This window comes from Panthera uncia, assembly GCF_023721935.1.
Source record: "Panthera uncia isolate 11264 chromosome A1 unlocalized genomic scaffold, Puncia_PCG_1.0 HiC_scaffold_17, whole genome shotgun sequence".
NCBI classification, from domain to species: Eukaryota; Metazoa; Chordata; class Mammalia; order Carnivora; family Felidae; genus Panthera; species Panthera uncia.
In genome coordinates this window covers 77863249-78007427 of record NW_026057577.1, presented here as the reverse complement: position 1 = coordinate 78007427, position 144179 = coordinate 77863249, and the positions used below count along the sequence as shown (strand labels likewise).

At 34.8% G+C, this 144179-nt stretch overlaps 1 protein-coding gene across 3 annotated transcripts; it reads left to right on the top strand.

Annotated features, from left to right (window-relative positions):
* Positions 1 to 29966: 29966 nt before the first annotated feature.
* On the top strand, positions 29967 to 137213 carry SLCO4C1 (solute carrier organic anion transporter family member 4C1). 3 transcript variants are annotated; one of them, XR_007461330.1, is made up of 15 exons: positions 29967 to 30940; positions 34167 to 34430; positions 66928 to 67110; positions 71656 to 71752; positions 73806 to 73927; positions 76631 to 76749; positions 78789 to 78933; positions 79293 to 79488; positions 86313 to 86466; positions 90027 to 90217; positions 91573 to 91637; positions 93127 to 93264; positions 114595 to 129941; positions 131290 to 131411; positions 136245 to 137213. XR_007461330.1 is itself a non-coding variant. In XM_049647683.1 (13 exons), exons 1-13 carry the CDS (start codon positions 30595 to 30597, stop codon positions 102565 to 102567), a joined length of 2178 nt encoding a protein of 725 aa, XP_049503640.1. In that variant the 5' UTR covers positions 29967 to 30594; the 3' UTR covers positions 102568 to 102714. The 3 variants fall into 3 exon arrangements, 1 of the variants encoding a protein (XP_049503640.1); XR_007461329.1 differs by having other exon boundaries at positions 114595 to 131411; XM_049647683.1 differs by lacking the exons at positions 114595 to 129941; positions 131290 to 131411; positions 136245 to 137213 and adding an exon at positions 102410 to 102714.
* The last annotated feature ends 6966 nt before the right edge of the window (positions 137214 to 144179 follow it).

Here is a 144179-nt window from a genome sequence, read left to right as displayed (position 1 = left end):
TTGCTGATGGTTAATGATGTTAGCATGCTTTCATGTACCTGTTTGCTATCTGTATATCTTCTTGAAAAAGTGTCTATTCAGATACTCTGCCCATTTTTTAATTGAATTGTTTGGTTATTGAACAAGGGTATGGAGAGTATATTTATATTTTGAATATAAACCCCTTATCAGTTATATAATTTGCAAATATTGTTCCATATACTATATGGTAAGTTATCCTTTTCTTCTGTTGATCATTTCTTTTGCTGTGAAGAAGGTTTTTAGTCTGATGTAGTCCCACTTATTTATTTCTGATCTTCTTCCTTATGCTGTAGGTTACATATCCAATAAAATCATTGCCAAGATCCATCTCAAAGAGCTTTTTTCCTATGTTTTCTTCTCAGAGTTTTATGGTTTCTGGATTTACATTTAAGTCTTTAGCCCATTCTATGTTAATTTTTGCAAGTGGAATGAAAGAAGTAAGTGCCTAGTTTCACTGTTTTACATGGTGTGAATATTCTCAGCACCATTTATTGAAGATTCTTTTCTCCATTGAGTATTCTTGAAACCTTTGGAAAAATATTGACCATATATACATAGGTTTATTTCTGAGAGCTTGATTATATTCCATTTGTCTATGTATTTGTATTTATAGCAGGACCATACTGTATGGATTGTTTTCCTGACTTTGGTGTTCATCTTCATGACCATTATTTTGACTTTTTATGAAGTAAATCACCCATCTCCATTTCAGATTCATTTCTAGTATTTTTTTTACTTTTACTTTCAGTAAATTTTTAATTTCAGTAACATTTAATTTCAGTTAATATACAGTGTTATATTAGTTTTAAGTATACAGTAGTAATTCAACAGTTCCATATATTACTCAGTACTCATCAAGGTAAGTGTACTCTTAACCCCATTCACCTATCTCACCCATCCCCCAACCCTCTGGTAATGGTTACCTCTCCTCTGGTAAACACCTGTTTCTTTTTTATAGTTAAAAGTCTGGGTTTTTTTGTTTTGTTTTGTTTTTTTTCCCCTTTATTCATCTATTTTGTTTCTTAAATTTCACATATGAGTGAAATCATATGGTATTGTCTTTCTTTGACTGACTTCTTTTGCTTAGCATTATACCCTCTAGGTCCATCCATGCTGTCATGAATGACAAGATTTCATTCCTTTTTATAAATAAGCAATATTCCATTGTATAGATATATATACCTCATTTTATTTATCCATTCAGCAGTTGAAGGATATTAGGGCTCTTTCCATAATTTGGCTATTGTTGATAATGTTCGTATAAACATTGGGGTGCATGTGTCCCTTTGAATCAGTATTTTTGTACTCTTTGGGTAAATACCCATAGTACAATTACTGGATCATAGGGTAGTTCTTTTTCTAATTTTTTGAGAAAGTCTTTAGTGTTTTCTACAGTGGTTGCACCAGTTTGCATTCTCACCAACAGTGCAAGAAGGTTTCTTTTCCTCCATATCTTTGCCAATACCTGTTGTTTCTTGAGCTTTTGTTTTAGCAAATCTGACAGGTGTGGGGTGATATCTGATTGTTGTTTTGATTTGTATTTTCCTAATGATGAGTAATGTTGAGCATCTTTTCATGTGTCTGTTAGCCATTTGGATGTCTTCTTTGGAGAAATGTCTGTTCATGTCTTCCATTCATTTTAAAATAATATTATCTGTGTGATTTTTTGTTTATTTTGTTTTGTTTTGTTTTTGGTGTTGAGTTCTTTATATATTTTGGATACTAACCCATTATTGGGTATGCCATTTGAAAATTTCTTCTCCCATTCAGTAGGTTGTCTTTTAGTTTTGTTGATTGTTTCCTTTGCTATGTAGAAGCTTTTTATTTTCATGTAGTCCCAGTAGTTTATTTTGGTTTTGCTTCCCTTCCTCAGGAGACATATCTAGAAAAATGTTACTACAGTTGATATCAGAGACATTACTGCCTGTACTCTCTTCTTGGATTTTTATGGCTTCAGGTCTCATATTTAGTTTCTTAATCCATTTTCAGGTGTGTGTGTGTGTGTGTGTGTGTGTGTATGATGTAAGAAGGTGGTCCCATTTCCTTCTTTTGCATGTAGCTGTCCTGTTTCCCAATATGATTTGTTGGAGACACTACATTTTTCCCATTGCATATTCTTGCCTCCTTGATTGAAGATTAATTAACCATGTAATTGTGAATTTATTTCTGCACTTTTTTTTTGTTTTATTGAGCAATGTGTCTATTTTTGTGATAGTACCACACATTTTGATCACTACAGTTTTGTAATATAACTTGAAGTCTGGAATTTTGACACTTCCAGTCTTGTTTTTCTTTTTCAAGATTCCTTTGGCTATTTGGGGTCTTTTGTGGTTTCATACAAATTTTAGGATTGTTTGTTCTATCTCTCTGAAAAATGTCATTGGAATTTTGATAGGGATTGCATTGAATATGTATGTATATTGCTTCAGATAGTGGGGGAATTTTAACTATATTAATTCTTCCAATAATAAGCATGGTATATATTTCCATCTAGTTATATTGTCTTGCCTAGGTCTAGGGCAATATTGAATATATTAATACAAATAAATACTAAAACTTCTAAAATTCAATAAGCAAAACACAAACCTCTAAAAAAAAGGACGGGCATTTATAGAGGAGGAGAAACAACTGCCCAATTATTATATGAAAAAAATGTGACTAAGGACTTAATTAGTAATCATGAGAACACAAATTGAAATACATCATAAAGATACCATTTCATACTCATTAGAATTGGAAAAATTTAAAAATTACAAAATCTCTTGTTGCAGATTTGGCAGAACAGAGCTCTTTTAGACTGCCGGTGGAAGTGTAAAATGTTACAGGCATGTGGATAGCCATTTAGTTTATTTTGAAAATATGTACCCAGTAACCAGAAATTCCATTTCTGGGAATATATATTTTAAAAATTCTTACATATCTTCAAAAAGATACATGTTCAAACATGTTTACAGATGCATTGGTTTGTATTAAGAAATAAGGAAAATAATACAAATATTAATAAGGTAATGCATAAATACATTGTGCTATATTTTTGTAATGGAAATCATACTACTATGAAAATGAATGAAACTTAGTTGTTGCTATCAAAATGAATAAATCCGAACAAAAAAATTTGACAAAAATGCCAAATTGGAGAATGTATATATAATATATATTACATATATGTTTATAATATACAATATCATTTATGGGCATATACATCTGTAGCAGAATTATAGAGAAATTTAAGAATGACAAAACATCAATTGTAGTAGCAGAGTTAACATGCTGTATTTCTTACATCTACTGGGGGAGAAATAAACTTTCTCCCCAAATTTGAAAAGAAAAAAACAAAACAAAACACTCCCTTGCTTGAGTCTGGTTGGACAAATTTCAGGTCCATGCCACGCCTGGAACAATAACAGTTGCAAAGGCAATAATAACCAAAATTGACTTAAATATGAGCTCCTAAATTAATTGTTTCCAAGGGAATATAATTGCTATAATTATGTGATTTAATCAGGTCCTAGTCATAGAGTTGAAGGTTAGATCAGCTTCCCCTAGGTCTCATGAGCAGTTTGGGAGGGATATATATCATGAAGAGAATATAATTTTTTTAAGAAGAAATTTATAGGAGTTAAAATGTTATAGTGACCAAGAGTATAGTAGTAACAGTGGAATTATGAATAAAATGTGAATGTTGAAGGATGAGAGGTGAGGGAGTGGGAAAGGGAGCAGAAAGAGAGAGAGAGAGAGAAAGAGAGAGAGAGTTGGGGTGGATGGAGGTTCAGAAAGGGAGATTAAGCTTGGTGCCCTAGTAGTTGGCTTGTATGTTTTTATATAGAGTGTTACCATTTATTAATAAGTGAAGCATAGGAGGAATAGAAGATTTAGAAGAGGAGATGAGTTGTTTTAGACATACTGAGTTTGAAGTACCAATGAGGGAGCCTAGTGCTATTTGACAGTTGAAAATAAAGATCTAATGCTGAGGAGTGAGATCTCAATTGTAGTCATAATTGGGGGTTGTCAGTATAGCAATAATTATTTAATCCATGGAAAAAAATAAATTTTCCCAATATAGGAGAAGAGTCTACTGTGAACTGAGGAATTCTGAAGAATATAACACATAAGAAATGGCTAGAGGAAGAGACTAAGAAGGAAAAACAAGAAGAAAACCAGGGCTGAAATCAGTACAATAAAGGCAAGGTAGGAGTATATGAAGACAATGGGGGTGGTCAAAATTGCCAAATGTTGCTGAGAGGTCAAGGGAAGTAAGCAATGAAAATGTTTACTGGATTTAACAACAGAGTTTGTTGGAAACTAGAATGAGAGAAATTTCAGAAGAATTGTAGGAAGAGAAGCCAAATGGCAATAAATTAAGAAATGTGTTGGAAAAGAGCAATTGGACACATTATATGTAAGCAAGATCTTCTATAAGTATAGCTGTGAACAGAACATAGGATCTGGTAGTTGGCTGTGGTGCTAAGGTTTGTTAAGGGTGGTAGATGAAGTCATTGTTGCTCTAAGTGTTGTGATGGATGGCTTATCGAAGATTGATAAGAAGCAGCAAACAGGAAGAGATTATGGTCTAAGAACAAGAATATAATTAATAGAAAGATATTACTAAGAAAGGGATAGGATGGGTTCCAAAACACAGGAAGAAGGATTAGCTGTAGTAAAGAGAAAGGACTTCTTCCCTTGCAACAGAGGGCACCAAGGAAAGGATTGGTGAAACTGCAGGTAATTTTGTAGGTTTTGTGGCTAGAACTTGAACCCTTGCAATCTTCTGAATGTGTCTCCTTTCCTTTAAATCATTTCTTCATGACCTAACCTTTGCAACCTATGTTCTGTTGTATAAACAGCGTGATACCTCTCTAACTAGTCTCTTGGTTGTTTCTTCTTCCAATCTGCTCTCCTTCCTGTTGTGAAAGGAATCTTTTTATAATGCCAATATGATCATCTTATGCAATGAGTTGTAATTTTTTTTATCTCCCTTACTCTTTTCTAGATAACCAGCCTTTGAAAGGAGGTATTGCATTGTTCATTACCCTGTTCTCACTCATTCTTATGTGATGAATGTTAAAAATATATATATTAGATGAATAAATGGCTGGTGACTTTATCTTTAATGCCTTTGGCACCGAAGCGTTTGTTTTTTGTTGAGATTATCAGATGACAGATTGCTAAATAAAAGTATAAAATCTTCTATGGGACTTTGAGATTTCACAATTAAGATCTTAAGGACTTCTTTTCAAAGCCACTTTCTAACTTGCTCAAGCTTCCCTCACTTGCTGTTTAAAAGCCTACTTCAGCAAAGTTTGCTCAATTGTAGGTTGAATGGTGTCCCTACAAAAGATATGTTCAAGTCCTAATCTCCAGTGCCTGTGAATGTGACCTTCTTGGGAAATAAGAACTTTTTAATTTTTTTTTAAATTTTATTTGTTTTAAGTAATCTCTACACCCAACGTGGGGCTCCAAGTTACAACCTTCAGATCGAGAGTCATGTGTTCTTCTGACTGAGCTGCCAGGCACCCTGGGAAATAGGATCTTTTAAGATGGAATCAAGTTTAAGATGAAGTTGTACTGGATTAGGGTAGGTCCTAATTCAATGACTAGCATCTTTCTAAGTAGAGGGAGATTTGGACTCAGAACACATACATCAGGCAGAGATTGGAGTGATGTATCCAAAAACCAAGAATACCAAGAGGATAGGAAGACGTCTTTGCTACCGCCTTCAGAGGGAGCATAGCCCTGCTGACACCTTGATTTTGGACTTCTAGCCTCTAGAACTCTAAGAAAATCAAATTATGTTGTTTTAAGCTGCCTGTTTTGTGGTACTTTATTATGCTAGCTCTAGGAATCTAATACACCTTATATGTGTATATACTTTTTTTCTCAATTAGATTTATTTGTAGAATCTTATGAAACTTCCAACTAAGGAAGTCTTCTCACTTCTTGAACAAAAGTTTTTCACTCTTACCTATCCAGGAAGCTATTATTTTTCCGTTACAACATAAAATTCAAACAACACTGCTATAACTTTATTATCTTTAGGACAAAAATGCAGTAATCCCATGGCTTTGTTTTTTGTTTTTTAATTTCCTCTATGATATTTTTTTTTCTTTTTTACTTCAGTGTTGTTATTTGGCTAGGAAGAGAGTTTCTCAAAGACAATAATCTGTTTAAATTGCTGTGAATAACACTTAGGAAACCATGACTAAGTAAGTGGTGGAAAAGATTTGCCACCAATCATGGACTTCACAAACGAAATTTTACAGGAGAAAAGTTTCCATGTTAGATGAGTTCAGAGGGATCATAAAAATAATAAAAACTGTGAAAACTTCTGACCCTAAAAGTACTTCACTATTAACAAAAAAAAAAAAAAAAAAAGAAAAGAAAAGAAAAGAAAAAGCTTACGTGAGAGTTTGTTTTAAGCAAGTTAGCATTTCTTTTGACATATTTTATTATCTTTAAGTAGGTAAAAATTTAATCCTTTTTTCAGTAGTAAACATTTAGTACTGTATTAGAACAAAGGCATAATCTTTTAAGTAGGTTATAATGGGTATACTTCTCTCAAATTATGCAAAAGTGTTTCAAAAGGACTTTTGTGTCATGAGCTGACAAATGAAACTACTGTTTAATTTGGTAATTAATATGAACCAAGGCATATAGGATAATAAAAGTCAATAAGAGGTATAGTTTCTGGTTTTCACTTACTATAAAATATTGTAAGTTAATTCATATTACTTTTTATCAGAGACAGATATATGGTGATGAGTTACCTAAAGTGGTAATTGTCATATACTATTTTTAATATGTAATTTTGCTTTCTGTTGGAAAGTCTAGACCCAGACTAGTACCACTCTAGACCCAGACTGGTAACAGGTGTTACCAGTATTATTTAGGAAAAATAGCTTTTTGTTTAGTTCGTGGAGAAGGAAGTAGATAAAGATAGTTAGGTTTGAAAAAAAGGATCAGCATTCTTTAAACATATTTTATCATACAGCATCCTTTAAATATATTTTATCATCTTAAAGTAGGTAAAAATGTGATTTTCTCTTTGCTTCTATGAGTTTGACTATTTTAGATTCCACGTGTAAGTGATATCATACAGTATTGGTTTTTCTCTGACTTTTTTCACTTAGCATACTCCCTTAAGTTTCATCCATGTTGTCACAAATGACAGAATTTCCTTCTTTTTTGTGGGCAAATTAAAATTCCATTATATATAAATTAATACGTCTGAGTTAATACGTATGTATACATGTATATAAAATATATATGTATTTTTTATATTTTTTTATTTTTTCACCCATTGGTGAATAGTTGTTTCCATGTCTTGGCTATTGTAAGTAATGATGCCGTAGACATGGTATACCTCTTGGAGATGTAGTCTCTGGCTTACAATGGTTTGACATCTGATTTTTCTACCTTATGATGGTGCAAAGTAATAACAAATTCAATGAAAACCACACTTCAAAGATTTTGGATACTAACCCTTTATCACATATGCCATTTGCAAATATCTTCTCCCATTCCAAAGGTTGCCTTTTAGTTTTGTTGTTTGCTTTGCTGTGCAGAATCACTAAATTCTACTCCTGAAACTAATATTACACTATATACTAATTAACTGGAATTTAAATAAAAACTTGAAGCTGAAAGAAAGAAAGAAAGAAAGAAAGAAAAAGAAAGAAAGAAAGAAAGACCATACTTCAAATTTTGAATTTTGATCTTTTCTTGGGCTAATGATATACGGTATGATACCTCTCATTCTGCTGGCTGTGGCAGTGACCCACAGCTCCCAGTAAACCATGTGATCATGAGGTTAAACAAGCCAGACACTTAGAACCAATCTGTACCCATACAGTCATTCTGTTTTTCACCTTCAGTATAGTATTTAATAAGTTACATGATATTCAACCCATTATTATAAAATTGGCTTTGTGGTAGATAATTTTGCCCTACTGTAGTTCTAATATAACCAATATTAAGAGCTCTAAGCATGTTTAAGGTAGGATAGGCTAAGCTATGATGTTTGCTAAGCTAGAAGTAGTAAATGCACTTTTGATTTAGGATATTTTCAACTTGCAATGGATTTATTGGGAGGTAACCCATTCATAAATTGAGGAAGTCTGTAGTGATTTCATTTCCTTTTGGATATATACCCAGAAGTGGAATTGCTAGATCCTAAAGTAGTTCTATTTTTAATTTTTTAAGGAACCTCTATACTATTTTCTATAGCTGCACCAATTTATATTCCCACCAATAGCACATGAGGGTTCTCCACATCCTCTTATCTCTTGTCTTTTTGTTGTTGTTGTTGTTGTTGCTTAATTTTATTTATTTTGAGAGAAGGGGAGGGGTAGAGGGTGGGGGGGAGCAGAAGATCTAAAGCAAGCTCTGTGCTGACAGCAGAGAGCCTGATGCAGGGCTCAAACTCATGAATCATGAGATCATGACTTGAGTCCAAGTCAGACGCTTATCCAACTGAGCCACCCAATTGCCCCTCATGTCTTTTTTATAAAAGCTATTTTAACAGATTTGAGATAATGACTCATTGTGTTTTTAATTTGCATTTCCTATTGTTTAGTAATGTTGAACACCTTCTCATGTATCTTTGGACATTTAAATATCTGCTTTGGAAAAATGCCTATTCAGGTCTCTTCCCCATTTTAAAATCAGATTATTTGATTTTTTTGCTATTACGTTGTGTGAGTTTCTTACATATTTTGTATATTGATCTCTTATCAGATATATGGTTTGCAAATATATTTGATCATTCTGTAGGTGGCCTTTTCATTTTGTTGATTGCTTCTTTTGCTGTGCAGAAGCTTCTTTAAAAATAAGTTTATTTTTGTTCTTATTGCCTTTTCTTTTGCTGTCATATCCATAAAATCATTGCCAAGATCAATTTTGAGCTTTGTCCCCTGTGTTTTCTTGTAGGAGTTTTATGGTTTCAGGTTTTGTATTTAAGATAATTAATGACTAATTTTACCCCAGGAATTTGAATATAGAAAGTTAAATGAATTTGAACTGGAAAAGAGTAGGTGAGAGAAACAAGAGAGAGAGAGAGAGAGAGAGAGAGAGAGATCCTAAAACCTTTTGTAATCTCTTAAGGAGTATGGATGTCCTTGGGAGTATCAGTCTCAAACAAGAATTTGGGGATAGTGAATTTGGGAACTCGATTTAGAACAACTACTAAATATATATACATATACAGGCTATTCTATGAACTAACTGAAAACATCTGGTTCAGCTGGAAGTAGAGCCAGGAGCCCATTTTCTATCAGTGGAATTTCACTACAGAGAACATAGGCTGTGTATGATCATGAAATGAAAGAGAGAATGGTGACGATAACAATAATGACAATTAGGGATATATTTTTCTAACAAAGTGGAAAGATCACCACTGCTTTTCAATGTTCTACTGGAAGTTCTAGCTAATACAGTAAGACAAGAAAAGGAAATAAAAAGTATACAGATTGGGAAGGAAGAAATAAAGTTCAAAGATGATATACTCATTTATGTGAGCAGTCAGAAAGAATTGACAAACTCCTGGAACTAATAACCAGTTATAGCAAGGTTACAGAGTGCATGGTTAATATGCAACAGTCTATCACTTTTCTATATACCAACAATGAACAAGGGGAATTTGGAATAAAAAAACCACAATATCATTTACATTACCAAGATAAAAAAGAAATTCTATTGTATAAAGTTAACAAGATATGCACAATATCCACATGAGAAAAACTACAAAACTGTGTTGAAAGAAATGAAAGAAGAACTAAATAAGTAGAGATATTCCATGTTCATCAATAGGGAGACTCAATATTATCAAGATCTCAGTTCTTCTCAAATTAACCTTAGCTTCAATATGATTCTAACAAATTATTTTACAGATAGGACAAACTGAATCTAAAGTTTATATGGAGAGAAAAAAGCTTCAGAATAGCCAACAAAATATTGCAAGAGAAGAATAAAGTTGGTGGAGTAAGTCTATCTGATTTTAAGGCAGTATAAAGCTACAGTAATCAAGATACTGTGGTATTGGTGAAAGAACAGACAAATAGATCAATGGAACGTAATAGTCCAGAAATAGATCTACATAAATATATTCAATTTATCTTTGACAAAGGGGCAAATGTAATATGATGGAGCAAAGATAATCTCTTCACTTAATGGTCTGGAACAATTGGATATCCTCATACCTCATACAAAGAAATGAATCTAGACACGGACTTTATACCCTTCACAAAAATTAAATTTAAATGAATCACAGACCTAAATGTAAAATGCAAATATTTTACATTTACATCTACAAAACTCATAGAGGACAACATGGGAGAAAACCTACAAAATCTTGAGTAAAATGATGACTTTTTAGATTAAATATCAAAGGCACCATCCATGAAAGAAATAATTGGTAAGCTGGATTTAATTAAAATTTATTGTCTCTGCAAAAGACAATGAGAAGATGAACCACAAACTGGAAGAAAATATTTGCAAAAGAACTGATAAAGGATTGATATACAAAATATAAAAGAACTCTTAAAACTCAACAATAAGGAAAACAAACAACCTGATTGAAAAAAATGAGCCAAAGACCTTAGCAAATATCTCACTAAAACAAACAAACAAATAAATAAAAATACAGATGTCAAATAAGCATATGAATAGATGTTCCACATCATATGTCATCAGGAAAATGCAAATTAAAATGAGATACCACTATACACCTATTAGAATGGCTAAAATTTGAAGTAATGACATCCCCAAATCCTCATGAGAACGTGGAGCAACAAGAATTCTCATTCCTGACTGGTGGGAATGCTAAACAGTACAGCCACATTGGAAGACAGTTTGGCGGTTTCTTAGAAGAGTAATCACACTCTTACCATGAGATTCAGCAATCACATTCATTGATATTTACTCAAAGGAGTGAAAATTTATATCCACACAAAAATTTACACGTGGATGTTTACAGCACATTTATTCATAATTACTAAAACTTGAAAGCAAACAATCTGGTCTTCAGTAGGTAATGGATAAACTGGTACATCTAGACAATGGGATATTATTCAGTGCTAAAAAAAAAAAATGAGCTATCATGCCATGACAAGATATGGAGGAAATTAAATGCATATTACTAAGTGAAAAAAACTAATCTGGAAAGGCTACATATTGTACAATTCCAACTACATGACATTTCAGCAAAGGTAAAACTATGGAAACAGTAAAAAGGTGAATAGTTGCCAGACGTTAAGGGGGACGGAGGTATAAATAGAGCATAGATAATTCTTAGGGCAGTGAAACTATCTGTATATTCTAATGGTGGATAGATATCATTAAAATTTTGTCCAAACCCATGAAGTGTACATCAAGAGTAAACCTAAAGTAAGTTATAAATTTGATAATAATTTGTCAATGTAATTTCATCAGTTATAACAAATGTACTACTCTGGTGATGCATGTTAATGATGGAGGAGGCTATGCATGTGTTGGACAGGGGATAGGGTTTATATAAAAAATCAGTGTACCTCCTCTCATTTTTGCTATAAACCTAAAACACAGCTCTAAAAAATAAAATATATTATAAAAAATGTACTCTTGACCTATTAGAATATTTTTTTCCATAAAGTTACTTTTGCCTTCTTTTTCTGCCTCTTTTTTTTTGCCTTCTTTTCTTCCTTCTTTAACTCCTATATCTTTAAGACAATGTTCTGTTTATTTCATGGTAGCTGTAGCTAGTTATGCCTTTATGTGTATGGTTTTGCCACACTAAATAAATGTTATGCTTCTTGAGGGAAGGGATTGTATTTTATTTCTCTAAATTTTCTCTCTTCCAAGTATATATAGGCCTTGCTCTCTATATTTTTATAAATAAAATATAAGAAAACGTTTTTCTGCAGAATGATGTTCCATATTTATTTTCCTTTCAATTTGCATTCCATATTCTATAATTTTTCTTCAATGTACCATGCTGACATTATTATTATTATTTTGATTAATGTAATTCTTAATACATTTTGCTTCTAAAAACATTGGAGGCAGCAGGGAGCATTTTTTTAAAGGAGAAATAAATTATAGGACTATCTAGGAAAACAGGATTTACTTGTTCTGGAAACTGATACTGAAATGTGTATGGCAATGTATTACTGAATTTACTTTTCTTCTTCCTTGTCTCTAAGACTAAAAGAAAAACATATTGTGTTACTTCATTCCCATGAACTAATACAAGGAAGCTTATTAGTTCTTAAAGTTTTTAAATGTGAATTTTATATAAAAGTCATTGCATAACATAATAAGCATCATCTTTAATAGCAGGTACGTCAAAACTGCCCAAGTATTTTTCATATCCTATGTAGTAGGCAAAATTATGCTCCTCAGATATATCTATCTCCTAATCTCTGGAGCCTGTGCATATGTTATGTTCTGTGGCAAAGGAAAATTAAGGTTGAGATTGGAATTAAGGTTCTAATTAGGTGATTTAAAATAGGGAGATTATCCTGGATTTTCCAGGTATCTTGTAATCACAGAGATCCTGAAATGTGGAAGACAGAAGCAGAAGAGTCAGTATCAGAATGATGTGAATTGAGAAAGACTCAACTGCCCATTTCTTGCTTTGAAGATAGAAGGAAGCAGGCTATGAGACAAGAAATGCCAATACCTTGATTATAATCCTACCCCTTTTGGATTTCTGGCCTTCATGATTGTAAAATAATACATTTTTGTTGTTTTAAGTTACTAGTTTGTGGTAATTTGTTAAAGCAGCAAAAGGAAACTAATCCACCTATCTCATTAGACCTCAAAGACAGGAATGGCACTGTCATCGAGATAATATTCATCAAATATTCTATTACCTCGCCTCACTTAAATTTTCCAGTCTCTGTGAAGTTAGATGTTACTCATTCTGACCAGTGAAAGGTGAGCAGAAGTGAAATGGGCTCTTTCAGATCAGATTCTTTTTTCCTGCTTGTTTGGTTCAGATGGTACAGCTACAAGCTGGTAGATCCTCAGTCAACCTGGGCCACAGAGTATATACGTATGGCATAGCAAACACTCTCAAGTCATTATCGAACATGTAGTGAAGCTAGACAAATTTTTTTATGATGTTAAGCCATCACAATTTGAGTGGTAATTTGTTACTGCAAAATGACATAATTTATCCTAAAAACAAATACGGGTAACAAATTATAGCTTAGTAAATATCAGGAAATAAGTTTCTTTGATTTCTAGACTCCTGGTTTAAAGAGTTTACAAAATTTACAAGACTTCATGGCTAACATTGCCTTTGGAGTGTTACATCCCACCTGTACTTTTAGCACACAAGATTTACAATTCCAAATTGTGCTCTCTGGCTAGTGACTAAAGGGAAGACTGTGTATACTGGGTATCTTATTAAAAAGTCGTACATTCTTTATGAACAATGGTCAGTAGCCAAATAAAATGCAGTTATCGAAATTAAAGACGTTTTATTTTTGCTAAGAGGTAATCCCACCTTTTCATAAATGTGCCTGAGGCGGAGTCTGTAGCAGTAATGCCTGGCCCAAGGAGCCAATATTTTTCTCAAAGAACTTTGAGCCTCTCATACGTCTGAACAATTATTTCTTTGACAGTTCAGAGTTATCTGTCAGAGAACTAAAAGTTATGATTTTATCATAGTCTAGAAATTTTAAAGGCAAGCTGTTGCCATTTGATTCAGTCAATTATAGATGAACTCTAGTGTGAATCTGTAATATAAATTAACCAAAGGTGGCCCTTAGGTTATTTCTTCACAGAGGTCTGGGGCCTATTAGCCCAAAGGCCACCAGTGCCAAACTAAAATTTTTACACATCCAAAGTTTTTAGCATAGCCCAAATAAACAGATTTGTATCCATTTTGAGCCTGATTGCTTTGCATATTATGGAAAACAATGCCCAGCATCTGCTAGCCATAGATAAAATAAACCCTGTAGTGTAAAACATCCAAGCTGCTGCTGCCCTTTGGAGCTCTGTGACCCAGACTCCCTACTCAGCTGTTGAGTGACATCACCCCCCCTCCCCCATCATATGATTGTTGGTAGGATTCAGTGTTTTAAGGGATGTTGGACCAACAGCCTCAGCGACTCACTAGCTTTTGACCAGAGGCAGCCCTCAGTTCCTTGTCACGTGGACCTATGTGGGCTCACATCAAGGACGTTGCTTCACCAGAATAGCAAGCTAGAAGAGCCACAGAGTAAGTGCAAGCAAAATAAAAGTCACAGTCTTCTGTAGCCTAGTCTCAGAATTGACATCTCATCACTTTTTTATACTTACCATGCCATGAATTCATAGGGAATGGGTTCCAGCAGCTCAATCCTTTCCATTGGTTCTCACAAAGTTTTCTGCTTTGGGTGGAGCAGGCTGGAGCTTCAGTCTAACCCAAATCCCTATGGGTTTGGCTTCCTTCTTTTTCTGATCATTTTCCTTCACAGGCTTCAGGAAGCTAGCTTGGCTTTTTGAATACTTCATGGGCTCAATACGTGCATTAATTCTCTTGGCATGAATCTTGCCCTTAAACTGGTTTACAACAATGTCAACTCAATGCTGGGTAACATTGTAGACTCTTTCAGGTTTGCCATAGTAACATTTGTGGGATGTTCCTTTTTGAACAGTGCCCATTCCCTTGATGTCTACACCACCTTTCTTGTAGGTTTGTGCATACACAGCCAAAGGAACAACTTCTTCCCATTTGTGTTGGGCATTTTGGTGAGTTATTGGAAGATGGTGGTTCTGGCAGAAAGGTGACATCATTTTTTAAAAAGTTGTTTTTATTATTTTTAATTTTTATTTGAGAGAGAGAGAGCATGAGCAAGGGAGAGGGGCAGAGGGAGAGAGAAAGACAGAATCTTAAGCAGTCTCCACATCAGCATAGAGCCCTATGTGGGCAACTTGATCCCATGATCCTGGGATCCTGACCTAAGCCTAAATCAATGGATGCTCACCCAACTGAGCCACCCAGGCACCCCTCATCACTTAAAAAAAAAGCTAAACTATAACTTTATTCAAAGGTGACCAGTTTTTCCACCTATGTTCTTCTGTTCCACAGCCCAATCCAGAATGTCACATAGCATTTAGTTATCATATCTCCTTAGTCTCCTTGCTCTGTGATCATTCTTTCCTTGTGTTTCATGATCTTGACATTTTTTAGAAGAAATGGTAATTTTGTAGAATGTCCCCCAATTTGGGTTTGTTTGATATTTTCTCATGATTATACTGAAGTTTTGCATTAAGGGAAAGATAACACAAAAGTGATTTCCCCTTTCTATTGCATCATATCATGGATATGATATCATGGATACATGATGCCATTATGTATTGCTACTATTGTTGACCTTGATAATTTGGTCAATTTTGTATGCACCAGGTTTCACTCTGGCAGAGTTCCCTTTTTATCATCTCATTCCTTCCAGTTTTAGTATATCTTGTTTTTTGGAGACAAGTCACTAAGTCTTGCCAGTACACACAAGGGAAGGGGATGACATAACGGGTTAAATGCCAGGAGATAGGGTTTATTGGGAGCCATTTCATAAGCTGCATATCATACTATGAAGGGTAACATGGGGCTACAGTGGTAGGTAAGGTAAAGATGTAGTAGGTAAAGTAAGGATACATAAGTCACATAAATGACTTAACACATTGCTGTCAAAGTGAATGATAGCTATTATGATGATTATTATGCAGTTGTAACTATTTTGTGGTTCTCTTTCAAATTGATTCATTCAATAAATGTTTGTTGAACCCTTATTCTGATAGAACTGAAAATACAAAACTCCTCTGGTTTATGAGGGAGATAATAATAAACAGGTTAAGGAAAATATTTGTGAATTGTGATAAATGATATAAGGAAAGTAATCAGGACAAGGTGATAGAAAATGTATGTGTGTGTGTGTGTGTGTTTGTGTGTGTGTGCGTGTGTGTATGATGATTATCTCAATCCAACAGAAAAAGCCTTCCTGAGATGACATTTATCCTGAGACTGAATGTTGAGAATCAGCTTTACAAGATCCTGACAATAACATTTTAGGCAGAGAGAATAGCAAGTTCAAGGGCCACAAAGCAGAGAAGAGTTTGTTATGTGAAGGAAATAGGAGAAACTTATGACTAAAGTATATTTAGCAAGGGGTAAAGTGTTATGAAATAATGTTGGAGGTAGGTAGGGGCTAAAATAGATAGGGCTTTGAAGGGTGTGAGAAAAACATTATTTTACTCTAAGTATGATGGAATGCATTGGAGAGTTTTATGAAAGGTAACAACAAGATCTTATTTTTACAAATTTGGTCTAATTGCAAAATTACAGAAAACTTGTAATAGTGCAAGGAATTTCCATACACCGTTCATGTGAGGTGAAAATTATATGATAATGCCAGCTTTGTATTACTCTGATCAAATCCATTCTCTTCAAAACATCTAAAATGGTATACTGGCCTTTATTTTTCTAGGATTAAAAAAAAGATGTATCTATACCTACTATATAAGAACGAGGAATTATAATAATTTGGTCCCATTCTCTTTAAATGTTTAGATAATAACTGCAAATATATTTTGGAACTATTAAAATTATCCATAGTGTTTATGCTTGAGACAGCCAAGCATAGGGACTCCTATTGGCTGATGGAAAACTCTCTTGTGTCATTCCAAGTATCCCATCAACAATTTTATCTTACTGCTTGAATTTTACCTTGAATTTTACCTTTAAGATATTTGCCTTTACTCTTGATTTTCTTCCTTTTTTGCAAGGAAATATAGGTATAAGTTTCTGAACTATGGACATTATAAAAGAATGCATAAATGATTACAAAGCTTTGATACCAACAATGATGCTTGAATATTATTACACACACATTATAGTAACCAATTAGTATTTATGTTTACAGTATCTTCATGCTTATAGCATACCATAATTAATTGATTTATTACACTTTGGTAAGTCTTGTGTGGCATTTATTCAATATACCTCTTATATTCAGGTACATTATTTGGGTAAATATTTGTTGGTGTACAATTGTGTATGTCTTACTGTTTTATGACTTATTCCACTTCATGAATAACCTTAAAAGTATGTAGTATTCTCATCTGGCTTTATTCTTGTTTTCTTACTTTCCACTCACATCCCAGCTTTCTTTCTTTGCTAACATGTACTTTGAATACCTGAGACATATGTAGGGAACAAAAGCCCACGTACACAGTATATAGAAGCCTGAGAAATATTTCATCCCTTCAGTCAAGGAGTACTATGAAGGTAGTTACAACCAACAAACATCTTAGCCAGTGAACTCTTGAATGGTTCCAGTTAAAATAGAACAAGGTCCATTTATTTGCCTTGCCAAAGCCTGGAGGTAAACATAATTGCTAAACTATGGGAATAAAATCAGGGGAAGGAATAAAAATTGTCTAGTGGGAAGATAACAGAATTCTAATTATGGTTCTGACACTAAGTAGATGTTTGATAAACACATTTTAACTAAGTTTATGTTCCTGTCAGTATTTTCTTAATGGATAATTACAGATTTTTAGCATCAGTGTGTTTCAGATTTGGAATGGGCTTCAATGGCTTCAAGCTACTTTATTTAGTCTATCCCATTTTCCCATTTTATATAGCTTTAATTCAATGGTTCTTAAACTATTTTGTCTCAGAACCTATTTATACTCTCAGCACTTACTAAGATTGCAAAGAGCTTTTGTTTATGTGGGATATATCTATTTATGTTTATCATATTAGAAATTAAAATGAAACATTTTAATAATTAATTTTGAATAGCTATAAGCTCATTACATATTAACATAAATATTTGTAAGCCTCAATAATTATAAGCCAGACACAATAAGACAACTACCTCATGACCTCACTTATATGTAGAATCCAAAACAAAACAGAACAGTTCAATTCATGTAATAGAAAGTAGAATGTTTATTACCAGGACCTGGGAGGTGGGGCAGTGGGGGAAGGGTGATGTTGTTTAAAGAGTACAAACTTTCAGTTGTAACATAAGTACATTTGGAGATCTAATATACACCACAGGGACTATAGTTAATAATAATGTATTGGATACTAAAAATCTGCTGAGAGTAGATCTCAAGTGTTTTCCTCATACACGTAAACACACACATAAAGATAACATGTGAAAGACAGTGGATATGTGAATTAGTTGACTGTGATAATTATATCACAATGTATACATATATCAAAACGTCATATTGTATACCTTAAATATATATAATTTTTATTTGTAAATCATACCTCAATAAAGCTAGAAAAATATATTTTCAAAAATTATAGTGAGAATGGAATGGTTTTACCTTTTTTCAAATCTTTTATGCTGGCTTAATAGGATTTTCTTATGTCTTCCTTTTGTGGTATGACGTGTCAAGTAGCCTCTGGAAAAACATCACTGTAGGCTCATGAGAAAATGAGAATCTAAAAGGCAAATAGCACCCTCATATCATTTTGAATATGGTTGTGAATTTGAAGACCCTTCGAAAAGGTTTCAGGTTTCCCCTGGGTATCCTGGGTGACCTATTGAGAACCACTTCTCTATAAAGATTTTCCTTTATTTTTATTTTTACTTTCTTTAATGCTCACTTTTGAGAGAGAGGGAGAGAGAATGAGCAGGGGAGGGACAGAGAGAGCAGGCAACAGAGGATCCTAAGTGGGGTCTGTGCTGACAGCAGAGATCCCAATGTGGGGCTTGAATCCATAAGCTGTGAGATCATGACCTGAACTGATGTCGGATGCTCAATCGACTGGTTTTCCTTTATTCTGAGTCCACATTTTTCTTCTACTTTCAAGGTCCTTGTGCTAATCTCAAGAACCATAAAGAATAAGTCTGATCTCTGTTTCAAATGATAGCCCCACTCAAATATTTTATGTCAGCTATGTTGTTAACCCTATATCTTTCCTTCAGGATCAACTTTCATAGTTATTTCAACTAATATTTATGTGAGAAATTTCAATTTTTCTTTCCACATCAGTTACGTTATTCACGGGCCTGCTCTCATTAGCCGTTTGTTCTTTTGGTATAACAATTAGAGATGAATAAAATATTTCAGAATAGTCTGAATGATAGAAAGTAGAGAAAAAATCTTAAACTGGATTCCATGTCTCTTAAATTCATATAAATTTGATTCATATTTTAACTTGTTAATGTTCAGTTAAATCTTTCCTATTTTAAAGTTTGATTTCAGTTGATTCACAGAATTTTTAATAATCTATGTCGTCTTATTAGATAAAGGATCAACAATTTAGCTCATGGATCCTAATGACATTATATAAAGTATTCATAATATTTACACAGACACAATGCTATATATTCACCAAACTGTTTCATTTTCCTCCTGGGAATACAGCACAACCACATACTGAGCCCTTTAGCATATAGGTAGAGCATAGACTGAGTTCTGGTCAGTGGGGTGCAGGCAGAAGTGCCATATAATCCATTTCAGTGTTGGCCAGAAACCTGCAGTACAAACATCTGCAGTCTCTCCCCATTTGACTTGCTGCAAGCAAAGAACTCTGAGACAACTAGGAAGTGGGAGGAACCTGGATCCCTGAGTTCACTATTTGAAGGAAAACTTCCCAGGAAATCCTCCAGAAGAGGAAAATCCACATGGAACCTTCCATGAGCCAGAGAGAAACTGTTACACATTGTGTTAGGCTCAGGGGATTTTTGATAGCCTATCCTACCAAATGTTCTTAGCTTTACTGAAACACTCTATGATGACATTAATTTGTTATTTAGTTGCTGTTTTGCCATAGTCATTTAATCAAAAAGGATCAGTCAACTTCAACTGTACTAATTGTACTAACAGTACTGTCATTTGCCCAACACTTATTTATCTTATCCACAAGAATACAAGATAATTTTTGATAGATGCTATGGTGAAATTCAGATAAATGATGAGTAATGCTGTCATCACAGAATGAGTTGGATTGTGTTCCCTTATCCTTAATTTTCTGAAAGAATTTGTGTAGAATTAGTATTAGTTCTCCCTTAAATGCTCAGTAGAATTCAGTACTGAAGTCATTGGGCCTGAGGTTGTGGAAACATTTTTAACTGCAAATTCAATTTCTTTAATAGACATAGGTTGTTTAGGTTTCCTATTACCTCTTGAAAGATCTTTTGTAATTTGTTTTATAGGGATTTTGTCCAATTTATCCATATTGCCAAATTTATCAGCATAAAGTTATTAAAAATTTTTTTTTAATGTTTATTCATTTTTGAGAGACAGAGAGATAGAGTGTGAGTGCAGGAGGGGCAGAGAGAGAGGCAGACACAGAATCTGAGGCAGATTCTAGGCTCTGAGCTGTCAGCACAGAGCCCCAACGCGGGCTCGAACCCACCAACTGTGAGATCATGACTTGAGCCGAAGTCAGATGCTTAATAGACTGAGCCACCCAGGTGCTTCAAGTTATTTTAAAATATATTTTATTTATATATATTTTATTTATCACTGTATCTTTTTAATGTCTGCAGAATCTGTGGTGATACCACCTTTCACGTTTCAGATGTTAGCAATTTGTGTTTCATCTCTTTTTCTTCTGGTCTCACTAGAGGTCTATGAAATTTACTTATCAAAGAACTCTGTTTTAGTTTCATTTTTTCTCTATTGTTTTCTGGTTCTATTTTATTAACTTACTCTCTGATCTTTATTATTTCCTTTATTCTATTTGCTTTGGATTTAATTTGTTCTTCACTTTTTGATTTCTATTGATTGATAGATTGATTGATAGCACGAGCAGGGGAGGGGCAGAGAGAGAGGATAAGAGATTCCCAAGCAGGGTCCACACTGCCAGCACAGTGCTCCATGCAGGGCTTGAACCAACAAACCAGGAGATCATGAGCTCAGCCAAAATCAAGAGTTGTATGCTTAATTGACTGAACCACCCAAGCTCCCCTTTCATTCTTTAATTTCTTAAGATAGAAATTAAAGTCACTGGTTTGAGAACTTTCTTCATTTCTAGGCATATTGTAAGTTTTCCCTTAAGTACTGCTTTTTAGTAGTATCCTACAAATTCTGATGTTTTGTTTTTATTTTCATGCAGTTTATAATAATTTCTATTTTTCCTTTTGATTTTGTTTTTGATCCGTGGGTTAAGAGGTGTTTTTTTTTTTGTTTTGTTTTGTTTTTTTTTTACATATTTGGAGATTGTCCAGATATCTTTGTTACAGATTTCTAATTTATTCCCTTGTGATCAAAGAACATATTTTGTATGGCTTGAATTCTTTTAAAATTACTGAGACTTTTTCCATTGCTTGGGATCTGGTCTATCTTGGTAATTGTCCCAAGTGTCCCATGTGTACCTTGAAAGATGTGTAGTCTTTTGTTGCTGGTGGAAAGTTTTGATAAGTGTCAGGTCCAATTTGTTGATAATGTTTTTTGAGTCCACCATACGCTTTTGATTTTCTATCCTATCAATTATTACTATCCTATCAATTATATGTATCTCTGGTATAATTGTTGTTTTGCAAAAATATTTTTCTTTGCAGTTCTATTAGTTTTGTCAATTTTGACATTGTTTTTAAGTGCATGATTTTTAGGATTCTTAAGTCCTCTCTGTGAATTTACCCCTTTATCATTAGGAAATAACCTTCTTTATCTCAGATAATATTCTTTGCTCTGAAGTCTACTTGGACTGTTATTAATGTAGTCATTCCAGATTTCTTTTGATTAGTGTCATTTTCAATGTAAAGCCTATTAGCATTGATATTTGAAGTGTATTTTTTGTAGGCAGTATTTAATTGGTTCTTGCTTTTTATATCAGATCTAACCATCTTTTCCTTTTAATTAGAATGTTTACCCTATTTCCATTTAATGTAATTATTAATATAGTTTAGTCTAAATTATCACCTCATTACATGTTTTCTTTTTGTCTCATCCATTTTTTTTTTCCTTTTGTCCCTCTTGTCTGCCTTCTTTGGATTAACGGAATGTTTTTTAGGGTTCCACTTTTTCCTTTCTTGGCTCTTGGTTGCTTTAGTACTTATAAGTCATTAGAGTATTATACCTTTGACATGATATCACTTCACATATAAGATGTGTATTTTTTCACATATAAAATATTTACAATAATACACTTCCATTTCTCTTTACATGACCTTTGCATTATTTTCATACATTTTACCTTAAGTGTAAACTTAAGTGTAACTTAAGAGTACCACAATACTTTTAAATTTTTGTTTAAGCAGTGAATTATCTTTTAAAGATATAGAAATAACTTAAAAATCATATATATTTCTCCATCAGCCTTAACCTACATCTCCTCATTTTTGATGCTCTTTATTCCTTTGTATAAATCATTTTTTCCACATGGTATCATTTTCCTTCTGCTTAAGGAACTTCTTTTAATTTTTTTAATGTTTATTTTTGTTTTTTTGTTTTTTTGTTTTTTTTCAATATATGAAGTTTATTGTCAAATTGGTTTCCATACAACACCCAGTGCTCATCCCAAAATGTGCCCTCCTCAATACCCATCACCCACCCTCCCATCCCTCCCACCCCCCATCAACCCTCAGTTTGTTCTCAGTTTTTAAGAGTCTCTTATGCTTTGGTTCTCTCCCACTCTAACCTCTTTTTTTTTTTTTTTTCCTTCCCCTCCCCCATGGGTTTCTGTTAAGTTTCTCAGGATCCACATAAGAGTGAAACCATATGGTATCTGTCTTTCTCTGTATGGCTTATTTCACTTAGCATCACACTCTCCAGTTCCATCCTTGTTGCTACAAAGGGCCATATTTCATTCTTTCTCATTGCAACGTAGTACTCCATTGTGTATATAAACCACAATTTCTTTATCCATTCATCAACTGATGGACATTTAGGCTCTTTCCATAATTTGGCTATTGTTGAGAGTGCTGCTATAAACACTGGGGTACAAGTGCCCCTATGCATCAGTACTCCTGTATCCCTTGGGTAAATTCCTAGCAGTGCTATTGCTGGGTCATAGGGTAGGTCTATTTTTAATTTTCTGAGGAACCTCCACACTGTTTTCCAGAGTGGCTGTACCAGTTTGCATTCCCACCAACAGTGCAAGAGGGTTCCCGTTTCTCCACATCCTCTCCAGTATCTACAGTCTCCTGATTCGTTCATTTTGGCGACTCTGACTGGCGTGAGGTGATATCTGAGTGTGGTTTTGATTTGTATTTCCCTGATAAGGAGCGACGTTGAGCATCTTTTCATGTGCCTGTTGGCCATCCGGATGATTAATGTTTATTTTTGAAAGAGAGAGAGATAGAGTGTGAGCAGGGGAGAGGCAGAGAGAGAGGAAGACACAAAATCTGAAGCAGGCTCCAGGCTCTGAGCTGTCAGCACAGAGCCTGACATGGGGCTCAAACCCACGAACTATGAGATCATGACCTGAGCCGAACTCAGATGCTTAACCGACTAAGCCACCCAGGCACCCCTGAAGGATTTCTTTTAACATTTGAGTAGGTGTTCTGGGTATTAAATTATTTCAGTTTTCTTTTCCTTTTTTATTTTTAATGTCTAAAATCTTCTTTATTTTACCTTCTTTTCTAAATATTGGCACTGTCTCTCTAATACCTTCATATGATTCTTTCCCTGGACTAGGATGGTTTCTTCATATGAATGTGGTATCTGTACTCTGCTGAATACTTGGGGGAACCCTCTGCACATTAAATCTGTGCAGCTTTCTCCTCTCCCAGTATTCTTCCCTATACATTCTAGCCACTTGGTGTCCTTGGACCTTTATTTTGTCTCCAACTCAGAGTCAGCTGGATTTTCTGTGGATTTCACATCCTGCTCCACCCTTCCCACACTTAAAAACTCTCAAGGCAGTAAACTGCTCACTTGGTTTGCTTCCCATCTCTTAGAGACCACTTTTTTAATTACCTGAAATCTGGTATCTTGAAAACCTTTTTTTTTCTTTCATATGTTTTTTCTTTTTTTTTTCTTTTTTTCTTTTGAGTGTTTCAAGTAGAAGTTAAATCTGACCTCTATTATTTCATCTCATCTGAAAGTGGGAGTCCCTTCAACTGGCTGTACTTTTAATGCCCATTTTTAAAAAGTTTGCCTTTGTTTCACCACAGCCTCAGAAGTTTTACTTGCTATAGCTTTTTGGTATTCTTTTATTTTCCTAGCCATCAAATTTTCATCTCCTCTGATAAGCTGAAGTGTGGAGATCTTTTTTTTTTTTTTTCCTTTAATGTTTATTTTTGAGAGAGAGACAGAGACAGAATGCAAGTGGGGGAGGGGCACAGAGAGAGGGAGACACAGAATCTGAAGCAGGTTCCAGGCCCTGAGCTGTCAGCACAGAGCTCGATGCGGGGCTCAAACTCAGTGAGATCATGACCTGAGCTGAAGTAGGAGGCTCAACCAACTGAGCCACCCAGGCACCCCATGAAGTGTGGAGATCTTTCTATCTTCTTTTCAAACAAAGAAGATACTTTGATTCTGTGAATTTTCTCTTATGCACACTTAAGTAATCCTCGGTTTTCAAAGCTCCTTTGTAGGGTATAAAATCTTCATTCTTGTCTTTTAGGAACATGCTCTGAGATTTTCACAAGTTGTAAAGTAGAAATGTAAGATTTTATAAAGGTTTTTATTTATTTTATTTATGTCCAATGATTTGAACTCTGTTCATGAACTCTCTTATTTGTATTTAAATTAAATTATTTTACTAATTAATTACAGCCTGCTAGCTCCCTCAACCTCACACTAGACTTCTACCAACTCTTAATACATTGTAAAAAGATTACTATTAAAGAATATGTAATAATTCCTCATATTGTGCTGGCTATCAATCTACCTTGTACTGGCCTATTTCCTGTTTCTGATTGCGTTGAACTGTTGGGTGTATTTGACATTAATCTTCCTAGAAGCAGGCTTCTGTAACAAATGACATCTTGATGTCCCTTATAGTTCTATAAACCTAAATTTTAATAACCTTCATCATCTAGTTTCCTTTGTTAAGAAACAGTAGCGGTTAAATTGTGGAAATGACACGACCATCAAGAGTGGCAGCATGGCTGTTTTTCCACTCAGTAAAGCTGGCATTTTGTCATGATTATGACATTGTGATTATATATATTCTATAAAATCATAACATTGAAGACTGTTTCTTGGCATCAAAATCAGATCTTGAGTAGAAAATAAATATGTTTTAGAATATTATCCTAATCATTCATTTACTGTAGGATAATTTCTTCTAGCTTAAAGCATTTCTTGATATATACAAATCCAACTATATTATCTCTGTGATATTTGTATCATAAATATTGTAGTAGGAGTTAACAGTATTTTGAGTAAATTATAATAATAATTGTTTATTAGTGAAAAGCTTAACTTGACATTGTAAATTTTACACTAGTAGTACATTTTCACTGCCTACTGGGTTAGCTTTCTCATGGGATTATAGTATTAACTGTTCACATTTTTAAAAACATTATAATCATCTATGTTCATGGATATATGTCTTTCTTAATTATTTATTAGCATTACTAAAGAAAATATAACTGCAATTTCTTCTAAACATAAATATATTTTTCTGTGCAACTGTAATAAAATAGTATTAAAAATAATCTAGTTCAGCATTAAATTTTTCTTAGATATAATTTGTTATTTTTAATTATACATCTTGTAGAGCATTTAAAAAAGAAAAGATGAATTAAGAATACTAAGAAAATCACTTAGATTGTGCTATTGCTTTTATTTAATAAATATAAGATCCAGTGTTATTAATAAGTCTTTAATACTTGGATTTTTAATTACTTCAACAGTATCTACACTTGACCATTTTTGTATTCAGGCTTTCTCAAGACCCTGGAATTTTAATATTCTGTGAGCCACATAGTGTCATACTATTAAAGGATTTACATCTAGTCTGCAAGTGGAAGGGAACTAATAAATTATTAAAAGCACACATAAAAAATGATAAAATACTTAAAATAGGTATTTAAGTATATTTCCATCCTATAGGTATATCTCCATGGAAGGCCAAAATATAATGATTAGATTTCTTTTAAGTATGGAATCAGAGCAAGGGGAGTTAGTGAGATAATCATGATAGCTTCTGTCATTAAGCCACTTCATCTTGGTTCATCTAATTCCTGAAGGAAAAACCTACTGCACATTCCAGAGAATGATCCATAGGCAGGGACACCTGCTCCTGTGTCCATTGTTGGAGTTTTACTATAAAATTTGGATACTGTTCTTTATCCTACTCTCTACCCTTTAAAAATACAGCAAATGAGATCCATTAAAAGAATAGCAATTTATTCATTACCTTCTGAAATTTAACATGGTGTATTTTGACTATGCTCACTAGATTTACCCTAGATTGACAAAAGAATTAAAAAGTGGTAACTTTCCACAGAATTACAAGAGACAAAATTTATCAAAATTTTTTTTGCTTTGCTTTGTTTTGTTGTCTTTGTTGCAAACCTGAACCCCCTTCCTTCCATCATTGCAGCACAAAGGATGTAAGGGAACAGGAAAGTGGTGTTGATAACACTTTCAGTAAGAGCAAGATGTATTTAAGATGAAGCAATAGCACTTTCGCTAATCTTTAAAAAAAGTTCTACTCTCCAGCACTGCAAGAGTGGAGATCTCTCCTTACACAATATGGATTTAAGTGCACAATGAGTATGCTACTTTGATTTTGATGGTGTAATTTGAATTTGTTAATTCAAAGTTGCAAGAGTTAAGCCATGACCGTTTAATCATCTCATCAAAGCAAAATTTGCTGGTTGTTTAAATTAGTTCATATTTCATAGATGAAATGGTGATCATATGTACATTTACACCTTTAGACATCATTTTAAGTCCATTTCTGTGGAAACTTTTTACATTAGAAGGGCTAGGGGGATTCCATATCAAGCCTGACTTGGATATCTACAAAATCTGAATATCTGCAGTTCAGAGCAGAATTAGTCTTCTAAACCTTATCAACATCAGATTACATGACTGTTGATCTCTTAGAATTGCTAGCAAAAATTCTAACTGACAGTGATAGGCTGTTGAAATTCAAAGGGAGAAAATGCAAAGACCAGGGAGGATATCTGGCTGAGAACTTTGAGTTCAAGTCCTAAATAAGTGGCAGGCCATTTATTAGCTATATGACTTTAGGAGAATTACTAATTCTTCCTGGAATATAGATACTTTAATATGTAAAATGTAGATAATAATAGCTACTGTTCTAGTAAACATTAATAATGGAATAATATTTACCAGATATTTAAAAAATGATACTTCTGGGAGGCCTGGGTGGCTCAATTGGTTGAACATCTGACTCTTGGTTTTAGCTCAGGTCATCATCCCAGGATCTTTGGATTGAGCCCTGAGTCAGACTCCTCACTGAACTTGGAGCCAGTGTAAGATTCTCTCTCTCTCTCTTTCTCTCTCTCTCTCCCTATGCCCCTCACCCTACTCACATGTGCATGCTGGTGTGCTCACTCTCTTTCTCTCTCTCAAATAAAATAACAACAAAAAAATAGTTCCTACTTCTACTTATTTCCTATGTTCTCAGTCAGTCTAGACTGTCGGGGAACAAGCAACAGGATGTATGTCTGTTTCCAGTAAGATACATCTACTTTCAATCTCAATCCCTCATCTCAGAAAATAAAGCATATATAATTGAAACAAATTTTCACAAATTAGTACCTATCATGTGTCTAGTTTATCTCATTAAGAAATAGTGTTGTGGGGGGGGGGGTGCCTGGGTGGCTCAGTCGGTTAAGCGTCTGACTTCGGCTCAGGTCATGGTATCATGGTCTGTGAGTTCGAGCCCCGCGTCCGGCTCTGTGCTGACAGCTCAGAGCCTGAAGCCTGCTTTGTATTCTGTGTCTCCCTCTCTCTCTGACCCTCCCCCATTCATGCTCTGTCTCTCTCTGTCTCAAAAATAAATAAACATTAAAAAAAAAAAAAAAGCAAAAAAAGGGAAATAGTGTTTAGGGGCGCCTGGGTGGCTCAGTCGGTTAAGCGGCTGACTTGGGCCAAACTTAGGGTTGCTGGAAGGGTATTGTGTGGGGGGATGGGCATTAAATAGGTATTTGTTGGGATGAGCACTGGGTGTCACATGTAAATGATGAATCACTAAATTCTACTCCTGAAACCATGATCACACTATATGTTAACTAACTTGAATTTAAATAATATTAAAATAAATAAATAAATAAAATTCTGTTTCTCTGTCTCTCAAAAACAAAAAAAAGTTAAATAAGCTTAGTGACTATAGTTAGAAGAAATAAACACTTTTTTCTTTTTTTTTTTTTTTGAGAGAGAGAGAGAGCCTATAAGCAAAGGAGGTACAGAATCTTTTATTTTTTTTTTTAATTTTTTTTAAACTTTTTTTTGAGAGAAAGAGACAGAGCGTGAGTGGGGGAGGGGCAGAGAGAGGGAGACACCGAACTGGAAACAGGCTCCAGGCTCTGAGCTGTGAGCACAGAGCCAGACGTGGGGCTGGAACTCAAGAATGGTGAGATTATGACCTGAGGTGAGGTCGGACGCTTAACCGACTGAGCCACCCAGGCACCCTGAGAGAGAGAGAATCTTAAGCAGGCTCCAAGCCCAGTGTGGACCCTTTTGCCAGGCTCATTGACCTGAGCTGAAATCAAGAGTTTGATACTTAACCAACTGAGTCACCCAGGCACCCCTAAACACATCTTGTTTTAGGATGAGAGGTAACCTTTCCATCACTGTATTCTCTTCTCTGGAACTAAGGCTATGCTTGGATATGACCATCACATCCTACCAAATCATTGCTATTCAGGAGGTATCAGTACTGAATCTAGAAGTATTTTCTTGGACAGGCAATTAGCTTAGTGTTAAATTAAGAAAGCAAAACTTGAAAATCTCTCTAAAAGTTGACAGAGCTTGATTAATTTTAGTGAAGTAATCTTTTTTAAAAGATTTTCATAATTAAGGAATTTTTTAAAAGTTAATTAATTAATTTTTAAAGTAGGCTCAGTGCCCAACGTGCAGCCTGAACTTACCACCCTGAGATTAAGTGTAGCATACTCTACCGACTAAGCCAGCCAGGCACCCCCTGAAGTAATCTTTGAATGAAAGGGCCTTTAGTGTGTTGCAAACAATATAATATAGCAAGTATAGTATCTAGTAACATCTGAGAACTCTGGTAACTTTGCTAAAGGTAGTCTAGACACATTGTTTTGAAGTTTTGTTTTTTTTTTTTTTATCATCAATAGATTTGAGGAAGTGGGTTCCTTAATACTTTGTATTCTTATGAAACTTAACAGTTCTGTGTATGTAGCCCTGATATAAAGCAAAAAAAACAAATATGTGTGTGTGATTTATATTATGTTCCTTATTGCCATAAACATTTAATTTAGGGAAAGATAAACATGTTGAGATCTTGATATAGTTTTTAAAATGTCTTTGTTTAAAATATTTTTAGGATGCATTAGTGTATCTTTAGAAGGGGAGAGAGAATGGATCCTTTGAAAACCCAATCATGACATGATCATGTCACTCCTTGGTTCCAACCTTTCCTATTTTACTCACAGTGAAAGCCAAAGTCCTTATAATGGCCTCCAAAATTTGGCCCCATTCACTTATCCCCCACCTCATCTGCACCCCTTTACCTGCCCCCAACTCCTAGGGTTCTCCAACCATGTCACTCACCCCAGCCCCTCTATTCTACCAACATAAGGGACTCCCTCCCTTATCTCCTTCAGGTCTTTGCTCAAACTCACTGAGGCCTTCCCTAACCACCGTTTCTTGATGAATGACTACAAGAATGAACTTTAACTACTATTGCGTAATGGTGTTCGATTCTTCAAAGTGTGTGTGTTTTTAATTTATTCCCCAGGTAGAAATTATTACATGAATATCATCATTGTTGATCTTAGATGTGAAATATACAGCAGAAAGAATATCATATATAGGCTTTTAAAGTTTCCTAATTTCTGTTATCTTCAGTTTTGGGGAAGTCAAACCAAAAAGGTGGTTATGTTGTGACGTTTATGGCGGTCAGGTCTTAATGGGGAGGTGGCTGGTGGGGATTTCTGTTTCCAGGGCGGATGAGAGGTAAAGTGTCACCAAGATGCTCAAAATCCAAAGTCTTGTACTTACGGCTGCTTGATTCTTGGAAGTCGAACCTAGTAAAGGAAGTAAAACGCAGGATATTTTCTGGAACGATCTCCTGACGCAAGTGTTTACAGCTTTCCTGTCAGCACCCAGGGGGAGCTTTACGGCCACCAGACTCTCACAAGCTCTGGTTAGTTCCCTGTCCCCGGGCTCTAGGAAGCAGCCAGGCCGGCTGAAGGGCCTCGCCGGGTCACCTGGCGGCGTCCTGGCCGCCCGCACACGCCTCTCATCCCGGTTGGCCCGGGCGGCAACAGGTGAGGCGCGGCCTGGCGCGAATCACACAGGGGCCGGCCAAGCGCCCGCGCCCTTTGCTCTAGGCGACTGCGAGCTCGTGGAGGTAGGTCCCGGCGGCGGCGGCGGCTGCGCGGCGGCAGCGCCGAGACAGCTCCTGCACGGAGGCGGGAAGTCTTCCGCACGGGGGCGCTGCCACCTGCGCAGGGGAGGTTCCAAAGGGGAACCGGGTTTTTGTGCCGCTCCGACGCGCTGGAGTTGGGAGAACCCATCCTGACCATGAAGGGCAGCAAAGGCATCGAGAACCCGGCTTTCGTCGCCTCCAGCCCGGACACCCCGCACCGTTTGTTTGCATCGCCCTCTCACGTCGAAGTCTCTGACTTGGCCATCAAATCCCAGGGACCGAATTCGAAGCCACAGGAGCCCCCGGAGTCCCAGACGTCACCGGAGGCACCCCAGCCTTCAGCGGCTCCCTCTGCTTCCCAGGAGCTGTCCAGGCCAGAGTCGCCGCCCGAGTTTGAGGAGGGACCCTGCGGGTGTGGGAACTTGCAACCGCAGTGCCTCCAGCCCTGCAACACACCCCAGGGCTTTCTGCTTTTCTATTGCCTCTTGGCCCTCACGCAAGGTAAAGTCCAGCGCCGGCTGGAGAGGGCATTGGCCCCGCGCGGGACGCTGAGGGACCCGGCAGGTGCGCGCGTTCCGCTTAGACGACGCGCAGTGCCTGCCCCGGCCCGGGGGTCCTGAAGCGCCCCCACAGGCGTCAGCAGGGCCGGGCCTCCGCAATTTAGCTTTTCCTTTGTAGCAACTTTTGAAACTGCCCTAAGGGCTCTTTATCTTTCGTGTTTTACCTCAGTTGAGTCCATTCGATTCGTTCAGGGAGGGTGGAAATGACTGGAACCTTACTTTGGGAACGGTTTGCCCTTCGGGGAATCCATTCTATACCACAAAAGCATCTATTTTCCTAAAGCCCTTGTTAAAAGGAGGTTTTTGTTTTGTTTTGCTTTGTTTTGTTTTACATTGTTTCTGCAAGGGAAGGATTAACTTTTAGATGAGGGTAGGGTAGTTCTCAAAGGAGAAGCTTGCATGAATAGGTTAGACAGCAGCATTCATGTTTTGTTGAGGATACTGAGTTTGAGCCGTACGTAGGCACAGGTGAATGCTAGCAAACGCTCGAGGCGGTGTTGAAGGGCGAGGCTTTCGAAATAAAAGAGTTGTGCAGTATCTGTTTTGTTTAAGGATCTCTTTCAGTTTCTCTTGGGAGTAACCTGATAAAGTCCAGGTTTATACCCTTAGGAGTTTGCAGGGCAAGCCTGGTTTGGAGGAGTGAGTGGGAGAGTAGAGGAAGAATGGCTCCCAGGAAAGAAAGATTGCAGAAGGTAAAAGCAGCCGCAACATGAAATGCGGGGAACAGGGGGGGGGGGGGGGGGGTGGTGTAAGAAACGGGAAGTTACGCCAAGGTGACCCACACGTTGAAGAGAGGTGGGCCTCAAGGTAGAGGAAGGAAATGCTGAAGGCTAGTTAGACTTTGGTGGTACTGTATGTAGGTATATTTGGGTCACCTGAGTCCTAGTTTCACAGTATTTGTAAAGAGGCCATCCAAGGGTGATTGGAAGAAATGCAATCCAAGAATTTTTTTTTTTTTTTGGGGGGGGTGGGTTGGAAATTGCTCTTTTTTAAAGATTAACCGAAGAGTAAATCTAATCTTCCTATTCTTGTTCCCGCTCCCCTGTCTGAAAGGAGCTCCTTGCCCCTTGCTTTGCACATGTTAGGTGTTAAGTGAGTATACCTTGATTGCAAGTCAACTGCAGCTCTTCTGTCAAAGGTTGTTTTGCGCTACAAAGTTATTTTGGTTTCTGCTTTTCTCATTAGTTCACCTTCTCTCAGTGTCTTGATCTTTGTTGTCCAAAATCTCTGTTGACGCACTTCAGTGCCAAAGGAATGCAAAGTTCAAAGAAGTTGGACACAAGTAAAATTTCTTGCTTTATCTTAAAACATATGCTGAAATTTCTATATTCCAGAATACGTCATTTATTCCAGAATACATACATCTATTATAAAATATTGTTTAAAATCATTATCAGATATTATTGGCACTCTTAGAAAAATGTGTCAGTTTTCGCTTAGAGCTACATCTACCCAGAGGTCCCCAATTTAAGAAGCATAATCCTAGATGAAGGTGATCCAATAAATTCTTTTTTCAGTTTAAATTTGAATTATTGCCATTGAGTTTGAATTATTACCATGTTTCTCAGACATGATCCTTGGGAGGACCATTTACATGGTATATTAAGAAGTGCTTGGGAAAAAAAAACAACAAAAAACCAAAACCATAAAAGTCCAAACTTGTCAGGTTAGTTGACTTAACCCAGAATTTCTCAATCATAAACAGGACTTCTCATAGCACTTAATCACCTAACGTGCTTCCTATCTTCACGTATATACAATAGAGAGATACAGTATGCAATATTTCTGGGAATTTCTTTTTTTAAAGCAGTGTTCTTAGAACTTGTGTAGCATAGAATTCAGAGTGGGATTCATAGGCTTAAAGTGCTATGCCTCTACAAGAGTTTACAAATGTACTTTTTCAGAGAAGTTTTACCATAAAGGCAATGAGTTTTAATGAGTGACTTTTAATCAGTATTGTAAGTGCGCTGGGAAGTTGATTTTTTTTTGGAAGGGGGGGTGTTGGGGAGGAGTTGATTTTTGGTTAGGGAATTTTTCATATTCTCAGATTCCTTATAAGCATGTCATTCCTAGGTTCATTAGACACTTTACCTTGAAATTTTAAGAATTGTAAATTGGTTTTTGACTTACTAAGCTGGCATAAAAGTAAAATGAGTTTAATGGTGGGACTTTTAAAGCTTGTTATATCAACTGTATTGCAACACATTTCCAGTTACAGTCTTAAGCAAAATTTAAAGAAACTGTAGAAATCATGGCTTGTGTATACTCTCTTAATTAACAAATGACAACAGTTCATGGTATCCTCTTAAGTAAAAGGGGTTATCTAGTTTCAAACTTTGTAATTTGATCACATGTTTTTTTATTTTCAATTTATATTAATGTTTAAATTGTAAAGTTAATCTGTATCTGGACAAGACTTTTTTGTTAAGTCAGTCAAAATTGGATTTCCAGTTTTCCTTGTTTACCTTATATTTTTCCATCAGACTTGTAATAAGCAGAGTGAGTGTGCTTTTTTTGTTTGCTTACTTTGCATATGACTTAGAATGCCATTGTTGAAAACACTCTTGCTGTGTGTTTAGTTTTGCTCTAGGACCTTTTAAATGGTAACGTTAAGGTCTATAAAAGTGTTAGAAGAAAGGAGGTTTGAGAGCTCAATTTCACCTTTCTTAAGACTAAGGCAAGGAACTCGAGTTATATATAAATATGTCTAATAATTGAACAACCTTGGAAGCAATGGGGCATTACTTTAATGACCTCTGGAGTCACCTGCAATTTTTTTATACTTTCCTGAATGAAGTCCATGAGAGTATGGTACTCTTGGAATCTCTGTAGCAAACTGGCTTCATGAGAATTTACCAGTCTGACTTTTAATTTGTCATATAAAGAAAAATGAAGTCAGCTACATTTTGTATGTGGTAAGCATCAATTTTATTTGACACCTGAAAATTCACGAGTATACTATTTAAAAGCAAACTCATTTGTAAGGAAGTATGTTTGAGTTGCTAACTTTGAGACTTTTGAAATTGGTACATTAAAAAAAAAATCAAAATAAATGAACAGCCACACTTTAGGCACAATCAAACTTTAGTATATTTTGTTGAAAATCATAATCTGTGTGGTAAAGTTAATAAAAATCATGCATATAAATCTTCTTTTCTTTCTTTTAGGTATTGTAGTAAATGGCCTCGTAAATATTAGCATTTCCACTATTGAGAAGCGCTATGAAATGAAGAGTTCCCTGACGGGCCTGATATCATCAAGCTATGATATCTCATTCTGTGTGTTGTCTTTATTTGTGTCATTCTTTGGTGAAAGAGGACACAAACCAAGGTGGCTTGCATTTGCATCCTTTATGATAGGACTGGGAGCACTTGTATTTTCACTGCCAAAATTTTTTAGTGGAAAATACCAATTGGGGTCCCTATTTGAAGGTAAGTTTCTGTTGTGTTATTTATGTATGTATGTATGTATGTATGTATGTATGTATGTATGTTTTAACTTAAGAAGTACTATAAAACAAAGCCTTTACTTCTATCTTGCAACTTACTTGTACAGGTAAGTATGATAAGGGATTAGTCTCCTCTACTGCTTACTGCTTTGTTTTGATGTGAATTGTGTGAAGTAGGAGATTGCAGAAATAGATTGCATCATTCATCCCTTCAGTAGTTATTAAAGTTGTTAATCATCTGATATGCATTCCCCATATTACACACAGTCCTCCTCAAAAAGCAGTGATCAATTTTCCTGTGCACTTGTAATCTCATTGGGGTTCTAAGATGTATAGTTTTCCTGTTTTTGGTTTCATTTCTGTGCTTATAGCTCTGCACCCTGGACATGTTGATTCCTGACTCTTGAGGTAAAGAGAGGTGAAATTTATAGGAGAACTGAAGCTTTTCCTAAGAACTGAAGCTAGCTGTATATCTATGACTATAGTTTAGAGACACAGAACTTCATGACTTATCTAATGTGTTGCTCCAGTTAGATGAAAGAGTACATTATTGAAAGGCTCAAAAGGAAATTTTATTGTATTTCTACCTCTTTTTTCCTCCAAAGAATCAGTTTTCTTTTAAATGTTTATTTATATTTATTTTTGAGAGAGAAAGAGCACATGTGTGGGAGGGGTAGAGAGAGAGGGAGGCAGAGAATCCAAAGGAGGCTCCAAGCTGTCAGTCCAGAGCCTGACAAGGCACTTGAACTTAACCATGAGACCATGACCTGAGTTGAAATTGGCTGGTTAACTGACTGAGCCACCTAGGTGCTCCCCAAAGATTCAGTTTTAGTGGAAAAACAATTATGATAGAGCCAGAGGGATGTGCTGAAGACCTTAACATTTTTTTGTCCTTACAGGGACTTTTAATAGTAAATATTGAGAAGAAGAGGGCTATAAAATTAGCTTTCAGGAGTTAGTAAGTGAAGAAAAGCCTTAGTTAGAGTAAGAAGAAAGGAGAATTGGGGACTGCTGCGATACAGGCATTATTTTTAAAAAGTTCAAGTTGTTACATTTGTGAAATGTTAATATTGAAAATTAATATTAAAGTGTTGACATTTCCTAAGACCAAATTCCTAATTATAGAATGACAGCAAGTAGGAAAATATTTTTAACAATTAAGTACATATTATGTAGCATGGTTTTAGGAGTGTACTAATTAGGTTAGCAGACTTCATTTGGAAATAAAAATAGAATATGCAAGCATATAAGACCAAAGACCATGTTTTTAAAGCATGGTAGAGTTTGGAATAAATGAGATAAGGAGAATATGTTATCAGTGGAAAGATCACTTATGTAGATTCTAGTACATTATCTAAGAATGGAAAAGATTGTGTAAGGCCAATTTCACATAATTTCACTGGGGGTAGTTTTAGGAACAGTGTATACACTAGGCTTTAATAAAAATAATTGAAATCTTAACAGTAAGGTAAAATCTTAATTGTAGTCACAAAAGAAACATGGTACTGACTTTATGATAGTAAAAATATTATTGTGTGTATAGAATTTACTTGCCAAACTTTGTACTGAATCAAATCCCTCATTCTTCCAGTTGATCAGATGCCCTACTTGTTCTTAAACTATATGAACTTTGATAAAATATCTGACTCTCTAAACTAAAACATAACACCTGTTCCAGTACAGAAACCTGATCTGTCCTCAGCAGTCTTCTTAGCTTCATCCCTTGCCATACACACTTTGAATTGCAAAGGGATACAAAACTCAGGTTAATCTGACCAATTTATATTTCTCAATGGGAAACGGCCACAAGTTAAGGTGTGTGTGTGGGTGGGCAGCAGAGATGAAGCCAAGAAGATTGCTATTGCCAGATCACAAACTTTTAGTTTGTTATAGTGTACTATGCAAGTGTTCACCAAGTTATTTCTGATATGTCTTATTGATGTTTTTTTATTATTGTAATTGAAGTAGATTAGATAGAGGAATTGGCTGTTGTGTGAAGTTTTTAGTGTAAACTAAGATTCATAATTTAAATAATAGCTTATCATTGGCAAATGAAAACAAAAACTCAGGCTGCTCTTATTTTCTGTCATTCATGCAATAAATATTTATTGATATGGACTGTACATAGTGCTGAGATAATAGTATTGAAACAGTTTCATGCCATCAGGGTTTTATGTAGTGGAAGAAATACAAAGCTGATAAATAAACAAGATAATTGAAGATTAAGGTGAGTGTATGAAGGAACAAATAATATGAAGTAATAGTGTATAAAAGGGCAAAGGAAAGCTGTTATAATAATAGCTGGATAACAAGGAACCAGCCTTGAAAGATGCTTTCCAGACTGGAGAAGAACATGGTTAAGGGCCTTGGAGCAGGAAAGAGCTTGGTAGGTTTTAGGAAATGTCACTTTGGCCAGCGTGATCAAAGCAATGGAAAACGTCGCATGTGATGAACTTGGAGAGGCAGTTAGACACCAACATGAAGCATTTCAATTTTCCTTTAAGTGCAGTGGGTAGTCATGAGAAAGTTTTTCATAGGGATGTGCATCGTCTTACATTTTGAAATGATGATTTTTGGCTTCTCTTGTTCTGAAGGATGGGGAGTAAATGGTAGAAAATCACCCGAGAGTTAGTTTTTTTTACCAACTAGTCCAGGTGAGAGACAAAGGTGGTTGGACTGGGTTGGTAGCAGTGGAGATCTAGAGGAGTGACTGGTTTTCCAGTAGATTAATTATGAAAGAGGAATGAATAATGGCTCATAATATTAGGCTTGAACAACTGGGGCTATTGACTAGAATATAGAAGAACAGAATTAGGCGTGGAAATCAAGAAATCAGGTTTAGTCTTAAGTGTTTACTGCATATTATATATCCAGTGTTGCCGTATATATGTTTGAGCATACATGTGTATATAAGTGTGTGAGTTACTCTTAGTCTCCATTCCTAGAAGTATAAATATTGAGTTTAAAGAGCTTCCTTATTCTAATTTCTGATAGATAATGCCACATTGACTTTTAGGAAGGGGTATATCAGTTACTCCCCCACAATCAGTATACAAAAATGCCTAGTGAATTTTTGCATTGTTTTTCCCTTGAAGGTTTTCTTTAATAGGGATTTCTTTGTAGTATATTTGTGTGTATGTGTAGGTGTTTGCAATAAAACAGATACAAAACTCAGGACTGAAATCGCATGACATATCTAAAGGAACCCAGGCATTTAGAAACAAAAGGAATGTTAGAAATCATAAATTCCTTCTTTCACAGTGTAGAACCTTAGGACATGAGGTGAAGTGACTTCATGGTGATTTCGTAGATAGATCAATAACAACTAAAACTAATATTTTTCATGCATTGTTTAATGTTTTTCAATTTTTTATTTCTCATAGTGGGTTTATTAACTATATTGGATAATTTAAATATTTTGTTGAGTGTATTTTTTAAGTGTTTACATATTACAGAATTATCTTTATGAATTTAAACCATTTCTTCCCCAGTTTCAAATAGCCCGTTATAATGATCTTTACTTTCTTAAAAACATAATAACTTGTCTGTTCAAGTGAATTATACCAGTTTTGCAAATTTTGGATTCCATAACCAAAAATCAGAATTATTTGTCCAAGTCTAAGGAGAGTGTAGAAGAAAAGGAGATTTAAGTGGGAAAAGGATACAAAAGAGTCGAAAACTTTCTGTAAATAAATTAGAAATCAAGAAATGTACAATTTTCTTAGGTAATATAACATTGAGAGAATTAGCATATTCCTTTGTGTGCTTCTTTGTTGTTGCTGTTTTTTGAACTTGAGAGCAAGTCGGGGCTCCTTTTGAATGAGATCATCCCTATAAGAGGAGATTAAAGTAACATAATATAGTTTGTAAGTAGAAGAAGACAAAATGTGAAATATGATAAACATGTACAATTTCCACAGGTGTGAGGAAAACACAAAAGAAGGTGAGGGTTAGCAAACGGTAGAAGAGTGTGTTTGAAAACAGCTTGTAAAAAATAAATTTAAGTAGGTTTGGGAAAGTATTTTTTTAAGGGAAGCTTTTATAAAAACCTAAGCGATTATCTGACTTCAGAGATAATAACATTTTTGAAAGGGAAGTTTTGGTTGTTATTGGATACAAAAAAAGGGAAGAATTAAAATTAAGAGAAATGCTTCTCGGGCCTAATTTTTATATATGTTAACCTGAGAATAGTGTCATAAAATATTCTTAAGTACATAATATTTGACACTCACTTTTTATATATTTTAACTTGTTATGACATATTTCAATATAACTTTCAAATATTTAAAAATGTAATAAATAAACATAACATTTTGTTTTCATCCAGGCATTTTTTAATTCCTTATTGATGAGTGTTAATTCAGTGGTGTTAAGCAAAATAATCTCTTTGTCTCTTTGAGCCTTTGGGAAGGAGTCATTAGTAAATGCTTAGAGACTGTAGAGAAGTAATTACTAAATCCAGTAAAGCTCTTTTTCTTTACTGACCCATAGTTGGATAATTTTTCCTAAGTTATATTATTTTCATGTTTCTCTTTTCCATTCCTTTCTCTCAGAAAAAGGTAGCTCTCAACACTTTCCATTTATTATAGCATTAAATTTCTAATGTTTTAGATTGGTATTTTAGGAAGAATTCTGTACAAAAGAACATTAGGTATGCAAGGTGACTTTAAAATGTTGAACTAGGAAAATGACTAGCGTGGGACTCAGTGTGATTTAATTTTAGTTACTGTTTGTCTTATCTTGTGTTCATAAGGATTTGTTTTAAACATGAAATACTTGACTAGATTGGAGAAGACATAGGGCCAAGAATCTTACAGTTTTACCATCACTAATTTAATACAGTATGCTTTAATTTTGCTTGGCCTCTGAGTGTTCTTCTTTCTTGATATTCCTTCTTCCTTATACAAATCAGTTTTATTTTTCTTATATTTCAATTTTGTTATAACAAATTAAAAAAGGAAAGATGATATCTTAGAAAATGTAATGATATAATAAAGCAGATGATTCAAAGATTTTAAAATTTAATACACATAATAGAAGAGCTAGAACTAACTTTTAGGATAGTCAGTGCTCCAGATGAAACCACCACAATTTTTCACATACAAGGCACTTCGGGCTTCCCCAAACTTCCTAGATTATATGAGTTACCTTGGATACTTGCTACTGTTATTTAATGCCTCTTGAAGATCCTGATTTAGCAAGTGTGGGTAGTTCTCAGGAATTTATATATTTTAAAATTACTCATGTTATTTTATCAGTCCATTTGGGGAAACGTATGTCCATCTTGATGCTTAATTATTCTGTAAAGCTGTGTGGGCACAGAGGTTTCTTTTCGTTTCAGTATTATTGCTTTATAAATTACTTTGAAATAGAAGTTTCACATCCATCATGAAATACTAGATCCTTTAAGGTATCCAGTTTGGTTGAAATTCAAATGACCAAGTTTCTGAAATAGAGGAAACCAACGGAGAAAATTAAGTAGGAAAGCATGTGTCAATGAGGTGTTAGCAACAAACTCAGTTCTGCCTGCTCACAGCTATAATTTGTAGATAGATAGATATTTTAAAATCCATGTCTTTGAGCAAAAGAATATAATGTCCCAGCATTTCCTAAAGTATGATCTGCAAAGCAGTTTCTGAAGATGTTAAGAATATATTAAAAATACTTTCCATGGTTCAGTGAGTTGGGAAAATGAAATTTAAGGAGTATCTCTGTTGCATCATTAAAGAGTTAATGCATTTTGTGAATCTCTAGTTAGGGCACGTGATATATGCAGTTCTGAACTTATTGACCATTGTTATGCTTGCCCTGTTTACTCTGCTTCTGTTCATTTTATGTTTTCTCCTCCAGGTAAGTGTTTCAGTGAACAGGCTTTAGGAAAATCTGTTCTGTGCTGTCTTAACTCATTTTGAAAGCCATGGTTGAATTTATAAAATTCATTATTGCCAGCACTAGAACAGCATGTGATATACATTGTAGGTGTTCAAGAAGGGTTTGTTGAGTTGTCACGTGCGTTAATGAATAAACGATCCTTTCAATGGAGGCATATTAGGAGTCTAATGACATGCCCTTCCACAGAAGGCAGTAAGAATAATGTCAGATATGGCTCACATTTGCCATAAACTTGGCCTAAAAGTAATGGGTTATTTTCTCTTTCTTCGGCCACTGAAATGGGAAGAATTGTGTTATCAGAAGCAAAGCATAGATGATCTTTATGGGTAAGATTTGGGATCTGAAAAATTTGCAGTGTGAAAAAGGAAGCTAAAATGAGAAGCATATTCAGAAATAGTAACAAAATGCTTTGATATTCTACTTTTGGTTTTGCCTTAATTAGTTGCTGAACTGCTGATGTCCCTATGTAGCTACCATGCTTCCAAGGTGATTCTAAAATGTAGGGATTGCTTTTTGATAGACTGAGTAGTGATTACCCTTATTTGTTTTCATGTATAAAATAAAAGAAAATGCTCTGATAAGGTATTCAAGTTGACCATAGGCATAGTTGTAACTAACCAGTATAATGTATGGGAGGCAAAAGTTAAGCAACGCTTTTTGTAGCTTCCTCAGATTGGTAAAAATGTGGTTTGTGGCAACAAAGAAATGAGGAAATTCTATTTTCTAAGTCACTGTTATTAAAAATGCACAAATTAGCCAATGTGTGTTTTAAAGTATCTTTTCTCTTTTATCTTAATATTATTAACACATGAGTGAAAGTATGCAGTACAGCAAGAATATTAGGGTCAGACAAAACAGAGTTTAAATTTTTCTTTGAACACTATGTGGCCCTATACTATAAGCTTTATTATAAATCCTGGTGATGACAGTAACCCCTACCTCATAGGAGACTATAAACATACAGTGATAGGCAGTGCCTGGTGCATGGTAAGTGCTCGTTAATTAGTAGCAATGAATAATAATGATGTTCATCTTAATTAAGTAACAGCTATATTAATACAAAAAACTACCTATCTTGGTTTGTTTAGTTATTGGCAATGGTAGATACAAAATCCTATGAACAAGTAAAAATCTTTCAATACGGTAGCTATTTTTTTTTTGTTGTTGTTGTTGTTGTTGGTGTCACTTGATATTGATGTATATCCAAAGTCTGGCTTAATACTTCCAAAATCATGTATTAGAGAGGGTTTTAATTAGACAAGTATCCAGGATTATATTCTTAGGAGATAAGAAAATAGATTTATTTGGTGTAGCTCATCTTAATTGGATTCACTCAAAATAGTATACCAAAATATTAGCTTTTAAATAGTCGAAATACCCCTTTTAAATATCTTTAATTTTTATCTAATTTTAAACATCATGCATCCTTGGCAAGCCATTCAGAAGATCAAAACAAAAACAAAAACAAAAACAAATGGAATAAAAGGAAAAAAATGGAATAAATGGAACAAAAAAGCAAGGAAATAAAAAAATTTTCATACCAGAACCTAGATTATCCACTGTTAATATTGTTTCGCCTTTTTAATATATATACATTTATACATGTATTCACATTCACACATAATACACACATTTACATTACACAGTCATTAACACACACTCATGCATAAACCACATCCACACACTTAATATTCGTACATCTTACATCACATTTACCCATATGCATTCAAATGTACATTTTAAGGAAACATTTTGAATTTATAGATATCTACTTTTTCTTTAAGAATATATATTAGTTATTATATATTAAAAATAGTTGCAGAGTATTTATCTTTTTATATTCATTTCATAGATAACTTATCAGTCAGTCCTTTTTTTTTTTTTATTAGCATATTTTTCTGGTTAGAGAAGTTCTATTGGTCACTGCAGATAATTTGGATAATACTAAGAAATAGGGAAAAAAACCCAATTCTTTATTTTTTTTTTCTCAAGGGAAACAACTTTGGGACTATGTTAGTTAATGTTTTAGTGTGCCTATTTCTTGAAGAGTTAATATAATACTGTGTATAGTTTGCAGCCTTTGAGCATTCTTATTCTTGTATAACATTCCATTTTAAATTTTAACCATTCTCATAGAGTTGAATATTTATATTTGAAAATTTTTCATATGATAAACTGCATCATGTAACTGTCTTTTTAATGGTTGTTTTTTTGTTTATTTATTTTGAAAGAGAGTGCATGTGTATATACGAGTAGGGGAGGGGCAGAGAGAGAAAGAATCTTAAGCAGGCTCAGCACTGCAGACCTTTCTGTGGGGCTTGATCTAATGAACCATGAGATCATGACCTGAGCCCAAACTAAGAGTCAGACACTTAACCTACTGAGCCACCCATGTGCCCCCATGATTACATATTTTTGTTTAAAGGTTTTACTACAGTTTGATCATTTTACAGAATTTAGCATTTTGGAATTAGCTTTTTGCACTCAGAATAATTCTCTAAAAACTCATCTGGGTTGTGTTTGTCAATTGTTCATTCCTTTTATTGCTGATTACTAAGTATTTTGGGGTATGAATGTACCATGCATGGTTTGTTTAACCATTCACCTACTAAAGATCATCTGAGTTCATCTGTTTTTTGGCTCTGACAAATAAAGTTGTGAACATTTGTACGTATTTTTGTGTGAACATAGTTCTCATTTCTCTGGGATAGATGCCCAGGAGTGAAACAGTTGGGTCATGTGGTAGTTCTATGTCATTTTATTTTATTTTATTTTTTTGGGAACTATTAAACTGTTTTCCAGAGTGACTGTACCATTTTATAGCCCATCAGCAACGTATGAGTGATCTCATCCTTGCCATCATTTGGTGCTGTATTATTTTTTTATTTTAGCCATTCTGATAGGTTGCAATAAAATCTCACTGTGGCCTTAGCTTGCATTTTCCTAATGGCTAATGATATTGGGCATCTTTGCTTGTGCTCCTTTGCCATCTACTTATCTTTAGTGTAATGTCTGTTTATGTTTTTGCCTATTTTCTAACTGGATTGTTTATATTTTACTGTTAAATTTTAAAAGTTACTTATGTATCCTAAGTCGTAGGTCTTTGTCAGATAGGTGATTTGCAAATATTTTCATCCAAAGTATAGTTTGTCTTTTCATACTGTTAACAGGGTTCTTCACAAGAACAAAATTTTTAATTTTGATGTTTAGTTTGTCAGTTTTTCTTTTTATGTTTCTGTTGTCAAGTTTAAGAATTCTTTGCCTAGTCCTAGATCCTAAAGAATTTCTACTTTTTTTATTTCAAAAAGTGTTATAGTTTTCCATTTTCCATTTAAGTCTGTGACACATTTTGAATTTTGACTCTTTATATTCCCATTAGTATTAGCAGTGTCTGGTTTTTTTCCCCCCCTTTAATACCCCAAACATCTAAGAAATGTATTTGTCACAGTAATCATTACTGGTTGGAAAGGGGAAAATACATAGATGTCATTAGTTCAGAGAAATCCTAAAATCCCACTGGGAAGATGTTATGCTTGTTCCTTGAGTAAACCTGCTTCTTGGGAGGGGCTCAGTGTTCTATCTTGGTCCTTTTTCTCATCTTTGGCTATATTTGAAGGTGGCAAATGGAGAGTATACTCCTTGGGTGGTTAGAATCTGTGTCATCCGGTTTCTTACCTATAAAAGTTGGGACTAAGGGTCATTTTAATACTCATTCAGTCATAATCTCCCTGAGAAGAGGCTGGTGGTTCATTTGGTACGATGTAATGGTTTCAAACTAGTTTCTTGTCTAATTGATTCAGGTATATGTGCCAATAACCACACTTATAGTTTTGTTATAGAGCGTATCTTTCTTAAACTCATGCCTCTCTCTGGACTTAAGTAAGCCTGTCAGACTAATGGGAGAGTCATACCCTTAGGTACTTTTATGTAGGCTGTATTTTCCAATTAAAAGTATTTCCTTGTGCCACATTAATCCATTTAATGATATCAACAATGGGGCCAGAGCCTTGTTTTTATCCATGTCACAGTCTGTTTTAATTGATCTTTGTTGCTCACAAAGGCCTTCTGAATTTTACCTTTTATACGATTTGAATGCGAAGCAGTTGTCTCTTCCAACTCTAAAGTTCTAATCTTACTGTTCCCTTTCAGTCCATCCAAAATACTTGGCAGATATCCACTGGCCACCCACAATGTCATTACTGTCAGTTATGTGGGTTATTGGAAGAGGCAGAAAGGCAATGTCCCGTAAAGCGCTGTAGGATATTAAATTATGTTACTTAAAACGAGTTTCAGCACAAGCTCGCACCATTGTTCAGCATATCATTAGGCATAGGGACAGCAGATATTTGTTGAATAAGGAAAGGGACATCCTATAATGCACAAGAGAGCCTGCCACATGAAAGGGAAGAAGGGAGGAAGGAACTGTTTCAGAAAGTTAATGAATAAACAAACTTACTGTATTTCTTTCTTGCAATAATTCTAAGGATCTTGAATAGAACTAAATTGTTCATGGTCCTTGGGCATAATGTGAAAAACATTTCTTTATTGAAAAATTATCTATAGCCATGCCATTTTCTTTTCAGAGATTGTATTTCCTATTATCTCCATTTTCTCATCAATCTGGTCATGTTTACAATTTCAATTTTATAAAAGCAGTTAATAAGTTGCTATAATAAAAACTGTTTTACCTTTTGTCTGAATTTTTAAAATTGACTCAGTGGTATTAATAAGAGGACATATTGGTCTTTTGTTTTTGCTAAATATGGCATTTTTCAGGATACAATCTTTGTGACAGAATTCTGGTTACTTCAAACTGAAGTATATTCTCCAGTCCTAATGTTATTTACTTTCACTTAAATTTCACTTATTGCTATCCTTAATCTATGATTTCTATCCATTCTTCATATTAATTTGTTAAATTCTGATATTTCCTGTTCATTTTTTGGCATTTATGCTTAATTTTCTTTTGTCTATTTTTATTGCTATATTTCGAGCATATAAATTTTGTATTTGTCAGGTTTTAATTTTTATAGTATTAATTACCACTGTTACTACATTAGACTGAATTTTGGGGAGAATGCAGGGATCATAATTCATCTTTTTCAGTAGCTAAAATATTAGCTACTCTGTCAATGTTTAATAAATTGAATTAACACCCAGGGTTTTTGCCATGAAATTTAATTGAATCTTATATTCTTATTGTAACCCTTGCTTTTTACAAATATAGAAAGACCTGTAGTTTATAAGTTGTACTGGATATTCTTCATTTGCCCATCCAGATCCTAGAGAGATAGAAGCTAAGGGGATATGCTGACTTTCAGAGGCAAGGTTGGCTCCAATCCCCATTACAAGTTTCAGAGACTGAGTTGACATATATAAGTGGGAAAATTCTAAGTCTCATGGGAAGAAACCCAATCTGAGTCAATACTGTAGGGCTTCACAACCCTTTTACCAATTCCCAGACCTAATCTAGTTTACAGACACAGAGTTCATTTTTGAGAGGGAGGCTAGATCTCTTTGAAGAGTTTTACAACAAAGCCAGAAGTATATGATGCTTTCTCTTTTCCTAAACCCATCCCAAAGCCTCTTATCCAGTGTTGAAGGGGAAGGGCAGTGTTCATACTCACTGGAGGTGATTAGGTAATGGCTCTGAACTGATCTGATCTCTGGAGTTCTAGAATAGTGCCATGGTCCACTGTTAAGAATGGGACTTAATAGAGGTCCAATGAGACACTTGGTCCAAAACTGCTATCATAGTGAGATCCTCATCCTGTAATTGTCTCTAGTCTTAGGATGTAGAAAGGTAATAGATACACTAACTGGTAGAATCCCCACATTGATTATCTGACCTGTGGATTGAGTGATCTTATTGTAGGAAGAAATAATTAGAAACCCCTAAATGAGATAGTAAACCAGAAGTAATACTATTCCTTAAGGGAATTAAGAAGTTTAGTGATACCATCAAAGATCTGAAAGTTGTAGGTGTGGTGATTCCTACCACATTCTCACTTTTTTTATGAATTTGGTGTAAATGTAGGGTAAAGTCATGGAAAATGACTTTAGATCTCTGTAAACATAATACTAATTATAACTTTATTTTGATTTTATTTTTTATTACTTTAAATCATAAAGTAAACATAATACTACTAGCCACGTTTCCAGATTTGATACCTTTTCTGGAGCAAATCAACATAGACCCTGACATCTTATTTGTATTTCTTGATGTGGCAAATGTTTTCTTTCACTTTTCCACTGCACAGATAATCAAGATAGCTTTTCTGTGGAGGAACAAGAATACACCACCACTCCCTTATATGATTACTACATATGTTGTCTTGCTCTTTGGTATAATGTGATCTGGAGCAGTGGTTGTGAATTGAGGCCAATTTTCTATTTCTAGAAACATTTTTGATTGTTATGACTGAATTGGTGGGTGCTACTGGCCTCACTGGGTAGAGGTCAGGGACACCGATAGACATCCCACAAAGCCTAGAGGAGATCCCCTGCCACATTAAGGAATTATCTAGTACCAAATGTCACTAATGCCAAGGTTGAGAAACTCTGGTCTGGAGGTACTGTGATCATAATACTATCCCATAGAACGTCATGCTGAACTTTATACTGATGGTATTAAGCTAATTGGGCTTGGTTAGTTGAAATATTTTAGAAGCCTTAGTAAAGTATATGTATGCTAGAGAAAAGCCACAAAGACATCAGCAGCTTACCATGACAGTAGGGCCTGGGCCATGTTGTGGTATCCACTTTGCACCTTGTACATTCTGCACTTGAATAGCCCTTGGTATACTTTTTGGGATTTAGGAGAGCTCACCTACCTCATTTGTATACATTAATGTAATGTATTTATTAGGTAATGTCTAAGGTTGCCAGAATTGACTAGGAACTTAAACAAGGTAAAGTTCTTGCAGCACGTATAGGTATCATTTTTAGCAGGCAGGGAGGATGTAGGGAGCCTCTGACAGGCCTCCACAGTGAGGCCTCTAGGTTTTTGTAGTAAGACCACACTTTTGTCTGCTTACAGTGTTCTCCATTTGAAAAGCAACTCTTGGGGTGCCTGGGCGGTGGCTCAGTTGATGGTTTCGGCACAGGTCATGATTTCATGGTTCATGAAACTGAGCTCTGCATCGGGCTCTGCACTGACAGCATGGAGCCTGCTTGGGCTTCTCTCTCTCCGTCTCTTTGCCCCTCCCCCATGCACGTGTGTGTGTGTGGGGGAGAGGGGTACGCATGTGCACGGGTGTGCACGCTCTCTCTCTCAAAATAAATAAACATTGAAAATAAAAAAAAGAAACTCTTGGGTTGCTACTAGATGCTGGCGTGTTAGACATAAGCATGATTATGACCTGAACTCCCCATGATGAGGTATGTGTTATCTACTGTAACAAATCATAAAATTAGACATGTGAAGAAGTATTTGTTATTAAATGAAATGGTAGATACAAGTAGGTTTGGAAAGCATAAGTAACCATATAGGTAGGCATCTCAAATTTGTATGCTATTTGTTTTTATTACTTTATATGTGAATGTAAAGATATTTTTGTTACTTGTTAATGCTCACTTAAGGGTATCCTTTGTGGAAGAGGTTCTCAATCAGGAACAAAGATGGTCTGTAGAGTGAATGTCACTCAGTGTCTTGTGGAATTGTCCCATGTAGAAAGTACCCCTCATGGTATAAGCATGGATTCAAAAACATGACTTTCCGTCATCAAGACTGGTCTATCTACCCCCACTGCATATGGATTGCCTGATTTACCAACCGTGGGGCTCAGTCCTGAGAGCTACCGATATGCCAATATTCCCCAGAGCAACCAGTATACCCAGAGGTGGTTAAAATATATCTCTCCTTGTTGCAAATTATCTGCTTGATGTAACTATATATTCTATATATGAACTTCTTTTCACTGCCCTTCAGTGCTTCTATCGACACTCAACATTGTTTGACTTATGAAATGCCTTATTCATTATTATTATCTTCTACACAACATCATTTCTGACAAAGAAACTTATTTGCAACAAAAGAAGTATGGTAGCAAACTCCTGCTCATGAAACTCACCAGTGTGTCTTCCTGTGTACCCTAAACCCAGAAATCACCGATTTACTGGAATGATGTCTATTATGTTATAATTTGCAGAATAAAATTTTCTACCATAGTGAACATGGTGTATGTGTTGAATAAGGCAGAAACCACTCTGTTTTGCTGTATCCTTTATAGCCAGAATGCATAGGGTAAGGACCTAAGGAGTGGCAAAGCATTAGTGCCTCTTCTACTGTAAAAATCCATTTATGCAATTTTTGCTTTCTGCCTTGGACCGTGGAGTCCTAGTCCCCCAAGGATTCATGCTTCTATCAGACAACACAGTCATTATTTCCTTAACGTTAAAGCTGAGAATGTACCCTAATTATATTTTTATCTATTTATATTAAATAATCAACAGGAAGAGAAAATGGTCACTGAACTGGCAGAAATGATAGGTTCTAGTTACTAAGGGGAAGGGAAATTGGGTTGTTTCTATACAGTGTCCAAGAAAATGTATTTCGGACTGAGAGAATTCAGTTGGGTGACTCTTAACACTCCCATACCTAATAGTACTTGTTAAAAGGGTAACTATGGCAAGCAAACAGAGATAAAACAGCTGAAGACTTGTAGATGCTATGTAATATCTCAGGCCTGTTGAGTTACAGGAAGGAAGTAAAGGGAACACAGCCTGGATGACAGGAAAGGAAGGGATGTTTGTCATCTCAGGCTTTCTGACCAGCTATAAAGCGAAGTACTATAGATCTTGTTAATTATCCTACTGCCCGTGTTTTTCTCTGACACCTTATGTGAAGACTACTGGTGATAACCAACATTTCAGTGTTGATTTCAGGTGGGAGAATAACTGGATTGGTATTACCCCAGGATGATGTATTGCTGATAGGTTTTTGTGGATTTCTTGTGTTACGGGAGATGTGTTTTTCATCTGGACAAAGATAAAAATGGATACTAAGAAACCAAAAAAAAAAAAAAAAAAAGAATGGACAGTGGTGTATATCCTTTGTCCTTTGAGATCTGTCATTCATTTTATCACCCTGTTTAAGAGAAGAAGCCCCATGGACTATAGCACTTTTGCCCTCTGGCTTCTAGTTGGGTTTAGCCAGTGGGAGTTTACATATTGGAAAGAAAGAGATTGTAGTGTTTATTTTCCTGGCGTGTTTCCCACCAGAGTTGGTGCAGAAGTTGGTATGTGCCTTAACCTAAGATGCACTTTCTGCAGTGTTTTGGTAACTGCCTAGTGGTGTTAATACCTGTTTGTTCCCTTAAGTCTTCCTTTGTAAAGAATCAACCCCATAAAACAATCCATATCTATAAAAAAAAAGTTAAATTTCCTTCAGTTATTCCTTTTGTCTGTATTCTACTGCAGTGTTACCTGATACATAAAAAATATCCATACATATTTTCTAATTTTAGTCTTTTAAAAATATTTTGATTTAAAGTTCCTCCTTACAAATGACTGTTGTTTGAAATGAGGTTGTGCTAATACTCTATAGCAAATTGGGAAGTTTTATATTTTCTTCTCTATATTGGAATAGTTTAAACAACACAAAAGTGTTGATTGTTTTTGATTGAGTTTTGACATAAATTCTCCAGAAAAAGCCTTTCAGATAGGTTGATTTTAGAGGTAAACTTTTGATTCCCATTTCAATTTATTCAGAATCATAGATCCATACAAATTCTGTATAATTTTTTAAAGATTTTTAAAATATGTATTTATTTTGAGAGAGACAGAGTGTGAGTGGGGGAGGGGCAGAGAGAGCATGGAAGACAGAATCTGAAGCAGGCTCCAGGCTCTGAGCTGTCAGCCCAGAGCCGTAGGCGGGCTCGAACTCACGAACCATGAGATCATGGCCTGAGCCAAAGTTGGAAGCTTACCTGACTGAGCCACACAGGCACCCCAGAATTTTGTACAATTTAAAGTCAATATATTTATTTTAAGACATTTCAGATTTCTTGGTAAATATTATACATAGGATTTTCTAATGTTTTACAAAGGTTTTATGCATGTGTGGTCATTCTTATTAGATTCATAGTGTGTTGGATTCTATTTTTCAGGGGTTTGTATTTTAGAGAAGATAAGTAGATTGACTGTAAGAAATTATATTAAAAGTTTTTGCTTTTGTTTTATTTTGATAGAAACCGTTACAGAAATGTTTTGAATTTACATCCCAAATTATTTATGTAACCAATTAATTGTACTTTATGTCATTATTAACCATGAGATGAATCTGTTAAAAGGTTAGGCTCTTAAGTCTTAGAGATTTTGCAAGTAGTTAATCTAGTCCTGATTTTTCTCTTCTGTAAAATGTGGAAAGTAATGGTACTTCCTCCATATGATGTTTCTGGGGATTAGATAATACATGATAGGGAAGGATCTTGCATAAGATGACCATTCAGTAAATATAACTGTTATTGCTGTTAACATAAATAAAGATCAAATATAAGTAAGGCATGATAAGCAAGAACCTGGTGCAACTTAAAACTTCAGGGTTCATTGTCACTGAATGAAGAAAGATAGTAAATGAATAAAAAGAGTTTCCTTTGGCCAACTCGGGAAAACTTTTAATAATAAGTGGAATTTGAACTGGACTTGAACAATGGGTATAGTTTCAGGCTGAAAAGCATATGGTGTGGTCGTTTTAGGCAACAAATATGATGTTGAATGATTTTTATGTTTTAAACTTGACTAGAAAATAGATGTTGTAAACAGTTTTTGGAGTCAGGGAGAGAATGTGGTTTTTGAGAATGGTGATGAATTTTGTTTTCGGCACATGAGGTAGAAATCTGGCATTAGAAATACAGTTCTAGAGCATAAGAGATACTGGAAGGTTAAAATTGAGATTTGGAGTCATCTTCTCAGTTTCTACATTTGTGACTCTGGATGTTCATTTCAAAGGAGAGGGGTAGTAAGAAAGAAGGTGAAAGGCAAAATCCTAAATTTTGGCAACAGGAGTCATTAAGTGATCACTGATAAAACTAACTCTGTGAGTTATCTATACAAGTGTTAAATTAAAAAATTTAATTACGTAAGGTTCTTTTGTTTTACTTGACCCTTTTGTGATACTTGAAACCAGCATTCTTCAAAAGTGTGTTTTCTGAGCATATTCTGTGAGATATTATACATTAATGGAGAAAAAAGTAACTTGAATATATGACATGTGAAAAACTTTATCATATCATGTATAAATGCATGCTTAGTACTCTCTAAGAGGAGGGTGTATTAATAGAATATTTCCTTCACTGATTTGACCATAGAAGCCTTTGGGTCATGGAAATTCTCAGAAGCTTAGGGTTCCATAAAATATACTTGGGAAATCTTGCTTTATAATTTTCTAGGTGATGGTTCAGCTTATTAAATTGTAATTTAGAGATCACGGAGAATACATCGGGGGATTAGAAGATTATAATCAGAGTACTGGGTTATATTAGAAAAATCTGATTATGCATAGCATGTGACTTAGGGCTTCAGTTTCCTCATTTATAAAATGATTAAAGAAAGTTATAAAGGTTAGGTTAGGAAATGTATGTGAAAGCTTTGAGTATTGAGAAGCACCATAAGTATAACTATATTTATTTATTTCGTTTTTTTTCCCTCTTGAGCAATATAATCTGAGCAAATTAGGATATATTTCATTTTATTTTTTAAAGGTTTATTTATTTTGAGAGAGAGAATGCATGCACAAGTGGGGGAGGGTCAGAGAGAGAGGGAGAGAGAGAATCCCAAGCAGGCTCTGAGCTGTCAGTATGGAGTCTGACGTGGGGCTAGATCTCATGAACTGTTAACTGTGAGATCATGATCTGAACCAAAATCCAAAGTTGAACCTTAACCAACTGAGCCACCTAGGTGCCCCTAGGATATATTTCATTTTAGTGAAAGGTCTATATGTTATTTATCAGAAGGTGCTATTCATATTCATAACTAAAGTGTTTCTCATTTGTACATTCATAATTTGATCACTGACATTTTTAAATTTCTTATCCATTCTTATATTGTTCTCAGTAGCCTCTGGCCACCTGTATTCTGAAGTCATTTAGAAGTGTTTGTGACACTTGATCCACAGTAGACTGCTGGTATTCTCTAGAAAGAATATTCTCAGTAGTCCATACATCTGTGCAATTTGGCTTCAAAGTCCAGTCCAGGCTGTGTGTTGGTGACGACTGTTCATGTCATGTTTCTCTGGCACCCAGTTATGGAAATTGAAGTATATGGATTTACATACATATTTTTAGATTTTTGGGACATTTCCTTAAATTATATCTTTGAGTATTTTATTCCATGACATTGTTTTTTTTTTCCTCAGGTACTTAAATTATGGGTATATGTGATCTCTTTTGACCACCATATACAGTTAACATTTCTTCTATTTCTTTATCATTTATTTCTCTCATTTTTCTCATTTCTATACTATATGACTGTTATTATGTTTTTTTAGTCTCTTCACCTTTGTGGCCCTTTCAATTTTATCTTCATTTCTATGGGGTTTTAATTTTTCTCTTTCCTGAGCTCTGCCAGCTCATGTTTCATCTCTGCTTTCTTTCTCTCACATTTCTAAGTTATTTCATTTCCACTTTGCTGTCTTCCTTCAGATAAATAACTGCTTTGTTTCATGATGTAATGTGTGTTCACACTTTTCATCTGCACCATGAAAATACTTTTGTGGTCTGTGTCCTAATTTTAATTTAATAAAAGTATGTTGTTCTCTCTATTTACAGCATCTTGATATAGATGCTGTTACAGCTGCTTTTGAAAATCACTTTCTTGACTCAGGTTCCCATAGGAGATGAGTGAGCAGGCTGGCATCCTAGGCAGATTGATTACATAGGCAAAGGCTTTGTCATCTTTTCAGTTCCCACAAAGCTAGAGTCCTGAATTGTCTGAGATTCCTTGTGCAACTGTTTGCCACCCACCCTCTACGTTTATGAACAACAGCACCCTAAGAAGTCCCTGGTGCCACCTGGCTCATCTCCTGTTCCTACATCAGTTGGATGAGGGCTTCAGAATATGGGTTCCTCATATTCAGGAAGAGTATTTTTCTTACTCCTTTCTCGGGTCTTCTGCCACCAGCTGCCCTTAGCCCTGGACATAGAGGGACCCATATCATAGACACAGACTCAAAGCTAACTTGTTTTTCTCTTTAAATAAACTTTTTTTTTTAAGTTTATTTATTTTTAGAGAGACAGAGACAGCACAAGTAGGGGAGGGGCAGAGAGAGAGAATCCCAAGCAAGCTCCTTGCTGCCAGCGCAAAGCCCGATGCAGGGCTCATGAAGCTGTGAGATCATGACCGGAGCTGAAATCAAGAGTTGGCTGCTTAACTGACTATGCCCAGGCACCCCTAAAGAAATGTTTTTAAAGAAAGGTTTTTGAAAGACTGGTGGTAGGATTAGTGAAAAGAGGTTGTAGGAGAGGCATGTGGGGATGATCTATACTCTCTAGGCCAGAAGATGCTGGTTAGAGACTTGGACCTGGGCAGGTTTAAACAAAAGCAACAGTCCTTTCTCCTTCTTTAGGGCAGTAGCTGGGAGATGGGAAGGGGAGCTGGGGGAGAAAACTATAGTCATTCCCTGGGAAGGAAGAAAGAGAGGCTGTTTTTGATTAAAGTCAGCCACCTCAAATTACCTAATGCAGGTAATTGGGCAGACCAAGTTTCCTATAAAACTATGTTTCTTCTCAGGAGCACCTCCTGAAAATTAAAACACAAAACAAAACAAAACAAAACAAAAAACAAAAACCCAAATGTGACTGGGGGAGTGAAATCTCATCTCAAACTGCAGCATCGTGCCCTACCCCTGACAGCAGGATGGGCCCAGAAGAAAACATGGTTTCTTAACTTCAAGGTTTGGAAGGTAAATAAATGCCTGGGGACAGCAAACTTTGGGCCTCTGTGTGGGAATAAGGGTTGGGCTGAGCTTCATATTTAATTTACACCTACTTTGATATGTACGTTTTCTTTTTACCTTTTGCCTTTAGCTTCTGCATATGTTAGTGGGCAGGAGTGGGCACTGGTTTGTCCATTAAATGAAATTCTAAGCCTTAGTTTTATTGGGAACACTCCCTATGTTCATAAACAGCATAGGCGCTCCCTCTTGTGGTGTATTGTCAAATCACATGCTTTTAAATTAGTGTTGGAAATACTTTGTCAGAAATTTTTTCATTTCTCAATAGATTTATGGGGTGTATGGGTAGCTCAGTTGGTTAAGTGTCCAACTCTTGATTTCGGCTCAGATCACGATCTCATGGTTCCTGAAATCCAGCCGTGCATCAGGCTCTACAACTGACAGTGTGTAGCCGGCTTATGATTCTCTTTTCCTCTCTCTCTGCCCCTCCCTTGCTCATGTTCTCGTTCTCTCGCTCTCTCTCAAAATAAATGAATAACTTAAAAAATATTTTGGTAATTTTTAATCCTTTTTCTATATTCTGGAATAATTTGAATAGCATTAGGTATGTAAAAGTTTTGGCAAAATTGATCTCTGAAACTATCTGGTCTTGGGAATTAATTTCTTGTTTTTCAAATATATTTGCTAGAAATTTGCTCTAAGTAGTCTCTTGTGAATTTTAAAAAGTCATCTACTTTTAGTTCATTTCCTTTTTTTCTGTGTATTTGTATAGTTGTAATTTCTGCTTTTTCATTATGTTAGTCAGTGGTTTATTTTATTGATTATTTCAAAGGATTTACTTTTTATTAACATTATTTTTTATTTCATTAATCATATTTCTAGTCATTTGTTAATTCTTTATTGCTTTAATTAGAGGGTCCTCCTCATTCTATTCCCTTTTTAGTATTTTTTTTCTAGGTATTCTTTTGCATTTTATTTCCTCCATAGATATTCTATCATAAGCTCATGTTGCTCCAGTAGTATGAGTGTTGGGGGTAACTCAGAATGTGTGACTTATTTTTATATATTTAAAATTTTTATTTTCCTTTTTCTATTTGGTTCTTGTTTTGTTTGAATGAGATGCTTTCCTATAAGTACTACTTTAGTTGTAGAATATGAATTTTGATGTATTTTTTTTAGTATCATAATTTCTGAGCATTTTCATAATTCCAAAATTATTGATCCAAAAATAACTTGAGTTAAAATTTTTTTTAAGTTTAAATTTTTTGAATTCAACTTTTTTTATGTGCATTTTCATTTTCTATTGCATTATAAATTTCTAGTTTATTTCATTTTGGTCATAGAATGTTATTGTTATTTACTCTTTGGAATGTATATAAATATTTTTATAGCATAATATTTGGTCAATTTTTTTAGAATTGTCCTTGGGACCTAAAAATAGAAGACAAAATTTCATCATAGTGTAGAATTTGACATGTTTTCCTACATGCAGTGTTACTGATAATATTGTTTAGGTCTTATTTATCCTTGCTTATTTTATTTTTATTTTTATTTTAAATATAATCTATTGTCAAGTTAGCCAACATTTGGTGTTTATAGTGTATCCTTGCTTATTTTTAATAATTTTCACTCTTGGACTGAGAAAGATGAATATTAAAGTCTCTTCTACATTTTTCTGTCTATTCTTACATGTCTCATACTATCTGCCTGATTAATATTGTTGCTGTATATTTTTATTTTTAATTTTTATGAAAGTGTAAGACTTTAGTTGTAATTGTAATTTTTTTTTTTCACTAAACTTGGTATTTAGAACAATTTTAGATATACAGAATAATTGTGAAGGTAGTATTAGGTATGAGAGAATTTCCAAATATACCAAATATACCACAACCATTTCCCTCTATTATTATTTTTTAAACTTTATTTTAGAGAGAGAAAGAGAGAGAGAGAGAGAGAGAGCAAGTGGGAGAAAGGGGCAGAAGGAAAGAGAGAATCTTAAGCAGGCTCTATACTCAGCATGGAGCCTGACATGGGGCTCCATCCCACAGCCCTGGGAATATGACCTGAACCAAAATCAAGAGTAGGCACTCAATGGACTGAGCAACCCAGGTGCCTCAATTTCCCCCTATCATTATTACTTTGTATGCTGTATTTTTAATGATTAATGAACTAGTGTTGATATATCATCTCTTAATGTTTATACTTATTACTTGATGTCCATACTTCATTCAGGTTTCCCTAACTTTTTTCTAATGCCCTTTTTCTTTTCTTTTCTTTTTTTTTCAAATTTTTATTTAAATTCTAATTAGTTAACATATGGAGTTAAATTGGGCTCAGAAGTATAATTTAGGGGTTCATCACTTAGATGCTCATCACAAGTGCCGTCTTTAATACCCATCACTCATTAGGCCATTTCCCACCCACGTCTATCAACCCTGTTTGTTTTCTATAGTTAAGAGTCTCTTATGGTTTGCTTCCCTCTCTTTTTTTTCTTCTTCTTTCCCTATGTTTGTTTGTTTTGTTTCTTAAATTCCAGTTGAATGAAATCATGGTATTTGTCTTTCTTTGACTTATTTCACTTAGCATAATAAAATCTAGCTCTGTCCATGTGGTTGCAAATGGCAAGGTTCGTTCTTTTTTTTGATGGCTGCATAATATTCTATTGTATATGTATACACCACATCTTCTTTATTCATTCATCAGTCAGTGGACATTTGGGCTCTTTTCATAATTTGACTCTTGTTGATAATTCTGCTGTAAACATTGGGGTACATGTGTCGCTTTGAATCAATATTTTTATATCCTTTGGGTAAACACCTAGTAGTGCAATAGCTGGCTTGTAGAGTAGTTCTATTTTTAATGTTTTGAGGAACCTCAATACTGTTTTCCAGAGTGGTTGTACCAGTTTGCATTCCCACCAACAGTGTAAGAGGGTTCCCCTTTCTTTGCATCCTTACCAACATCTGTTGTTTCCTGTGTTGTTAATTTTAGCCATTCTTACAGGTATGAGGTGGTATCTCATAGTAGGTTTGATTTGTATTTCCCTGACGATGAGTGATGTTAAACATCTTTTCATATGTCTATTAGCCATCTGGATGTCTTCTTTGGAAAAATGTCTATTCATGTCTTCTGCCCATTTCTTCACTGGATTGTTTGTTTTTTGGGTGTTGAGTTTGATAAGTTATAGATTTTGGATACTAACCCTTTATGAGATACGTCACTTGCAAATATCTTCTATTCCATCAGTTGCCTTTTAGTTTTATTTGTTGATTGTTTCCTTCACTGTGCAGAAACATTTTATCTTAATGAGGTTCCATTGGTTCACTTTTGCTTTTGTTTCCCTTGCCTCCAGAGACACGTCTAGGAGTAAGTTGCTGCCGCTGAGGTCGAAAAGGTTTCTGCCTGTGTTTTTGTCTAGGAGTTTGATGGTTTCCTGTCTTACATTTAGGTCTTTCATCCATTTTGAATTTATTTTTGTGTGTAGTGTAAGAAAGGGGTCCAGTTTCATTATTCTGCATGTCACTGTCCAATTTTTCCAGCACCATTTGCTGAAGAGACTTTTTTCCATTGGATATTCTTTCCTGCTTAGTTGACTATATAGTTGTGGGTCCATTTCTGGGTTTTGTAGTCTGTTCCATTGATCTGTATGTGTCTTTTTTAATGCCAGTATCATATTGTCTTGATGGCTACAGCTTTGTAATATAGCTTGGAGTCTGGAATTGTGATGCCTCCAGCTTTGCTTTTCTTTTAAAAGATTGCTTTGGCTATTCAGGGTCTTTTGTGGTTCCATACAAATTTTAGGATTTTTTGTTTTAGCTCTGTGAAAAATTCTGGGGGTATTTTGATAGGGATTGCATTTAAATGTATGTATTGCTTTGGATAGTATAGACATTTTAACAATATTTGTTCTTTCAGTCCATGAGCATGGAGTGTTTTTCCATTTCTTTGTGTCCTCTTCAGGTTCTTTTATCAGTGTTTTATAGTTTTCAGAGTCTGGATAATCTTCTACCTTTTTGGTTATGTTTATTCCTAAAGTATCATATGGTTTATGGTGCAATTGTAAATGGAATCGATTCCCTGATTTCTCTTTCTGCTGCTTCATTATTAGTATATAGAAATGCAGCATATTTCTGTATGTTTATTTGTATCGTGTGATTTTAACTGAATTTGTGTATTAGTTCTAGCATATTTTGTAGTCTTTCGGGTTTTCTACATAGAGTTTCATGTTGTGTGCAAACAGTGAAAGTTTTACTTCTTCCTTGCCAGTTGGGATGCCTTTTTATTCTTTTTTTTTTCTGATTGCTGAGGCTAGAACTTCCAGTACTATGTTAAATAACAATGGTGAGAGTGGATGTCCTCCTCTTGTTCCTGACTGTGGAGGAAAACTAGTTTTTCCCCATTGAGGATGATATTAGCTGTGGGTCTTTTGTATATGGCCTTTATGATGCTGAGATATGTTCCTTCTATCCCTACTTTATTGAGGGTATTTATTAATAATGGATGCTTTACTTTGTCAAATTCTTTTTCTACATCTATTGAGGGTAATTTTATTCTTATCCTTTTATTAATGTGGTGTATCACATTGATTGATTTGAAAATATTGAATCACCTTTACCTAGGAATAAATCCCACTTGTTCATGGTGAATAATTCTTTTAATGTACTGTTGGATTCGATTTGCTGGTATCTTGTTGAGAATTGTTGCATCCGTGTACATCAGGGATATTGGCCTGTAATTCTCGTTTTTAGTGGGGTCTTTGGTTTTGGAATTAAGGTAATGCTGGCCTGGTAGAATGAGTTTGGATTTTTCTTCCATTTCTATTTTTTGGAAAACTGATACGAATATGTATTAACTCTTCTTTAAATGTTTGGTATAATTCTCCTGGGAAGCCATCTGGCCCTGGACTTTTGTTGAGAGATTTTTAATTACACTGACTTCTTTGCTGGTTATTGATCCGTTCAAATTTTCTGTTTCTTCCTGTTTTAGTTTTGGTAGTTTATGTGTTTCTAGGAATTTATCCATTTCTTCCAGATTGGCCAATTTGTTGGCATATAATTTTCCATAATATTCTCTTATAATTGTTTGTATTTCTGTGATGTTGGTTGAGATCTTTCCTCTCTCATTTGTGATTTTATTTATTTGGATCCTTTCACTCTTCTTTTTGATAAGTCTGGCTTGGGGTTTATCAATTTTATTAATTTTTTCAAAGAACCAGCTCCTTGTTTCATTGATCTATTCTACTGTTTTTTGTTTATTTGTTTGTTTCTATATTATTTATTTCTACTCAAATCTTCATTATTTCCTTTCTTCTGCTGGCTTTAGGCTTCATTTGTTGCTCCTTTTCTAGCTCCCTTAGTTGTAAGGTTAGGTTATTTATTTGATATTTTTCTTGCTTCTTGAGATAGACCTTTATACTATATTGCTATATACTATATATTGCTATATACTTACCTCTTAATGACTGCTTTGGCTACATCCCAAAGATTTTGGACCATTGTGTTTTCATTTTTCATTTGTTTCCATGTATTTTTTTAATTTCTTCTTTAATTTCTTGGCTAACCCATTCATTTTTAGTAGGATGTCCTTTAACCTCCATGTATTTGGTCTTCCTGAACTTTTTCCTGTGGTTGACTTCAAGTTTCATAGGTAGGAAAATATGCATGGTATAATCTCAGTCTTTTTGTATTTATTCAGGCCTGATTTATGACCCAGTATGTGATTTATTCTGTAGAATGTCCTATATGCGCTCAAAAAGAGTGTATACTCTGCTGCTTTAAGATAAAATGTTCTGAAAGTATCTGTTAGGTCAATCTGGTCCAGTGTGTTATTCAAAGCCATGGTTTTCTTGTTGATTTTCTGATTAGATGATTTTTACATTTATGTAAGTGAGTATTAAAATCACCTACTATTACTGAATAAGATTCTTTATGTTTGTGATTAATTGATTTTTATATTTGTGTTCTTACAAGTTGGGGGCGTAAGTATTTACAATTATTAGATCTTGTTGGATAGACCCCTTTATTATGATATAGTGCCGTTCTTCATCTCTTGTTATAGTCTTTGGTTTAAAATCTAGTTTGTCTGATATAAGTAGGGCTACCCCAGCTTTCTTTTGATGTCCATTAGCATTTTAAATTGTTGTTTATGCCTTCACTTTTAATCTACAGGTGTCTTTAGGTCTAAAATGAGTCTTTTGTAGGCAGTATATTGATGGATCTTTTTTTTTTTTTTCCCATTCTGATACCCTATATGTTTTAAGGGGAGCATTTAGTACATTTACATTCAGAGTGATTATTGATAGATATTAATTTAGGCCATTGTATTACCTGTAAAGTTGTTGTTTCTGGCGATTTTCTGTGTTCCTTTGTAGTCTTTGTCACTTTTTTTTTCCCCATTCAAAGAGTCCCCTATAACAGTTCTTGAAAGGCTGGTGTAGTGGTCATGAACTCCTTTAGTTTTTGTTTGTCTGGGAAACTCTGTATCTCTCCTTCTATTCTGAATGACAGCCTTGCTGTATAAAGTATTCTTGCCTACATATTTTTACCATTCAGCACGTTGAATATATCATCACTCCCTTCAGGCGGCCAAGTTTCTATTGATAGGTCTGCTGCTAACCTTATATGTCTTCCCTTGTAAGGTAGGCTTTTCTTTTCCCTTGCTGCTTTTAGGACTTTTCCTTATGTCCGTATTTTGCAAATTTTACTATGTATATCTTGGTGTTGGCCTGCTTTTATTGATTTTAATGAGAGGTCTCTGTGCTTGGATTTGGATGTCTGCTTCCTTCCCCAGATTAAGGAAATATCCAGGTATAATTTGCTCAAATAAACTTGCTGCTCTCTTCTGTTTTCCTCTCCTTTTGGGACTCCTAAGATAGGAATGTTATTATGCTTTATGGCTTTGCTGAGTTCCCTGAGTTTACATTTGTGATCCAGTGTTTTTCTTTTCCTCTAATTTATAGCCTCATTATTTTCCATAATTTTATCTTCTGTGTCACTTAATTCCTCTGCTTCTCCTATCCTGTGGTTATTATATCCGGTTGATTTTGCATCTTGGTTATAACTTTTTTTTTTTTTTTTTTTAAGGCCTGACTAGTTTTTAGGTCTTTTATTTCTGCAGTAAGGGACTACTGGTGTCTTCTATGCTTTTCTCAGGCCCAGCTAGTGTCATTATGATTGTTGTTTTAAATTCTGGATCAGACATATTACTTATATTTGTTTTTTTTTTTTAATGTTTTTATTTGTTTTTGAGAGAGAGAGAGTAAAAGAACAAGTGGGGGAGGGGCATACAGAGACAGAGGATCTGAAGCAGGCTCTGCACTAACAGCCAAGAACCTGATGTGGGGCTCGACCTCACAAACCATGAGATCATGACCTGAGCTGAAGTCGGATACTTAACTGATTTAGCTACCCAGGCACCTCTACATTTATCTTTTTTTATTAGATCCCTGGCTGTGACCTTTTATTATTCTTTCTTTTGGGATGAATTCCTGCATCTTGGCATTTTGTCTAGGTCTCTGTCTTCTTGTCTGTGTTACGAAAACCTGCTGTGTTTTCTGTTCCTGACAAAAATGCCTTTGTGAAGAAGAGGTCATATACTGTTAGGGCCTGGTGCTTCAAGAAGTGTCTCTAGTGTATGCTGTGTGCACTCTGCTGCTGTGTTTTGTCTGCTCTTTTTTAGGGCAGTCTTCTGCAGGGTTTTTCTTGCCTGCAATGGGAAGGAAGTATTTGGATCTTGTCCAGAGGGTGGCGGGTTTTAACTAGGTGTGCTCTGTCTGGTCTGCTTGTTAAAAGAGACTACATCCTATTTCCACTAGAGCTGAAGCTTTGCAGCACTCTGTGGTCGGTTGACTTGGTGTGTGGGGGGAAGTTTGTGCTGGTCTTCTCGGGGGAAGGACCCACTATTTTGGTTCTCAGGTACACTTGCCCTAGTAAAGAAGCACCTGCAGAGTGCAGAGGTGTGGGACTTGGTGTAGTGGCTGAGGTCTTCATTATTGGTGCTGTTTTGCTCCACAAAGTCCGTCCATGCTGATGGGTGGGTGAGAGAAATGGTGCCAACCCTCTCCTTCCTCCCCAGGGAGGGGAGCTCGATCCCACCATTGTCCGGGAAGCCTTTACAGAAAAGCAAACATTCTTCCTCATGTCTCCCAGGCTTCCCTCAAATTCCTTCCTTCACCCTGTCTGTATCTGGACTGTCTGCCTTCCTAGCAGTGCAGTGCACCTGTGTTTTATCTCAGGCACACTGAGTTTTAGAACTCCAAACTTTAGAGACCCAGTGTGGCGTGGACCTGTGCTGGTCCTCTCAGGGAGGGTTGCTGCACTGGGGAGGGTGCCAGCTTGTCCCAGAAGTGCAGTCATACCCATAGGCAGGAATGTGGATTATAAAATGCAGAAAAAAAAAAAACAGAGTCCAAGTTTGCTACCCTTAGCAGGTGTTTCTCCCCTATGCTAAGGAACCAGACAGTGCAGTGGAGCCTGCTGTCTCTTTCGTTCCTTGAGAAGTAATGACATCTCTCCCAGATATACTTCAAGAAGCAAAAACTGTCTTCTCACAGTTTGTCCCAGGGGTTCCTCAGATTGTGTTGTCTACTCCCAGGCCTCTTCCATTCTTCTCCACAGGGGCACATCTTCACTTGCCGGGCTCCACACACCCACAGCGAAGACTTCTAAAACTCCAATTTTTGAGCTCCACTGGTTGAAAAAACTCACAATAATCAGCCCCTCTCATTTTCCCAGTCCATGCTTTTAGGGAAGTGTTTTTCTTGTGCTATCCCCTGTACACTGCTCTCCTCCTACCTGCCCCCCACCCCCCCTCCAATCTCTCAGACTCTCACCTCTCTCCATGATCAGGGCTCCCCTCTCTTCCCTGGCACCCATGATCCTTTTCTCCCCTAAATCACATCTCCACACCTTCTGCCTTCTACATTGTAGCCTCATCTTTCCCTCTAGTTGTGCAGTTTGTTGTCTCAGTCTTCAGATAGATTTCTTGGGTGTTCAGAATGATTAGATATTTATCTAGCTGTGTTCGAGGGATGAGGCAACCACGTACTACTTCACCGTCTTAACCTCACCTCCCCAGGCTGGATTCTTTCACTTAGCAATATGCATTTAAGATTCATCCATGCCTTTCTGTGGCTTAATATGTCATTTCTTTTTATCAATTCTAAGAAAAGCAATAGAAATAAATTATTCAGAAATAATAGAGTAGTATATTGGATATAGTAGTGTTCATAAGTAGATCTTTGTCCTTGTTTACTTGGGGAAAATAATAAAAGAAAATGTTAAGTATTAAAGAGTCTTTTATGCAGTACTGTGAAATGGGTTATAGCTGGGCTGAGATATTGATATCTCAAGGCTTAGAGAGCTGAAGTAGTTACAAGAGATTTGAGCCAGAGAAAGACTGCAAAGATCAGTGACATAAAACTGAGTGTCTTTAATAAAAGATTCTCTTTGGTTAATCCAACAGAATGCTGCATCTCTGTCTTTTCCCACTAAACTTTATTACATATGAATTAGAAATACAATTGAAAAACACAAAAACATGAGTTTAAATTGTGTGAGTCTATTTATACACACAGGTTTTTTTCAATAAATACAGTACAGGAGATGTATTTTCTCTTCCTAATGGCTTTCTTAACATTTTCTTTTCTCTAGCTTACTTTACTGTAAGAAAATAATATACAATACATGTAACATACAAAATATGTGTTAATTAACTGTTTATCAATAAGAGTTCTCGTCAAAAATAGGCTATTAGTAAATTTTTGGGAAGCCAAAAGCTATACATGGATTTTTAACTGTGCAGGGTTTGGTGCTCCAACCCCTGCATCGTTCTCAGGTCAACTGTAAAATGTTAGGATAAAATCATGTTACTATGTACATTATCTTGGAGAAGGGAAGATTTTATAAGGCAAATATCAAAGCTAGGACCTCGAAAGTATATTTGAAACATTCATAGAAAAAATATGTAAATGACAAATAAAATAAAAAATGCTTATTGATGACCTTAAAAATTAAATTGAAAAAAATATGTGTGTTTGGTATTTTTTAACCAGTGAGATTGGTAGTAATTTAATTTTATTATGGAAGATGTTGCTGTGTTGCTGGTATGATTGCATATTTGTTTAAATTTTTGATAAGATAGTTTGGCAATATCAAAATACAAATATTTATACACTTTGACTTAGCAGTTCCACTTTTTGGAAACTACTACATATAGACTTGCATAAATATGCCAAGGAAATTATAAAAATACCTATCACAACATGTTTGTAATGACCTAAATATATTTGTAATATAATAATATGTGTTATTTTTTTTTAAATGTTATTTATTTTTGAGTGAGAGAGAGAGAGCATGTGTGAGCAGGGGAGGGCAGAGAGGGAGGGAGACAGAGAATCTGTAGCAGGCTCTGTGCTGACAGCCAACAGTGCGATATGGAACTGAACTCATGAACTGCGAGATCATGACCTGAGCTGATGTTGGACGCTTAACCGAATGAGCCACCCAGGTGCCCCAGTATGTGTTATTAATTATTAATTATTAAGTGTAAATTGTGGAGTAAGTAGATACATTAGAAGACATTTATGCTATGGAATGTTATGACAGTACCAACAAAGAAATTTAAATACAGTTAAATTTCAAAGATGTCCGGGATGTAAGTGAAAATTGGAAGTTGTTGAGTATAGGTGTAGTATGTTTAGTATGACTGTACTTGTGTAAAAACAGTAAATGGATAGGAAACATGTGAATATGTGAGAAAGTGTCTGAAAAAAATAAAAAGAGCTGTTAACAAAGGTCATTACCTCCCTCTGAGTTACATGGAAGATCATAAAGTGGAGACAGGTGGGGGAAGGGAGAATTTTTTCTTTCTCTTGATCTTCTGTGGTATTTAAAATTTACTTAAACAAACATGTTGAAACTTCATGTATTACTTCTTCTGGAAAAAAACAAACACCAAAACCCCAGAGAATACTCACATGGTCAAAATACCTACCAGATTAGTAAAAAAATATATTTACCTATCATAAAAAAATATGAAAAATAATAAATTAAGAAATACCTGTATGTTCAATTTTGCAATGTATCAAATAATGAGATTATTCTTAGTCTAATCTACTACCTCCAAGAAAGTGAATGATGAAACCAGAAATCACAGTTCAAATATCTGACATGGCAAAGGAGGTAACACAAATAATGCAGATTTAGCCCAGTTATAGATACAAATTATCGGCCTGAATATTCATCAACCTCTTATAATCTGAACATGTACAAAATTATAGGGTATATTTTACATTAAAAAAAATAAGTATTTTGTGCAAGGGCACCTGGGTGGCTCAGTCGGTTGACATCTGACTCTAGATTTCGGCTTCTCTCATGATCCCAGAGTTATAAGATAAAGCTCCATGGTCAGGTTCCAAGCTGAGAATGGAGCCTGCTTAAGATTCTCTCTCTCTCTCTCTCACTCTCTCTCTCTCTCTCTCTCTCTCTCTCTCTTTTTTCCTCTGCTTCTCTCTGCACTTGTGTGCGTGTTCTCTCTCTCTCTCTGTCAAATATAAATAAGTAAATAAAATAAAATATTTTATACATAAAATTTGCATCTGAAAGTTGATGGCCATGAATCAGTTAAAGAATCTTCAGGATTGGTGCTTTGGGGGTCTTACATCATTCAGGAAGTAATCTTGATCTGATATTAAGGAAGTGAAAATAGAATTAGCTAAGGCCATTGTTAAAATGCAGATTCCTAGATATTACACCAGATTCAAAGGGAAAGGGCTGGGAATATATGTATTTTTAATATTTATTTATTTATTTATTTAGAGAGTGCATGAGAAGGGAAAGGGTGGAGAGAGAAGGAGAGAGACCAGGCAGGCTCTACACTCAATGGGGAGCCCTATGCAAGGTTGGATCCCATGACTGTGAGATCATGACCTGAGCCTAAATCAAGAAAGAGCCAGATGCTTAACAACCTGAGCCACCCAGGTGTCCTGGGCTGGGAATGTATTTTTAACAAGCATCATTGCTCATTAATATTATCCAGTGAGTTTAGGAAATCTAGATTTACTATAATATCCAGTCTTTGAGTGTGATTTTTAAGATTTTAATCAAATCTTAAAGATAAGCATTTTTCCTTTGATGATACTCAGAAGAATATCCTCTAGAGCCAAAGGTTGCTTCAAAAAATAAATTTAATAAAATAGTTCAAGCTACAATAAAGAATTAGACATAACTTCAAATATTATGGCTTTGCTGTAAACATTGAGAAATTACTGTTTTAGCCAAAATATACTATAACCTAAGTATACTTTTCACATGTGTTTAAAGTATTGATTGATGAATTCATTATGGTTCTCATACTGTATTATAACTTGGAAAGAAAAATAAAGGCTAATTTTTTTGTTTGTTTTTTTCTTTTCTTAATTAGAAAACTCCTTCCCTGGCACCACATGCTTCAATTGTGTTTACATTAATTTACCCCGAACTTTGTGAATTATGATTTTTAAAGTAATGTTTCTCAGTTTTGTTCTGTTTTCTATATTTTAACATAATATTTAATAAATTTTCTTTAGTAATATATTTTAAAAATAAAGTGAAGTGATTGAAAGAAATTAAGAAGGTTATGTTAGGCAAGTCTGATTTATAAAGACAGATAGATAAATTAAATTTCTGTAAATTCACAATTTAATTTTTTTTCCCCAAAGATACTTGCTCAGCAACAAAGAATGGAGCCAGTTGTACCTCTTCAAGTTCTTCACTTTCTAACTACTTGTATGTGTTCATCTTGGGACAACTCTTGCTGGGAACAGGAGGAACTCCTCTTTATACCCTGGGAACAGCTTTTATTGATGATTCTGTGCCCACACACAAATCTTCTCTTTACATAGGTAAGTTTTCTCTATAAAATAAATGTTTCAGTATCATTTCATTGCTCTTTAAATTGATAAGTAAAAGCATAACATATGCTTATGAAAAGTTATAATTTCATAGGCATTTCTATTCAATTTCCATTAAATATTAGATAGAGCAATATTACTCTTTTTGATTGTTTACTGACACATGTCCTTCAGTTGAATGCGGTTATGAGTTTTGTTGACATCCCGCTCTATATCCTGTTCCGGGCATGCCAGCCCTCCTAGAACTGCCATCCAAGCAGTAGGCTGTCTGGATTAATTGAATTCCAGGTTAATTTACACAGGGTGGGGAGATTGAGTTGGCCATTCTACCTGATTTACTAAATCTTTTATGGACTTAACTAGAGTCAACAAAAGAAACCACAAGATAGTACCCAGAACTCTGTGGACTTTTCATTTCAGACTAATCCTGGTTATGTGTGGCTCAATTCTGGGTTGGTGGCTGGGGGAGGGGGGGTGAGGGGAAAGGCGGTGCTGAACCTAATTTTTGGTAGCGTAAGTTTCTCTTAAATTCCTTCTGTGATATTCTTGCAAGGTAGAGTTTACTAGGCTGTGTGTGGCCTTACATCAAATTAATGTGTTTCACATCCTAAGTTTTCATCTTATCAGTTTATTATTCTAATATAGGGGACTGCCTTAGTTCTTTTAATCTGCTGTAACAGAATACCATACACTGGTTGGCTTGTAAACAACAGAAATTTATTTCTCATGGTCCTGGAGGCTGGAAAGTCTAAGATCAGGGTACCCACAGTTTCAGGATCTGGTGAGGCCCATTTCCTGGTTCATAGACAGCCATCTTTTTCTTGTGTTCTCACATGGCAGACAGGTAAGAAAGGGCTTTCTGGGGCATCTTCTTAGAAGGGCACTAATCTAATTTGTGAAGGCTCTGCTCTCATGACATAATCAGTTCCAAACATCTCACCTCCTACCATCACACTGGAAACCTACATCCCAGGTTTAAACATAGGAATTTGAGGGGACACAAACATTCGGTGTATAACAAGAACTTATTGCTATAGTAACTGGAAGTCAAGTATGTTCAAAACAGCCCTGATGGAGACTATTAAACCTACTTAGGCTCTTCCTTAATATGAAAACCACTACACTTCTAGTTGTTTTCTCTACTTGTTTTGTGTTGGTCTCTCTGCAAAGTCTCATTGTCTCTCTCTACAAGTTCTAGCTGATCTGTATAGCTTCTCTTTCATTTACTAATTAGTAATGCTTTTATTTCAATTAGCTAGTAATGATGCTTTTCACTCTCTCAGTTTAGCATATTTCCTTTCTGAAGTCCTCTTCTGATCAAAATTCTCATAAAACAGTTTTAATCTTCATGTGTTAGTAACACAAAATTAGGAAGTTTTACAAAAATTATTTAAACACGGTAGGTAGAGTGGAGGCCCACAGGACTGTCCCAGATTTGATAAATCTCTGGGAGGACTTGCTGGACTTAGCATATAATCATATTCATAGCTGTGAATTAATAAAGGGAGGGATGCCAAGGAAAATCAGCAAAAGGAAAAGTACAGACAAAAACCAGGTACAAGCTTTGAAGATTTAGCTTCCTCCTAGTGGAGCCAGACAGTTCACAATTGATTCTGCCAGCAAGGAGTTTGAAATGTTTTCTACCAGTTAAGTTCATTAGAGGTTCAATGTCCAAGGATTTTATTGGGGGTTGATCATGTAGGGACCCTTTGTCTTGCATGTATTAAAAGTTCTAGACTCTTAAAAGGAATACAAGTGGTCAGCAAAACAATATTGTTTGTACAGTGTAGGTGCAGTCAGGCAGGCACCCTAATTAGTTAGGGAATGGTGGCATCCTTCTGGACAGTTAAATAAATCCCAAATGCCAGCCAAGGGCCAGCCTTGCAAACAGGTCTTTCTAAAGTTAACAGTCACAGGCCTGCTATGTTAACTCTTTCTTATACTGTAGGAATTTATCAAATGGTAATTTTTGAGAGCAAAGGAAAACAGAAGTAACAAAACTGGGAAACACATTTTATCTCTTTATGTTAAGGAAAATATGAACACTTAATTATAGTATCTTATATACCTGATTTTTTTTTTTCAGTTTCAGATAACCAGTATTTTTTCGTGGGTATTTAAGTTTTGTTGTGTGAAAAACTTCCTTTTTTATGCTTTTTATCTCTTTTTATTTCTCCATTTCCAAAATCTTCCTCCATTCTTTCTTTCTTTTAAAACAGTATCTATTTTTGGTAGCATACATTATTCTATGAAACAAATTTTATACATAACAAGGCAAAAAGGGGCAAAAAGAAAACAATCAAAATTTGCTACCTTTTAGAGTGAATTAAAAAAAGTAGTTAATGTAACATCTCAATCCTTACAATCTTTTCCAGGCCATTCACCCTTTATTCCCTTATTTCTTTGATGCTTTCATTGGGTTAACAATCTTTGTTCTTTAATTCCAACTTTTTAATTCATTTAATGTTATTTTGTGTTTAAATCTTTCATCTTAACATGTGCAAAACATATTTGCTCTATGTTCTTATTTCTTAGCCTTTTTTTCTTTCTTTTTGATAATTTAATGTTTATTATTTCATTTCTTCGCTTTTATCAATTTCCTCCTTTTATCAGTATCCTTTACTGTTCATCTACTAATGACCTTATATGCAAACTTGATATTATGAAATTCTGAAATTAATTGATATTTTTATCACATTCCTGTTTATCACAAAAGTTCTAGAACTCTTTAAGTAAAAATTTTTTTTAACGCTTTTCCCTGATAAATATTTTCACTGGGAATAGATAACTAGTTGACCGTTGATTTTTTTTTTTTTCAGTACTTTAAAAATACTGTTTCTTTGTCTTTTCACTTCCAATGTTTCTTATATATGTTTGCATTTTTAATATTTTTCTGTTTGATATGATTTTCTTCAGTTTTACTTATATGATGTGTGTAGGTGCAAAATTCCTTTTATTTAACTTGTTTTGGATTTATATGACTTGGATTTACATGTTTTGGATTTATATGTTGTTTTGTACTTTCATTGGCTTTAGGATATTTCCTATAATTATTTATTTAAATATAACTTCTTTCCTATTATCTCCTCTCCTAGAACTCCAATTACATGTATGCTAAGCCTTTTTTTTTTTAATGCATTCTTCATCTCTTACTCTTTTCTGTATTTTTTATCCTTTGTTTTTATTTTTTGTGCTTCTCGATAAATATTTACTGACTTAATTGTATTTTCCAGTTGGTAATCTTCAGTTCTGAGGAATCTGTTGTGGATCTCTTTCATTTCACTTTGATAAAGGTGTTTTATACTTGTACCACTTTTCTCCAAACCCCACTCTGTCTTTTAATAAACTCCCAATCTCTGATATATTTGGGAACACTGCAGTCTGGGATGCCCTTTATCTGACTTTGCAGGTTGAGTTTATTTAAAGCAAAGCTGTATTTACTTTGTGAGCAAGTCTATTTGTAATTCACCCTTACTTTTAGAGTATAGCCTCCTAGGTGCCAATGTAAAATGTAGGGTAGAGGAAGTTAATAACTTCCAAGTTAGGAGCCCTGAACTACAACTTTGGTTTCCTTCCTTCCCAGACACTACCAAGGATTGCTAACCCCCAGTGTCTCTTGTAGAATCACCCAATATATGTAGGAAAAAAATCAGTCCCATTTTTTCAGATGTCCCTCTTCAGAATCTTGACTCTGGTCCTTCAGAATTCTTATATGTTTCCAGATCATCTTGCATGGCTTCTACTTTGGAGACTTGGTCAAGTATATAAGTCATTTTTGGCATTGACACATGCTTAGCTTTGGATATGTTATATTTTGTTCTTTTGTATATGAGAATGAGAATCTCAGCAATTAATAAAAAATTCAGAAAATGGTAATATATGAAGATACTAATGTACACATCTTTTTTGGTAAAAATTTAAATGTTATGTATGGCAAAAATTTAAGTATCAGAGAAATAAGGTTAGTTTAATTCTGCTGCAAGTTAAAGTGGAAGATTCACTAAGTGCAGGAATTTAAATTAATGGCTTACTTTTATGAAACAGACTAATGACCAGATCCAGGTTTTAAAATCAGTTGCTGTAGTGCAAAATACAGATTGCTTTTGGAGTGTCTACACAATAGAAAAGGCTTCTCATTTCACATCATTTTTTCCATAAGAATTGTGAACAGTAACTAATATCACCATCCACAAAGGGTAGTAGTAGATGCACCACCTCTGCCACCAAGTAACGTAACGTAACTTTCCATGAATTTATAGTTTAGGTTTATTGCGATTATTGCAGTCTAACAATTTATACACTGAATTACATAAATATTTATATTTAAAATGTTTTATATTTATTTTTAAAATATTTTTTAAGCTTTTTGACTTGACAAGTACTATTCAATGGTATTTTTTTACTGAAAACGTGTAATTTTGGTGTAATTCTAATCATTTCATGATTTTTCTAGTGTAAAATATTTGTCTTCACTGCTGTAAGCTTTTCAAAGCACAATTGTACTGTTGACTATCTTCAATGTCTTTGTTCTTCCAGGAATTGGCTATTCTATGTCAGTATTAGGCCCTGCTATTGGTTATGTGTTGGGAGGACAGCTGCTAAGCATGTACATTGATGTGAACATGGGACAAAGGCAAGGCGACATCTCTTTTTCTTTTATATGTTTATTTTATTTTAATAATGTTAACATCATAGAACGTTTTCAAAGAATTTCCTCAGATAGCATGAGGGATTTTTCAGGAAACAGAACTGAATACACACAATATTTATATAATACTTTATCTGCCCTTCATGAATTAATACCATACCACCCCTTAGTATAATAAATTTATTCATAAATAAGGATGCTTAATAGTCATCTGAAAATTTTCAAAATACACCTCTAGGACTTCATGCATTGCTCAGAATGAAGAATTTAATCAAAATTAGTTGTGCTTTTAGTAGATTTAGCTGGATGTAGATAGCCTGAAAAGTCTCAAAAGTCTATGATTCTCAAACTAAGTGCTGTAGTAGCTTTGATATGGTCATAAGAATTGCAATTGTGTGGTTTCAGCTCTGGCCATAGAGGATAATAAGAGGTAATATTTATTTATCCCATACTATTTTCTATAGTTTTTTATAGGTTTTGTGTGTTACATTATTTTACATACTTCTTCATTTAATTCTCTTAATAATCCTATAAGGTAGTTGATATACAGAGGTTGTTAAGTGGCTAAGACATAAATCCAAGTAGACCTTTGACTCCCAAATCTTCCTTTTAACCACTGAGTTACCTTCTCTTTTTCCGGAATATAGAGAAGTCAGTAACCTTTGGTGAGTCCATATTTTCTCATTTTACCACTAGGAATCAAAACCGTGCAATCCTTTGTGTGACTGTGAGTAATGAATAGAAAATGTGCTCATGGATATGTGATTTGCTCTTTGAGCTGTTAGTCCCAGGTTAATTTTTAGAAACTATATAAGAAGATGTGCAGATGAAGTCCTTGAAACAGAGAGCTGGGTTTTTAAGAAAGGTTTTAAATTTCAGTGGAGAATTACATGAGTTGTAGTAATGGTGTGTTTGGGAGGGAAACCTTTTTATTTTTTATTTTTTTTATTTTTTATTTTATTTTTTTTTATTTATTTATTTTTTTAAGTAGGCTCCATGCCCAGCATGGAGCCCACTGTGGGGCTTGAACTCATGACTCTGAGATCAAGGCCTGAGCTGAGATTAAGAGTTGGACCTTCAATTGACTGAGCCACCCAGGAGCCCCAGAAATATCTTGATCTAAAATGATGGGAACTGTTATAAAACTTAAGAAATTACTTTAAGAAGAACTTTACAGTCGGACAGAGAAAGACAAATACTATATGATTTCATTTATATGTAAAATCTAAAAAAAAAAACCAAACAAACAAACAAAAAAATAAGCCCATAGATACAGAGAACAAATTTGTGGCTACCATTTGGATATGTTATATGTTATAGGTGGGGGAAGGGTGAAATGGGTAAAGGGAGTCAAAAGGTACAAGCTTACAGTTATAAAATAAATGAGTCATGGGATTTAATATACAACACTATGACTATAGTTAGTAATACTGTACTGAATATTGGAAAGTTGCTAAGACAGTAAATCTTGTAAGTTCTCAAAGCAAGAAAAATACTTCTGCAGCTAAGATGTTAGACTTAATGTGATCATTTTGTAATATATGGTAATATCACATTATATTGTATACCTGAAACTAATATAATATCGTATGCCAGTTACACCTCAATAAATAAATAAATAAAATGAATTTTATGTTTAAGTGAATGCCTTAAGACACAGTGTATGTGCTTTTAACACAGATCAGTGATTTGTTATAAGATGTAATCAATATAGTTGAGAAGAAAAATTTAGCCAAATTAGGTAGTTTAGAAATTCTATGTATGCTTTCAGATATTTAGCATATATATATTTACTCTTAAATATTTTACACTTTTATGTCATAGTGCCATTTTGATATACTTTGTAAACCATTATTGTAGTTTTCATTTATGCCTGCTTTCTGTTGTCTGATTCATCACAGTGACTCTGCTTTAAATGTTGAATGTTGTAATAATATTCCCCTATATATGTACTTGAATTACAAAGTATAGTTATCATAACTAAATTTTAGTGAACAAGGTAAAGTTGACTTTTACATTTTGTTTTTCTGTCTTATAGCATAGATATTACTGAAGATGATCCACGATGGCTGGGGGCATGGTGGATTGGATTTCTTCTGTGTTGGCTCTTTGCTTGGTCTTTGATAATTCCTTTTTTATGCTTCCCAAAACATTTACCAGGTATTCATTTTTGTTAAAATCAAAGAGTTTTATTCCAATTCTAGGCCAACTGTTGCTTTTTGTATAGTTGATAAGAACCCTAGAAAATTCATCGTTCTATAGAATTTCAGTTGTCTGCCTATGCAAACTTTTGAACATTTGTCTTTAGGAAATACTGGGTAGCAATCTTAATACTTATGGTTTTCCTTTATTTCCAGGTAATAAAATCAATAAAACTGTACATAGGCACTTTCTTACTATATACTTAACTAAATTTGTTTCCTGTGTGTTGTCTGGAATCTTGCTTTATATATATGCAAAGTACAAGTATCTTTCAAACTATTAGTTTGTATTCAGTTACTCGCTACCCAATAATTAATCTGCCTTAAATCATTGATGTTATTTGTTGATGAGAGAACAAGTACTTTTTTTCCAATTGTCATAAAAGTAATGCTGTAGTATACTCATTTTTCACCATATTTCAATATTAGACAGTTTGTCCAAAAAGAAAAGATTAATAGAAAAGAATATCCATCCATTCCCCTTCTCTGGAAAACTTTGCTTGTATATAATCATGTAGTTCAAATTATCTATAAAAGTATTTTTCTCTAGGCTGAAGATTAAATAGTTGTTTCTATTACATGTAAAAGGTAGATGATTAACTTTGGGAATGGGCAAAAGAAAAGTTGGCAGAGTAGAAGTAGTTGGTTTCACTGATTCCTGTCTACCCTGGGCCATCCAATTTATAATTCCATGTATTGACTGTTTTCTCAGATTTATTCACAGTACCATTATTAAAAATCAAAGAGACATGATAATACATGGTAAATACTTCATCTGTGAAGCATGTTAGAATTAAAGAGAGTAGGGGCACCTGGGTGGCTCAGTCGGTTAAGCGTATAACTTCAGCTCAGGTCATGATCTCACAGTTCGTGGGTTCAAGCCCCATGTCGGGCTCTGTGCTGACAGCTCAGAGCCTGGAGCCTGCTTCGGATTCTATGTCTCCCTCTGTCTCTGCCCTCCCCCCACTCATGCTCTGTCTCTCTTTCTCTCTCAAAAATAAACATTAAAAAAAATGAAAAAAAAAGAACTTAAGAGAGTAAAAGAAAAGAACCTCGAACATACATTGTTTAATATATAATGGATGAAAAAGAGAACCATTCAAAAAGAAGAAAAGAATTTAAGAGATATTTTTATTTTTTTATTTTATTTTATTTTTTAACGTTTATTTATTTTTGAGACCGAGAGAGACAGAGCATGAACGGGGGAGGGTCAGAGAGAGGGAGACACAGAATCCGAAACAGGCTCCAGGCTCTGAGCTGTCAGCACAGAGCCCAATGCGGGGCTCCAACTCATGGGCTGTGAGGTCATGACCTGAGTCAAAGTCGGCCACTTAACCGACTGAGCCACCCAGGCGCCCCTAAGAGATATTTTTAAATAAAGAGGATAAATATATCATTAGAACAGAATTGTCTCATCTTAATTTTTAGACTGGTTGGAACTCCCTTAGCTGATAGTAATAATTCTAGCTCTCAGAAAAAATTATATACGTAAATGTTTGTGCAATTTTGTTGACAGAGGAACTGGCTTCTTATGTTATGGTTTTATAAACTTATAGAAGTGTGTGTCAGTTAAAAAGTAAGCATTTCCAAACTCAACACCCCAAAAACAAATAATCTAGTGAAAAAATGGGGCGAATAAACAGTTTTCCAAAGAAGACATCCATCCAGATGGCAAACAGATACCTGAAAAGATGCTTAAAAGCACTCATCATCAGGGAAATACAAATCAAAACCACAATGAGATACAACCTCACACCAGTCAGAATGGCTAAAATTAACAAAACAAGAAAGAAGTATTGGCAAGGATAGGGAGAAAGGGGAACCTGTTGCACTGTTGGTGGGAATGCAAACTGGTGCAGCCACTCTGGAAAACAGTGTGGAGGTTCCTCAAAAAAAATTAAAAACAGAATTCCCCTACAACCCAGCAATTGCACTACTAGGAATTTATCCAAAGGATACAAAAATGCTGATTTTAAGGGGCACATGCACCCCAATGTTTATAGTAGTGCTGTCAACAATAGCCAAAGTTTGGAAAGAGCCCTAAAGTACATCAACTGATGAATGGATTAAGAAGATGTGGTATGTATGTATGCATATATATATATATATATATATATATATACACACACACACACAATGTACACACACACACACACACACACACACACACACACACACACTGGAATGGAATACTACTCAGAGATGAAAAAGAATGAAATGTTGCCATTTGCAACAACATGGATGAAACTGGAGGGTATTATGCTAGGCGAAATAAGTCAGTCAGAGAAAGACAGATATCACATGATTTCACTCATGTGGAATTTGAGAAAATTAAGAGATGATCATAGGGGAAGGGAAGGAAAAATAAGATAAAAACAGAGGGAGGCAAACCATAAGAGACTCTTAAATACAGAGCACAAACTAAGGGTTGATGGGGGAGGGGCAGGTGGGATAAATGGGTGATGGGCATTAAGGAAGGCACTTGTTGGAATGACCACTGGGTGTTATATGTAAGTGATGAATTGCTGGGTTCTACTCCTGAACCCAAGACTACACTGTAGGTTAACTAACTTCAGAATAAAAAATTAAAAAAAAATTAAAAGTAAGCATTAAAAAAATGAAGAATGAAGTGATAGAAGAAGTACATTTACTGCTTTTTTAGGTACAGCAAAAATTCAAGGTGAAAGAATTTCCCAGACTCACCAGGATAAGAGTAGTTCCTTAAAAGACACCGAGGAGAGTTTTGGAACAAGCTTTAAAGATTTTCCAGCTGCCCTAAAGGTAAAATAACACTATACACATACATGCTTGCTCTCTCTCTCTCTCTCTCTCTCTCTCTCTCTCTCTCTCACATACACACACACACACATATACACACACACCCTCCTCCACATATATAGGTAGATATTTATATTATATATACATATAAATAAGTATATATATATACATATTTTTACAATGCATTTTTGCTTACTTATTATAATTCTAGCTCTTATAAATAAATAACTCCTCAGATTTAATTTTATTATGCTTTGAGTAAATGAGAACTATTCCAGGATAGAATGGTTGAAAGAACATGAGTTGTCTTAATAACAATATCAATATTCAGTGGTTTCTCTTTAGCACTATAGTTCGTTATTCCATGCCACTTCCTTTATGTAATAGATCAGTTATCACTAAATTATAAATATATATTAGAGAATGTCTAACCAGTATTTTTCCCTTGTGAAATAGGTGGCAGTTAGTGGTTACTTGATTTGAACTTGAGATTAAAGAAATAAGTGTTATGGTCTGTTCTGTTGTATTTGCACAGAAAAACATTCTTTCATTTAGCATCATAAAAGTTTTGTACATACGGGAGTTTGTAATTTTACCTTTTCAAGATTTGAAATTATTTCCTTCTCAATCATTTTCATTTTCCTCCTTAAATGAAAGCCTGAAATGTTTTTAATTGATTTATCTTACCTTTTAACTCTATTCCCTCCCATGCAGGCACATTCTTATGTTTTTCTGACATTGCTCATGATTTTTAATCCCAACAACAATTTTCTTTTGTAATAGTTATGTTCTAGGTCATATATTTCTATTTATTTTATAAATTGTTATGTATATTACCATTTTTATGTATATTACTGCTTTTTTTTATTCTTATGGTTTCATGCTTTGAGGTCTCAATTCTGATTCAGATCCCTCTGGATTCAGTATTTTATTGCTAGTTTTCCTCAGACAGAGTAGCATCTAAGTATCCTTGAATACTGAATGATATTTCTGACTAAATGGACCTTTTCTGATCATACTCTTTTAGTCCCAGAATTCTGTGGATGTTATCTTACTCTTTTCTAGTTAAATGTGTTGTGGTTGAGAAGTTCCATCCAAGTTAGTATGATTCATTTTTATTTCCATCTATCTTTGATTTCAGGCAATATATTAGGTTATGCCTAAGTATGTGTTTTTTTTTTTCCCATTAATTCTTGCTAGAAATCCATTATCTTTTTAAACCTGAAGATTTAAATGTTTTCTGCCATTATTATTTTTAAAAATTATTGAAAGTTTTCGTTCAGGTACTTTTCTCTTTTTTGTCACTACTATTATTCTTAAGTTAGATCATCTGGATCTGACTTCTAACTCTCTTGCCTTGCCTCTTCATGACTCCTGTGAGTGGTTGTGAGTGTGTGTATTTTGCTTGATTTAAATTTTTTTTCACTTAATATTCCAGAAGTATAATTTGGTTTTCACTTTGTGGGCAGATATATTAGATTAATTAATCTCTGTACTCTCCTCTGATAGTTTAAGATTCTGAGAAGTCCAGCAGTGTATCCACCTATTTAAAATTGCTGAACTCTGTAACTATCTAAGTTTCTTAACTAGTGAGTCCTTTACTCATAGAACAATACAAATTTGATACTAAGAGACCATTCTCATCTGTGTTTATAACCAAGTTCTTCATTTAGTAGACATGGGAATTCAAAACATCAGACAAGGGGTAGATTTAATGTATGAAAGTTTATTATATACTGGAGAAAACCTTTCCAACCTGGCTTTTACCTCCTTTACCCCATCCTTTGCATATGATAAAGGCACAGTCACCCTACTGTTGAATCAATCACCTGTCAATTCTCTAGGTGCTCCACAAATTTTCTCAATGTTGTATATATCAAGCTATTAATATTTCATTTTTATGCTGGAGGAAATGCTGAAATTTTATAGATAGCTATACTGTGTTTATTAAAAATTTGCCATTTCATCATGTTGCCATTTTAATGTTAGATTTTGCAGTATAATCATAGTTATTCATTTGGTGAACTATATTTTTTCTTTAGAATTTGATGAGGAATACTGTCTTTATGTGTTTAGTTTTTTCAACTTCCTCAGAAGCCTTAATTACTACTGGATTTGCTACATTTTTACCTAAATTTATAGAAAATCAATTTGGATTGTCTTCCAGCTTTGCAGCTACCCTTGGAGGTAAACCATTTTTTTCTTTGTTCAGATTTAATCTAATAATTTTACTTTACTACATTAAATTTTTATTAGAATAATATATCATTTTGGATAGCCACTTCTTGAAATTTAAACTACTGATTTTGATAAAAGTTTCAGATTTTCTGTTAATAGACAGTCTGTTGTATGAACACGAAATACAGAGGCTGTATAGCTAAAGAGAATATTTGTTGATCTTAATATTCAAAACATTATAAATCACATGATAGCATTCATGTGTTAAAATAGTACTGGTGCTTGTTTTTGATGTTTCCCAATTTGTCATGTGAGTAACTGACTACACCTGTATGTTTTCTCACTCTCTGTGTCTTCTTTCTCATCAGGGGCTGTTTTAATTCCTGGAGCTGCTCTTGGTCAGATTTTAGGTGGTGTACTTGTTTCAAAACTCAAAATGACATGTAAAAACACAATGAAGTTTGCTTTGCTCACATCTTTAGTTGCACTTGTGCTGAGTTTTGTATTTGTTTATGCCAACTGTGAAAATGAGCCTTTTGCCGGTGTGTCTGAATCATATAATGGGTAAATATATTTCAGTACTTTTTGATATTGATATGAGAGTAAAAGCTGTGTGTGTATTTTCAAGTATATGCTTTCTTGAATAAAATAATGAAAAATTGGCTTTTTCGTATATAAGAAGATGGAAGGTTTTTTTTTTTTTTTTTTTTCTTGTTTTGCTGGTTTAAATAATTTGACATCTTATTAAATGTTGGGTATTTATCTGGAGAGCAGTTAAGGAGTAACTACTCAACTATTCTATCCTGGGCAATGTATCCTGAACTATGTTCAGGGATACAAAGATTAAAGTAACAGAATCTTTGCCCTGAAAGGATTCACATCCTAGGGAGAATTTCATATGTTGCTATTGATTTAAATCTTTAAAAATGGAGATGCCTCTATGGTGACATTAGTGTATTGGGGGGTTGAAAATAGTCTGCAGATAAATTAAAATGAAGCTAGTCCTAGGTTATAATGATTATTGTTTCCACTTTAGAAGTTCATGGTTATTGTAAAGAAATAAATGACTTCTTGTTATGACCTGTAAACATGTTTCCACCTGTAACTGGTATGACCATTTTATCTTTGTATGTTTACTTTTGCCTTGTATGTTTAGTTTTGAAATCCTAAGGCATGAATTAGCAGATCAGGCAGGAGGATGTTGCATAGTGGTGCATTCATAGCCTGCAGTGTTGCTTTAATTGTTTCACTGAATGTGTTTGAGGCTGGTAAGGGAGATGGTACTCTAGGTCAAGGACTCCACAGTTCTGTAGAGTATGGCATTCCAATAACCTAAATAGAATGTACTTTGTTGGATGAGTTTGCCAGTAACGATTGTGATTTGCAGTTTCTGTCATTCTTTTACATTAATGAGATGCTGAGCATTCTAAAGCAATGTTAAGTTCACCTCTATTACATTTATTCAACATTTTTTTACTACATCCTCTGGCTGAAAAATCCCTGCTCTAAAGGAGTTTGCAATGTAGCAGGAGTGATTGGGAAAAAAATGGTAAATGAACAATGTATTAGGTAATGAGAGACACACAAAGGGCTATGAAATTCAAAAGAAGGAGAGCTTTTCAGTATCCTTTGATTAGATTCAGAAAAAGTTTCATGGTATAACAGAGAAATTGGTTTACATATTTTTTAAGGGTACAAAAAAAGCTATGAGAGTTAAAAATTTGAGAAGAGGGAAAGGCAGAGGGAGTATGTTAGGCATAAATGCCTAGTAAAGGCTGGTAGGTTCAGGAACCAGTTCCAATGGGACTTAGGTCATGTTCCTAAATGAAAAAATATCTGGAAATGTTGAAAGGTAGGTACAGGTAAGTACTGCAGACCTGACCTTACACCTATAAACTTTACCCAAACGTATCCTGAGAAACCACTTGTTTTTTGTATATTCCTTTTAGAACAGAAAGTTCTGGATAGTTTACCACTAGTTTAATTACCTTGAAAGATGAATGATGTGGATGTGAATCTATTTGCTATTTTCTACCTTAAACAAGAGTTCCTACCAGATAAGCTGTCCTTTGCCTAATCAGAAGGGAAGACAAGAGAGAAGGTGTCAGTTTGAGTTGTGTGTATTTATTTAGATATAAATGAAGATGGAGGTAGAGTTTAATGTCGCAGAATAGGTGAGACATTGTCAATTTTTTTTCCTCTGTGGCCTCAAATTCTTTTTTTTTTAAGTTCGTTTATTTATTTTCAGAGAGTGTGCACCCATGTGCTTGAGTGGGGAAGGGGCAGAGAGAGAGGGAGAGAGAGAATCCCAAACAAGCTCCACACTGTCAGTGCAGAGCCTGACACGGGGCTCCAACGCGGGAACTGTGAAGTCATTATCTGAGCAGAAATCAAGAGTTAGACGCCTAACTGAGCCACTCAGGTGCCCCTCAAATTCTTCATGTTAGGCTCTGTACACTGCATATTAAAATGTCCATACCGTAGATAGTTTACTCACTATAGCCTCATCCAACAAACACATATATTAAAAAAAAAAAAAGTAGTATATGGAAAGAGAAACAGACTAAGAAGCACAAAACATACCTTGTTAGTTATGAGGAAAAAGAAGTTATGGTTGTTAAACACAGCTTTGCAACTATGAATTAATGAATTAGGCTTATTGATAGGTTCATTTAAAATCCTGTTAAATAGTATATATTCAAAACTTAAGATTGGGGTACCTCGGTGGTTCAGTCAGTTATGCATCTGACTTCAGCTCAGTTCATGATCTCACCGTTTGTGGGTTCGAGCCCTGCATTAGGGTTTTGCACTGACAGCCCAGAACCTGAAGCCTGCTTTGGATTCTGTGTCTCCCTCTCTCTGCCCCTCCCCCACTTGTGCATGCACACATGCTTTCTCTCTCTCAAAAATGAATGAAACTTTAAAAAAAAGCCTTAAGATTAACAATACTAATCATTTCAGAGGATATTTTTAATATTTGTAATATTTTACATTAATTTATTATTAAATGTTTAATGTGGACACAACAATTGAAAGCAGACTGTCATTTCTAGAAATATATTAGTTATTAAAGCTTCCTACTGTTCTCATATTGCCTTGACTCTGGGTTTGTTCTGGTAATCAGTGTTGATAATTGTGATTTGTGTTTTACTTTCTACTTAGAACCTTGTGAAATATGAAATACTGTAGTTAGTACACACAGTATTTTTTCTCTATCTGGTCTATAGCGAGAATTGCTTTACTTACCTGAAACAGCACCTTAAAGATGCGTACCTATTAAGATGTTATGATAGGTTTAGGGAAATCTTTCCTTACAGTAGAGACATAATTATAGAATAGTTGGGATTCAAATAAGAAATTGACATTTAAATTCTATTATTTGTGATAAATGTGTTGCTCACATATATGAGTGTGTGTGTTTATACACGTGTATATTTTAAATATTCAGGAAATTTAAAATATGTATTTTAAAAACAATATGTATATATTAAGAGCATTTAATAAACTTTTCAAGCATTGACTATTTTTCTAATAATAGTTTCCCCTTTACCTCATGAAATTAACCTTTATAAAATATATAGGTTTAAGTAGTTTATATACACTTAACTAAAAGGAATATATGCTACATTTCTGTTTCTACTTAAGTTTGCATCATACTGTCATACACCTTCATGTTCTTAGTAATCACATATTGATAGTGTGAGAATTTTATGTTGGAAAAGTTAAGTTTAAAAATGTGTAGACGCCATTTCTAGAATTGAAGGGGTAGTATTTCTGTAGTCACCTTACTTCTGTATCTATATTGTAAGCTAGTTGTAGGTAGACTATAATGCTTGCTTTTGTGGGTAAAATAGTGTTTGATAAAGATATCTAGCAGCAGCCTATGGAACTGATTAGAGGAAGAGACTCCAGGCAGAGTAATGAATTATTTACAATTCACTCTTTGATCACCTTTTCTTCCAACTTCCACTGATTTGTTTCCAATTTGTTTTCTCTCCTTTACTCTTTCTTGACTCCTTATTCTCCACCTACCCCTTAAATATCATTTTCCAACATAGCAGTTATTCTCTTATAATCCTTAGATAAATCACTCATTTACTGATTTTGACCTGCAGTGGAAAGCAAGGAAGTTAGCTTCATGGTGATGAGAAGGGATTTTATTATCCTTTTCTTTCTGCCCTACCTGCCTGCCTTCCTTTTCCATTTCCTTCTTTCCTCCCTCCCTTTTTCTATTTATTTCTTTTAGATATGTTTCCATCACTTTGAGTAGAGTCTAGCACAATATTGGAGCTTACTATGTATTCATGAAATAAATGGACACTGGAGACCTCTACTCTCTTGCTCTATGCTCCTTATATGGCTAATCTTATCATTATCATGTTTTCAGCCACATTTATATGCAAACTATATTAGATATCTAGCTCCAGGCCATATTTCTTCACCAAATTCTGATACTCTTAAACTTCAGTATGTATAAAACCTCATTCATCATGTCCTCCCCAAACTAGTTCTCTTTTTCTACCAAAACACCAAGTTAGACAGTGTGTAGTATGGGTGTGTATGTTTATACACGTGTATATTTTAAATATTCAGGAAATTTAAAATGTGTTATGTATTTTTAAAACAATATGTATATATTAAGAGCATTTAATAAACTTTTCAAGCATTGACTATTTTTCTAATAATAGTTTCTTGACTCTTTTGTCCTATACCCATCTTCAAACACCACGTCTTACCCCCAATATTTTAGATGATTCTACATCCAGAATCAGCCAAAATATTTCCCAAATCTGTCTCCTTTAATCAAATGTTCTATTTTGGTTCTCCTATATATTGTCGATTGTCATAAATTACTGTTTGGCATATTATAACTGGTCTCCTTCCTTCACATTTATACTCTGCATCACTCCTGGCATTATTTCTCTAAGATGTGCTTTTGACAGTGTCACTTTCCAGTGTAAAAATACTTTGATTACATTTTCAAAAATAGGTTAAAACCCATTGTTTTTTTAACAGGTCGATAAGGCCCTCAATTATCTGGTCTCTGACCCCTCTTCAACTATGTTTCTGATCACCCACTGCCTCAGACATCATTCATATTTGTCCATATAGGAAGCTATATCTCACCTTTATGCTTCTGTACCAGCTTTTCTTTTATTTATTTATTTATTTATTTATTTATTTATTTTTTTATTTTTTAATATATGAAATTTACTGTCAAATTGGTTTCCATACAACACCCAGTGCTCATCCCAAAAGGTGCCCTCCTCAATACCCATCACCCACCCTGCCCTCCCTCCCACCCCCCATCAACCCTCAATTTGTTCTCAGTTTTTAACAGTCTCTTATGCTTTGGCTCTCTCCCACTCTAACCTCTTTTTTTTTTTTTTTCCCTTCCCCTCCCCCACGGGTTTCTGTTATGTTTCTCAGGATCCACATAAGAGTGAAACCATATGGTATCTGTCTTTCTCTGTATGGCTTATTTCACTTAGCATCACACTCTCCAGTTCCATCCATGTTGCTACAAAAGGCCATATTTCATTTTTTCTCATTGCCACGTAGTATTCCATTGTGTATATAAACCACAATTTCTTTATCCATTCATCAGTTGATGGACATTTAGGCTCTTTCCATAATTTGGCTATTGTTGAGAGTGCCGCTATAAACATTGGGGTACAGGTGCCCCTATGCATCAGTACTCCTGTATCCCTTGGATAAATTCCTAGCAGTGCTATTGCTGGGTCATAGGGTAGGTCTATTTTTAATTTTCTGAGGAACCTCCACACTGCTTTCCAGAGCGGCTGCACCAATTTGCATTCCCACCAACAGTGCAAGAGGGTTCCTGTTTCTCCACATCCTCTCCAGCATCTATAGTCTCCTGATTTCTTCATTTTGGCCACTCTGACTGGCGTGAGGTGATATCTGAGTGTGGTTTTGATTTGTATTTCCCTGATAAGGAGCGACGTTGAGCATCTTTTCATGTGCCTGTTGGCCATCCGGATGTCTTCTTTAGAGAAGTGTCTATTCATGTTTTCTGCCCATTTCTTCACTGGGTTATTTGTTTTTCGGGTGTGGAGTTTGATGAGCTCTTTATAGATTTTGGATACTAGCCCTTTGTCCGATGTGTCATTTGCAAATATCTTTTCCCATTCCGTTGGTTGCCTTTTAGTTTTGTTGGTTGTTTCCTTTGCTGTGCAGAAGCTTTTTATCTTCATAAGGTCCCAGTAATTCACTTTTGCTTTTAATTCCCTTGCCTTTGGGGATGTGCCAAGTAAGAGATTGCTACGGCTGAGGTCAGAGAGGTCTTTTCCTGCTTTCTCCTCTAAGGTTTTGATGGTTTCCTGTCTCACATTCAGGTCCTTTATCCATTTTGAGTTTATTTTTGTGAATGTGTACCAGCTTTTCTGAAGTGCCCTTCACATTCCCCATGTATCCAGCTAACTCTTACTCATCCTTTAAGACTGTCTCAGGTAGTAGCTCCTAAAGACTCTCACCTAAACTTCAGCTTGTCCTTCAGTGCTTCTAAAGTACACTTTGCAAATACCTGTAACCATGTTCACCATATTAGTGTATAATTTCCTGTGTCTATCTCTGCTCCTAGACTGTGAAATCTTTGAGGACAGCAAGTACTTTACTCAGCTTTGTATTCCTAATACCTAGCATAGGGCCTAGCATTTGCTCAATGTTTATTGGTTGAATGAATGAACAAACAGGGATTGGAGAAGTATCTTTGGTTAGGGTAACCCTGAAGATAACATAACGATGTTATCAAAGATATTGCATCCTATTAAAAGGCAGCATGGAACAAAACTGAGCCTGGGAACCAGGAATGTTTGGTGAAGATAGAAAGCTTAATCTCTCTGGGCCCTAGTTTTCCCACTGATAAAATGAGTATGAGTATTTTGAATACCATTATTTTATTCATCCTTGTAGATGTAAAATTTTCCACACTCTAGGGAAATTTAGCAATGTCTGGAGACATTTTGGTTGTCATAACTGAGGGATACTACTGGCATCTAATGGGTAGAGGCCAGGGATGCTGCTAGGCATCCTATAATCCACAAAAGCAGCACTCCCTCCCTGCTACCCTTCAAAGAATAATGTAGTACCTAATGAGAAACCCTGCTTTATTTGCTTACTCTGCCTGTTTTTCTTATCACTGAGACACATTGTATTATATAAGTATTGTTTATGCTGACTCTCTCTCCCACAAGAAATTAAATTTTGTGTGAAAAGGCAGACATTTGATTTGTTTTATTCATTCAGTAATTAAGTATGTGTTGAGTGAGTAAATAAATGACTAAAGGGCAAGATCTAACAATGCTTCTGAACTGTTCATTAAAAGTTATAATATAGATAATTTGCCTCATTTCATTTCTTGATGACAGGACAGGAGAACTGGGAAACTTGACTGCTCCTTGTAATGCCGGTTGTAACTGCTTTCAATCATATTATTATCCTGTCTGTGGAGGAGATGGGGTCCAGTATTTCTCTCCCTGCTTTGCAGGTTGTAAAAATTCTCTTTTAAAAAGACAGCCAAAGGTAACTTGGGTCTTCTGCTTTACCTTAATGAGGTAGTGTGTTTGTACATTTATGGATGACCTTCTTTGTCCTTCTAGTGGAGTTATGCAGTACCTGTCTGTTCTTCCCTTGCTGGCCCACCTCCTTCATTCAGAAGCCAGCATAAAGTTTCAGTCAAGTTAGATGGATAAACTTTAGCGATCTGCTATACAACATTGTATGTATTGTCAACAATAATGTATTACACACTTTAAATTTGTTAAGAGGGTAGAGCTCATGCACAGTGTTCTTAATTGTGTGTGTGTATGCATATATACATTTTTTTGTTTTTTAAAGACCCTAAGCACTCCTGCTGGAAAAGACTCTTCTTCCTTTATATTTCAGATGCATTAAATGTTGAAAAATAAATTTGGCAGTTAATCACCTACATCTTGTTACATCACTTCTATTATAGTAATGAAATATTATTTACCTTTTTACATTGTGTTATTTTCTCAACCATGCTTTATGCCCCTAGAAGTCAGGGAACTTCTATTCTTACTAATTACAGTGTATATATTAGAAACATAATAAATATTTATTATTCTTATTTGATGCACCACAGATTCATTTTAAAATGCCCCAAATCATTAATTCTCAAATACAAATTTACTTTTAATTCTAGGTTAGAATGCATATTAGTTTACCTAGATATGATTTTTTTAAACAGCTAAATAGTTTAAGAATATCCAATAGAATTTTATTGTACTATATCTATAATCTAAAGATTTCATCTTAGCTAAATTTAAGAGTTTGGGGAAAAATAGCATTCAGATTATTAGTAGTACATAATATGTTATGGATTAATATGTAATGTGATAACTTTAAAAAGATCTGAGAGAAATATATACTGTGAAATAAGAGACCACAATGAGTAAGATACATAACAATTATGACAAAACAGTACAATCTTGAATATTTGAAATGTAGACTAGTGAAATGGCATTTCTTTTACCATATAAAGATAAGTTTAAGATTGTAAGAAAAGATTTATACATAAATAAGTAGAAAAAGCTAATTGAAAGAATCTATAAAATTACTTCAGATTTCTTCTAAAGCCAACTTGGATGTGTTTGTGTGTGTATGTGTGTGGTTGTATGCATTTATATGTTCATAAACACACACATAAATATATGTGTGCATATACATGTACACATATCTTTAATGATTTTGTGTGTAATAAATACATTAGAAATTTATCTGAACATACTAGGATTTGATCTTCCTGCAGGGTGTGTGAGAATATGAGGAACAATGTACATTTTTTTCCATATTACCTAGCTTATAGATTTTAAAACAATCATCTAAGAACATTGAAAAATGTGTCAAAAAAATGTCTGTGGTGAATCATAGTAGACCTAACGGACTTGGGTACCATATGTGCAATTTTAATCCATGGGATAAAACTAGATCATTACCATAAAGTACCTATGAAAAATAAATGGCCTCCAGAAGATTTTTAAGATCTCAGGTCTCAGGGTTATCATGCCTTCAAACCAGTACATATCTGGGCTTCCTTTAGTTTTAAAACAGATTGAGAAAATTAGGTGTTTGTGCTACTTATAAGGGATCAAATTCCACAAATGAGTATGATGCATGTTATAGAATCAGAAGTATCTGAATGATAGGTAACTATTACTTTCAGAGGTAGGTATGTAGGTAACATTTTCTTGTGTATAAAATATGATTGCTAAGCGCTATTGAATAACTCTAACCAGTAGATTACAACAAAAAGATATTTGTGGACTTTTACTCCCATAACTAAAAATGTTAGACACAAATATTATCCTGCATAAGGAAACCAAAAAAAGAAAAAAAAAAACTTTAATACCCAGAACATACTTGAAGTGGTATTGGTTATTTTGATATAATTAATTTGATATTTATATTTTTCTCCAAGTACTGTAATTTCCATCTTAAATAGCAAATTGTCTTCTAGGGATTGTTTAGGAAAAGCAAGTTATTTTGACTTACAAATTTTCTATTTGTTCTGGCTTTTGATGTCTATCTGGTCCATGTCACAACTCATTTTTTCACAGGATTTTTTTCTTATGGAATATTTCAGATATGCAAAATGCATTGATAATAATACAGTAAATACCTATGCACATTTGTTCACAGAAATATTAGTCTTATATTTTTACACTGACCCAAACAACAAAGCAAATGTTGAGTAAGAGCTAGGTATATTGCAGGTAAAACTGTATACTTTTTTATTTAAGAGAGGTATACAGTTTCATCAAGATAGAAAATACTTTTCTCTTAAAATTTTAAAGGCTACATTTCTTCGTTATTTGATATATCCAGGTGCTGAGTATGTAATATTCCATTTTGGGAGTGTCATCTGCATATTTGGATATCCTGTGTCAGTACCACTGGCCTTAGATTAGCTTTAGCACTGAAAAAAGGTCTCTGGCCTTTAGAATAAAAAAAGTACTATTTCCCTTTGACTTCTATGGCTCTGTTATGACTTTATTGAGGCCTTAAACTTGTAAAAAGATTTATAGTAAGAATGCAATTGAGCTGTAAAAAAACATTTAAAAAGTAGTTATGCCTAACAAACTTCTTAAACTCTGAATTTTTTTTTCCTAATGTTTATTTATTGTTGAGAGAGAGAGAGACAGAGTGAGTATGGGGGAGGGGAAGAGAGAAAGAAGGAGACACAGAATTTGAAGCAGGTTCCAGGCTCAGAGCTGCCAGCACAGACCCCAATGCGGGGCTTGAACTTGGGAATGGCAAGATCATGACTTAGGCCGAAGTCGGAAGCTTAACCAATTGAGCCATCCAGGCACCCCTAAACTCTGAATTTCTTTCCTACAAAAGTAATAATTGTAATCTTTTAACATGTTACCTTCCAACAGTTCATATTATTAATTTATATGTAAGTATATATTACATAATCTTATATATTTATATATAAAATAGCCTTTAGGATAATGAAGCAATAACTTCTAGCTTACCATTGTCATAAATATGTCATCTTAGAAGGGATAGAACTTGCTTTTAGTAAAGCAATTACAGAAAGTTCAGAAGATGATAGTAAAGTTGTTTACTTGAAAGCAACATCTTTTTTTCCTAGAGACTTGTGTTATATTAGTTAATTTTGCGGTGACATTTGTTAAAATTATAGTGTTTGTCCTTTCAAACTATTGTAGATAGTGTGCTTCTTTACCTTCTATAATGGAAAAGAAAGCAAGAAAATAATTTGAACAAATATGATTTATTAAAAGTAGTCTGGAAGGTGAGGTCAGATAATTGGTATATTCTTGTCCATTTATTTTATAAGTTATGAGTCAGTAATAGCTTACAAGTTGAAGCAGTGAACACAACTCAAATACAGATGATTCTACTTCATAAATGTGGTCCTTTATTTTCACTTACTTAATCTCTTAAGAGTTAATTACTCTTTTGTAGCATTATTTGTTGTTCAAAGATTAAGATTGTGTAAAATGATTGCCATGTCTGTAAATCACCTAACTTACAATGATAAAATATGTTTTCAAGATAAGCACGTGCAATATCATCATGTCTAATATTTGTAGGAATATTACAATTGTTCCTGTATTGCAAGGAATACAGAAATAACTCCTACTTCGGCAAGTTTTATTTCTGAAGCTAAAGCTGGAAAATGTGAAAGTCGATGTGCAAATTTGCCCATATTCCTTGGCATTTTCTTTGCTACAATTATCTTTACATTTATGGCTGGTACTCCTATAACTGTGTCCATCCTAAGGTATGTATTATATTGTGAAATTTGCCATCCCTAAGACAATTTGAGTGTAAAGAAAATAGACTCAGGTTCATTTGGTTCATATATTGACCACTGGTTCTAAAACTAATTCAGTTCTTATAACATTGTTACTTCTATGACATTGGAAAAGCTACTTCATTGAACCCCAGATATATGAGGTTTAAATGTGATCATGTATGTGAAAGTGTCTTAATATTGCCTATCTGGAATATACTTGACTTTAGCTTCTCTGACTCTTTCATCAGGCTTCAGTTTAAGCTATTCAACCGTGTTTGAGTATGATGGAAATATAGAGTATTCCGCATATGTCAGAATCAGAATGACCTGAATTCTACCTCATATAGTAGGTGCAGTGATATTCAACCTTCTCAAAACAATGCTCTACTAGATGAGAAGCTAGATGCCACATGGCTCTTGGCAGTGTTTTGAGCTTTCAATTTGCTCTTTTTCCTTCACAACACTTGATAAAAATACTTATCAATTTTTTTTTTTGATAAAAAAATCTGCCCTTTCGTAAGTTCATCAGTCTTTCTATGTCTTTCCTAACAACCTCTAGCTCTTTTACTCTTCAGTTTTTGTTCCCTGATACTCATTACTTTTTCACATACTTTTTGTCCAATGGAAATTTTGGAGATTCTGTCTGCAAATATTAAATAGTCTGGTAACATTATCCTATGTGGAAATTGGAGTTATTTAGAGAACCGAGAAAGCGATTTTTTAAAACTTCATTTTTGGAACATTATCTATAAAACTTTTCAACTACATGTTTGTTTTTAAGAACTAGTTGGTCTCTTTTATCTCCTGTCTAACTCTTGTGTGCCAGTATCATGTCTCATTTCATGTTTGATAGTCATTACTTAAAGAATCATTGTTGAATCAGAGTGAGCCTCAAGAACTGTTTTACAAAACCTGAATTAGTACTTTATCCCCTATGTATGGTTTCTGTCTCAAAACTTAGTAAGAATTAGAGTAATATTTATTTGTTTGTGACTTAAGTCATGTGACTTGTGACTTAAGGGATAGTAAGAAAACAAGTCTTATTAATGCATGTGCTTTCTTTTTTACATTTGTTTCAATTCATACATATTCGATATATTTGTCGAACTTTGATTCTTTTTGGTGTTTTGTAGTGTTTTAGTTCATGTAACATTTTTCTTCTTTTATAATTCCAGAAAGGTTCAACTCTGTATAAGCTGTTACAAATAGTTTGTTTATTTCATGCACATAACATTTACTTAATCTAGAAATGCTAAACTGGTAGAAAAATAAATTGGCTTTAAGAGCAAATATACTATATGACCACTTTTAGTTAACGTATACGTATTTGATATCTTTAGGTGTGTTAATCAGAGGCAACGGTCCCTAGCATTGGGAATACAGTTTATGCTGCTTCGATTAGTTGGTATGCCATTTTTCTTAATTCATTGGTGACTGTTGGTTATTTTTGTTGATTAGCATTATTGATTAATTCACTTAAGGGATATGCCAAGAAAATAATTTAAATGCCATAGAAAACTATGTAATTGTCATTGAAGAAAGTTGTTTTCTAATATTTGAGATGTAGTATTGTTTACAGATCACATAAGAAAATAATGACTTTACTCTTTAACCTACCTGATTGGTTAACTGTCATTTCCAATTCTGTTACAAATATAACTTTAAAGAGTGTATCATATTTATTATAAATATAACATAGGATCATCAACACATTTTTAATTGAGCACAGTAAAATACATAAATTTTTCCTATTCATGTAAAACCTATTATCAACATAAATTATGATAGAATCATATTTATAACTATTGCAATTCCTTTTCTCCCAGCATTGATCTCCATTTGGGGCATGATTATATTGTATTAGCAATGAAAAATAATGAGTTAACAAATTTCAATTAAAATTTGATATACATATTGTGGCTAGTTAAGAACTGATGGAAGAAAGATTTTATAGAAAATTTCATAAGTTTCCAGATGTAGGAAGAAACAGAAGGACAGAAATACTGTATTATACATATAATTATATGTGTGTATGATTATTCCCACAATATTATACCCATAATATAAAGATCATTTATGAAACTAAAAACCAAAAGTTAGGAGCATTAGAAATCCCCTGAACCAACTTTCCCATCTTCAGGTGAATAAACTAAGGTTCTGGGAGATTCAGGGATTTGCCCAGGGTTACACAATTTGTGGTGAAAATGAGAATAGGAAAATGATAACTTTATTCTCAATCCAGTGCTATTTTGACTCTGTCAGGCTTCAGGTCATGAAAAAACAGACTGGATGTAACTGAAATCTTTGTCTAAGAAATAACACTTCATGTATTTGATTTGCAACAGTTGGAAACTTCCTAAAGATGTGGCAGCTTAGAGCCTCGTGACTTCATGCGAGGGAGGGGGTGTTTTTGAGATAGTATTCCTAAGCATGTTAGTATGAATGTATATGTATGTGCATGTGCGTGCATACACATGTGCACTCTTCATGCATGCACATGCACACAACACATATACTGTAGTTTAGCACTTGTGCATCAATGATTTTGATTTTTTAAAATTAAAATAGCTAATTTCAAACATATTCATTAAATTAGGAAAGCAGTAAATTAAAATATTTACTTAGCTAAATGTTAGCCTAATGCATGCCAGATATTCTTATTAAAATGAATTTTTGCATTGATTAGAAGTACATAATAATTATATAATTATTTTAGAATGTTTTATCTGTTTCTTTATACCCCTATTACTTGTACATGAACTGATTGATTTATATATGTGCAGATTAATTCCTAGTCTTATTTATATAAAATATATGTATAACCATGTATATAAAAATCTATAACTGTAGGCTATAATCTTTACTGATGTGTATTTCACATATAATTCTTCTAGGCACAATACCTGGACCAATTATATTTGGTATCACAATAGACAGCACATGTATTCTGTGGGATTTTAATGAATGTGGAACTAGAGGCGCTTGCTGGATTTATGATAACATCAAGATGGCCTACATGCTAGTAGCCATAAGTAAGTGGTGGTTTCTTGATAACTTTAGATTAAATTGGTAATGTCAAAAGAAAAAAAAAATCTTATTGTTACTTAAGTTTTATAATGTTTATTAGTCTATGCTACTGGGGTATCCTATAGAGATCAGTTAACACAGCATGTGATGAAAGGTTTTAATGAGTCTGTTAGGCTCAGTCTCAGAAGAGAATAACATTTTACCTTTCATGAAATCACATGTAATTTTTTAAAACAACTTCTGTCAAAAATTTTTTTGAAAGTCTGACAAAAAGATAAAAGACAATTCTGAAAATCTCTCTGGAATGATTGTCATCTAGATACCTGCTCTTTGGAAAGTACTTAGAGCTGAGGTAGGGAAGTATCTTTTGGCTCGGAGGCATGTTGTAAGAAATGTTTTTATAGTTTAAAAGGTTAGCTATGATGTTTAACCCTTTTTGCCTTTGGTAGCCCATCTTGGAAAGTCTTGGTTAAGCAATAAATGACATTTAAGATTGCAGAAGATTGATTACGCCAATGCATGTGTTTTGCAAGAGTTAAAATTTAAAAATTTAAAAACAACCTAAAATATTAAAATATTTAAATTAAAAATAGAGGTAGAGGTTTCAAGATGGTGGCATAGGAAGACCCTGAACTCATCTCCTCCCATGGACACAATAAATTTACAGCTACATATAGAATAATTTTCTAAAAAGGATCTTAGCATTCGACACAGCACCCCATAACAAGAGACAAAAGAGATGCATTAAGTAGGGTAGGAAAGGCAGAGACATGGCCTTGCTGAGGATCTCACCCCAGACACAGTAACTCCACAATTGGGAGGGATTCCCAAAATAAAGAGCAGTTCCTCAACTAGTGAATGGATTGTGCTGCACAATAGGCACCCTGACCCTGAGGACTGGCACTGGAAAGACAAGATCTCAAAACATCTGGTTGTGAAAATAAACAGAGATTAAGATCAAGAGAATCACAGAACTATAGGGAACAGAAATCCCACTCTTAAAGGGCTTATGTGCAGACCCACTCATTCTGAGATCCAGCACAAAAGCAACAGATTGAAAAACACCCAGACTATAAGCACAGAAGACCCACTTACTAAATTTAAGGTGGGTGCTAGAGAGGCAGGAACCTGCGGTGACATTATCCAGGGACAGAAGCCCTGGTAGGTGCTATTTTTGTAATTTCATCCCAACTTGGTGGTGACAGTCTTTGAATGTCATTTTCTGTGCCCTCCCTCTCGTCTACTAGCACCAGAGGTCATGTTTGTGCACCCTGCACTGTAACCAGGCTGAGAAAATTCCCAGTACCCTCCTCACCCACTGTAGAGATCTAGCCACAACTAGAAAGATAAACTTCCTGAGCGTCACCCTCCCAATGTAGCAGACAAGCTCCAACTGGATCAGGCAAACACCTTAACCACTGCCCTATCCATATGGCTGCCAAGCCAAAACTGGATTGGCCAAGCACCTGGAGCCCTACCTACCCCATAAAGCAGCTGCGTCCCTATTGTAGCCAGCTAGCACTTAGTGCCCACAAAAGGATATCCATTGGGGGCCTGTGTCTGTAGCCAGGGGAGATTATGTTTTGGGGCCACATGAAACAGCTCTTACACAAGCCCACGACTTCAAGACTGAAAAAGGTAGTCATTGTACCTAAAACATATAGACTAATAACAGAGAGATAAGCAAAATGAGAAGACAGAGGAATATATTCCAAACCAAAGAACAAAGCAACTCTCAGAAAAAAAGACTTTAGGGAAATACAGATAAGCAGCCTACTGATAAAGAGTTCAAAGCAATGATCATAAAGATGCTCACCAATTTTGGGAAAAGAATGGATGAATAGCGAGAACTTCAAGAAAAATGTAGAAAATATAAGAAGGTACAAGACATAACTTATAACTGAACTAAAAAATATTCTAAGGGTTTCAGCAGCAGAATGGACAAAATAATGGAATGAATCAGTGATCTGGAAGACAGCAATGGAAAACACTCAGAGGAGCAAAATGAAAATAGAATTAAAAGAAGTGATACCTTAAGGGACCTCTGGAAGAACATTAAGTGGAGTCACATTTGCATTTTAGGGGCCCCAGAAGGAGAAGAGGGGAGAAAAGGGCCAGAAAAATTATTTGAAGAAATAATGGCCGAAAACTTCCCTAATCTAGAAAAAGGAAGATTCATCAACATCTGGATCATCTGGATGTTCATCTGGATCATCAACATCCAGATATCCCAGAAAGTTCCAAATAAGATGAACCCAAAGAGATACGCCAAGACAAATTATAATTAAAATGATAAAGGTTAAAGATAAAAGAGAATCTTAAAAGCAGCAAGGGAATGAAATATATTACCTATAAGGTAAACCCAATAAGCCTATCAGCAGGTTTTTCAGCAGAAACTGCACAGGATGGAAAGGAATGGCATGACATATTCAAAACCTTAAAGGAAAAAAAAAAAACTGTCAAGCAAGAGTACTCTAGCCAGCAAGGTTATCATTTAGAATTAAAGGAGATATAAAGAGTTTTCCATGTAAGCAAAAACTAAAGGAAGTTCATCACCACTAACCCGGCCTTACAAGAAATATTAAAGGCACTTCTCTTAAGCTAAAAAGAAAAGACACTAATTAATGAGAAAACATGAGAATAAAAATCTCACCAGTAAATGTAAATAAATAATAAAGATAGTAGATCAACCTCTAATAAAGTAAGTGTTAAGGGTAAAAGATAAAAATAGTAAAGTTCATTTAAAATGCATAATTAGTTAAGGAAACATGAAGTAAAAAGATGTAAAATGTGTTATCAAAAATCTAAAATGTGGAGAATGTGAGTATAAGTATAAAGTTTTGAAATGTGTTCAAAATTAAGTTACTATCAACTTGAAAGGGACTTATATACGTAAGATGTTATATGTGAAATTTATGGTTACCACACATGTAAAAAAATTTATAGTAAATGCACAAAGGAAAAGAGAAAGGAATCTAAACAAATAAAAGAAAATAAGCCACAGGAGAAGAGAAAAAGAGAAGAAGAAAGGATCAGAAACAGATTGCAAATATAGCCAGAAAGCAGTTAACAAAATGGCAGTAAGTACGTACCTATGAGTAATTGCTTTAAATGTAAATGAATTAAATTCTATAATCAAAAGACATATAGTGGCTGAATGGATAAAAAACAAGACCCTTGTATATGCTACTATAAGCTCCCAGACTGAAAGTGAAGGGATAGAAAAGACATTCCATAAAAATAGAAAGAAAGCTGGAATAGCAATACTTACCTCAGACAAAATAGACTTTAAGTTTATTTATTTACTTATTTATTTATTTGGAGAGAGAGAGAGTGAGAGCAAGCATGAGCAGGGGAGGGGCAGAGAAAGAGAGAGAATCCAAAGTCTCTGTGCTCCATGCTGAGTCCAGAGTGGGGGTTAATCTCATGGACTGTGGGGTCATGACCTGAGCCAAAATCAAAGAGTCAAGACACTTACCTGACTGAGCCACCCAGATGCCCCTCCGACAAAATAGATTTTAAAACAAAGACCGGAACAGGAGACAAAGGCATTACATAATGTTAAAGGTATCAATCCAATAGCATTTGTAAACATTTCTGTACCTAACATAGCAGTACCTAAATATGTAAAGCAAGTATCACCAGTATTAATGGGAGAAATAGTAATACAATAATAGTAGGGGACTTTAATACCCCACTCACATTAGTGGATAGATCATCCATATAGACAATCAATAATGTAAGTATGGCCTTAAATATATCAAATGAACCTAAAAGATATTTACAGAGAATTCCATGCCAAAACAGCAGAATACACATTCTTTTCAAGTGCACATGGGACATTCTCCAGAATAGATTACATGCAGGGTCACAAAACAAGTTACAATAAATTTGAGAAGACTGACATCATATCAGTATGTTTTCTTGCCACAAAAGTATTACATTGGAAATCAGTTACAAGAAGAAAACTGGAAAATTCACAAAATATGTCAAGATTTATTTATTTATTTTTCTGTTAAAATTTTTTTTAATGTTTATTTATTTTTGAGAGAGAGAGTGAGCTGGGGAGGGGCAGACAGAGAGGGACACACAATCTGAAACAGGCTCCAGGCTCTGAGCTGTCAGCACAGAGCCTGACATCAGGCTCGAACACGCAAACTGTAAGATCATGACCTGAACCAAAGTCAGATGCTTAACTGACTGAGCCACCCAGTCACTCCAAAATATGTGAAGATTTTAAAAAAATGCTACTAAACTGGTATAGCAAGTCTGGAAAACAGTATTTTGGTTCCTCAAAAAATTAAAAATAGAACTACTTTATGACCCAGCAATTGCACTACTAGGTATTTATCTAAGGGATACAGGTGTGCTGTTTTGAAGGGTCACATGCACCCCAATGTTTATAGCAATGCTATTGACAATAGCCAAAGTATGAAAAGAGCTCAAATGTCCATCGATGGATGAATGGATAAAGAAGATGTGGTATTACTTAGCAATCAAAAAGAATGAAATATTGCCACTTGCAACTATATGTATGGAATTAGAGAGTATTTTGCTAAGCGAAATTAGAGAAAGACACATACCATATGACTTCACTCATATGAGGAATTTAAGATACAAAACAGATGAACATAAGGGAAGTGAAGCAAAAATAATATAAAATCAGGAAGGGGGACAAAACTAGGAGACTCTTAAATATAGAAAACAAACAGAGGGCTGCTAGAGGGGTTGTGGGAGGAAAGGTGGGCTAAATGGGTAAGGGGCATTAAGGAATCTACTCATGAAATCATTGTTGCACTATATGTTAATTAACTTGGATATAAATTTAAAAATAAATTAATTAAAATAAAATAATAAAATAATAAAAACACGCTACTGAACAACCAGTGGATCAAAGAAGAAATCAAAAGAGAAATTAAAAAAATACCTTGAGATAAATAAAAAGGGAAACACAATGTTCTAGAATTTGGGGGATGCAGCAAAAAAACAGTTGTAAAAGGGAAGGAAGTTCATTGTTATACAGGCCTTCCTTAGGAAACAATAAAAATCTCAAACAATCTAAGTTTACATTTAAAGAAACTAGAAAAAGAAAACAAAGCCCAAAGTGCATAGAAGGAAGGAAATAATAAAGACCAGGAGAAAAAGTAAGTGAAATAAGAGATAAATAAATAAACAAACAAATAAATAAATAAAAATGATCAATGAAACGAAGAGTTGGTTATTTGAAAACATCAACAAAAATCAACACTTTTAACTAAACTCGTCAAGAAACAAAGAGAGCCCAAACAAATAAAATCAGAAATGATAGAAGAGAAATTACAGTGGACACCACAGAAATACAAAGGATCATAAGAGAATATTATGAACAATTATACACCATCAAATTAGATAACCTAGAAGAAATGAATAAGTTCCTAGAAAAATAGTCTTCCAAGACTGAATCTTGAAGAAATAGAAAATCTGCATAAGACCAGTTGCTAGTAATGAAATTGAATCAGTAATCAAAAAATACCCAACAGACAAAGGTCCAGGTCCAGATGGCTTCACAGGTGAATTCTACCAAACATTTAAAGAGTTAATACTTAATCCTTCTCAGCCCAGCATTATCCTTATATTAAAACCAAAGACACTGCAAAGAAGAAAATTACAGGCAAATATCCCTAATGAACATAAATGCAGAAGTCCTCAACAAAGTATCAAACTTAATTCAGCAGTATATTAAAAGGATCATAAACCATGACTAAGTGGGATTTGTTTCAGGGATGCAGAGTTCATCAGTACCCATAAACCAATCAGTGTGACACATGACATTGACAAAATTAAGGATAAAAAACCTGATCATTTCCATAATTGAAGGAAAAGCATTTGACAGAATTCAACATCCATTTGTGATAAAAACTCTAAACAAAGTAGGTAAAGAGGGAACATACCTCAATAAATAAAGGACACATATGACAAACCCACAGCTAACATTTTACTCCACAGTAAAAAGATAAAAGCTTTTCTTCTATGATAAGGAACATGACAAGGATGCTTACTCTCACCGCTTTTATTCAACATAGTATTGGAAGTCCACCAGAAAACTATTGTAAATAATAAGCGAATTAGGTAAAGTTGCAGGATACAAAATTAGTATACAGAAATCTGTCACATTTCTCTACACTAATAGCAAACTATGAGAAAGAGAAATCAAGAAAACAACTTTTTCAATTGCACTAAGGAAATCCCAAAAGTAAACCCATATTTATATGCTCAATTAACCTACAATAAAGCAGGCAAGAACATACAGTGGAGAAAAGACAGTCTCTTCAATAAATGGTGCTGGGAAAACTGGACAGCTACATGCAAAAGAATGAAATTGGACCTCTTTGTTACACCATACACAACAATAAAGTCAAAATGTATTAAAGGCTTCAGTGTAAGAGCTGAAACCATAAAATTCCTAGAAGAAAACGTAGTAAGCTCTTTGACAGCAGCCTTAACAGTAGTTTTTTGGATCTCTGAGTTCAGGCAAGGGAAACTAAGGCAAAAATAAATAAAGGGAATGTAGTCACATTCAACTAAAAAACTTTTTTTTGTACAGTGAAGGAAACCATAAACAGATGAAAAGGCAACTTAATGGGAAAAGATGCTTGGAGATGAGCTGTCCAATAAGGGGTCGATATTCAAACTATATACAGAAATCATATAACTCAACAACAACAACAAAAAAGCAAACAACCAACCTGATTAAAAGATAGGCAGAGGATCTGATAGATGTTTTTCCAAAGAAGACATTCACATGGCCAACAGGCACATGAAAAGATACTTTACATCACTAATCATAAGGGAGATGCAAATCAAAAACACAGTGACCTATCACCTCACACCTATCAGAATGGCTATTATCAAAAAGAAGAAATAACAAGTGTTGGTGAGGATGTGGAGAAAAGGGAACTCTCATGCACTGTCGGTAGGAATACAAACTGGTGCAGCCGCTATGTAAAGTAGTGTGGGGGTTCCTCAAAAAATTAAAAATAGATCTATTAATTCTAAACTAAATATGATCTAGTAATTCTACTTCTGAGTGTTTCTGGGTATTTATCTGAAGAAAATGAAAATACCAATCTGATGAATATATGTACTCCTATGTTCATTGCAACATTATTTCTAGTAGGTAAGATATGAAAGTAACCTAAGTGTCCATTGATAGATGAATGGATAAAGAAAATGTGGTCTATATATATAGTGGAACATTACACAGGAATAAAAAGGATGAAATCTTGTTATTTGTGACAGCATGAATGGACCTAGGTGGTATTATGCTAAATGACATAAGTCAGATAAAGACAAATAACATATGATCTCATTTATATGTGGAATCTAAAAAAAGCCGAACAAGTAAAAGAAACAAAACAAGCCAGAAACAGATTGGTAGATACAGAGAACAAACTGGTAGTCGACACAGGGGAGGGAAGGAGTGGACAGGCAAAATAGGTGAAGGGGAATAAAAGGTACAAATTCCCAGTTATAAAATAGGTCACAGGTTGTAATGTACAGCATAGGATCTATGTTCAATAATACTGTAATGACTTTATGTGGTGACAGTAACTGGACCTACGGTAGTTATCATTTCATAATGTTTAAAAATATCAAATTATTCTTATATACTTGAAACTAATACAAATCTTATGCCAGTATAATTCAATAAAAAAATTCAGAAGTGCTAGATACAATACACACACACACGTATATATTTACATATTGTGCAGTTTGTTGTGACTGTGATTGTATTTTGGTGTATGTATCAGGATAGCTTATTAAGCTTCAATGTGTTTAAACCTAGAGAATGATGTCTGAATTTATAATGACAGAATAATAAAATGCCCACTGAAGAAATAAATACATAAATTCAAAAATATAATAGAATAAATATTAACTAGGCAAAATTAATCTTTCCACCACTTTTACTTATTAAACATTTTTATTCACTGTGTTTTTATGCTTAAAAAATTATTTAATTTGTTATGCTTGTATTTTTTAACCAAAAGGTACAGATGATGAATTTGTTCCTTTTCCTACTCTATGATGAATATGAGAATTTTTCCCCAAAACATACATACCTTTAAATTTTCTAAAAACATTGTGACAATAATCCCTATGTAATTATTCTTCCTACATGTAATTCTATAAATGCATAATTCAGTGAAAATTCCTATTTTTCATATATGCATTTTGAATAAAATACTAATGGCTAATACATTTAGGTATTGTAAAAACTACATTATGAGGTCATTTAATTTATTCAACCGTGACTTAAATGCTTATACTCTGGCTAGAAATAGTTTCTCTTCATGTAGCCAAGTTCAGAATCAGAGTTCTTTGAAAACAAAATTTGTGAAGTGAATCTGTTTCATATTTTTAGTTGATACTTAAATTTGGATGAGTATTCAATGTGATCTATTTCATGGAAGCTTTCTCCTAAGAGGCCCAGAGGCTTTTTATTTTAAGAATTGTTTTCCTTCATGGACATGAAAATTCTACAACTTACTTAGGTTCAAAGATATAGTAAGCTATTATATTTTGTCACTGGCTTCATTCCTTGTAATTTTTTATACATACAATGTTAATAAAATTAGAAATGAAACATGGATTTATTTAATTCTCTGTAATACTTATTTTATAAGAATGTACAAGCATAACCAAGAAAAGAACAGTTATCGTACATTTTACTGTTTGAAAAGAAAGTAGAGGCTCAGTTGATTAAGCATCCAGCTCTTGATTTCGGCTCAGGTCATCTTCTCCTGTTTTGTGAGAATGAGTCCCACGTCAGGCTCTACACTGACAGTGGGGGACCTGCTTGCTATTCTCTCTCCATCTCTCTCTCTGCCCCTCCCCCACTTGCATGTGTGCTCTCTGTCTCTCTCTTTCTCAGAATAAATAAACTTAAAAAAAAGAGAAAATAAAGACTAGTTCATTGAGTTGTATAGAAATGTTTTACTGAAGAATATCACCTTTCTTTGTAAAACTTTTAATATTTAAAATATAGAACTGTAAATAATGCTCTTCTTTAAAGTAGTTTCTATTCATGAGGAATTTTTCAGTGAGAATTAATTTTTTTGTAATACTTAAAGACCCAAATGCATGATTAATTTTTGTTTTTGTATTTAGGTGTTACTTGTAAAATTATCACCATTTTCTTCAATGGGTGTGCAATCTTTTTGTATAAGCCGCCACCATTAGACACAGATGTATCATTTCAGAGTCAGAATGCAGTTGTGACTGTTTCAGTAGAATGTGATCTCAGCAATGCAGGAAATGAAGGGTGAAATAGCAAAAGGAGACCATTTTACAACCGGAAAATTGGCCTTCATTTGTAAGAATTCACATTGCCATTGCAGCATTATCCACCCGATATGGACAATCATATTTTAAAAGTTGGTATTTTATAATTAAATGCATTTCCTGTATATTTATGAATGTGTTTGTTTTTGTTTTAATATAAGAAACAGACTTGTGCCTTCAGAACCCACCAAAAACCTCAGAACACACACACACACACTTCCCATTGTACAGGTGTGAAATAAAAAAACTAATAAACTAAACTAGAAAAAAATCCAGTGATTAGTTAAAAGTTTATATCTTAAAAACAAAGTGGTATTTCTATTCTTCTTGCAACTTGTTTTAGTTTAATTACCATTACCAGTAGTTGGGGCTTGTTTAGAAAATTTATGGTATAAAAATTTAACCAAGTTTATGTGATGATTTTTGAGAACTATTCTTGAAAACTAATGAATTTAAAACCAGCTACTTTGTTTTTAAATTTATATACACTAGTCTGTCCATCACAAAAGGTTACTGAACTATTAGAACATAGATTGATTATCTTCTTTGTATCCCAGTATACAGTGAATTCAGGAATAGCGTTATATTTACATATTTTCACTTTAAATCAAGAATTGCAGGAAGTAATTTGCTACTATTTCTTATTTTTAACACTTTCCTTTTGTGATTCCATAATAGTATTATCCAATTATATGTCTTCCGGGAGAAATACCAACTTCAGTAAAGTGCCAATTATATATGAAAAGATTTTTTTTTAAATGACTTAGGTACATTTTAGTGGCTTTCTTTGAAAAGACTTCTTAATAAACTGTTGATCAGTATTTACATACTCAGTAATTTAATTTTTCTCATTTTAAAAACTTATCACCTAGTATATTATTTATTTTTACAGCACTTAAAATAGTACTTTGCTGATAGTGGGCCTGTACTAATGTTGTTTGATTAATACATTAAACTCTACTTTTCTACTGATCATTTATTTGAAAGATAAAGTATTTCACATATAACATGATACCACTCCATTTGTTTTAGCTCAGATTGAAGCCAACTTTGTCTACTCAGAATATGGAGGAAATAGATCTGTGAATAACAGATTAAGAAAAATGTTGAAGTTCATACTTAATTTAGGGAGAAGAAGAAATCACCCTATATATGCATATATTTGATGAACAAGTCACTTAATAATTGGCATTCATAATGATTTTTAGTTATCAAGGGTTTCTTTGCATTCAGTGTGCTCAATTTTATAAGATGATACATTTTTATAAATTTTTAATGAAAATGGGTAAAGTGAAAATAATTTTGGCACTTTAATGAGGTCAGACTCTTACACATATTTACAAAGAATACCTCCTTTTATGACAGGGCAGTTTAGACACTACTGTAATTTATAATTATTATTTATACTTTTGGATCAACTAGATTATATGTGTTGGTATGCTACTTTAAGAACAAAATTTTTTCATAGTATTGTTTTTTCACAGTTTGTATGATTTTTAAAGTGAACTTGAAACTATAAGTTGACCTGTGGTTATTTTTGTACATAATTGGATATATGTCTTAAAACTTATTTTTAATATTTAGATTTCCTTAATTGTAGGACATAAAAATGTAACTTTCCATACACTCTTATGTATGGAAAGAATATATACAATTGATCTAGCTTTGTAAATTGGAGAAAAATATAAGTAAAATTGTATATTTTCTTTGAATATTTTCTTTAATTATGTAAAATGTATATATGTATCTTTAAAAATGAGAATATTTGTATTAGGTTGTTAAGTATTTAACCTTATTAATTGGCATAGATTTTGCAGTATGTTTTATATCTGTTTATGAATACACACATTTGATGGTTGGGAAAGGGAAAATAAGTGTACTTTTGAACTTGGTGAATGTAATTTAATTCAGTGATTTCTGGTATCTCAATAGATGTATTTAATTCAATATAAACTGCATTCACTATGAAATACACGCTAAAATATTGTTCCATACTATAGTTTTCATGGATGACAGATGGACATATAAGATTTATGTTAGTAGTATACAGTTGCAGATGGCTGCTTGTCAGTTATCTGAAACTGCAAAAGTAATGTGTTGTGTGAAGGTTTTGTATGTAAGTCCTCTTGGGTTATCAAAACTCTCAGTACTGTTTTTTTAAAGAAATCAGATTGGACATTAATTTTAGAGGTAATGTCCTTTTCCTGCACTGCAGCATATTTCAGTATTTTTCGGCCTTTTTTTGTACCCAAAACAATAAACATTAACTTACACATTACATGTGAGTGATCAAAAATACATAAAAGAATTTGTTTTTAAAAACTGCATGGGTAAATGGTATCAAAACATTTTAGTGTTTTTGTTAAAATGAACAGCTTATAAAAATCGTCCTCAAATAATTGGCATTTAAATTTTTCTTTTCAGATTTAATTTGACTTTCTTTTTTTGATGCTTTATTTTGTAATAATTTTAGACTTAGGAAAAGCTGTAAAAATAGTACAAACAATTCTCCTATAAGCTTTACCCAGCTTATCTTATGTTAACATATTAATTATCTATAGAATGATGATGTAAACCAGCAAATTAGCATTAAAGAAATAATTAATACCACATCTGCAAAAGGGCATGGTAGAACATTCTCTGTTATGGTAGTATATATATATTTTTTAATTGTTGAACTGTACATATTAAAATGGTGCATTTTACTATATATTTGATTTGCAAAAAGAATTGATACTAAAAACAATGTTGAAAAGCCAACTATTGTTGTGTCTTTCCAAGTCTATAGAGAATTCCCTAAGAGGATCTTGCTAGTGTCTCCTGCCTATTTGGATGTTTTCTTAGTTCAGTCCCATCAGAATGGAGTATGTATCCCAATATGGTGAGGGAGGAAAGGAACAAGTTAGAAATTCCTGGCTTAAGCCTAGGGACCAAAATACACAGAGCAGAAGCCTCGGCAGAATAGCTGCACTCATAACATCTGAAGATAAGAATTTCTCAACGTATGGGGGGTACCTGGGTGGCTCAGTTGGTTAAATATCTGACTTCGGCTCAGGTCATGATTTTCTGGTTTGTGAGTTTGAATCCCGCATCAGGCTCTGTGCTGACAGCCTATAGCCCGGAGCCTGCTTCAGATTCTGTGTCAACTCTTTCTCTGACTAGAGTTTGGACTGAGTGGTTGGCAATGACTAAAATGGAAGTTGCCTGTGGAACTTTAAAAATTAACAATGTCAAGTGCCATCCAGGTCTGATTAAGTTTGCTTTGTTAAAATTTTCCTAGGTTATTCTGGGGCATGTGGGTGGCTCAGTCAGTTGAGCATCCAACTCTTGATATTGGCTCAGGTCATGATCTCACTACTGGTGAGTTCCAGCCCTGAGTTGGGCTTTGTGCTGACAGCCCAGAGCCTGCTTGGGATTCTCTCTCTCTCTCTCTCTCTCTCTCTCTCTGTCTGCCCCTCCCCTGCTTATCCTTTCTTTCTCTCTCCCTCTCCATCTTTCAAAATAGTTTTTTAAAAATTCCTAGTTTATTCTAAAGTGTAATCATTGCTGGAAACTGCTGAGAGTTGAGATACTACTGAGGCTTTTTCTAGAAGCATGTGCTCTCTGGGATGGGGTAGAGTGAGTTGGGGAAGAAAGGGTGGTAGAAAGTTGGAAAGCAATGGAGAGTTACTTGTTTTTAAATTTTTCTAAAGGCTCTTGATTTTAGAAATAAAAAAATCAGAGAACATCACTAGATTCCTTCTTTTCCTGCATTAGTGAGCTATTTCAGTAATAATGTGGACATAACACCCACTACAGGATTATTTCATGGAGAGATCCAAGAGTAGTTGGGTTGAGTGCATGGCAGCATATGGTGATGTAATGGGATAAATTCTGATAAGGAAAATAGAGAATTGACATAGCTCAATGGAGATGGTAAAGGCACTGACCGACATAAGACAGAGACTTCCTGGTACATGCTCCTTAGCTATATTCTTGAATCTTCCAAAGAATGTGGAAACAGCTGACTCATCTGGCTTCCCAATTACAGAAACTTTGGCACATCTTTTTGCTAGTTGTCAGCAAAGCAGAAGCTTGCCCAAGAAAAGGAAAAAATGAATCACTTTATCAACTGTCTGCCTTATTTTCTTTGTGGTATATACGTCCTGCTTTTCAATTGATTAAATAGATCTATTATTGGCTTTCCTTTTATATGAGTGAATGGTGTAAAGATAATTACCATATGTCTTTGATAAGCAATTTGAAAGTCGGAAAATTATAAACAGCAAAGCCAGTTGGGTAATACTGCTTACAAAACACTTTAAACTGAAAAAAGAAAAGACCACATAGTTCTAGTGAAAATATTACTTATTGTGGATCTGTTGGATATGAGGAAATGCATTAGATGTATTACACATTTTGACTCACTACAGTCTTATCAATTTCTTCTTAGATGAGACAGCTAAAGCCCAGGGAAATTAAATTTTCAAGGCCAACAGGTTAGTAAGTGTCAGCACTAGAACTTGAATCTGGGTATCTGTGGCTCCAAGTCTCATGCTTTTGTTTTTATCATTGGTATGCTGACGTTAACTACGTAGATATTTTTTAAACCCCAAACACAACTTTTATTTATGGGAATTATCCAATATCTGTCAATGCTAAAAATTATATTTTCTGAAGTTATAGTTAGTAAATAAGCAAATTTGAAGCACTAAACAAAAAATCCTTTCCGAGGTTGCAATTTATATTTTTACCAGAAGGTGGCGGTGTTGTTTTTACTATAACAGTAAAAAAAGTGTTTTGCTTTAGAAACCTTTTTGTTGTTGGAGTATTTCTGGCTCTTTGGTAAAAATTTCATTTGCATTTTTTCATTATCATTGTTCATATCCTTTTAGTAACTTTTCCAGAATTGTTTTCTCATTACACATCATTGGAAAGATTTCCAGTTAGAAGAGAAACTGGTAACTAATGAGAATCATTGGTGGATTCAACTTTTGCTATTTTGACTTCTTTTCTCATTTAGAAATAGAATGATACATATTTCCAATTTAACAGTTTTTCTCTCTAGATATAGACCAAGAGTGAATTTTTGATATTAATCTATATTTTATTTTTAAATAGCAAATAGCTATTTAAATTATCTTCCAATTCTTTTTTTTTTTTTTAATTTTTTTTTTCAACTTTTTTTTTTTTTGTTTTTTGTTTTTTTAATTTATTTTTGGGACAGAGAGAGAGACAGAGCATGAACGGGGGAGGGGCAGAGAGAGAGGGAGACACAGAATCGGAAACAGGCTCCAGGCTCCGAGCCATCAGCCCAGAGCCTGACTCGGGGCTCGAACTCACGGACCGCGAGATCGTGACCTGGCTGAAGTCGGACGCTTAACCGACTGCGCCACCCAGGCGCCCCTCCAATTCTTTTTAGAATTAATCCTTAAAAAACTTAGAAAAGAAATACCAAAAAAATCAATATTTTGATGAGGTTGTCTTTCCATTGCTAAGCATGAATTTTTTACATATTAAAATTATTAACATTTCCTACTATTATACTGGGGTTTCCTCCCATCGATTTCTATAAGACCACTTCAAACTAGAATTTTAAAAATGAATCTGAAAACAATGAAACTGAAAATGTGTTCTTGTACTTATTATATACTTGCTGTTGAAAGGACATTTCAAGCGTGTTTATATTCCCAAACCCTTTTGGCTAGCCAAATATATTATGTATATAGTTTTATTATAAAACTGCCTTTCTCAAAGTTTTCTTTTTATGCTAGTTGGGGCTTTAACATGTAGTGTTGTGATTAGAGTTTCTCTCCTCAAAAGCTTAGCATCCAAATGGCAAAGTAAAGCATAAGTATATAAAGAGTTAACAAGTAAAGTAATTCAAGATTTAAGCCAAAAGTCAAAGCATTCAGCCTCCAGAAACATTTATTGATCCTTTACTTAATGCCAGGCTGTTTTGAGCTCCAAAAATTGGGGAAGATGCTGGGGGCGGGGGTGGGGGGGGATTGAGACAGAGACAAGACAGAGAGGCAATTTGTCTATATTTTTCGGGTACTCAGGGACATTTGTAAATAGAACTGTATTTAATCAATCATATTAAAATACAGTTTGTTTTTATCACCAGGCATTTTTTTTTTTTTTTGTAGAAGAGTTGGTGTCAGGCATAGCACTGATAATTAATACAGAAATATAGTCCCTTTTCTCCTGTCCCCTTCTCAAGCCAGTGCTTACAGTCAGTAAATCTACAAAGAAATATAATATGGCGGGTTCAAATGGGTTCCAGAACACACAATGGAAGTGACTCAGCAACTCTGTCTGGGATTTTAATGCAGGAGGGTGACAGCTGTGTTAATGGTTTAGCAAGTGATGGATTGATGTGATGTTACAAAGCAATACCTGATCACAAATGACTTGCACAGCTCTGTGCCCAAACTGGTTTAATTAGAGCTATCTCCCTAATGGAACAGACATTTAGAAGCCCTGATTAGAAGCATCTAACCTTCTTTTCCATAGGTAATACTGCTTTTTACTTTATAGAGAAGAGAGACTATTAAATAGGACTATTCTCAGTTTCTATTCACATCTCTTTACATCCTGCTTTCAGATTAACATGTATTTGTCTTTCATCTCAGCTCAGTGGAAAAGACATCTTCATTTTTCAAGGTAAACTACCAACCTCGTTCCTTCATCCATTCTGAATCCCCCTGAACTTCTTTCTCAGGACTTTGCTCAATCAATTTCCCTCTGTTCTGTAGAATATTAATCTCTGCTCTCTTTCATCCCTTTCACATCTGAAGAGTTCAACGTTCTCCCTTCTGTAGAAAATCCTTTCTCTCCCCTCATGCCTTCAAAATGTCGAATGCCAGCCCTGATCTGCCTCTCCATATACAGGTTTATTGTGGACATCTTTCTTGGGCTAAATCACAGGCATCAAAACTCAATTTGTCAGTAACTGAACTCACCAAGTACCTCGCTTTCCCACCCTCCTCCACCTCCTTTCTTCCTTCTCTTGTTTTCTCCATTTTGATGAGTGGCTATACCCAGTTGACTCCTAGACTCCCCTGCCTTTGCGTTCTAAACTCGCCATCTATCCTACTCCAAACCCATAAACAATCCTCATCTTGACAATTCACCATAGACCAACAAAAAATATTGCATACAATCGTTGTAATTTAAAGGAAAGGATAACATATAAACAGTTTTAAATTTCTTCAGTAAATATGTATTGGGTTGTACTATGATAGCAGAATAAAATAGAATGCCAGGTCTAGATTTAGACCATGTTTTTATTTCTCCATTACCTTTGTGTATTGTCAAGAGATAATTAAGGAAAAATCAAGAATGATCAAATATTAAGTTTCATTTCCTGACTTACTTTTTATTTTCAAACATTTCTTTCATGAATCAATGATAATATAATAATTTGAAACAAATAACTTGTTAATATAAGCTGGAAATGAAAATGCTTATTTTCTTGAATTCTTACTTTCCAACTCTGCAACACCCAGTTCATTGACCAGAGCAAGCCTTGGGGAAAAGCTATGAGATAAAACTGATGGTTTTGAATATTTTTAAAAACAATATTATCAGGCATTAATGTGTCAAAGCAAAAATTGCACTGAGTGAAGTTAAACAGGAAAGGAAGTCTTTGTTCAGGTTGTTATAATAAGGAAGAGAGATTAGAACTCAGTCTGAATGCAACTTTGCAGAAACAAAAGGCAGTATGGTTTTGAAAAGTTGGGGTTTATCCAAAGGATACAAAAATGCTGATGCAAAGGGGCACATGCTCCCCAGTGTTTATAGCAGTAATAGCCAAACTATGGAAAGAGCACAAATGTCCATAAACTGATGAATGGATAAAGAAGAATATTACTTGGCAATCAAAAAGAATGAAATCTTGCCATTTGCAACAACGTGGATGGAAATAGAGTGTATATGCTCAGCAAAATAAGTCAGAGGAATTCACTCATGTAGAATTTAAGGAACGAAACAGATGAACATAGTGGAAGGGAAGGAAAATAAAATAATATAAAAATAGAAGGAAGCATATGATAAGAGACTTTTAAATACAGAGAATAAACTGAGGGTTGTTAGAGGGGAAGTTGGTGGGGGGATGGGCTAAACGGGTGATAGGCATTAAGGAGGGCACTTGTTGGGATGAATAATGGGCATTAAAGAGGGCACTTGTTGAGATGAGCACTGGGTGTTATATGCCAGTGATGAATCACTAAATTTTCCTGAAAACAATAATCCTGAAAGAATACTTGGACATACTATATGTTAACTAACTTGAATTTAAATTGAAAAAATAAAAATAAAAGTTGGGGGCGAGACAAAGATCATAGGCCATCTGTGTTTGCCAACTGGCTTTTACAAAAGGAAAAGTAAACATTTTCTCTCTCTCTCTTTTTTTTTTTTAAACGTTTATTTTATTTTTGAGACAGAGCATGAATGGGGGAGGGGCAGAGAGAGAGGGAGACACAGAATCTGAAACAGGCTCCAGGCTCCGAGCCATCAGCCCAGAGCCCAACGCGGGGCTCGAACTCACGGACCGCGAGATCGTGACCTGAGCCGAAGTCGGACGCTTAACTGACTGAGCCACCCAGGCGCCCCTCTCTCTCTCTTTTTTTTTTTAATTGAAGTATAGTTGACATATGATATTATACCAGCTTCATATGTATGACATAGTGATTCAACAATTTTATACATTAAGTTATGCTCACTGGGATAAGTATAGTTATCATCTGTCACCCTACAATGTTATTACAGTATTTTTGACTATATTCCCCATGCTCTGCTTTTCATCCCTATGATTTATTTATTTTATAATTGGAAGTTTGGACCTCTTAATTCCTTTCACCTATTTTACCCATCACTCCTTCTCTCCCCCCAGCAGCCACTAGTTTATTCTCTGTATTTATGATTCTGTTTCTGGGTTTTTGTGGTTTGTGCACTTGTTTTGTTTTTAGATTCCAAATATAAGTAAAATCATAACTTCATCACAGGAAGTTTTACAACTGAGATCAAGGAGTCCACGGAAGTTAGGCTTCTGTCCTTCCACAAAAATGGGGGGAAATGAGGATAGGGGTGCTCTTTTTCTTGATAACTACATTTCAAAAAGATGGCTCCCAGGTCTTGAGAAAGACATCCTTAGGTTGTAAAATAGGCAACCTTTTAAAAATACTTACATTTCAAAGGGGCTGGGAAAGGATTTACTGACCAGTTTTCTAAAGGAAATGTTCTCAGAAAAGTAAGGGCAGGGGCCTAGAGTCAGAAAGAAGCTTGTCTAATGGTTAGTTAGGCTGAGAAAAATGTTAAGGCTGCCTTGGTCAAGGGGATGCAAATTCTTTGATTTCATTTCAATTTTCCCTGGAGTCTCTCTAAGCATATTTTATATAGCATATCCTTGTGGTTGCTTGGTATTTGATTTTAGATTTAGAGACTCTGTAATATAGTAGCCCTTGTTAAATTTGGTCTGACTTAAGCTATTATTTTTTAATTAAACAACACATCGGTCAATGATTTGTGTTCTTACTCAAAAGAGTATAACATCACATTTGGTTGCTTGAAACTGAAAAACTAAGCCACAATGTCCTCAACAGACGTTGATCCTATTTTGACTCTTTTAAATTCTGATATAAGAAGAATACTCATAAAAAGGCTGCTGTGAACCGAACAGGCAGAGATAACACAGGCTCAGACACAGTAAAGCTAATTACCTACAGTAAATGGTTTGAATGTGGGCCAATAAGAGATTGGGGAGTAAGCATATTAAAGCCACTATAATAGAAGACATGAAATGAGACAAAAGAAATGAGGGATGGAAATGTAATGCATGGAAGGAAAGTCATACAGGAGATTAAGAAAATTACATTGCTATTGTGTTTCATTCCAGTTAAAGTGAATGACCTTCATTGGCAATGGTTCATGAATCCAGTATTTATAGGAGAACACAGATGCATACAATGGCATACAGGTTAATTCCTTTTTGCCTTTTTCTTCTCCTTTTCTCTTTAATGCCTAGATAATTAGCTATACTGCAGATACACAATCTATACACATGAAACCTTAAAAGAATGGAGATGCAATGGGCTATACTTGACTAACTGAAGACAGGCCTTTTCCAGTGTACTGTCTTCTCCAGTCACAAATTTGCTAGACTTAACACATTAATAATTGTTTAACTGATGAAGGATGTGTTGTCAGAATTTCCCCAATTTTCATTGAATTGCTAGGCCCAGGGAGTCTGGCCCTCTGTGGAGTGGATGCTTCCATTTTGGATGATAAGTAATTTTTTTCATGAATTCATTTTCATGCTCACATAAAGGTGAATCATATGCTTATTCCCATTATAATAATAATTTCTATTATTCTAATGACAAGACATCACTGGATTCTGGTGATAGGGAGAGGAAACAAAACCTAAATTTGGTGCCATCCCAGATGTATCCTAAATCAAAAGTCTGTCTCAGAATCATTCTCATTCAAATGAGTCTGCACTTAACTCTCCATGGGTGGGTGGCAGCACATATCTTTCTCTCATTAAAGTTATGAAGGTAAGAGCCACAAGATTGAGATGAGTGTACTGTATTCCTCTCTTGCACAGTAGTTTTGCAGAGATTAAGTATTGATCCAGGGGGTTCACAACGAACTAGCTGTGTCTGTCATTTTTCCATGGTGCATCTCCACCCAAAGAAGTGGCTAAGGGGGAGCAGGCTGGCTCAGTTGGGTGAGCATTTGACTATTGATTTCAGCTCAGGTCATGATCCCAGGGTCGCGGGATCAAGCCCCGCTTTGGACTCCACTCTGAGTGTGGAGCCAGCTTAGAATTCTCTATGTCTCTGTCTCTGTCTCTCTCTCCTTCTGCCCCTCCCCTCCTAAATTAAAAAAAAAAAAGTGGCTAACAATTATATTTGATCTCTAAATGGGTCCAAAAATTTAATAAATATTTATTACCTAAAAGTTTGTTATTTGACAGAAACCACATGCACATTGAAAGAAAACTTATATTTTTATTTCATTCTTAATCACAATTGTTAATGTATGCATGTTTTGGACACAGTGCAACTTCTCAAACCTGTAATCAGATTTGACACTACCATCCTCTTTTCCTATCCCACATTGGTTTTCATGAGTACTCGCTGTTTATCATAGTGATTGCTGAAAACCTAGCTTTGCAAAGATATGGCATCATCTCAAGGAATATAGTGCAGTCAAATGTTAAGATTTTGAATTCCTCAAGCTAGCAGTCTGTATGGATTATAATAGATGTCGAATATTGCTGTGTTTACTCTTTTATTTTTTTAATCTTTATTTATTTTTGAGAGAGAGACAAAGTGTGAGCAGGGAAGGAGCAGAGAGACAGGGAGACACAGAATCCAAAGCAGGCTCCATGCGCTGAACTGTCAGCACAGAGCCTGACGCGGGGCTTGAACTCATGAACCATGAGATCATGACCTGAGCCGAAGTTGGGCGCTCAACCAACTGAACCACCCAGGCACCCCTGCTGTGTTTCACTCTTAATCTCAGAATTGTGAGTTTGAGTATCACATTGTAGAGATCACTAATAAATAAATAAATATTTAAAAAACCCTTTTAAATATTCCACAGGACCTTTGTGAGTTTGTTATGGCCTAGTGTGATGTATAAAGGCAAATACAAATAGAAAATAAGAGGCTTAATTTTCCCTGGGGAAAATATTTCTTCTCTCTCTGTTTTCTTAGAGCAGTTACTTTAGAAAACTTGCGGTCATAGTTTCTTTCTGTCTCCTTCTGTTGGGAGGAGATTCTGTTTTTTATTATATTTCCTGAGGTTTTGGCCTTTGTTTTAGAGTATGATCCTAGGCAGAATTCTCCTCCAAGTTTGGACCTATTCAAACATTACAGATTATGATCATTATAGATTTATACTTATAGACATATTCACTTTTTTTATATGTTGAAGAAATGATTTGTATTCTATAACATTACCACAATGTTCTAAAAGTTAGAAGGCAGGTATGAAACTCATTTTTTAAAAATTGATTTTAGAGATGAAGAGCAATCTAACAGGGATTATGTGGCATGCCAGAAAAATGACAAGGTTAGTGCCAAGGGTAAGTATGATACCTATTTTTTCACATTATTTTAACAAATTTAGAGTATGTGGCTTTCCAGAGAGTCAAATTCAGCATCTAAATTTTAATATCTCATTCTACTTTCCATAGTGTTATGAAAGAAGAATTTTTTTTTAAATAACTGACAAAGAAGACATGGTTAAATTATGAGAAAAAGTCTTTATAATTAAAGTTTTAAAATTTGTAAGATATGAGAAATCATGTTCAAGTCAGGTTCTGGAACTTTCTTTTCAGGAGATTATACTTTATTGATATTTTTCCATATTACTTAAAATTACAATATTGTTATAGGAGTGTTGAAACAAATAAAATAATCCTATTATCCCTTTAGTCCTTTCTCAATCTTTGTCTATTTAATTTTATAAAACTGGAAAATGCAATCGTGTTACAAGGAATGTTGCTCTACTTCACTCCCCTCCCTCCACCTTTCATTTATAATCTCATGGACATAGTCAATAACTCTCTAGGTATATCTAACCCACTGTTCAAGCAACCTCATAGATTTCCAGTGTATGAATATAATGATTAGTTTAATATTCCTTTCCTTAATTAAAAAAAATAATATGGCAGTCCACTATGTTTAATTAGGTTTGAATGCACTTCTGGTCAGACAGGAGATGAATTTGATGAGTCTATCAGTTACCAAGACTAGACAATCTTACATGGTGGTATATAATATAGTCTTTCTGATAGGTTTGATACTTCAGGACATAAAGTGATCTTAGAAGGAAATTGAAAGAAGATAAAGTTTTCTTTGTCAGTATTTTTGAAACCATGTCATTCAACTTCATAGATCTGAGACTGGTATCTTAGAAATATTTCAAAGGAGTAACAAATTTTGAATAGAACATGAAGAGGACAAGATTAAATTTATATGGCCAATTAATCTATGACAAAAGAGGCAAGAATATACACTGGGGAAGACAACCTCTTCAACAAATGGTGTTGGGAAAACTGGATGGCAACATGCAAAAGAATGAAACTGGACCACTTTCTTATACCACACACAAAACAAATCCAAAATGGATTTAATCTTTAGTCCAGTATAATAATGACATGGTTTCCTCAATCAAGGGAAACAAAAGAAAATTTAATCTATCAGAACTACACCCAAAATAAAAAGGATTTTGCACGGAAAAGGAAAGAACAAGGAAATACTAACAAAACAAAAAGGCAACCTATGCAGTGGGAGAAGATATTTGCAAATGATACATGCAATAAGTTAATATCAAAAATATATAAAGTATTTATGCAACTCAACACACATGCATACACACACACACACACACACACACTCAATCCCATTAAAAAAAAGGACAGAGGAACTGAATAGACATTTATCCAAAGACGACATACAGATAGCCAACAGACACATGAAAACATCCTCAACATCACTAATCATTAAGGAAATGCCACTCAAATTCACAATGAGATATCATCTCACACCTGTCAGAAGGGATAGAATCAAAAAGACTAGATATAACAAGTGCTAATGATGATGTGGAAAAAAAAGGAATTCCCATGCATTGTTAGTGGGAATGTAAATTGGTGCAGTCACAGTGAAAAACTTGTGGAGGTTCCTCAAAAAATTAATAATAGAATTAGTGTATGATTGAGTAATTCCACTACTGGGTATTTACCCAAAGAAAATGAAAATACTAATTCAAAAAGATATGTGTACTTCTATGTTTATTTCAGCGTTATTTAAAATAGCCAAGATATAGAAGCAACCCAAGTGTCCACTGATAGATGAATAGAAAAGAAGATGTGGTATGTGTATGTGTATATATATATACATGTATATATATGTGTGTGTATATATATATGTATATATATATATAAAATTATATGACATCATGGAATATCATATATATATACATATATACGTGTGTGTGTATATATATATGTATATGTGTATGTGTGTATATATATATATATATATATATATATAATGGAATCTTACTCAACTATCAAAAAAGAATTAGATCTTGCCATTTACAACAACATTGATGGACCTAGAGGATATAATGTTAAGTGAAATAAGCCAGAGAAAGACTAATACCATATGATTTCACTTATACATGAAATTTAAGAAACAAAACAAATAAAAAAGACGAACTCAAACTCTTAAATACAGACAACAAACAGGTGGTTTCCAGAGAGAAGGTGTGGAGGAGGAGGGGTGAAATAGATTGAAAAACAAACCAAAAAAAGAAAGATAGATTAGAGTGACATTGTAAATCATCCAGTAGTAATCGTGGAAGAACATAATAATTTTAAAAAGTATGAAAGATACTCTCTTTGCAGGACTGTTTGACAAATTATGATTACAGAGCATTAAAAAAAATAACATAAAAAATAACACATGGAATACCAATGGAAGTATATGAGGTTAAGATAGTCAAGGAAAAGAACAAGATCTCTTAGACAAATGAAATTTTGAAGGAAATTATACAACTTCGAATGATGTATCTTTACAAAATTGAAAATAAAATAAAATATTTTAAAATATTAAATTACATCCAAATATGACATGCGAAATTCTAAGATTTTAAAAAAGTACACATAATTTTCATGTCTTTTAGAAATTATATGAGAAAAAAGACTTTGGGTTTTTCAAGTTTATAATAGGTAGGAATTTATTTGCAAAGTAGGTTCTGGACTCCGGTCATACTATATTATTAAGTTTTCTTATCGAGTAAATATTGTAATAAATACTTATGTCAGGAAGACTAACCAATTCATTTCCATATTCTGTTTTTATTTAAATACAATATGAAAATTCAGTTATAAGGAGGTTTGGTGTAGAAATCAGAACAGAAAAACTAGCTTTTTTTTTTCACATTGGGTTACTCTTGAACTATGCTACTCAAAAATAATGTATTTTTTAATCTCAGATGTCTTACTTCCCAATTAATTTTAGAAACAGAAATAATGTAGAATTGTTTGTCAACACTTGGAAGAATTGCAGGTGTTTTGTGTGTTTTTTTTTTAATGCAGGTGTGATTCCAATTTTGAGTTACGAAATTATTATTTTCATTTAGAACCTTCTTCTTTCAATCACATTTCCATGAGAAATTATTTTGTGCAATATAAAAGTTAAAAAAAATATTTTTAAATCACACTGAAGAATAGTGAAATAATAAGTGTATGACTCATTTTATCATTCATGAAGTGTGTCAGCCTGAGGGTTGATAAGACAATGTTGTACCAAAATGCATCAATTGAATGTCAACACGTAGGTACCAAGGGATCTCTGATATAACTTCTAAAATTTCTGTGAGGCATACTTTTTCTTAAAAGTAAGACAAAAAAGAAAAAATGTGATAAAAATGATGGAAAATCATGAAACTAGATGGAATTTTTGAGTAACTAAAATCGTTTAGACACACCTCATTTTTAAATTTTCTATTAAATTAAGGCTCAGAGAGTTTAGATGACTTGCCCCATTAGGAGTGATTCAGATCATTTCTATTGTTTTACAGTTAAGAACTTGACCGAGGAGCTTGTCCTTTTGAATCAGAACAGATTCAGATTCATTCAGATTCAATGGTTGGCAGAGAGGTCCTCTGAGGAAACACTGCTAGTGTAACGTGAGGGCCCTTTATTTGTCTGAAATAGAGGGCATTTCCAGAGAGTTTTTCTCAGTCTATGAGGGTGATAAGTTTAGCCAAGAATACCAATAACCCAGCTAGCCTCTCCAAATAAAATTAAAATAGCCAGTACTTCTTAAGGGCCTTATTGCCAATGTAGTATCTAAGAGTTTAAGTTCTTCAGTGACCATAGCAGTGTTTGAAAACCATTTCCTAAAATACTGTTTGTGTGACCTTAAGTGACACTTTCAACATCTCTAAGCTTCTACTTTTTATATTTAGATCAAGTACATGCCATGTACTGTTAGAATGCCTACTAAAAGCTATGTGTAAAACTATTTAGTTTAGCGCCTGGTACATGTTTATTCTCAAGAAAAAGTAATCATTATTTTAGATTTCATATATGATTTTTACATAACTATAAGATATAGATAATACAGTTTTCTTAGGGATGAAGGAACTAAACCAATTTAAGAATGTCAAATAACAACTAAGTAGTATAACTGATCTCCAAACCCAGGTTCTTGTCTCAAGTTCCATACCTGGCTCACACATTAGATTTGCCTAATGATTTATATAATGCTATGTCTGAGCTTACTCCTAAACATGTTGATTTAAATAAGAATCCTAATGTTTATTCAGAACTGACAGCTTTTTTACCCAATGCTTCTCTATGAAAAATGCTTCCCATGGTATCTGATAGTATGTTTTAATAATTAAAGAGAAAGATTCTATTATTCTTGTTATTATTTTATACACCTGAACATGTCCAACAAATTTCTCCCATTCTCTCCCACAGAATATCAAGCAGGTTTTTTTATTGATTAAATATCAGTATTTATTGATAAATTGATTAATTGAATTGTTTACATTTCCTGAGTTGTTTCAAAATTCTTTGTTACAATAGGTTCTAATAGCCTCAACTGGATATTTCAAAAATAATCGGAATAAGGGAAATAAATTCTCCAGCAAAATTTAACCAGTGAAGACCGTAACTAGTCAAAGAGGAAGGAAGAGATGAGGAGCTGAGCTGAAGGATACAAACATACAAAATTTAGCATAGTTACTTGTGAGGCTGGAACTGAAAACATGAGCCTGGCAAATAGAATCTGATAATGTGTTTTAGACACTGATGGCCACAATATTGGATAAAACAGCCCAAGGTTCAAAAATAAGTAACATAAAAATAAAAAGGAAAGGGAAAGGAAGGGAAGGGAAGGGAAGGGAAGGGAAGGGACGGATTGCCAGAAAACACCATCACCACCAAGATTGATATAAATAGAAGCATAATTATAATACTTATTTTAGAAACATGTGATAATACAAGTAATAAATGACTGAATACAGGTTGGATAAAAATTATTACAGTAGGTAATGAATGGAGGGCAATACATAAGAAATATGATATTTTGGAGGGTGATGGGCAAAATGGATGAAGAGGAGTGCAAGGTAAAGGCTTCAAGTTGTGGAACGAATTAAGTCATGAGGAAGAAAGGTATGGTATAAAGAATATAGTCAATAGTATTGTAATAGCGTGGTGTGGTGACAGATGGTAGCCATACTTGTGGAGAGCATAGCCTAAGGATAGATTTGTTGAATCATTATGTTGTACGTCTAAAACTAATATAACATTGTGTGTTAATGTTACTTCTATAAAAATAATATATTTTTATCTGTCTTAATAAGAAATTAGTGGATACTATCTATAACTGACAATGAATTAACAACAAATAATATTATTTAGTAACTAGTAAATAAGAAGGAACAGAAAACAAACTTGATCTCTAGTCAGTAGGTTGGTATATGTGTGGGGGAGTGGGGTGAAGAGTTCAGTGTTAGTGGAACTTATTTTTATTAAGATCTCAGCACTGTTTGACATTTCAAACTCTATGTATATATTACTTATATAAAGCTTAAAGTTAAAAACCTTTTGATTTATTCAGGGAAACTATTTTCATGGAGAATAACAGAGACTTACAAAGGGTTTTGTGGGTGTTTTAGTGGAATGTCTAAAATTTTCCTTCAATTACAATTTCTTTATTTTGAGAGAGAGACAGAAAAACAGAGAGAGTGAGTTTGGGAGGGGCAGAGAGAGGGGAGAATCCCAAGCAGGCTCTGTGCTGTCAGTGTAGAGTTGAAGGTGGGGTTTGAACTCACAAACCATGAGATCATGACCTAAGCCAAAATCAAGAGCCAGGCACTTGACTGAACCACCCAGGCGCCCCCCTTCAGTTACAATTTCTTAAACTTTGATACACCTTTGATAGCATATCATCTTTCACTCTATTTCATGCATGTATTTATGAAAAAGATGCACAGGAATTGATGTATCTCAAAGGGAAGCCCATTGTTTGAAGACTTTGTTCAAAGTCCTGATTTCTGAGATTTGGGATTTATCTGAAAATATGGAATGTACACGGACTCTGTGTCTGCACATGATGCCAGAATAATTAGCTAAACAATGAAGAATGTAATCAGTCAAGGGAATGCAAAAAGTCTTGATTCATTGCCAAGTTTTTTCTACCTTGTATGGATACAGGCTCAATGCTTGCCAGCATTTATTTAAAAAAAAAAAGTGTTTTAGATTCATTTGCTATGAATGGTTAAATATAACTCCAAGTTTTCAGTGTCCACACACCCACACACATATTCTTTCTTTCTTTTTTTTTTTTTTTTTTTTTCCTCCTTCAAGAAATCAAACCTTGAGTTTTAGGTAAAGTGTTTTTTTTTTTTTTTTGTTTTTTTTTTTTTTTTTTTTTTTTTTTTTTTTTTTTTTTTTTTTTTTACCACAGTAGTAGAAGTATTCTGGGAACAGAATACTTCATTTTTATGCTCTGAAGCACATTATTTTGTTGAAAACTAGATACAGGCAGCTTATGGCATTAAAACAATCAGGAGTTGGTCAGAAAGGCAGACTCTGTGAGTCATTCACATGGAATAAATTTTAGGTCAATGTGTGCCTTACGAGTTATGTGCTCCACAGAGCTTTGTGAATTAAAAAGGTCTGTGTACACACAACAATAAAGTACTCTGAAAATCAAAGTAATCATTATTTCTCCATTACTGATAAGCAGTCTGTCAATACAAATGAATACACCTTTTTTAAAAAAAATTAAAGGTAAAGGAAAAGAGTTTTATTCAAGTCCAAGTTAGGACTGCTGCCCAGGATACACGATCTTCATTCACAAAGAAGAAAGTGCTCCACGGAAGGACCATTCAGGGTTGTATATACTTTTTACATAAAGAGTTACAAATCAAAAGGCATTGCAGAAAGTAACAGACCTTATCTTAAGCTTTTAATATATGCAGGACTGCATGATTCCAATCCTGTGGGAACTAAGGAGGTTTTACTCGTATCTTTATGTTTAGAATGTTTCCTCCAAGGTTATTTGTTAATGAAGCAGATGTACAATGTGTACTCTGGGCAGAAACTGAGTCCGTGTGCTTTGAGGTTTTGTTGATTTGGGTGACTGTTAAAGTATGGTTCCTCTGAGACCCCTTGAGCAGGGTGGGCCCACAAACATTAAAAGTTGAAAATTTCCTTCATTTTATCAAGTCTGAAGCTTTAAGATTGAGAAAATGAGAAATCATCTACTGAATTCACTGAATATCTATATATCAGAAGCTTTAAAATTAAACTAATAAAATAAAAAGTTCATAATGTTGCTAAGATGCTACCACGAGAAATAACAAGCCTGAAGGATCTCCCAAAAAGGACCTCGCAGTCTTTTTTCTCTTCCCTCCTACTAGTACCTTTCTGACATGCTTGTATTCCATCATATTTTCTCTAGTCACAAAATACGAGGCTCTTGGACCTGAACTATGACACTGCCTGGAACAGTAACATGTGCAATCCCAACAATGGCTAACTTTACAGTGATAGTGTTATTTTATGTTATTTATGAATTCGTGAATATTAAAACAGCATTAATATTGAACAAAGGCAAGGGAAAATCTGGGGTGTATGATAGTGTGTACAAATAAGTAAGATTACAGACTAGTTTTCAATGAAGTATCTTGTTTTTAATCACTCAGAATTAACTAAGATAAAACTTTTGTTTTTTTTAATTTTCTTTTTTTTTCAAAGTTTATTTACTTGAGAGAGAAAGAGAGAGAGAGAAAATCCCAAGCAGGCTCTACACTGTCAGTGCAGAGCCAGATGCAGGGCTTAATCCCAGGAACAAAGAGATCATGACCTGAGTTGAAATCAAGACTCAGATGCTTAACCAAGTGAGTCACTCAGGCGCCCTGAACTTAGTTTTGACTTCAGTTTTTTACATTTGTTCTCAGGCTTTCCTGAGGGTATTGTTTCTGAAAGTCAAAGAGTAATTTATTCTTCAACATTTGAAAACTAAGGTCTTGGGGAACTATATCTACTTTTGTAAATATTAGTTTGTACATTTCCTCATATAGCCACCCTCAGATCAGTGATAGGTGAAAATTTAATATTGCAAAACCAAATATTCCATGAACTTCGGTACATCTCCAAATCAATGTGAGAGGCAAAATATCTTGGATAAAAAATTCCAATATTGCAAAACTAGCATAATGCTGTTAGTTTAATGCCAATACAAATGACATTTTGTTAAATATATGGTTCTTTAAACTTTAAGCTTGTTCTTTTTTTTCTCTTTTCTTGCCTCCTGGATGTCATTTTTTCTCCTGTTCCCAACTGTCTTCTTGTTTATATTGTATATAAGTTGCCTGAATCAGTTCTCAAGTCCAAGACATGCGTTTCTGATTCTCCAAATAGAATCACATACTCAGTGCTACCAAAACTGGATTTACACATTGCTCTTCTTGTTGACTATACTTATTCCATTACTTGCCTCAAGGTCACACAGATTCAAATCATAAATCTTTGGACTCTTGAATTTCTTACTAAACTAAGATACTGTCAATGCCCAACCACATTCCCTCAGCACATCCTAGGGAGCTTATTCACAGACCTTTGCCCTACTTGCTGGCATCCTGAGGGAATTTTCTAGTCATGGGAGCAGGTTTGACCCATATATGGAACTTGCTGAAAGTGCCAGGAAGTTGATTGCTTATAATTTAAACCAACATTTTAAGCTAACATTTAAAATATATAAAACAAAGACTTTGAAAATATTGAAGTTAGTTACCTAAGGAAGGTTTTCTGTGATTTTATGGAGACTGCATAATTTTATATACTCAGCTACTGATTTATGGAAATATTATAGAGAAACTTGCAAAAACAGCTGTCAGAAAATGGAAAGAAATGTCAAAGTGTCCTCATAGTGCTAGCATAAAACATACATTTCTTTTATCATATTGCCCATTTTTTTAAAGAAGATGTGGAAATCTCTGCCTTAAACAAATCATAAAAATTACATTCCTTGTCACACAAATCTAGTAAATGTGTCCTCTATCCACCTAGTTCCTATACCAGGGCATTATCTGCCAGTCATTTTGTTCCATGGCGTATTTATTATGAGCTTGCTATTTTCTATGTGGCTTATCCATGACCTGTTAGTAATTTTTTCCTAAGCAATAAAAGAAAGGTCATGACTAAAATCATGATGGAGTACCACAACTGGGGAGAAGAGAAGTATGGGGGAAGTCGATCCATGGGGTATAAGCAGACTGCTAGCCCAATTAACTTTGAGTCTTCCGGTATTGTCAATAGTGCTGGTGTTGCTGACCATTCAGTCAGTGCTGAAAGAGTTGGTAGAAAGGTTCCCGATGGTTCAGACAGGAATTAACGTAAGGGACCTCTCCCAAATCATCATCAGAAACATAATGCTAAAATGTAAAAAGTTTATTGGTTATATCTTATTGGTCTGCTACTGGCCTAGGTATAAAAAGTGCCTCCGAAATGGAGTACAGGGGCACCTGGATGGCTCAGTGGTTAAGCATCCAACTCTTGATTTTGGTTCAGGTCATGATCTCAAGGTTCCAGAGTTTGAGCCCTGCACTGAGCCCCACATTGGGCTCTATGCTGACAGTGCGGAGCCTGCTTGGGATTCTCTTTCTTCCTCTCTCTGCCCCTCCCCTGCTCATGCTCTGTATCTCAAAATAAGTAAATAAATTTAAAAAATGAAAAAAAAAATGTAGAGTACAGAACACGCCATATATATCCTTGCATGCATTCAAATTATCTCATATTTGGCACTTGACGAAATCAATACAGATCAGATATATTCAGAACCTGTTATGTTCCTAAAACCAGTTCAAATGTCTTCACCTATGTTAAATTCTTGAGTCCACACAACCTTTTCAGGTGAGTTTAATAGATGAGGAAATGGAGATTTGAGAAGATTAAATGACTTTGTTATTCAAATTAACCACTATAAAATGATGAAAGAATACACTTAAGGTACAGTAACATGAAACCTCATTCTCTTCTCCCTGCAAACACACACACAAAGTATCTTTTTGAGGCAGGTTTAGATCCAGTAAATAATTGTTCTGAACAACCTATAACTAAACGTAGTCCAGGAAATGGGTTTCAATACTTAGAAATAATAACATGCATCATAAAATGTACTGAATACTAACAGAAGCCCTGGATAAGTAGAAGACCATAGGAAATCATCTACATTGTTTGACAACATTTGACTTTTTTCCCACTGATAAATAAAACGAAAGAAACAGCAGTATAAATAAATCAGTTGTAATCACTATTTACCTTTTATAACTTTTACTTCTCTTCACAAAATAAATCAGAAATAAAGTTATATCACATCAAAGTTTACTGGCCCAGCATTGCCACTGTCAGAGAATTTAGAAGAGAAATAGAAATGCTACTTTACCCCCAGATGCCTCTTTATCTTCCTCTAATCTTCAATTGACCTTTTTACCACACTTTCAATGCATTCTCTTGGCTTTTATCACTGCTGGCAAATATGAAGAGGTGGGAAAATGTTGAAAAAAGGCTTAAAATACTCTTCAGGATTGCTGTCTTCTCAGAGGGAGGAAAACTGCATTAATTTGACTTCTTTTTCCTTTGGCTTACTTCCCAATATGAATGGTCATAACCCTCTAAAAGATTTGTCTCTTCCTCTCCCCCCACTCCCCATCACACTTAAAATAATGTTTTCACTAGACTAATGTTTTTCAAAAAACAGAGCAAAGATTTGGCTTCAAGCAGATTTTGTTTTCCTACCCTGCAAAACTCTTTTAGAAAAAAAAAAAAAAAGATCTGGTTAAAGCCTTGAAAATGGAAAAGGGTAAACTACAGAGAATACAAATATTCTCACTTGTTTTTCCTTATGCCTGAGAACAAAGTTTCTTGAAAATTACCAAACTTAAAAAGAAAGGTCTGATGATTTGTCGTTTTTTCTCTCATGATTATACACATTATCCTCTGTGGAATTAGGTGGTTCAAAGGAATAAATATTAGGAAATGGAGTTCTCAATTAAGGGTACTCTTTTATTTTTAATTAACTATGTCCATAAATAAAAGGAGCTCTTAAATGCAGTTACTATTCTTTATTTAATGGTGAGATTTAAAGGATTTGTCAGGGGTATCCATAGATCGGAGCCTGGATACTTGCATACCACTTGCCTTTCCTTCGATTAGAATGAAATTATGAGAAGAAATATGGGTTTATGTAATTAAATATGGTATTAATTAATCATAATTATATATTATTCTTTGTAATAATTACTGTAATAATAATATGCTATTCATTCTTAGTTTTGACTATTTGGCCCTGTTCTTTCATATGGTATTTGTTACCTGTAACTTTGGGGATCCAGAGATCTTTTTTTTTTCCATTTTCACAATATTCTAATTCTCTAAGTTTAGAGAAATCAAGTCAGCATCTCTGCTTTCAGGAATGAGATTTTTCTTTGTGTAGCAAAACAAATAAGTAAATAGCAGGCATCTGTGCAAAAGCTTTATTGTAATCACAAAATCCAGAGCATGGGGTTTCTGAAAAGTTCTTGACATCATTGATTCAGCCTTTAAAGGAACATCCTAATAGAAAAACTTCAGAATTAAAAAAAAAAAAAGCAAAAAAAATTCTAGTTGTAAAATACTGTGATACTTTCAGATTCTTGCTATTTGTCTCTGTCATTGATATTTTATGAGGGTCATCTAGGAAAATGGAGCTTAATCTCCATCTTCAGTTATACTATTTTAAAAACTGGCCCATCAATAGGTAGAAAAAGATTGCCTTCAAAATGATATGGATCAGCTCTGTGTTTTCTTCTATAACATCGCTACAGTACAAAGATGACACCGGAGAGCCATCAGGAACATGGACAAGTCGTACTTAATCTAAAAACAAAGGTAAAGTGCCTTCTTACTGAGTGTCATAAAAGCAAGGACAAGCCTACTGAGGGTGGAGAAGCTGCTTTTACCAAATCAAATTTTCTCTCCCAGCCTAACGTATCATCTAGCTTTAATTGTAGTCACATGCTTAAAAAATCCTTTTGGTCATTCCTGGTATTCCAAAATTTGCATTTCATCATTTGAAATTTGGAAGTAGAGAGGCTCATATTATGCTAACATCAACCTTTGTTTTAAAGGGGAAAAGTTGCATCCCCCCCATATTAATATGTAGAAAGGGTGAAGAATTATGAGGTAAGGCATTGGACTAACATCCTTTCCTCACAAAATAAATTTTCTAGGAATAATAAACCCATTATGTGAAATCATGTATTAGGGCTAAATATTTATGTTTTGATATTTATGTATTCAAATAATAGTGTTTACTTCCTATAATTTATCTGCTTTTTCTTACAATGCTATGACCTTGTAGGCTAGCACAGTTCTCATGTCCTTCCATGCCAACCTCTCTATATTAATTTATAATACAGTAAACTCATTCAAATTCAGCAACTCAAACAATTTTAATTCTGATAACTTGGTAATGTATTCTCTTTGGGATTGTTCAACATGTCAATTTTTTTTTTTTGTCATCCCCAGCTGTTTTCCAAGATGTCTTCTGTCAGGATCTCCCTTAAATCAGTGTTTCCTTTCTGTAATGATATTTATCTATTTCCTTTCTTGAGATCCTAGTGGTATATAGTGATTGAAAGGAGAAAGAAGCTTATGAAGAGAAAAATATAAATCAGGAGGTATTTAACAAACGTGGCACTTCTTACACATGACCTGCCTTTATTTTCCTACTTGCATAAATGAATGCTAATAAATAGGCACTTCTAAGAGTAGATTGTTACTTTGTTTTTCCCAGTAATGCTAAAAGATTCATGTAAATATTCGTTCTCTTTTTCTCAAATAAATTAAGTGAAACATCATGAAAATGAATGATCTAGAATAAGTGAATAATAATAGAATAAGTGAATAATAATAGAATAAGTGAAAAATAAGAAAGACACTTTAAGAATAATACTGTGATATGAGAAACCATGTGGAATGCTCAGACTGTATTTCTACCACACATGGAGTTCTGTAAGATCTTTTCTTTCCATTATTCACACATTTGGATATATATATCTATTCTATCTCTGTTTCTATCTGTCAACTCCAACAGTACCACACCATTTTGGAGTAGAGGAACAATTACATTTAGGATGATTTATTTTTGTAATTTTTTAATGTTTATTCATTTTTGAGAGACAGAGACAGAGCATGAGCAGGAGAGGGGCAGAGAGAGAGGGAGACACATAATCTGAAGCAGGCTCCAGGATCCCAGTTGTCAGCACAGAGGCCAACATGGGGCTCAAACCCACGAACTGAGATCATGACCTGCTCCAAAGTTGACTGCTCAACTGACTGAGCCACCCAGGTGCCCCACATTTAGGGTGACTTATATACTATAACCGGTTTCAGTGCTGAGGGGATAGCAAATTTCTTTATTCATGCCTGTTTGTGACTCAGGACATTTAGGAAAGATCTGAATGAGGTTTTCCTAGTAGCCACAATGTGTTCTTATTTTTCTCTGTAATTTATAACTTTATGCTATTGTGAAAATCAAAAACAATATCTGCAGACATTAGGTCCAATACCTTCTTTTATACTCATTCTCTGTTTACTCATTTCCTATTCTCTCTTCAACCCACTCTAATCAGAGTTGCATTTCCACTGCTCCACTAAAGTTACTTTTTAAAAAATATTTATTTATGTATTTTTGAGAGAGAGAATGAGAGCATGAAAGCAGGGGTGGGGCAGAGAAAGAGGGAGAGAGAGAATCCCAAGCAGGCTCCATGCTGTCAGTGCAGATGTAGGGCTCAATCTCATGAACTGTGAGATCATGACCTGAGCCAAGATCAAGAGTCGGACACTCAACCGACTGAGCCACCCAGGTGCCCCTAAAGTTACTCTTGTATAAGTGCTTTGTGATCTCTATCTTTGAAACCCAGTGGATGATCCACAGTGTTCCCTTACAGGATCTCTTAGCATTTAACACCATTGGTCTATCTCACCTTTTCCAATATTTTCTTTACTTGACTTCTGGGTTACAACAGTCTTCAGAACCCTGCACACATAATTTTACTCTTACTTCACAAGTGTTTCCTTTTTAGACTCCTCTGATTTCTTCTCCTTTTTTTTTTTTAACTCGTAGCCAGAATTACTATCAAACTCCATTAATTGGGACAGAGACCCTTGTGGTGTTAGGAAAGACTTGCCCCTCATGTAGCACACTACCTGCACGTTTTTCTCCTCTTTGAATCACTACATCTTGGAGCATATGGTGCTTATCGGCACAACTTTCTTTCTTTCTTTCTTTCTTTCCGTTTTTTTTTTTCTATTTACACTCACATCCAGATGGTCTGATTTAATTTCAAAGCTTCAAATACCATCTTCTACACCTGTAATTCCCTACTTTATATCTCAAGCATTCATTGTGTTCCTAAACTCAGATGTCAGTAACTATCAATGCCTGCTTGACTTTTGTACTTGAATATGTAATAGAGCTCTTTATCAAGCGTCATTATTTGAATTGTTTTCTGCCATAAACCTGAGAGTGCTTCAGTCTCCATAAATGACACCTTCTATTTCACAACCAAACCTTGACCAAACCATGAACAGGGAAATCGTCTCAATCTTAAAACTGATACCCTGAGCTTGATTAACTCTCAATTCTTCTTCCACTGCTGCCACATTCGCCCAGGCCACATAGCTTCTCACCTGGGTATTGTAGTAGCTTCGGCCCAATTTAGTTAATGAGCCACAAGAACTTCAAGTAATTCTGCTAACTAGGAGAAGATGTAGGAGTAAGGCAAACGCAGAAAAATAAGCTTGAAGGGGACAGGGTCGTTTGTGATGACATTTATTAACATCTGATGTTGTACATATGAAAACTAAGGATGAAAGATTGGTTTTTAGGACTCAAATAACTTTAGATTGAGAACCCTAATAGGATTTAAGACAAAAATTCTATTCCATGATAATTTTAGTGTTCTTAGTGATTTGAAAGTTGTAGGGTCGACGGGGAAAATACTACTTTGTTTACATTCAGGAACATTGGATCTCTGGACTTAAATATGACAGGTAAGATGCAAAGGTGGGATATCACTTTAAAGTTTATATGAAGTGTGAGCAATCAATATGTGCATTTAATTAACACGTTTCTACTTGTTTAGGATATTTTGCTTACTATAAGGACTAATAAAAGCTCTGATATACCAGGCTCCCCTCTGATGGCAGTAATGATTCTGACCCAATCTACTTGCTTGTACTTTCACACATTCCAATTTATCCTGAATGATCTATTTTGCCACTGGAAACAAGGTAGGATAATAAGAAATACAAAGTTCTTTTAACTAGATCTCTGAATCAGGTTTTGAATCATTGAGGTGAATCATTCTGATGTCTGGCCCCAGGCAGTGGAGAAGAAATCCATGAAAGAGAGCTTCTGAAAAATGTCCACTACTCTCAATCCCTTCCAGGTATATGGCCCTCTCTGAGAGCACTGAGCTAAGAACTCTTTCTTGACTTTATTTCTTAAGTTTAAGTGATACATCTCATTTAAAACTCCTTCACTTCTCTTAGTATTTCTCCTTGACCTCCTTAGATTAGAATGTGGCGAGCAAGCGGCCATGAAAGAAATAAAACTGAGAAACAAAGTATATGATAAGCACTGAATCCCAGGTAACAAAAGAAAATCTCTAACATTCTAAACAATGAGGATACATTTTGTTTTGAAAACTAAAGAGCCCATCAACTGATGACTGGATAAAAAAGATGGTTTATATATACTATGGAATACTACTTGGTGATGAGAAAGAATGAAATTTGGCCATTTGCAGCAACCTGGATGGAACGGGAGGGTATTATGCTAAGTGAAATGAGTTAGTCAGAGAAAGACAGGTATCCTATGTTTTCACGCATATGTGGATCTTGAGAAATTTAACAGAAGACCATGGGGGAGGGAAAGGGAAAAAAAGTTACAGACAGGGAGGGAGGCTAACCATAAGAGACTCTTAAATACTGAGAACAAACTGAGGGTTGATGGGGGGTGGGGGAGAGGGGAAAGTGGGTGATGGATGTTGAGGAGGGCACTTGTTGGGATGAGCACAGGGTGTTTTATGGAAATCAGTTTGACAATAAATTATATTAAAAAAACTAAAGAGAAGCATATTTTATTATTGCAATAGCTCATCCTCATGGTTATTACCATGTGTACTATAAAGAGCCATGGTCTTAACCTCATACCTTATTTCCAATTGAGAAACTGCTTATAATCACCCTCCGTGTAATAAAGTACTGTGCTCTTCAAATGTCCAGTAAGTACTTATTTAAAAATTATTTTATTTCACTTTGATATTTTGTTTGATATCTTTCCACACACAAGAAAATTTCACTATTAATCATAATTATGGAAAGTGAAGAAGTCTTTAAGAAAATATAAATAAGCCTAAAAGTTTGGTGAATTCAGATTTTATTATTTTGAATTTAACATAATGGTAAACACCATGAAAGGCTAACAAACATTAAATTATCCGTAAGATGGAAGGACAGTGTTAATTTTTCTTTAGTGATTTTTTCTTTAGTTTGTGTGTGTGTGTGTGTGTGTGTCCTCATAATTTGCATTTTTAATCCTTTAGCTCATATAGACCTTTCATGTTTCCTTTTGCAGTTTTTCAGTTTTGGTTTGTTTGTACCCAGAACTGTCCAAGATCAAAGCCTTATTGAGCATTTTCGGGGAGTCATATTCACATTTCTATATCACATTTCAACTAAAACAAGATTCAAGACGGAGTGAGTGTTGAAATGGAAAAAAATACTATGATAACATTGTCAACTAGTCTTAAATATTTCAAAAACTTTCACTTTCTTTCCTGAGTTAGGGTTTGTTTTAGAATGGTTTTAGCAGTTTGTTTTCATGCCCTGTCTCTAACATCTCCTCCTAACTTACCAGCTGGTAAAAGTGTTTTTCCTTTTCCAATTTCCTTCGAAGTCCTTCCTGTTGCACTCAGAATGGCACTTAGCTGCCAGAAGCAGCAATCTGGTTCAAGTGGCTTCATTAAGAGAAAGGTTTATTTCTTTCTTCAGGTATAAGAAATTGGAGGTGGAAAGCCAAGGAATAGTATGTTGGTGTCATGAATAATAGGGCCCTGACTACTTCTTCTTTCTACTCTACCACACTTAGCATGTGGCTTTCATCCTAAGCTTGACTTGTGGTTCAGTATGGCTGTTGGAGTTATCATAGCATCTTTCTAAGCTGTAGAAAAAGGAAGGGCAAAGGTCAAAATATTTCTCAGAGGTCCTACCAAATCTCTGCTTTTACATCATTGGTCATTTCCAACTGCAAAGAATATGTCTCCTATGCTGTCCTTAGCATATGACTTTAATTCATCAAAATCTACCTTGGAAAATGTCTACTAGTTTTATTAACAGTAAAGGATATTTTCATCTGTAATGGTACAAGGTCTTAGGCTGGGATTTTCCAGACTTCAGTAATTTTAGTATCACCTTCAAATTTTTGACACATACAGCTTGGACTATCACTTAATTAATACATTATGTAATTAATACATAGCTTTGAAAATATTCTTTGCGATAATCTGCTTAATATAATAGGTTTGGTATTTTAGTTATGCTTTTTCAAGTCACATGAAAACAAATATCATAAATAACTATTTCAAAAAGTTGATCGATGTCTTTTCTAAAATCATCTGTACACAATTAGTTCACATACTATCAGCAATGGTTAGTTAATATTATGTGTCAACTTGACTATACTATGGTGCCCAGTTATTATGGCCAAACAGTAGTCCAGATGCTGCTGGGAAGGTATTTTTTAGATATGTTTAATATTTACAATGAGTAGACATTAAGTAAAGCAGAACACCCTCCATCATATAGATGAGCCTCATCCAATTAGTTGAAGACTTTAAGATCCTCAAGATTGCATGGTGATGAGCATCCCTGGATTGTATCTTTTCAGTGCAGATCCTGAGAGGTAGAGGGTCTTTTCCGTTAGAAAATTCCCCAGGGAAGAATTGCATCTGGCCTGGTTTGCATACCTTGCCCAGCACTTGGCACTGTTTGGACAGAAGAGTGAGGTACTGTTATTGGCCTGACCTTGTGCATATTGACCCATACCTGTTCATGACAAATTATTTGGATTATAAGAACTGCAGTTGCTGCAGAGTATTTTTATTTGTTCATGAGTAGCTTCCTTTTGCCCCTAAGGTCACACTGTACGGGTGGAACAAACTTCTTGAAGTCTGGCTCTGGTTTCTTTGGTGCTACGTTTGAGAGAGAGGAAAATAAAATAATGCTTGTGGGTGTGTGTGAAGGAGAGAGGGAAGCAGAGAGAAGGATAAGAAGGAAGGAAGAGAGAGATAAAGGATAGAGAGGCAACACCATTAAATGAAGAGAGAAGGAGAAACTGAAAAAAAAAGCAAAGCAATAAGGATCTCTATGGAAACAGAGAAAGAAATGTGGGGGACAGAGAGAATATGAATTGATAAATTGAAGATACAGGTCTGCCTCAGAGCTCTCTGCCTTGGCGAAAGCCTATATGTTCATGGAAAATTTTGACTCCACTTTGAAAAACATGGCTTTAGATGAAAAGAATTGCTTACTTGCAAGAATAGGAATGAGATTTTACAAAAATAATTGTTGAGTCTTGATGCCTGACTAGATATAATTGAAAATGGTTATTATCCTATAAGTGTTTTATAAAGTGTAGTGAAATATGCCTTGAACTTAACCCCTTCAGCACAAACTATACTTCTCCTAGTTATGAAAAGCAAAATATGGAGTATATTTTGTACTCTTGGCTTTAAAACCACACACAAAAGAGGAAGAAATGGACTGTGCATTCAAATTTTTTTTTGCCTAAGGCCATGTAGAAACACAACAACATATAAGCCGGTTATCCCTCTCAAATTTAAGTCAATTATAAAATCAACAAATCCTTCCAAAGGGGTTGAGATCAGGCATCTCTTATTGAATTCCTTTCTACCTGTCAACGGTTTCTTAAGAATCTAGTAGATACATACTTATTCAGTGGTTAATATGAATTCAGTTTCCATAACTAAAAATGTGTTGCCTCATAGAAGGGAGACTGGGAATCTGTATGGCATTTGGCTTTATGGACATATTGAAAATGAAATATTTATGTACAAATATACTTTGAAACATATTGCAGTAACATATTGGGCAGGGTGTTTCTTTACAAAATTTTTTTTTACATTTATTTATTTTTGATAGAGACAGAGCACAAGTGGGGGAGGGGCAGAGAGAGGAGACACAGAATCGGAAGCAGGCTCCAGGCTCTGAGCTGTCAGCACAGAGCCTGATGCGGGGCTTGAACACACAAACCATGAGATCATGACCTGAGGTGAAGTCAGACACTTAAACAACTGAGCCACCCAGGTGCCCCAGGGTGTTCCTTTTTAAATGTCAACCTTAATTTTACAACAAGGTTTGCATCACAGCATTGCAGCAAAATCATGGGGCACTGTTTCCTTACAATTGATTATATGAGCCCTAAATCTGACCATTTGTGCCCATTATTTGTAAGACTAATGGTGTTGTCCTCTTTCTCCATAATGGTCATGCATCCCTTGAAAGAAGGGAGAATATTTTATCCTCCATATACTTTGTTTTTAATCTTCCATATATATTTTAAAAATACTGAGCACAGATCTAAGCATATGGTGCATGCATAATTCATATTTATTGACTTGATGTGGTTCATCATACCTTAATATGGCTGCCAGAAGATCTTGTGAATCAGCCTACAAACTAATTTCTTTTTAGATTCCCAAACCTTTCTTGCCTTAACATTCCTTTCAAAGTATCCAGTATACTGTCCCCTGACTATAATCTGGGCCAAAACCTTGACGAGGGCATATGAACATGTATGTCACTGTCTCCTTCCATCTCATCTTTGCTGTTGTTTGTAAGGTATTATTTTGTGGTTTTCTTTCTTTCTTCTTTCTTTCTTTCTTTCTTTCTTTCTTTCTTTCTTTCTTTCTTTCCTTCTTTCTTATTGAGTCATTAAGATTTTTATTATATTCTTGGAAAGATGCACTTATGGCTGGCTACCTCCTCATTGTCGTATCTTTATCCTGAATCCAGACTTATGGCTCTGCATATTTTTCACATCCAGTTTGGGAGAGCAAGTCACACATCTGGGTCCCCAAATCAGAATGGGTGATATTACAGACTGAATTGTGTCCCCTCAAAATTCAAGCCTTTATCCTTGGTATGGCTGTATTTGAAGACAAGGCCTTTAAGGAGATAATTAGGGTTAAATGAGTCTTAAGGGTGAGGCCCCAATCCAATATGACAGGTCCCCTTACAAGAAATGAAAGAAACACCAGAGATGAACATGCATGGAGGAAAAATGTTGTGAGGACACAGTGAGCTAAAAAGTTCCAGTCCGTGTTTTAGTCTACAACTGTAGAGAGAAGCCTCAGGAGAAACCAAACCTGCCAACACCTTGATCTTGGACTTCCAGCTTCCAGAACTGTAACAGATAAATTTCAGTTATTTAAGCCACTCACTCTATGGTATTTTACTATGGCAACCCATAGCAGACTAATTGGCATCTACAAAATTTCAGAGCAGAAGGCATACATATAGATAGGCCATTAATATCATTAATTTATAAAAGAAATCTATAAGGATTAAATTTTTTTATTGTTTATTTATTTTTTGAGAGAGAGAGAGACAGACAGACAGAGCATGAGCTGGGAAGGGCAGAGAGAAAGAGAGACACAGAATCCGAAGCAGACTTCAATTGGGACTCGAACCCACAAACTATGAGATCATGACTTGAGCCAAAGTCGGTTGCTTAACCAAGTGAGCCACCCAGGCACCCCATGTAAGGACTTTATTGAGAATATACTTTTTAGTATAACATGAAGTATAACACACGTAGAGAAAAATGGGTAAATCGTGAGTGTAAATTCTGATGATCTTTTTCCAAAGTAATTCCAAAGATTACACCCATGTAATCACCAACAAGATTAAATTATAGGACACTATGATTTGTATGTAAGTACATGTGTATGTTGTGAGATAGTGATTAATTTATTTGTTCTTTATGGATATCCACATATCCAATAAATTCAGCAAAAATTATTAGAAAGATATCTAGTTTTTATTATTCTTCATGCCAACTTTGCCAGAAATCAGGTTCTATCTGTATGTGTTTCTTGTTCGTATTGTTCTATCTGCCCCTGTACTACATGGTCTTAACTACTGTAGTCCTATAAGTGTATGTTATTCAACACTGTCTTAGGTGTCCATGCTTCTCCACCTTTTTACAGAAATGTGAGAATCAACCTGGCAATCTCCATTAAAAGAACTGCTTGGATTTTGATTGGTGTGACATTGAATCTACAAATCAATTAACAGAGACATAGTATATTTATAGTATTGAGTTTTCTGATTCTCAAGTGTTTTATCCTTCCATTTTTTTATGTCTTAATTCCACTCTGTGATAGTTTGTAACTTTATGTGTAGAGCTTTTACAGATATTTCATTGTTTATTCATAGATATTTGATATTTTGATAGGACTGTAAGTTACACCATTCTTTCCTCTTTTTTTTTTTTTTTTTTGGCGGCAGAGTGATAGAGGAAGAGGAACAGATAGAGGGAGAGTTTGAATCCCAAGCAGACTTCATGCTGTGAGCACAGACCCCTAATTGGTGCTTGATCCCACAACCCTGGGATCATGACCTGAACTGAAATCAAAAGTCAGATGCTCAGCCAACTGAGCCCCCAGGTGCTCCACATCATTTTACATTTATACAAATACTTCTTCTAGCTTATGCTACTACATCTAAGGTCAGCTTAATCATAGTTTGGGATAACTATTCTTGTGTTTATAAAGTTAAGGTGAAACATTACATCTTAATAAAGTAACTTTTTTCCCCCTAATTAAATGGATTTGAATAAGGTGAAAAACTAAAATCTAGAACCTCTTTTCACTATTTTATTTGTTGGGGGCAAACTTTAAAACTTATCACTGCCATTTTTCTTCAATTACAAAATTAGAAGGATATGAAATGGTCAGGGGGAAGTTATTACTGGAAACCCAGAAATGGTCAACAGGTATCTAATTTTATTCATTGAACAAAGAGAGCTAAAGGGGGTAAGTTCTTTTGGCAAGAACTTAAATGTATTTAAAAGGGAAGAAAACTACACTAGTTGTTTGTTTCATGAGTGGAAGAAAAGGATACATGGAATTGAAGAAGCTAGGGGGGAAAGTGTCTATTAAATAAACACCTATCATTTGTGAAGCAGTTCTAGCATGAGGTGTGGACCTTTGGTTTCTCTTGGGCAGTGATCTTATGTTTTATGTATTTAGAGTGAGATTCTATAGCTGGGTAATGAGTGGGTAGAGTGAGAGAATACGTTTTAATTTCAATTCATATCAAATGACCATGATCACAGATTTAGCACCTTAGATTTACTTCCCTGTACTTGAGTCATCTATTGCTATGAATCCTGAGAAAGCAGTATTCTGACAGCATGCTGACAGCATCTATCCATGCTGACAGCAGAGAGTCTGATTCCGGGCTGGAACTCACAAACCACGATATCATGACCTGAACTGAAACCAAGAGTTGGACATTTAACTGACTGAGCCATTCAGGTACACTTGAAAACAAAATTTTAAAGTGTCAAGAGAACATGGAAGTAGAAAATATTAATTAGGAAAACTGAAACCAATCCCAATACAATTATAGTAATAAGAGTGATCTAAATATTTGTGCTTAATGGTGAAGAGTCTCAGATTTGATTATGTAAAACCAGTGTGATTCAAAAACATGGCATTTGCAGGCTAGAGATTTTGAAAACACAGTAGGTAACAATGACAGATATAGTTAACTGAATTCAACTAAAATAAATTTAAAGGAAGGCATGGGTAACAAATAAAATGCAGTAACAATAATCATTGTTAAATGATATAGTTTTAATTATGTTCAGGGACTACATATGTCTTCAAAACTATAAATGACTGTGATTCTCATGTCCTTAATAACAAGGGAAAATGTATTATCAAAAATATCAGTGAAATCTAGTTAGGAAAAGGAAAAGGTACATTTTTTATATTGGATATAAATGAGAAAATATTTCTGCTTTTTTATCATCATCATGGGATACAATTTATACTTCTTCTAGTCTGTGTGTTTGGATAGTCCATGAGATAATTTCCAGACTTAGATTTTTTTTTCCCCTATGTCCTTGAATTATTGTGTTGAATGGCTCTTAATGAAATACAATATATTTTGAGTAAAATTTGAAAAAAAGTTTTTTTTGGCTACTCCATGTGGAATTTGAAAAACATGAGGCAGCCTATTAAGCTTTGGGGAGAAGGTGGAGGGGAGGAGAATGTTCTTTCAATCCAGAGTTGAGAATGATAACTTGATAGGTGTCTGTACCTTTCCTGGAATAGGTAGATCGCTCTTAATCTTCAATCACACCAGTCTTTATATGTTATTTTAGTGGTTATCTTAAGTAAATGTCAAATTTCTCCAATTTGCTTAGGTTGTCTTCCTGCCTAATATTGGCTTTATTCTTCATCCTGTACTTACAGCCTAACTCAGGCTCTGCTGAGGGACAGGCAACATGAGAAGACAAGACACTAGGGTTAGAGCCAGATGTTGACGTAGTTGGAGAATTTCCTGAGCCATCACAGAGTTGTCAGAGTGATCTTATTTTCAGATCTGGCTATCTCAGGGCTTCAAGAGTGTTGGTCACCAAAACAACACCCTCAGTGGAACACCAGCAGCCTCATGCTCATTGTTGTCCAAGGCAACTCTGGATGTCTATACGCCTGTTATTCTGAGATTTATTCAAGTGAGTGTCCATATTTTCCCCATTTTGGTGGAGTTAAAAATGAAAAGGAATATGTGATAGTAAAACTAATTGAAGAAAACCCATGAAAGTAATAGAAAAATGAATGTGATCCAAGTGTTCTATATTCATTAACCAATTATAATTTTCAAATCAATTGCACTGTCAGATTAAACACACAATTTTTTTCAGAGCCTGTACTTTGAAGTCAACTGATTATCACATGCTTTCAAATTAATACACATCACCAACAATAAAAATCCTGAAGTCTGAGTAAATTGGCAATTATGCTGATGAATAAAGAAATTAGAATACAAAGGGCTAGTCTTGCTTTGCAATACAATACTCAGTCTTCTCTTGGTAAAGGTTTCAGGTGAGTAATCTGTACCCGTACTACTCTACACATTTATGGGGCATTTTGGAGGGGACAGGCTATGGATTTATAGTAAGGTAATTTCTCTGGCGTATATTTTTACCTTATCAGATAACCAAATGCTGCTGCTGTGTAGTAGAGGCCTTGCTCTTCATTAGACTGTGCATGTGAATCTACCGGAAGAGGAGAGAGCAGAAGACATAAAAGAATTGTCTCTCTCCAGTTACCATGTCAACATCTGCCATATTCTTCCTCAGCAGCTCCAACCCTCTCCGTGATGGCTATTGGTTGTGAAAAGCATGGGTATGTGTCTGTCACTATAGCTGATGCCCACCTTGTCAATGCCAATGTCTGTGCCAAAACCTAGATTCTGATACTTGGAAAATTGGGATCCAGAGTTGGGGGGGCTATAGTCCTTAGGGCTACAGAGTATTGAGCAGAACTGGAGAGCATGTTCATTTTCTGATTCTAGCTTACATTTTCTTAGAACCAAGTCTAGTATGTCATGAACGAAGATCATTTATATATGCCTGCAGGCCCATCTGCCAGTTGGCCCAGATTCCAGTCTGACAATAGGCTAATACTTCATGCATCCATTTCTCTCATAAAGATCAGTTTAGGCCACAAAACTTAACCTGCTTGCACACCTCCTCCAGGAAACATCCATCATGCCTGAGTAACTCTGATTCCCAGCAAAGGACACAGGTGGGACACAGAGTGGGGAGGGGCAGAGTAGGAAACAGCAAAGGACACAGAGTGGGGAGGGGCAGAGTAGGAAACACAGAATCTGAAGCAGGCTCCAGGCTTTGAGCTGTCAACACAGAGCCCAACATGGGGCCTAAACCCATGCACCATGAGATCATGACCTGAGCCAAAGTCAAATGCTTAACCGACTGAACCACCCAGACACACCAGAATTTGTTCCTTTCATCAACTATTGCACCTAAATGAAGATGTCAATTAAAATTGAACCCAGGAATTTTGACTTGCCAGAATGTCTCCTCTTCAGAAGTTATTTTCAATTTCTTTAAGTCAAAAATTCCTGAAATGATATTTGGATTTATAAGGATTTATAAATCCTTATAAGGATTCCCCAAAATACATTTTCTTCAGAGAATTTATATTTGAGAGGAGTAGAATTTTGATTCCTATTAAAATGATTTATCTTTATTGTTTCATTCTATTTCAAGAGCAAGTCAATTTTGTAAATTCATTTCCAAATGTCTCTAGAGATCTGCTGACTACTCTCAAGCAATTACAAATAATCAAAGGGTAGACCATTATCTGAGATGGAGTGATGGTTCTATTAACTTCTAAAGTGAGCATCCGTGTATATAAGAACAGTGAATTTTCCCTAAATTCTAATCTTAACTACCTACCTCTTAACAGGAAATAAATACAGGAGACCTTCTCTATTGAAGTGGAAATAGAGACACACATTTCGGTTGTTTATAAAAATCCACTATCTCAAGTCAATGGAAGACTATAGTAAGGAAACATGTGACACTTTCAAGATTCATAGACATTTCGGGATTTAAAGGAAATGGAAAATGGCACTTCAAAGCTAATAAACAGTTTAGGGGTTTGGTTTTCCATAGTTTCACTAGCTGGAGCAAGTTGAAGGATAGCAAGAACTATTTATTGCCTGGAAATTATTCATCAGAATTCTTACATGACGAATAATGAAATTTTAGAAATAAATAACATAGGTATGGGAGCAGCTAATAGGTATTTTTGGAGCACTCACTTGTAGAGGAACTCTACCAGATAAGTTTGAGGTCTTTTAGTCTCTCCAGCCTGTGGTTGCTCATTCCAGTCATGGGGCCAGCTTCGTGGGAACTGCCACTTGCTCTCAAGTTTCCTTGGAATGTCACAGAGATGATCATGGGTCATAGACTGCAAAGCATTCTTGAACTAAGGCAGTATAAAACACAATCTTACAGAGCCTGTGTATTCTTTAAATGCCCTGCCCTGCCTTTTGCTCCCCTTTTCCTCCTCCGAGTCATTTCTAGACCACTATACATTCCCCTCCTCATCAGCTAACTTAGCAGGAGCTACTTATTTGGTTACCTATGTGCATCATCTTTCTCTTGAAAATTTCCCAGCTTTGTCATATGTTAGAAAAGCAACTCGTGCTTCACAGAATTCATACTTTTGTTATATGTTCCCAACAGTAAAGTTGGCAAATTTTGATGAATTAATGAATCCACAGGCAAATGTAATTAGATGTTAACATGCAGCCATACTAAGGCATGACATTTAAGTTCAAATAAAGACTTTTTTTTTTTAATAACTCAAAATACGGTTGGGAATTTAAGACAAGAAATCTGGCCTTGGTATTTGTCTTGATGCACACCTGAGTGGAGTCTCAAGTCAGCCAAACAGGGACACTTTGCTTTGAGGGGTTTCTGCTTTAAATTTGATTTCCAACTGCATGAATTGGATGTCCAATCTGTTACACTTTTGAAAAGCATTCATTCTGTAGTTGTCCAAGTTAGAGAAAACAGTAGAGGTTCCTGAGCAAATGTGACTTCACCATCTTTCTATGGAGCACTGTATGATGCTTCATACTAAGACCTTTTCAGATTTTAACTTAGTTTCTACTTACTTTCTACTTAATTTGGAAAATGTGTTTTTCTGCTCAGCAATAACATCCCAATGTTATATAAAAGTTCTGTCCTCTATCAGGTCCTATAGCTGCCAGTCAGAGCAACAGAGACTTTTTAGCCTCCCATAAGTCACGCAGGTGAGCTATCGTGTCCTTATAACCCAAGTTACAAGCAGAGGGAGAGGCTCCTAGTGATCATCAGTTTTCTCTTCTATGGCCACAAGATGGCAATGTGATGATTTAAATTCAAAAGTTATTGAGCTTTATTTTATTGACTTTAGAGGACTTTAAAGACCATGGAATCCACTTGAAGCAAATACTTAAGATGAACTGGAAACTGTATCCCACAATATATTTAGTGTTTTTTCCATGGTTCAGTAGTTTGTTCTATGGTCAGAATGATGCAGGCCTGGGCAATGTATGATTCCATAACCACACATTTTGCTTTCTTTTCTCCTCTAACATACTTGAGTGTAATGGTTGATGCAAGCTCATGGATTCGGCCTTTACACAGTAACGAGGCAGTTTCAAATGACATTGACTGGCACTGGAGGACAATAGCAGACACTTTGATTTTATTTTTCTTTCTCTGAAATGAAGACAGAGTAAATTCCATCAAGGAGTTAGCTTTTGTAGGGCAATAAATCTTGTTCTTTTATAACTAAGTCATTTAACAATTCATCAAAAGCACATTGTTTTTCTCAGTGAGAGAATATATGGTGAACTTTACTTTATGAAAAATTTATTTTTTAGGTGTTTGAATCTATATTGTAGAATGTAGGATTCATTGTAGAAAAATATTTAATGTATTTAGGATCATACAATTTGAAATATGCAGGTATGTGTTTATTTTTAATTTTTAAAAAGTTTATTTATGTTGAGAGAGAGAGAGCAAGCAGGGGAGGGGCAGAGAGAGAGGGGGAGAGAGAGAATACCAAGCAGGCTCCACACTGCCAGAGTGTGTATATGTGTGATATGTATATATATGCATGCATGTATGTGTGTGTGTGTGTGTGTGTGTGTGTGTATACACACATATTTAGCAACTACCTAATAGAAAGTTTGTAAAGATTAAGGAAGTAATCCATGTAGAACACTTGGTATAGTCCTTGACACACAGACATCATGCAACAATTGTTACTGTAACACTATTATTTTTTGTTGTAATACTCATGGTTGTTGTTACATTGAGAGTTATCCATGGGAACCAGTTATCTTGGTCCTGTCACAAAGCCACAGATAAAATTTTGTGTCCAACTATCTGTTTTGGAAATGCAGACAATAGCTAATTCATGTTGACTAAAACTTTAAGAAGTGTTTTATATGCATAATGTCTCTTCCCTCCCTCATTCTCCCTTAAAATGCCCAAATTGCCTTTTCACAAATCAGAATGGAGCTCAACTCTTTCCCCTACTGTCAGTAGTTACTGAGTACAATCTATTTTTACCACTTTAACCAATGCTCAGTTATGGTTATCTTTGACGGAACTCAAGAGTAGAGAAGCAGGAGTGAATTCCTTTACTGTTACTCATAATTACCTTAGTGGGCTGGATGTTTCCTCTCCCTGCAACTCTAGCCTTCAGGGCCAGATGTCCTTGTCCCCATAGTGAGCACACATTTGCCTGTATCCCATTGGACTGTAATCTACATCAGCCAACTGGACGCTTTGAACTTCTTGTGTCCAGAGATTAATAGGTGAGAAGTGGAGATACCATTTCGCAGGAGTAATTGATCCTGATCATCAGGAGGAAGTAGGACTTCAATTGCACAATTGAGGCAGGGCAAGATAAACTATTTAGGTATCCCTTAGGTCTTCCTTCTTAGGGAGTGAATTGTATCCCTTCCCCCCAGGTTTGTGTGTTGAACCCTTAATGCCTAATATGACTACACTTGGAGATAGAGTACTCAAAGAGGTAATTAAGATTAAGTGAGGTCCTAAGAGGAGCCCTGATACAATAAGACTGGTATCCTTGGAAGAGGAAGAGCTATGCTACCAGAGAATATGCTCTCTCTGCATGTGTAAAGGAGAAAGGCCATGTGAAGGTTTGGTGAGGAGGCAGCCATCTGCACACCAGGAAGAAGAAAGGCCTACTCGAAGAATGGACTCTAATGGACATTGGTCTTAGACTTCCAGCCTTCAGAACTATTATTCAAACTTGGTCTGTGGTATTCTATTATGGAAGGCTGAACAGACTAATACATTCCTGTTGCCCATTTTTTACTGTAAATGAACAGTAATAGCAATTCTAGCTTGAAAACAGCACAGTGACATGGGGTCCAGTCCTCTCTGGAATGAGGGTTTGGGTCATGTCACCAGATATGCCCTGGAGACCAGCAGAGTTGGCAGCTGCAAGGGGAGTCTAGTATAGGTAATGAAGGAAGGTGATATTGGTATTGATGGTGGGTTGGGCAGCTATTTCTACTAACCTTCGTATTTTTATTTTACGTTTCTCCACAAAATTGAGGCTTAACTAGATTCCAGAGGATGCTGTTTCCTGGGCATACATGCAGAGATGGAGCTTGGTGGTACAAAGGGGGTCCACATAGACAGGAATATGTGCCACTCAGATCTTTCTTGAAGGAAAGACTTACTATCCAGGTGCTGAAGCAAATAGTCTTCACCTGTTGAGTGATTGTCTCAATCACATAGCAATCTCACCTAAAGTCATGCCCTTCCAGGGTCAGTTCACATCTAATGAGTGAAGGAGGCAGAAGTAT

Excerpts from the sequence above, each read along its gene's own strand:
- SLCO4C1 (XM_049647683.1), top strand. The coding sequence starts at position 30,595 with ATGAAGGGCAGCAAAGGCATCGAGAACCCGGCTTTCGTCGCCTCCAGC. Across the intron at positions 78,934-79,292 it reads CTTTGCAGCTACCCTTGGAG|GGGCTGTTTTAATTCCTGGA; the intron begins GTAAACCATTTT and ends CTTTCTCATCAG. Across the intron at positions 91,638-93,126 it reads TATGCTGCTTCGATTAGTTG|GCACAATACCTGGACCAATT; the intron begins GTATGCCATTTT and ends TAATTCTTCTAG.